Raw genomic sequence first — 134,509 nt, 5'->3', positions numbered from 1 at the left:
TCTATCTATCTATCTATCTATCTATCTATCTATCTATCTATCTATCTATCTATCTACATACATATAATTTTTCACTCCAACTACTCTAATACTGACATAGGATTCATGAGTTGCAAATATCATCTTTCCATGCAGAATGTAAACAGTTCAACCTTAATAAGTCTATTATGATTTATCTTTCCTGTTTACCTCTTCATGTTTCTCTTGAGTCTTGTATCTAAAAGTCAAATTTTCTATACAGCGCTGGTCTTTTCATCAAGAATGCTTGAAAGTTCTGGCTGCTTGCAATATTTTCTCCTTGATACATATATATATATATATATATATATATATATATATATATACATATATATATATAATAACAGATGTGTGTATATATGTATATTAAGCATATATATATACACACAAATGTATATATATATATCAGATGTATATATATACACACATACATACACATATATGTATATTGCATGTGTATGTGCATATATATATATATAAATTTATAAGGAAATAAGAAGGCAAATGGATAAGATAATGTAAAGAAGGGTATGTAGATTAAAAATTAAGAGGGTGAGGGAAAGGATAAGGGAGAGACTCATATAGGTGAGTAGAATAAGGATCTTTAAAAAGGATGTGGATAGAGGAGGCAGTGGTTAGAAGTAAACTAGATGTGTGAGGAGGAATACATTGAGAAAGTTAGTAGTGAGGAGAAATCAGATAGAGGGAAATGCACAAATATTAATTATAACTTTGATTGTGAAGGCGATGAATTCAGCCATAAATTGGAAATAGATAACAGAATGGATTAAAAATCAGAATTCAACAACATATTGTTTATAAGAAATACATTTAAAAATGACATATATATATATATATATACAGACAATGAAGCATTATCAGCACTAAACTTATATGTACCAAAATCTATAGCATCCAAATTAAAAAAAAAATTACATGTGGAAGTAGCAGTAAAATAGTGGGGTCCTCTAATCTTTCCCTCTCAGAACTATATAAATCTGACCAATAAAAACAAGAAAGAAGTCAAAGAACTTAGAATTTTAGTTAAGCTAGATAAGACAGATATCTGGAGAGAATTAAATTGGAAGACAAAGGAATGTAACTTTTTCTCTGTCATACATGGTCTCTTTGCACAGAATGATCATATATTAGGACATAAAAATGTTATACTTAAAAACAGAAAAGCAGAAATATTAAATGAATCATTTTTAAATCACAATACTATAAAATTATGTTTATTGAAGGAACACAGAGACATAGAATAAAAACTAAATGGGGACTAAGAATCCTAATATTAAAGAATGAGTGGGTTAAAGAACAAATCTTAGAAACAACTGATAATTTCAATAAAAAGAATGACAATAATAGACAACATAACACCTATTAGATACCATAAAAGAAGCAATCGGTGGAAAATTTGTTTCTCTGAATGTTTACTTCAATAAAACAGAAAAAAAAGAGCAGACTGATGAAGTAGATATAAAACTAAAAAAAAAACACTAGAAAAAATAAATTAAAAATGCTCAATTAAATAGTAAATTGGAAATCTTAAAAGTTAAAAATGAGATTAATAAAATTGAATATGAGAAAACCATTAAATTAATAAATAAAACTAGGAGTTGGTTTTATGAAAAAATGACAAAATAGACAAACCATTGGTTACTATATTTAAAAAAGAAAAGAAAAGAAAATCACATAGTATTAAAAATGAAAAGGGTGACTGTAACACCAATGAAGATGAAATCAAAGCTACTATAAGGAATTATTTTACTAAATTATATGCCAATAAATTCAACAATTTAAGAGAAATTGAAGAATATTTACAAAAAAGATAAAAACCTATATTGATAGAAAAGAAAATAAGAATATCTAAATAGACCTATTTTAGAAAAAGAAGTTAAACAGGCAATAAAGGAGTTTTTTAAGGAAAAAAAAATCACCAGAAACAGATATATTTACAAATGAATTCTATCAAAAATTTGAAGACCAACTAATTCCAATGTTAATAAATAATTTTGAATAATAAGCAAAGAGGAGCCTTACCAAACTCCTTTTATGAACAAATATGAAATTTATACCTAAAACAGGAAGAAAAAATCAGAAAAAGAAAATTGTAGACCAATTTCATTAATGAATGTGGATGTCAAAATCATAAATAAGATTTTAGTTAGCAGATTATAATAATATGTTAAAAAATATACATTTTAACCAAGTGGGATTTATACCAAGAATTAATGGATTAATTAACATAATTAAAACTATTAATATATTTCATTGTATTTTAACAAAAGTAACAAAAATCATATGATTGTATCAATAGAGGCAGAACAAGTTTTTCCATAAAATACAACATTCATTTATATTAAAAAATGCTTGAAAATACAGGTATAAGTGAGTTTTTTCTCACATTTATAAAAAAACATTTACTTAAAACAATCAGCAAGTTTTATTAGTAATGAGGATAAGCTAGAAGTTTTCCCCATAAGATCAGGTGTGAAATAAGGATGCCCACTCTCACCATTATTATGCAATAATGTATTTGAAATTCTAGCAATAGCAATAAGAAAAGAAAAAGAAATGGATGGAATCAATGGGAAATGAAGTAATTAGCCTATCTCTCTGCATATAACAATATTATATACTTGGAAAATCCTAAAGACTCAAATAAAAAGTTAGTTGAAACAATAATTTTAGCAAAGTAACAGGATATAAAGTAAACCCACATAAATCATCAGCATTCCTAGATATGACTAACAAACCCTACAAGAAGAGATAGTCAAAGATACCCCATTTAAAGTAAATCTATACAATATAAAATGCCCAGGAGTAAATGTGTCAAAACAAACTCAGGAATCTTATGAACAAAATTAGGGGGGGAAAACAAAATAAGATTTAATAATCGGGGAAATATTAATTGGTTACGGGTAGCCAGGGACACTAAAATAAAATCATAACTTTATCTAAATTAGTCTAATTATTCAATGTCATCGCAATTAAATTACTAACAAAATACTGAGTTAGAAAATATAACAAAATTCATTCATAGGGAAAAAAAGGTCAATAATATTAAAGGAACTCATGAAAAAAGAATGTAAAGGAAGGAGATTTAATAGAACCTGGTCTTAAACTATATTATAGGTCAGTAATTATCAAAATTATCTGGTGTTGGCTAGGAAACAGAAAGGCAGATCAGTGGAACAGAGTAGATATACAATCTACAGCAGCAAATGGCTATAATAACCTTTTGTTTGACAATGATTTAAGTTTTTGAGATAAGAATTCATTATTTGGTGAAAGTTGGAAAAGCTAGAAAGCAGTCTTGTAGAAATTGACACGTTACTTATGAGACTTACGGATAGGTGAACAATTTGTAAATAAATAATAGAGAGCATTATGAGGTATAAAATGCCTAATTTTGATTACATAAAATTAAAATTGTTTTGTACAAATAAAACAAATATAGCCAAGATCAGAGAGAAAGCAGGAAATGATGGTGGGGGGAATATATAGACTGTTTCACAAATAAACTTCTCATACCTATCTCAAATATATAAAGAACTTTGTCAAATCTATAAGTCATTCCTCAATTGATAAATGCCAAAGATATGAATAAATAGTTTTTCTGATGAAGGAACATAAACTATTTATTGTCATATAAAATGTTCTAAATCATTATCGATTAGAGAAATGCGAATTAAAACAAACTTGGCTAAAATAATAGAAAAGGAAAGTGACAAATATTTGAAGTGATATGGAAAAATTGGGACATTAATTCACTGCTGGTGGAACAGTGAAATGGCCCAATCATTTTGGAGAGCCATCTGGAATTATACCTAAGATGTTATAAAACTGCCTATACCCGTTGACTCAGCAATAACACTATTAGGTATCTTTCCCAAGATAATTTGGAAAAAAGGAAAAGAAGCTATATGTCATAAAATATTTACAGTAGCTCTCTTTGTGGTGTAAAAAATAATGAAAATTGTGGGAATGCCTGTCAATTGGGGAATGACTAAACAAATTGTGTTATGTGATTGTGATGAAATAGTACTGTGCTATAAGAAATGACGAGTTCAATGATCTCATAAAAACCTGGAAAGACTTGCACAAAATAATGAAAAGCAAAAGGAGCAGAACCAAGAGGACATTGTATACAGTAGCAGTGATATTGTTTTAAGAACAACTTTGAGCAGCCAAATCATTTTGACTATTATAAATACCCAAATTAACTAAAAAGGACCTATGAAGGAAGATACTATCTGTGCCCTGAAAAAGAACTGAAGAATAGAAGTATGTTTAGTATCAATTTCCATATATGTGTATGTATATATACATACACATATATACACACACATATATGTACATATTTGTGTCTAGTGGTAAAATCTCTAGGGTGGGAGGGAGGGGAAAAGTGTATATTTAAAAGGAGTAGCAGGTTGTACATAATAGGTTTGCTGTTTCACATGCAATCATTTTTCTATTCTACTATGTTATGGAAATATTCATTTTATTTAAGTTCAGAATAAAATAAAATGTTTAAAAATAATTATATTATAAATATTTATTGAACCTGTATAACAAGGAAGGAATTACTCAAATTGTAAAAGATACATGATGTGGACCCAAATCTAAAAGAATCTACAACTTAGTAGAACCATAAAAAGGTGAGGTGATTTGCACTCTGAATCAGAGCACCAAAATTTAGAGTGTACAGGAATTTAGAGCAATTATTTCTTTTTTAAAATTTTTAATTAATTTATTTTGAATTATCAACATTCACTTTCATAAGCTTTTGAGTTTTAAATTTTCTCCCCCTTCCTCCCCACCTCCCTCCCTAAGATGGGGCCTGATATAGGCTATACATATACATTCCTATTAAACATATTTTCACATTAGTGATGTTGTTAGTAAGAATTAGAACCCATAAAAGGAACCACCAGAAAGAGGAAACAAAACACAACAGAAGAAAAAAAATAGCAAATAGTATGCTTCTATCTGCATTCAAACTCCATAGTTCTTTCTTCTTTGTGGATAGCATTTTCCATCATGAGGCCTTTGGAGATGTCTTGGATCCTTGTATTGCTGAGAAGGGTTAAGTCTATCAATATTAGTCATCATACAATGTGGCGGTTATTGTGTACAAAGTTCTCCTTGTTTTGCTCACTTCACTTAGCGTCAGACCATACAAGTCTTTCCATGTTTTTCTGAAGTAAACTTATTCATATCTTATAGCACAATAATATTCCATTACATTCATATACCACAACTTGTTCAGCCACTCCCCAATTGATGAACATCCTCTCAATTTCCAATTCTTTGCCACCACAAAAAGAGCTGCTATAAATATTTTTGTACATGTGGGGCCTTTTCCCATTTATATGATCTCTCCTGGATATAACCTTAGAAATGTATAGCAATAATTTCAAAGAATGTACAAGAGATAACATAGCAGAAGAAGCACTTAGCCTAACTCTTCCAATATTCCCAACAAAACAACTTTAAAATAATGCAGTGTCAACAAAAGGTTAGGGTGAGACATTCTTCCAGACCCAGACAAATTAGGAGGTTGGAAGGAGAAATCAGTGAAATGGAAGTAAAGACTGGCTTGGAACCCACATGGATGAAACATCAGTGAGATGACTAAGTGATGGCAATACAAACATTAGTAGCTTTAGGTGCTCTCAAGCCAGAGACTTAAGGGGAACTGGCAATGGGTCAGGAAAATATTATAGGTGACCCCTGTGTAAGCACTGGACAAAGGACTAGAAGCTGTTTGGCAAATTCATTGTCTATGACCATTTCTGATTTACAGGTCAAATGAAAGGATCACTTTCAGTCAAGAGGAGAAATATGGCTTTCATTCACAAGGAACTAGTGACCCTAAAATACAATTTTTTTTTGCAAACCTAACAAAAGACAGGGACTTTGCAGGACAGTATTTATTACAGTTCCAAGATATCAGGGGTCCTTCCTTTCTAAGGACCAGAAAGACCATAAGAGCAATAACCACACATTTCCCCATATCTCACCACCTTGGAAGTACCAAAAATTTTTACACTCACAAAAGTAGCTCTGAAAATAGCAGGATGAAAAAGTCTGAAGTTTGGGACAGTTGCTCTCCATCCCTTAATATTTAACATAAATTTGAAGTCAAGAAATAGGATGAAAAAATGAGCAAACAACAACAAAAAAGAAAATGACCATAAAAAGCTCCTATGGTGACAATTAAGATCAAGTCAAAAACTCAGAACAGAAAGAAGTCAAACCCACTAAAAGCAATGCATCAAAGGGGAAAAATATGAATTAGGAACAAACCCAACAAGAATTCCTAGAGAGGCCAAAAATGACTTTGAAAATTAAGTGAGAATGAAAGTGGAAAAATTAGGTAAGATATTTAAAGGATACAAGAAAATTATAAAAAGACAATAAACAGCTTAATAAAAGAAGCAGAAAAATGCTGAACAAAAAAACTTATTAAAAATGGCTGAATGGTAAAAAGAGGCACAAAAATTCACTGATGAAAATAACTTCATAAACAGAAGAATTAGCCAAATTCAAAAAAGGTACAAAGGTTCACTGAAGAAAACAACTCCTTGTCTTCTCAAATATACAGAAAACTAGGTCAAATTTATAGAAATAAGCACTATTCCTCACTTGATAAATGGTGAAAGGATATGAACAGGCAGTTTTCAGACGAAGTAATCAAAGTTATGTATAGCATAAAAAAATGCTTTAAATCAGCATTGATTAGAGCAATGTGAATTAAAAGAACTGCACTACCACCACATATCTATCAGATTGGATTATATGACAGAAAAGGAAAGTAATAAAGATTAGAGGAGATAAGGGACAATTAAAACATTAATGCACCATTTATGAAGTTGTGCACTGATTCAACCATTCTGGAGAACAAATTGCAACTATGCTTAAAGGGAAATCATATAGTGCATACCCTTTGATCTAGCAATTCCACTAATAGGTCTGTACTCCTAAGAGATAAAACAAAAAGGAAAATAATCTATATATACAAAAATATTTATAGCAGCTTTTTTAGTAGTAACAAAAATTGGAAACTGAGCAGAAGTCCATCAAATGGGGAATGACTGAAGAAATTGTTGCATATGATTGTGATGAAATATTATTGTGCTGTAAGAAATGGGGAGCAGGATGCTCTCAGAATACCCTGTAAAGACTTGCATGAAATAATGAATAGAGAAATTAGCAGAACCAAGAGAATATTGTAAACAGCAAGAGTTATTCTCAGCAATACAATAATCTAAGACAGTTTTGAAGTACTTTTATGAAAGTTGCTGTCCATCTCCAGAAAAAAAACTGGTGGCATCTGAATGTAGATAGACTATGTTTATTCTTTACTTTCTTTATTTTTCTTGGTCATTTTTGTCTGTTTTATTTCACAGCATGAATTACATGGAAAGGTGTTTTGCATGACCACACATGTATAACTGTGGCAAATAATTTGCCTTCTCAATGGAGAGGTATAGGAGAGAAGAAAATAATTTGAAACTAAAAATTTGAAAAAGAATGTTAAAATTATTTTATATGTAATTGGGAAATTAAAATAACAAATTAAAAATAGAATTTAGCAAGTGGAAGCTAATTACTCCATAAAACATAAACAACCAGTCAAAAGAATGAAAAAAAATAGAAGAAAATGTGAAATATTTCATTGGAAAAACAACTGACCTGGAAAATAGATTGAAGAGAGATAATTTAAGAATTTTTGCACTACGTAGAAGCCATAATCAAAGAAAGAGTCTACACATGATATTTCAAGAAATTGTAAGTGCCTTGATATTTGAGAAATTTTACCTCTCCTGATATCCTAGAACCAGAGGGTAAAATACAAATTGAAAAAAAATCCACCAATCACTACCTGAAAGAGGTTTCAAAAGAAAACCTCTGGGAATATTATAGTTAAATTTCAGAGCTCCAAGATCAAAGAGAAATATTTAAAGCAGCCAGAAAGAAAACATTCAAATATCATAGACCTACAATAATACAAAATCTAGCAGATGCCATATTAGCAGAAGCAATTGGAAAATGATATTCCAGAAGGCAAATGATCTAGGATTTTAACCTATCATAACCTACTCAACAAATGTGATTACAATCCTTGAAGGGAAAACTGTGTATCTATGAAGTAGAGGACTTTCAACAATTTCTGATGAAAAGATCAGAGCTGAATATAAATTTTGACTTTCAAAATCAAGACACAAGAAGCACATAAAAAGTAAATATAAAAGAGAAATCATAGGGAAATTAGTAATATTAAACTCTTTATATTTCTTTGGGGGAAGATGATTTATGTAACTTTTAAGAACTTTATCATTAAACAGGTGAATTAAAAAGACTATACATAGACAGAAGGCACAGGAGGGAGTTTATTCTATTGGGATGATGTAAAAAAAAATGGATGAGTGAGAAAGGGGAAGGAAAGGAGACGAAAAATGGGGAAAATTATCTGTCCCAAAAGAGAACACAAGGAAGTGTTTTCACAGTGGGGGGAAAAATGTTGGGGAGGTAGCTAATACTTCAACCTCACTCAAAATTGGTACAAAGAGGAAAACACATACACAATTAGATATACAAAACTATCTTAATAGGGAAGTAGGAGGTGAAAAGGATAAGAGAAATGGGAGTGATGAAAGGGAAGTCAGATTAAAGAAGGCAGTAGTAAGAAGCAAAACAGACAGTAGAGGAAAAACAATAAGAAAGACAAGGATAAACAGAAGAAAACAGGACAAAGAGAAATGAACAGTTAGTAATCATAACTGTGAATGAGAATTGAAAGAACTGACCCAAATGAATGGCAGAATAGATTAAAGCCAGAATCCAATAACATATTCTTTATAAGAATATACTTGAAACATACTTGAAACACAGAGATGCACACAGAGTATAAATTAAGGGGATTGAGCTGATTCAACTAAAATTTAGGTGAATTTAAAAAAAAGCACGGGCAACAATCATGATCTTAGACACAGCAAAAGCAAAAATAGACCTAATTAAAAGATGTAAGACAGGAAACATCTTGCTAAAAAGTACTATAGATGATAAAGTAATAACAATACTATATACATACACACATACACACATACACAGTAGCATAACATTAAAATTCTTGAAAGAAAAATTAAATGAATTATAATAAGAAATAGATGTTGAAACTATACAGGTGGGTATCTTAAATTTTCTCTTTCAGAACTAGATAAATCTGATCATTAAATAAATAAGGAAGAAGTTAAGGGAATAAATAGAATCTTAGAAAAGTAAATATGACATACCTCTGGTGAAATTTGAATGGTAATAGAAAGTATGTCTTTTTCTCAGCTGTTTGCAACACTTTCAAAAAAATTGATCATTTATTAGGGCATTAAAACTTCACAACTAAATGATGAAAAATAGAAATATTATATGCACCCTTTTCAGAAAATAATGCTATGAAAATTATCTTCAATTAAAAAAACATGAAAGAATAGATTTAAAACTAATTGAAAGCTAAATAATATAATCCTAAAGAATGAGGGGAGCAAGGAATAAATCATAGAAACAATCAATAATTTCATTAAAGAAAATGATAACAATAAGACAACATTTCAAAGTTTATGGGATGCAGCTAAAGCTTCCCATAAATTTATATATCTAAACAAATAAATTAGTAAAAGAGAAAAAACAGATCAATGAATAGAGCATGCAATTAAAAAACTAGAAAATGAAAAAAATAAAAATATTCAATTAAACAACAAAACAGAAATCTCAAAAGGGAGATTAATAAAATTAAAAGTAAAAAAAACCTAATAGATAAACCTAGGAGATTATGAAAAAACAATAAAAATAAAGAAACCATTTTAATATTATTTTAAAAAGAAAGAAAAAAACCAAATTACCAATCTAGAAAATGAAAAGGGAGAATTCACCATCAATTAAGATTAAATTAAATCAACCTTTAGCGGTGATTTTGCCAATTACATGCCATGAAAACCGACAATAAATTGAAAAAAGTCACAAATGAACTCTATGAGAAAAAAATCTTCACAAACATCTGGATATACAAGTGATTCATACTAAACATTTAAGAAAGAAGTAATTTTAATACTATATAACCTACTCTAGAACATCTATTTCCTTATTGCCTATTGATGTGAATTATTTAAATAAAATTCTAGCAAAGAGATTATAACAATATATTACAGGAATCCAGGACTGATTCAATATTAGGAAATCTATTAGCATTTATTAGTTCATAATATAATTTATAACCATAATCTATAGGCATAAGTTGGGTGTCCTAGGGGATGCAGCAATGAGTTTAGAATCAGGAAGACGCATCTTCATGAATTTAAATCTGGACTCAGACACTTACTAGCTGGGCAAGTTACTTTGTTTGCCTCAGTTCCTTATTTGTAAAGTGACCTGGAGAAGGAGATGGTAGACCACCCCAGTATCTTTGTCAAGAAAAAAACCCGAATTGGATCACTAAATGTTGGACATAACTGAAATGACTGAACAACAAGAAATATGCATAATTGACCTTGTAAATATGGAAACAAATGTCATAGGATTAGATTATTAGATAGAGGAAAAAGCTTTTGACAAAATACAACACCCATTTCTATTAAAAACATTAGAAAATATAGGAAACAATGGAACTTTTCTGAAAATGATAAATAGTATCTATTTAAAAGCAGAAGCAAGCATTATTTACAATGGGGATGAACTTTAAGCTATTCCAATAATATGAGTTGTGAAGCAAGTTTGTCCATTGTCACCACTATTAGTCATTATTGTATTAGAAATGTTAGCTGTAATAATAAGAAAAGAAAATGAAATTGGAGGAATAAAAATGGGCAATGAGGAAACAAAACTATCATTCTCTGCTGATTAAATGATGGTATACCAAGAGAAACCTGGTGAAAAACTAAAAAAAAAACAAAAAAAAACTAGTTGAAATAATTAACAGCTTTAGCACAATTATAAAATGTAAAAAAAAAGAAAAAATATGAATCAACAATAATTCTCTATATTACACAAAATCCAGCAGCAAGATATAGAAAGAGAAATTCTATTCAAAATAATTGCAGAAAATACAAAATAATTGGGACTCTACATTCCATGGCAATCCAAGGACTTTATGAACATGACAAACACTCCACACAAATAAAATAAATCCAAATAATTGGAGAAATATTATTTTTTCATGGGTATGCCGATCCAACATATTATACATTATACTTCTACCTACTTTAATGTACTTATTCAGTGACATGCCAAACTACCAATAATTATTTTGTAGATTTAGAAAAAAATAGTAAAATTTCTTTGGAAGAACAAAAAGTCAAGAATATCAAGGGAATAAATAAAAAAAAATTGAAGGAGGGCTGACTAGTTGTATCAGATTCAATTTATATCAAATGTAGTAATCTTGAAAGTAATATGGTATGGGTTTAAAAAATAGACTAGTGTATAAAAGGAATAGATTAGGTACAAAATGCACAGTAATAAATGACCATAGTTATTTAGTGTTTGATAGGCCAAAGATCCAAGCTTTAGAGATAAGGAGTCACCATTTGTCAAAAACTGCTGGGAAAACTGGAAAGAAGTTTGGAAGGAACTAGGTTTAGACCAATACCTCATCCCATATATCAAGATAAGGGCAAAATGGATAGATCATTTCTTAATAAATGGTGACATCATGAGCAAATTATAGGCTAATGAAAAAGATTACCTGTAAGATGTATGGATATGGGAAGAATATTTGATCAAATGAGATTGAAAGAATGAAAGGAAGTAAAATGAATGATTTTCACTACATGAAATTAAAAAGGTTTTGCATGAACGAAGCCAAATTTATATATATAAAAGGATTATTTCTTTTTACTGATAAATGGTAAGATGATATGAACAAGGAATTTATAGAAGAAATCAAAGTTATCAATAGTAACATGAAAAATGCTATAAATCATTATTGATTAGAGAAATGTAAATTAAAACAACTCTTAAATATCACATCATGCCTGTCAGATTGGCTATCATGATAGAACAGGAAAGTGACAAATGCTGGGAGGGATTTGGAAACAATTGGGAAATTAATGCATTGTTGGTAGAGTTATGAATTAGTTCAACCATTCTACAGAACCATTTGTAACTACAACCAAAGGGTTATAAAACTGAGCATACATTTTAATTCATCAATACCACTACCAAATCTCTGTCCCGAAAAGATAAAAGAAAAGGGGAACCAAAATATTTGTACAAGAATATTTATAGCAACTTTCTTTTCAGTGTCAAAGAAGTGAAAATCGAAAGCGTGTCTGTCAATTGAGGGAATGACTGAACAAGTTGTGGTATATGATCATAATGGAATAATTTTGTGGTATAAGAAACTAGCATGATGATTCCAGAAAATCTGGAGAGACTCATACAAACTGATTCAAAGTGAAGTGAGCCAAATTTTTAAGGATAATCAGCTATGAAAAAGAGCTATTCTGACCAAAACAAAGATGCAAGAAAATTCCAAAGGACCCTTGGTGAAAAATGCTAACCACTTTGAGAGAGAGAACTAAAGGACTCTGAGTGCTTATTGAAGCATACTCCTCATTTTTTAAAATTTTTTTTATCTTTCTTTTTTTTTTGCATGTGTTTTCTTTTTTCAACATAGCTAATATGGAAATATGTTTTGTGTGATTCGTATATACAATCCATGTATTATTTGCCTTCTAATTGGGGTAGAAGAGTGGTGGGAGGGAGAAAGAGAATATGGAACTCAAAATTAAAAAAAAAAAAAGAATGTTTTTAAAGAGGTGACTATTCTTTTAATCAGTAGTGCTGAAAACAGGGGACGGAAATGTGTTTTAAAAAATTCCACTGTTTGTATCTGGGATTGTTCTTCCCCATCCCCCCAAATCCTAAATCTGAGGGCCTGAGACCCAGTGGTGCAGGCTGGGTTGGGTCCCCTCTCTTCCCCTGCCTGTTTCCATTTCCCAAGGTCTATTCTGGGCATAGTAGACCATGCTCCGCTGGTTCATGGGGTTGTCAGGGGACCTCATCCACTCCTTCAGCGGCTGTTTCAGCTGGGAGAGACGCATGCTCAGGTTCTCCTTGTTCAGTTTTGGCAGGTGCAGCTCCTCAAAGGTAGTAAAAGCAGCTTTCATGCGGCTCTCAGCGTGGCGGTCAGAGTCGTCATTAACAGCCACGGCATCTTCCATGGTTCTGGCTTCCACGCTCCCCTTCTCGGGGACGTGGCGGTTGACGTCCTCCTCCAAGGGTGCTTCAAGTTGACTTTTTGGTTTGTCCACTGTCTCCTCACTCTCTCTGGCCTCTTCAGAGCATCTCCTCTACCTGGGCCCCAGTCACTTTGCCGGGGGTCAGGGGCTTGGGCGACTTCCCCTTCAGCTTGGCGTCTTCTTCCAGCACCTCTGCAATTCTTTGTCTTCCTTTCCAGGTGCTCTAGACGGCGCTTCTCCTTCTCCTTCTTCCTCTGCTCCTTCCTCACGACGTGTTTGTCATCATCCTTCGAATAGGCGTCCTCCAGTTCCTGCTACCGCTTTGGCATCAGCTGATACTTTGACCTAGGCCTTTCTTGCTCGGGCAGCAGGCGACTTGGTGTTCTCTCCCTGGAACTTCTTGGCCGTACCTCAGCCTGGACTCCTTCCCCAAGTTCATGACTGTTAAATTTTTTAAAAAATCAGTTAAAGTGTTTAATGAAATAAATGAAAATATATTAAAAGACTGCACACTTTTCAAATATGTTACATTTTTGAAACACACTACAGCATATTAGGGACCGGTTGGCAAGAACACTCAAATAAAAAAGAACAAAATGGTGTACTTCCTCACTAACTGCCATAACTCAGTCATTTTTAGTCATGTCTGTCTCTTTGTGATCCCAATTGGAGTTTTCTTGGCAAATACACTGCAACGGTTTGCCATTTCCTTCTCCAGCTCATTTTACAGATGCCCTGAATTTAAATCTCACAATACCAGCCTAATTATCTGTGTGACCTCACTCATGACTCCAAGGTTCTTCTCATCTGTAAAATGAAGGGGTTGAACCAGATTGTTTCTAAGGCTCCTTCTAGCTCTATTGTGACTATGTCTACAACACAATTTCCCCAACAGTTCATTAGAGTATTCTGAAAGCTTCCAAAGATGCTTTAGATAGTAGGGTTATTTAGAATGACTGAAAATACTTAATAATATACATTAGCATACATTTAATAAAGTTATATTATGACGCATCAAGCAGAAATTTCCAAAAGAGTGCTCTTACAATTTTCAGGTACAAGATAAATAGATTTTACATCCTTACTTAATGTAGGGGACATGAATAATATTTATGTCTATTGATTGAAAAAAATAAGACATCTGAATAACAGAAAGTTTATCTACTTAAAGAGATTTTCAGATCTTAGAAGGTTCATGAGAACCTGGGTTGCTTCCTTTCTTTAAAAATGTTTATAGAAAGAAAAAGAATTTTAATAACCTTATATACACAATCTAAGTCTTACTAGCTTTACAGAAAGTGATTTTTAAGGGTGAGACACCATTTCATATACATCATATACATATATATATGTATACACACACACATAAATACATACACACATATATATGGAGAGAGAGAGAGAGAGAGAGAGAGAGAATTGATAACAATAGCATCTATGTCCCAGGGAATGTTTACCTGAATTTTTGTTTTACTTGATACCACTAATAAATTACAGGGCTATTTACAGTGGTATTGTCCAAGAGTACAAATTCACGGCTTGAAATTGAGAGAGGGATATCTAGTCCATTGAAGAACAGATTTCCATAATGTATTCTGGGATAAGAACCAAGCCAATTAGAGCTAAAATTTCTGTAATTTTCATAATTTCTTAGTGTACCCACCAGAGTATCCACTAGATTCTCTTTCAACCTTTGGAGAATGAATAAGAAAATGAGCTATTATTAGGGTAGATATTGGTGTAACTGTCTCAGAGTGTACTTGACAGTTTTTGAATTATAGACTCAGCCCAGAGTTGTGATGTTGCCTTCCCTGATATAATGTAATCTTCAGGATAGGGACTATTTCATTTTTCATTTGTGTTTCCAGTGACTCTTGTATAATGTTTGTTGATTATTGTTAATCTTGATTCAAATATCCATTTTACCACATTGGTTGTTTCAAGTTAAGAAAAACACTTTCTCTTTCTTTTTCCAACATTCAGTGTCTACCTCCTTTTTGACTCACAGTGTGATCTGAATGAAAGGTTATGCACAGCTTCAGAATTCTCCTTCATGAAAGTCTTCCCTTCTTTTTACATTTCTTTCTTTTAGATAAGGCTTGAGCTTTGCATTTGAACAATTCCATCCCACTTCATTCGAGTTTTTCAATTATTAAATGTATATAGATGAAAATGCCTTAGCAACATTTATTATGAGTGGCATGTCAATGCACTCATTTGATAGATAGTATTTCAGCTTAGATTTTTACTTTCAAAGCCATAATTACACACTTCCATGATATCTAAGGTATATAGATTCAGATACCTGGGGGCAGAATCAACTAGAACAGTAAAAATTCAAGACAGATATGACAACATACTGGAATATCTAAAAGTGACTCCACACTAGAGGATGAGTTAAGTCTCTAAGTTAAATGACCTCTGTTCCAGCATTTCCTAGAATAGTTTCAATAAGATTTTTAATGTCTTGGGTGAAATTCACCAAAATTGCCTGCTACCCCGGTAATACTTCTGAAGTAAATATATCTCTAGAGAAAAAGCACAAAAGCTAAAACCAAAACCTAATGAGTGCTATAAAGTGGAATTATCATATGTACTTTGCCCCCTTCCCATAATATTTCTTGGAAAGGAAATTCTTGTTGTTTCTTAGTAATGTTTCAACTTGATTTAAGGATGAACAAAAGAAAGTCATTTAAAAGAATTATAAACTTAATTTAATGTTTTCCTTCTATGTAGCAAAAATCTATGAATCATGTGTCATCTTCTTGTCTACATGATTCCTTCCAGTATGTCAATCAACTAATCAATACTTTCAACAATTATTGAGAATATACCACACACAAATCTTTAGGAAATTGTGTTTTGGGGACTTTAAAAATATAACATGTGGTCCCTGTTCTCAAGTTACAGTCTGATTATGGATATAGTTCATACATAAGTAAAAATAACAACCTAAAGTTACTGACTTATTATACATAATATGTAATATATACGTTTTGTCAATATCTCTCATTTAGACATATAAATGCTATAAGAATTCAGAGGAGGAAAAGTATACCCTAGATAGTTTAGGGAAGGCTTTATGGACCAAGTGAAGTTGTAACTATACCTTAAAGAAAAGATAAAATTCTGATTTCCATCCTTATGAAGAATGTAATTTTTCCGAGAAGAAAATTTACCCAAATGAAAAACAATTTTGGAGCAAGAAAATGTGTAACAGAGGATTAAGCTGTGTCATACTTAAGTCAAAAAAACACAGGATGAGCAAGTTTGGAATTATCAGGGAAGAGATCAAAAAGAAGCTAGGCCTTAAATCATGAAAAATAACAAACATTAAATAATAGGAAATATTTAATGTTATATCATTATTATATCACCATTTAATAAATAGATTCTTTATATTACAATATGAGATTTATCTTATTGTATAATTATTATAGTTATATATATGCATATTAAAAGTATTAGATTTTATTATTTTTCTCATTTTTTAAGGACCATCTTTTTCTTTATATTTTCCATGATCCTTCCCTAAGAATTTCAGTCTTTGTGATTTTGACCTTTATATATATGATATGTGTGTATACACATGTATATATGTCTATATATGTGTTCATATGCATATATATAAAATAGGGTTTAATGTGAATGTATATTTTTACATGTAGGTATACAAGTAAATATGTGCAAATGCACGTAGAAAGAGATATATGAGGGGTTAGCCGCAAATATCCCATGTGGATGAAGCTGAGAAGCCTGCCTCTTGAATTAAAAGATGACATGTATAGAAATATCCTGGTCCCTGATCTAGAGCATACTTAGATGCTCTGTAGCTAGTTATGGACTGCCAAATATGTGGTAAGTATACAAACTTTTTATTCACCATACAGCCAGAACTAGTGTGCATTCAAAAGACATTAAACAGCAAAAGGAAGGCCTTTGATTTGATCTCTTTTCTGCCTGACTGTGGTCAAGTAAGGGGACAAAGAAGGACTGAGTCTACAGTGGAGTGAGAACCCTCAGACCTACCACTCAGGGTTTGTATGAGGATCAAGTGAGGTAACATTTGTAAAGCACCTAGTACAGTCTCTGGTATGCAGCTGGTGCTTATTAAATGCTGCTTCTATCCCTCCCTCCCTGAGGATGTAAGGTAGCCTGTGGATTCATGGACCCCTTGTTGTTTCTATCTGTATTGTATCTATTCTTTCCTGATTTTAGGTGAAGAATTTAGGATTTGGCTACAACCTTGTGAGTTTTGAAAAGTTAGGAGAGGGATCTACTAGAAGTCTTGGAGTAGGGTCCATTGTAGGATATGACAGAAGCCAGATAGCAAAAATTAAAGTCCCTAGGGACACCCCTGGTCCAAATAAGCAGTAGCAGAAATACAAATTCATTCAGTCATTGGCAATGCTACATTTGGAAATGAACTTGTTGGGGCAAATGCTATCTAACAGAGCATAAACTCTGTTAAGTCTAAGGTAACTCTCCTTTAGGTGGTATGGGAGGAATGTGAACCCAAGTGTTAGAGAGATGTTTATGCTTCTGTTTATTATTATTATTATTATTATTATTATTTCTGTAGTAAATATCCCATTTCAAAAGTGAGTTGATATTAATTGGTTAAATATAACTGTGGTATTTACCACTGGTCATTAACATGGGGGAGAACATGCCAGAATGAGGACTTTAGTTGAGAGGAGTAGAAAAAATCATCTATTATTCCTTGGTAATGCCCTTGGAATCCTCAGAGAAAGTGTGCCTTGCTCTGGGAGGGTGAGTTGAATGTTGATATATAGATATATGATTTTTAAAATTTCTGCATGTACCTTGTTTCATTTTGCTTTTACAATAAAGCTGAAGAAATAATTCAGTGTTATCCCCATTTTTAGGTTAGGAAACAGTTTGAAAGTATTTAAATGGCATGCATGAAATCACATACTAAATGATCAGGAGTGGAGTAGAAGGAAGGATTAAAAACCACCAGAGAGATAGGAAATAAAAATGGACTTCTTAGGCCGGAGGAAGAGTGTGATCTTAAGAGTGTGAAATAAACTTGTCATTATGCGTTAAGGGACTAAATAGAAAGGCTAATACTCTATAACAAAGATCTTATAGGGTAAATGGAAAATACTTTGATTAGTTGAAGTATGGGCTATGGGTATGCACACAGAGTACTAGAATAAGATTATTTTGGAACTGAAAATTACCTTGGAGACCAACTTGTCCAGTCTGTACGCTTCCAGATAACGAATAGTTTGAGACAGGAAGCAAACTCAGTTTTTTGTAACTTCAAGTCCAATACTCTATCCAATACACCGTTTAGGGATTATTTCAAAGTTTAGTTAAATAAATAAATAAATAAATATATAGGTAGATATACATGAGCATATATGTATATCGACATATGTATTTACACATACACATATGTATACATATTTATAAGAATACAGGAAATCATATGACAAGTTATGTTGCTATATAGAAATTAATGCTGATTAATAATGATCATATTTTTGTATTTTGCAAAAAATGAATTTCTTTTGGTTTCTCTGACAACACATGGCCAAAAATAGTCCCCAAGAAAACAAAATAACATAACAAGAGATTTGTAACAGGCAGATCTAAGAGAACAAATTTCATAAAAGCCCATGGTTTTACAAACAATGGAACTTGAGACTTTTGGGAGAAAGCAGCATACTTTTCTGAGATCTGCTCATCCAAATGAAATTTAGCTATAGCTCAAGCATTATGTGACCATGGCAAAAAATAAGATAATGTTCTTGTCAAATTTGCCTGTGAAACCAATAACTGTAAGTTCATGGATCAATTTGTCTACTTGGGTTAGAGAATTTTTACCGAAAGGCATAATTGCCCTTGTTCTCTTGATGTGTAGGAAGGAAAAAAAATCAAAATTTATATTTTATTAAACCCATATGAGGGGAAATTTGCTTCAGTGGTCATTTTGATGAAGTATGACTTGACTGGGTACCTCAAGGGAATCTTAATTTCCTTCCAATTAGCAGGACGTGTTAGCCTTCTTAAGAGATTTCTGATTCAGATTTTGTACAGGTATCCTTTGAATGTGTGTGTATTTATACACATATACACATATGTGTGCACACATATACCCCTATTCCTACCCCGCACACCCACATGAATGCACATTACAGGAATACTCACTTGCAATTCTATCAATTGCCACTTTTACATATGCCAAGATTATATTTAGATGGGGGTTATTAGCCTAAATGGACAACTAGAAGCTGGAAGAAGAGGTGATAAGATGAGCAAAGGGAGTGAAGTTGGGTCCCAGAAATGCCTTAGATCTTAAAGAAACATCAACCTTTAAGGTCAAGATGAAAAGATCAAGAAAAATATGCACAATTGCATTCTGAGGGGTATGAAAACATTGCCATTTGTTCCTGAGGTAGCCCGCTTCCCTTTTAGGTTCTCCCTTCCTGGAGATGTCCTCACAGAGGCTTGAAAACTACTTGTCAATACATTGTTAACTCCCTTTAGAAAGTTGTCTAGAATTGTTAAAGATTAAATGACTTTCCCAGGACTATGTAGCCAGTCTGGTTTATAAGCAGGACTTGAACCTAGGACTTCCTGACTGAGTCTGGCTTTCTATCAGTTACATCACAGTGCCTTTCAATCTATGCTATAACTAGAGAATAACTTGGATAAAGGTTAGGAAAAAGAGAATCAGATTAAGAAGATATAGATAATGGGTAATTTTAAAAATGGTGATTTGCAAATCAAAGAAGGACATATGACCTATCATTGTGTTTTAATGAAATTTGGCAGGTGTCCACCTGCTCTGAGGGTTTAAAGAAGTTCTCCTGTAAGAATCAGAGGAGGCAGGGCCACAATTTGCTTCTGTCTGGTAGATTCCTGACCTCCCTCCAATTGTCTTGTGTCACAAATTGCCTTCTTATCTAATTCTTTGGAATTGTAGAATCAGTCTCCCATTTGCCCTTCTGCCTGGACCTCTCTGGTAATTATGAGTTATTTATTCCCCTACTTGACTTCAAGGCTTCAGGCGTCTCCTTTCTGGAAGTTAAGAATAAATACACTCATACTCCCTCTCTAGTAAGAATTTGCCATAGGACACTAACTACCCCAAGAAGATCTTGTTAAATAACCCTGTCACTCTCAGATCCTCCTAAGGTTATGAGTGTCTGGTATTCATGGAACACAGCAATGAACAAATATCCATCATTTCAATTAATATATCTTATAGAAGGGGAAGCAGAGAAGCACTCTCCATAAAGAACAAATATACGTGAGCTAGGGGAGAGGCTTTCTAATGTGTAGAGGCTAAAGGCAAGAAGATTATTTCTCTAGGTCCATGGCTTATTAGCCTATGGAGATATAAGCCCTGCCAAGTTGATGGAGAAGACCAAGATGCTCTGACAAAATACATGTAGTGGAATGTGTTATGGGAGGAGTTATAGATGAAAAGAACCCACCTGGCTTGTGGAATTCCACATCTAGAGATAAGGATGAAGGAAATCGATTTTAAAACACTGAGGTCTCAAATTGTTTAAACATACTAGCTTGAAAGCTGTAACTGAGACAACATTAAGAAAAATATTTAGCATGAAAGAACTGAGAAAGCTGGAAGAAAGAGCTAAGGAAAAAGGGAGTGACCATGCACTAAACCTCAGATGCAATGTAAGAGCCATTTGAGCCAATGGAGAGCAGTCCAGCTAAAGCAGAAGATGATCAATGCTGGAGGCAGTTGGTGAACCTACATGCTAGAGTTTAAAAGAAAAGTAAGACAAATGAGTCAAATGGGGATGTAGAAGATCAAACTTATCTGGGGACCTGGCTCCCTGAAGGCCTTCCAGACCTTTAAAATTCAAATTCAATACTTTTTTAAAGTGCTTACTTAAGGCACTGGTGCTAGATACTAGAAAAACAAAAACAGAGACATAAAAACCCAACTGTCCCAGTCCTCTAGAAGTTTACATTCTACAACTGAGATACAGAATATATAGATATTTTACACAGAAATGGAAAACATATAAAAAAGTTCTATACAAAACTGTTTAAAAATAACAAGAGTACAAGTGGGTGATGGCAGGGGGTGGGACGATGCATACTGTTCTCTAGTAAGACATAGAACTTGGGTTATTCTTTGAAGAAGTTAAGGCTTCTAAGAGAGGTAGGGCATCCTTCAGGAAGTACCACCTATGCAAATACCTGAAAGTAATGAGAAAGATAAAGGAATGGGAAAAGCTACCAACCCACTCTTGACTGAAAGTGGAAGTTTTACCCTGGGATCCTGATAGATGTTGGGTAATTTCTCACTACAAATCCATATTTCTGGTCCCTAGACTTGTTGCCTATTTCTGGCTCTCCCTCACCTGCTTGATACATCAACAACATGTTTAATTCTGGTGCCCACCTATTTTCCACTTAATGATAACTAATGCTTGACCTCATCTAATATGTTGTTTGCTTGTGTTCTCTCACCAATAAAATCACAATTTTCACCTACAACTTCAGCAGGCTCTTTGGTAGAGTTAATTATGTGTTGCCTGAGCAAGGTACAGGAAGGCTGAGTTTCCTGTAGTAGTACTGTAATACTACTATTTACTGTTTACGCAGCTGACAACTATAAGCATATAAAGTCACGTGTGACCTTAGCCAACTTGATTTAACTTTGGTCTGCCTCAGTTTACTCATATATAAAGTGGGGATAACACCACCTAACTCTGGGGTTGTCATATGGATCAAATTAGATATCTGTAAAGTGTTTTGCAAACCCTACAGCACCATATAAATGTTTCCTATTATTATTATTGCTGTTCATTATATGTATATACATAGATGTATGTATATCTATCATGTTTAATCTATCTATCTATCAATCTTTTTTTTTTAATCTTTCCCTTGAGTACACAGCAGCATGGTCTAAATATCACAAAGAAAAATGTGTCATTTTCGGAAAGAAGCGACAGGATAGAAAGGAATATGACTGTCATCTTCTGTAGCTGGGAGTGAAAATTAGGAAACTCAGTTCAGAGAAGAGACTTATATTATATAATATATAATTAATAGAAAACTTATGTTAATAAGGAAGCTAAATGGTGCACTGGATAGAATGCTGGGCCTCAAATCAGGAAGACCCATCTTCCTGAATTTAAATTTGGCCACAGACACTCACTAGCTGTGTAAGCCTGGGAAAGCCACTTAAAACGCTGTTTGCCTCAGTCTTCTCATCTGTAAAATGAATTGGAGACAGAAATGACAAAAACAGTCCAGTATCTTTGCCAAGAAAAGTTCCAATGCAGTAAGAGTCAGACATAACTGAACAGTAATATTACTTAATATATATAGTATTATAGATTATCAAAATAATATACATTAATATAAATAAATTATACACACACAAAACAGAATTTTTAACCCAAAGCCTCTAATTCTAAATCCAATTCTCTATTAACTTTTGAAGCATGATGTTTAATTAAGCTTTTTTTTTAAAAGCAACTTCCTTACATTTATTTCAGTTGCAATAGACAAGTAAGAGTTTAGCGATTGGCGAATATAAGAAAGTGGATCTATAGCTATAGGATGTGGAAGCCAAGTAGAAAAAAAGGATTTTGGAAACTGAGTAAAGTAGGAAATGGGTATGTGTATGTTTGTGTGTGTATACAAAAAAAAAAAGTGAACAGTAAAATCAAGCCAGGATGATAATTAGTTTTTTTTTCTTTCCTAGATCTTAGCAACACTAACACAAATTGTAGACACCTTGTGAATAATTTTACTGTATCATGAAAGTCAAAGTAATAATCAAATTTTGGAAAATTGAAAGTGAAGAAATGTCACCTATATACCACCATCTTTATCTTGGGGGTTATCTCTATAAATTAGCTTTTCCAGACTTCACATTTGCTTTCCCTGCCCTGAAAACATTATTTTCCTATTCGTCAAATTCAATTGGCACTGTGAAAATAAACCAAATTTCATCCATTTCTTTGTAACCTTTCTCTGCTTTCAGAATAAAGGGGGATCTATTTAGTAAAGAAGTCCCTCTACAATACAATAAGGAACAAAAACAAAAACATGAACTTGCTTACAGTTTCACTCCCACCTCTATTTTCTGGGAAAAAAATGGCTGTCATCTGAGGAAAGTCAGGAAACAGGAAAATGATAATAATATTATTAACTTACCAGCAATCTGAGTTCTCTTCCAGTCTATGCCTATATATGACAGTACTTGTGTTTTTAAGGCCTGATTTCTATTTTGATAGGTAAGGATGGCAAGAAATGGAATATATGGTGGAGAAATTTTGCTGTCTTCCATCCTCCCCCACTGATCTTTATACTATCTTTTGCATGTATAATGGGTTCTGCACAATGGTGGGCACTAAGACATGATGGATACTGAACAATTTTGAAGACAATTGATAGGTATATGCTATAATGAAATGTAAGCTTCCTAAAGGCTGGGGAAAGTTCATTTTGGATTTTATGTTCCCAATACCTATACATGCAGTAGGAACTTAAATGTTTAATGAATTAAATTGAAGTGCTACTGTATGGAAGAATTACACTTATCTCTGGTTCTAGAGGAGAAAGTACGGCCAGCATAGAATATAACAGGGAGGGGCAGGTAGATGGTGCAGTAGATAGAGCACCAAGTCAGGAGGACCTGAGTTCAAATCCGGCCCCAGACACTTGATATTTACTAGCTGTGTGACCCTGGGCAAGTCACTTAACCCCATTGCCTAGCAACAACAAATCAAAACAAACAAACAAAAAGAGAATATAACAGGGAATAGGTTTCAGGTCAATGTAAATGAAACTTATCTAAAATAATGTCAAATACCTTTTGAGATAGCAAGTTCCCTCTGGATGGAAATGGAAAATGCTTTTATAAGTTTAATATGTTCCAAGCACTGTGCTAAGTGTTGGGGATAGAACTTCAAAATAAGCCAGTAACTAATCACAAGGACTTTATATTCTAATATAGGGAGACAACCTCTATAAGTGCTGTGCAGTTCAGGGAGTGATATATTCATTTGTGATGTCATAGGGAAGATTAATATAGACATAGGGGAGCAGACTGACATATCCTTTCCTTAAACAATGGTGCTATTTATTTGATTATGGTTATAGAGTTTAAAATTTATGGGAGGGGTTGGAAAGAGGAGAAAGGAGAATCTGGTGATGGGAGATAGAAGGCTTGGAGAAAAGTGGAGTGGCTGGAGCCTGACAAAATATAGTAGGCACTGTGTAGTACTAATTGTCCCTAGAGGTATTTTGAATGGAGGTTGGAGGACCCTTTGTTAGAAATGGGATTCATGATTTGGGTGGAAGCTAAACTAGATGTTCTATGAGGCTTATTTTGATGCCTTAATTCTATGATGCAATGAAACTCTATCTTTCTATGTCTATGTCTGATTTTGGGACAAGAGAGCTTTATACTATGGACAAAATTTAGAACAATAGCATCTTCAATGCTATTGAAAGAAAATAATAAATGCAAATAAGAGTAGACAGTACAAATGTAAGAGCCTGGATTATTGTTTTTTACTTTCTATTTTTGACATCCACTGTGGCATTCTCTAGTTTCCATAGTTCCCTTCAAAGGTCAGATCAAATGCTACCTATTCATGAAAATATGAATGAATGAATGAATGAATCCAGAAATAAATAAGCATTCAATAAGCTCTTATTATATTACTGGCACTATGGTAAGCAGTAGGGATAGGTACAAGCAAAAAGAAAATCCCTGTCCTCAAAAAACTTAAATTGAGGAAGATTCATCATCATCATCACCATCATTTATATAGAGCTTTAAGGTGTGCAAGCATTTTTTGTTGTTCAGTCATTTTCATTCATGTCTGATTCTTCATGACCCCATTTGAGTTACTTTTTCATTGTTGTTTTAGCAAAGTTATTTCAGTGGTTTGCCATTTCCTTTTCCAGCTCATCTAAAGATGAAGAAACTGAAACAAAGAAGATTAAGTGACTTACCCAAGGTCACAAAGCTACTGTGTCTGAGGTCAGGTTTTAATTCTGAAAAATCAGTCTTTGTGACTCCAGGCCCAACACTATATCCACTATTCCTGCAAGTACTTTAAAAATATTATTTCATTAAATCTTCACAGCAACCTTAAAATATAGGTGCTATTATTATTCTCATTTTATAATTGAGGAAATTGAGACAGAGAGACTGAGGCTTATCTGGGATCACACAACTTGTTTCTGAGGCTGGATTTGAACTTAGGTGTTTCTTACTCTAGATACATTGCACCACCTAGCTACCTCATATAGTGATGAGTGATGAGTGAAGAGTGATTTAGACACATAAGTCAGAAGGAATGGTTAAGTCTTCAGGTCAGCTACCAGTGTATCCCCCAGTATAATACCTTGAATTTATTTTTGTGTCTTTTGAATATATTTATATGTATGTATATGGCATTCCCTGATAGAACATAAACTTCTTTAGGAAAAGGACTGTTTCATTCTTGTCATCATCTCTCTAGCTCCTAGTACATACTCAGGCACATAGGTCAGGTTCTTTAATTAGTTCTTATTTATTACTTCCCTCCAGATAAAGAGCATGACACAGTGGATAGAAGGCTTACCTTAGATTTAGGAAGACCTAGAATCAATCTTGCTTTTGATGTATGCTAACTGTGTGACCACAGGAAAATAAGCTATCAGTGCCCCTAAGCAATTCTCTATGGCAATGATACATCTGAGTTAAGGAGCTTTATAAATGGAGGGACATTCCACATCAGAGAGCCCTCTACCTTAAAGAATTAAGCTACAAAGAGGAGCATTTGAAAAATCACACCCTCAGTAGTGTGATCCCCTTTTGTTTTTAAACCAAATAAATACTTCCAGAACAAACAAGGAACACCAGAAGCGAGCAATTTGTGGCCACACATTGCTTTATGCCTTATTTGATGTAAGCACTCAGTAAATTATTGGCCAAGATTATCTCTGTATACCCATCACAGAATCTCTTATAATTGTATTTATATATATATATATGGTAGGTACTTTGAATAGTTTTAAAGAATACATCTTACTAAATTATAGGGATTATAGGGATCATAGATAGAAATCTAGCTCTGAAAGATACCTGAGAGGACATCTAGTCTTGTCCCCTCCCTTTACAGATGAGAAAACTGAGGTCTAGGGAGATAAAGTGTTTTATCCAAGATCATACAAGTAGTAAGGAACAGAAAAAGGGTTTGAAACTGTGTCTTTTTACTTTAGAGTTATTGCTTTTTCCATTATATGACCCATGAAATACTTTTTTTTTTAAAGAGTAGCAACAGGTCATTATATTTGATGTTCATTTCAATTGTGACCTGTAACATCTGAGGGGAAAATGAAAATTTTAATTTACAATCCTGAGATTTTTCTTCTCAGCACCAAAAATTTGGAGCTTTAAAAGCACTTGGATGTTTGGTATTATTTTAACAAAATATAAAGTGATACTAAAGATTTACTTTTGACCTGGATAGTTTGAAGACATTTAAATAAGATCTTATCACTTTATCATAATCTAAGAAAAGATCATAAAATCACAGAATTAGAGATGAAAATGACTATAGAAGTAATGATAAAGGTCATGAATATGACCTGACAAGTCTTAGTCATGAAGTAAAATTTGCTAGAGCTAAGGGACAAGTAAGAATTCCAGAGAAAGCTGAATAGAAAGTAAACATCTATTGACAGCAGTTACGAGTAAAACAATGGAAACAAATGTTTGGTGAAATTCATATACAGTAAAAACAAAACAGGGATTACTTATAATTAATTGAGTAGAAGAAACTTTTTGGGAGAGAAAGCAGAGTTTAATTGAAATGGTCCCAGGTTAAGCAAAGATAATGTCAACCACATATAAAGAAAACAAACATATTAAGCACATTTTAATTTTGTAGAGAGGGGAAGACTAAAGAACATAAGTAAAGTTTTATCAATTGGTTCATAACAATCTCAGTGGTAAAGCAGCTATATTTTCCTCCAGAAAGAAGGTTTTATTGCTAAAATGCCTGAATCAATGAAAGATCTGGAGAGATGAAAACAAGTAAAGCAGTCCCAACATGATGGAAATAGTTTATCATATCACTTTCTTTTCCTTCATATCTATAACCTTTTTGTTTCATGCTTTGCACTGTTAAAAGAAATCACAGTTACACATATTAATATGTGATTAAGAGAAGGATCAATGATTTCCCAAGTATTGCAAACTTGCTTGTAACCCATTAGTGACTTTGTGGATAAATTTTAGGGCATTTCCTCAGGCACATAGAAATCAAATGAATAAACCAGGCCCACAAGCTAATAAGGGTTAGAGATAGGATTTGAACCTAAAGTCATGACTCTATCCATTAGATCAGACTGCCTTTCACATGCATTAAATGAGGTATAATATTATTAAAGTCTCTTGTTATTTTACAGTGTATAATGTTCACAAAAGTTAACATCTGATGAAGTATGTTAGTAATTATTTTATCTTCATGAAGTCCAACTTAAAATATATAAAATTTTATATTAGCTTGTGTTTCCCTTCATATTTATAAAGCTAATTTGACAATTTAGGTATTTATTGTATAATATGGGCTACCCTAAAGATTGTTAATTAATATCTATTCTGTGGCTTTAAGTTTTGCCCATTCTTAGAGGCATATATGGTGATTGCATATTTAAGAAAATAAATGAGAAAAATACAAATAAATATAAAATAAATAAAATGATTATTAATGATCTGGGAGAGGAAGTCTGACAGTAGATGGCCTGGCTAATATAAATTTTAGTGCTAAATCATCTTGTGCCTTTTTAATTTTCTCTAATAACTAACACATTAAATGGCCTGACAGTATAAGAGAATACTTAACTAGGTGGAAGATAATACCTCATCTCCACTTAATGACTTTAGCTAATGACATGCTATACATAGATATGCTTACTGGCACATCATGGCAAAATATTGTACATTGAATACCATGGTTTTTTGTAGAAATTGTAACAAGTTCAGACTTAGATAAAATATTTGCTCCATAATCAATGGTGGGACTGAGCAGAAGTTCCTGGTTCCTGCTATCAGATCAGCAAACCTGTATAGAGAAGCCAGAGTGAAGTGAATATACCAAGTTATAATCCAGTCTAATTCAGTTACAGTAGTTTAGAGGTAATTAGATGTTGCTGGAAAAAAAATTGTATTGGAAAGTATGCAAATATGTGTGTGTGTGTGTGTGTGTGTGTGTGTGTGTGAGAGAGAGAGAGAGACAGAGAGAGAGAGAATCAAAGAGAGAGAGAAAGAGAGAGAGAGAATCAGAGACAATAATGTAAGGAAGTGAACATGTCACAGAGGAGTGAAAAAATGTATTTGTGTCACAAAAGGTCTGTGTTCTGATAAATGATAATAATCAACTGAAGAAAAGGAAAAAAAAAAAGATACAGAGAAAGATAGTGTGACACTGTTGTGCTGGAACCTCCATGAACTATCTCCCAAAAGCTGATTGTTAAATTTTCAGTATCAGCATATGTACCTCAGAAATTTGCAAATGCTGCCTTTATTTCCTTATTGCTTTGTTGATTGTCTAAGTTAAAAAAAAAAGATGGAGAAAATATTAATGCATATTAAACACAAAAGTATCTTGCACATTGATATTTTTTTCCTCCACAGATCTTGCTGTTAAACATTTGCCAGCATACACTAGAATGAAAGTACAGATAATGGGAAATGAGGACATGGGAGAGCTTGGAAGCAAGCTTATTTGAGAAGAAATAAGTAGTTCCACTTCCAGAAGTCAAGATGGTAGAGTAATAAGTAAGTCACTCTCACTGTCCCTTATTAACTTCTGAAAGCCCAGAAAATATTACCCCAGGAAAAAAAAAAAAAACAAAACTCTGCAACAGCTGAAACAGCAGAAAGACAGGGTGCAGCAGTCATGTAGCCCAGTTAGCTTGAGCAATTTGTATAATTGCCCTGGAGGAGGGGGAGCAATACAAAACAGGAGATGTCCCAGCAAGCTAGCTGAAAGTTCCACCTCAGCAAACCAAGAGAAGAGTCTGGACCCCAGGTGGTAGGGAAGACAAACGCCAACACCAGGACCCTCTAAGTGCCTCAGTAAGGGCAGGGGAACCAGTGAAAGCTGGCTCAGAAAATCACAGTGTGCCTTGGTATTCTATGGCAGCCTAGTCTCCCAGTACCTCGCAAAACCCTAGGAAGCACAGCACCTAGGGGAAAGCTCCGGGCAGAGAAACATCCTGCAGCAGTGAAACATTTATATGAAAGGAGCCAAGAAAGTGAAAGGAAAGACCCAGGTGAGCAGGCAACCTCAAGGGGCCAGACTACCCAATCCTACCCCTAGAGTTCCAGTATTGTTGATTCACCAGGTAAACTGCCAGAACCCTACAGCCTCCAACTGCCAGTAGTTGAGGCCCTAACACACAATGCCAGTGACCAAGCCCCAGACTCCCAACACAAGAAGCTTGGGTCAGTGCCCCCTGCTTCCCAGCAGGAGAGGTCAATCTTTTTAAAGGTCAGGAAACAAGCAAATACCACAAGTATAAAGAAACATACTATAGATTCTTACTATTGGAACAGTGAAGATCAAGGCAAAAATTCTGAAGAAGACAAAATTGTCAACAAACCCATATCTGGAACCTCAAAAGGGAATATGAACTGGTCTGAAGCCCAAAAAGCCTTCTTGGAAGAGCTCAAGAAGGACTTTAAAAGTCAAATAATAGAGGTGGAAGAACAATTGGGAAAAGAAATGAGAGTTATGTAAAAGAGAGTCAATAGCTTGGAAAAGGAAGGACAACAATTAACTGAAGAAAAGAACTGTTTAAAAAGCAGAATTGGCCAAACATAAAAGGAGAAACAAAAACTCACTGAGGAGAAGAATTCCTTAAAAAATAAAATGGGAAAATTTAAAAGGAGATACAAAATCTAATAGAAGAAAACAATTTCTTAAAAATGAGAATTGAGCAAATGGAATCTAATGACTCTATGAGAGAGAGAGAATCAAACAAATAAAAGAATGAAAAAACAGATGAAAATGTAAAATACCTCATTGGTATAAAAAACTGACCTGGAAAATAGATCCAAGAGAGACAATTTAAAAATTGTTGGTCTATCTGAAAATCATGAAAAAAAGAGCCTAGACAGTATCTTTTAGGATATCATCAAGGAAAACTGCACTAAGGTCCTAGACCCAGAGGATAAAATAGTCATGGAAAGAATCCACTGATCACCTCCTGAAAGACATCTCAAATTGAAAATGCCAAGGAATATAGTAACTAAATTCCGAAAGTACCAGGTCAAGATTTTGCAAACAACCAGAAAGAAACAATTTAAATATCATGGAACCACAGTCAGGATTACACAGCACCTTGCAGCTTCTACATTAAAAGTATGTAGGGCATCAAATATGATATTCTATAAGGCAAAGGAGCTTGGATTACAACCAAGGATAAACTACCCAGAGAAAATGACCATAATCTCTCAGGGAAGGAGTGGATATTCAATGAAATAGGGGACTTCCAAACCTTCCTGATAAAAAGAACAGAGCTCAACAGAAAATTTGATCTTCAAATGCAAGACTCAACAGAGACATAAAAAGATAAATGGGACAGAAAAAAAACCATATTATTAATAAAGGCAAACTGTTTACATCACTACAAGGGAAGATGACACTTGTATCTCTTGAGAACTGTATTGTTATTACACCATTTTAAAGGAGTATCCATAGAAGGAGTGGGTATAAGTTTACTTTGATGTAATGATAAAAGAAAATCTAATTAAGTGGATTAAATGGATCTAAGTAAGTGAATTAATCTGATTGAACCAAAAGAATGTACTGGGAGAAAAGGAAAGGAGGAGGCAGACAAGGGTAAATTACATTACAGGAACAGGTACAAAAACCTATTACAGTAGAGGGAAAGAAGGGAGGGAGATGAGCATTGTTTGAACCTTGCTCTCTTCAGATTTGGCGTAAGGAGGGAATAACATAATGAGTTAGGTAAAGAAATCTAATTTGCCCAATAGGCAGTAGGAGAGAAAAGGGGGAAAGAAGGGATGGGGGATAGAAGGGCCTGAAGAAGTAGTAAGTATAAAGGGGAAGAAAAGGGAGGGGGCAAATAGAAGGAGGCAGAACTGAGGGAGGTGGTGGTCAAAAACAAAACACTAGTGAGGAGGGAAAGAGAGAAAGGAGAAAGAAAAACATAAACAAGAGGGAAATAGGATGGAGAGAAAGACACAAATAGTAATCACAACTGTGAATGTGAAAGGGATGAACTCTCCCATAAAAATGAAGTGTATAGCAGAATGGATTAAAAAACCATAATCCTAAAATATGCTGTTTACAGGAAACACATTTGAAACAGAGAGACACACACAGGGTAAAGGTAAAAGGCTGCAGTAGAATATATTATGCTTCACCTGAAGTAAAAAAGAAAAAAAAAAGTAGTAATCCTAATCTCAGACAAAGCAAAAGCAAAAATAAATCTTATCAAAAAAGTTAAGGGAGGAAACTACATCTTGCTAAAAGGCACCATAGATAATGAAGTAATATTATTACTAAACATACATGCACCAAATGGTATAGCATCCAGATTCTTAGAGGAGAAGTTCAGGGAGTTACAGGAAGAAATAGACAGTAAAACTATACTAGTGGGGGACTTCCCCTTCCCCCTCTCTGAACTAGATAAATATAACCACAAAACAAACAAGAAAGAAGTTAAGGAGGTGAATAGAATATGGGAAAAGTTAGGTATGGTAGATGTCTGGAGAAAATTGAATTGGGATAGAAAGGAATATATTTTTTTCTTGGAGGTACATGGCACATACACAAAAATTGTACTAGGGCTTAAAAACCTCAGAATCCAAAGCAGAAAGACAGAAATATGAAATTCTTCCATTTCAGATCATGATGCAGTAAAATTAAATGTAATAAAGGGTCATGGAAAGATAGACTAAAAATAATTGGAAACTAAATAATCTGAGAGAATGACAATAATGAGAAAACATACTAAAACTTATGGGATGCAGCAAAAAGCAGTTCTTAGAGAAAGTTTTATATTTCTAAATGCTTACATGAATAAAATAGAGAAAGTGGAGATGAAAGAACTGGGCATACAACTAAAAAAAAACTAGAAAAATAACTAATTGAAAATCCTGCATTAAACACCAAGTTAGAAATAATGAAAGCCAAAGGAGAAATTAAGAAAATTAAAATTAAGAAAACTATTGAATTATTAAATAAAACTAAGAGCTGGTTTTATGAAAAAAATACAATAAAATAGATAAATCATTGGTTAATTTAATTAAAAAAAAAGAAAGAAGAAAACCAAATTACCAGTATCAAAAATGAAAACGGTCAATCCACTTCCAAGGAAGAGGAAATTAAAACAATAATTAGGAACAATTTTGCCCAACTGTATGCCAATAAATTTGATAATCTTACTGAAATGGATGAATATTCAGAAACTTATAAACTGCCCAGATTAACAGAAGAGGAAGTAAAATACTTAAATAAACCCATCTCAGAAAAAGAAGTTGAATAAGACATTGATGAACTCCCCAGGAAAAAAATCTCCAGGGTCAGATGAATTTACAAATAAATTATATCAAACATTTAAAGAACAATTAATTCTAATACTATATAAACTACTTGGGAAAGTAGGTGAAGGAAGAGTCTCACCAAATTCTTTTAAAGATACAAATATAGTGCTGATACTTAAACTAAGAAGAGTCAAAATAGAGAAAGAAAATTATCTACCTATTTCCCTAATGAATATAGATGCAAAAAAATTTAAATAAAATATTAGCAAATAGATTACAGCAACTTATCACAAGAATAATACACTATGACCAGGTAGGATTTATACCAGGAATGCAGGGTTCATTCAATATTAGGAAAACTATCAGCATAATTGACCATATCAACACCAAAACTAACAGACACCACATGATCATCTCAATAGATGTAGAAAAAGCTTTTGATAAAATACAACACCCATTCCTATTAAAAACAATGGAGAGCATAGTAATAAATAGAGTATATCTTAAAATAATAAGTAGCATCTACCTAAAACCTTCAGCAAGCATCATATGTAATGGGGACAAGCTAGAAACATTTCCAATAAGATCGTGGGTGAAACAAGGATGTCCATTATCACTCCTATTGTTCAATATCGCACTGGAAATGGTAGCTTTAGCAATAAGAGAAGAATAAGAATTTGAAGGTATTCTAATACCTTAGGCAAAGAAGAAACAAAGCTATCACTCTTTGCAGATGATATGATGATATACTTACAGAATCCTGGAGAATGAAGTAAAAAACTACTTGAAATAATAAACAACTTTAGCCAAGTTGTAGGCTATAAAATAAACCCACATAAATCATTGGCATTTCTATATATTACCAACAAAGCCCAACAGCAAGAGATGGAAAGAGAAATTCCATTTAAAATTCATATAGACATAAAATATTTAGGAGTCTACCTATTGAAACAAATCCAGGAACTCTATGAACACTATTACAAAACACTTTTCACCCAAATAAAGTCAGATCTAAATAATTGGCAAAACATCAGTTGCTCATGGGTAGACTGAGGTAACATAATAAAAATGATAATCCTACCTAGGTTAATTTAATTATTCAGTGCCATACCTATCAAACTACCAAAAATAATTTATAGAGCTAGAAAAAAAAATAATAAGATTCATTTGGAACAACAAAAGGTACAGAACATCAAGGGAACTAATGAAAAGAAATGTTAAGGATGGTGGCCTAGCTGTTCTAGATTGCATTATAAAACAGCAATCATCAAAATTACTTGGTACTGGCTAAGAAATAGAATGGTGGATCAGTGTTTAGGTATGCAAGACACAGTAGTCAATGATTATAGTAATCTACTATTTGATAAACCCAAAGAACTCAGATTCTGATATAAGAACTCACTATTTGACAAAAACTGCCGGGAAAACTGGAAAAGAGTACGGCAGTAACTAGGCATAAACCAAAATCTCACACCATATGCCAAAATAAAGTCAAAATGGGTTCATGATTTAGATATAAAAATTGATACTATAAGCACACCAGGAGAGCAAGGAATAGTTTACCTCTCAGATTTATGGAGAAAAGAAGAATTTATGACCAAACAAGAGATAGAGAAGATTACAAAATGCATAATGGATCATTTTGATTACATTAAATCGAAAAGTTTTTTGTATAAACAAAGTCATTGCAACCAAGATTAGAATTAAAGTAGAAAATTGGGAAAGATTTTTTACAACCAGGGTCTCTGATAAGGGCTTCATTTCTAAAATACAAAGAGAATTGAGTCAAATTTATCAGAATACAAGTCATTCCCCAATTGATAAATGGTCAAAAGATATGAACAGCCCTTCTCAGATGAAGAAATTAAAGCCATCTCTAGTCGTATGAAAAAATTCTCTAAATCACTACTGATTAGAAAAATGCAAATCAAAACAATTCTGAGGCACCACATCACACCTATCAGATTGACCAACATGAAAAAACAGGAAAATGATAAATGCTGGAGAAGATGTGGGAAAATTGGAACACTAATGCATTGTTGGCATAATTGTGAAATGATCCAACCATTTTGGAGAGCAATTTGGAATAATGCCCAAAAAGCTATAAAAATATCTATACCCTTTGACCCAGCAATAACACTTCTAGGGCTGTATCCCAAAGACATCATAAACAAGGGAAAACGACCCACATGTACAAAAATATTTATAGCAGCTCTTTTTATGGTGGCAAAGAATTGGAAATTGAGGGGATGCCCATCAATTGGGGAATGGCCAAACAGGTTGTGGTATATGAATATAATGGTATACTATTGTGCTATAAGAAATGATAAGCAGGTAGACTTCAGAAAAATCTGGAAAGACTTGTATGGTCTGATACTGAGTGAAGTGAACAGAACCAGGAGAACATTTTACATAGTTACAGTCATGTTGTACAAATACTAATGTTCACAGACTTAGCACTTTTCAGTAATGCAAAGATCTAGGACATCTCCAAAGGTCTTATGATGGAAAATGCTATCTGCATCTAAAGAAAGAACTATGAAATTTTAAAGCAAATTGAAGCATACTATTTGCTATTTTTTTCTGTTTTGTTTTGTTTCCTCTTTCTTGTGGTTCCTCCTATTGGTTCTAATGCTTCCTTACAAAATCACTAACTTAAATCTATGTTTAATAGTTATGTTTATGTATAACCTATATCAGATTGCAAGCCTTCTTGGGGAGGGAGAGGGAACGGGAAGAGGAGAAAAATTTAAAACTCACAAACTTATGGAAGTGATTGTTGATAAATAAAAATAAATTAATTAAAAAAAGAAATCAACATATAAATTGAATTTCTTAAGTATAAAGGGAATGATTAGGGTGAAAAAGAAAACTTTAAGAAAGGTACTGAGCTCTTCCCTCAAGGAGGGAGAATCCCTGGATATATTTGTATGAAATGCTTATCATAGCAATATTTCTGGATGGAATGCACATCAGAAGAAAGATTACTAATTGAAGATGGTAAGTAGTTTCAGGAAATGCAAGGCTAATGCATATATCACACAGGATTATATGTTTTCTGGAGAGACATGTTTACATGACATGAGATATTGGAAATAATATAAGAGGATGAAAGCTAATATAAATAGTAGTTTATCTGTAGTAGTTGAGATTCAGTGGATATAATGAGAGGGCAGAGGAGGCATAAAGCTGACATGGGTGGGGTTGAAGGAACCAGGAATGGTTTTACAGGAAGGAAGTTTGTGCTTAAGCATCAATCCTAAATCAAAGGATGGTAACCATAGAGTAAAAAGATTATCATACCATTCCAACCCCAAAGCAATGGTAGCTGGGCCATGACCTTCTAACCTCAAACTCAATGTGCTTATTAACTCCTAAGCCAAAGATGAACAATTTGTGTGGGACAAGGTTGCTTTTTGAAGCCACTTAGTAATCTGTCTAACAGGCAGGAACAGGTGTAGGAAGACAGATGGCAAGGGACTTGACATCTGGGACATGGTCCTACATATAGGCTGATGGTTATAGGCTGAGATAGAAGAGAAGATGACATGAAATGTCATTTATCATCAACCCTTGGCTTATGTTCCTGGTATTTATCAAGTAAATGCCTATAACTGGCCACCCTGTCCCTGCCTTAGAGGAATATGTCAATCACAGGATCACAGGATGATTTGATAATAGGTTTAGAAATTAAAAGGACCTTAGATTATATTTATTAAAATTCTCTTATTTTGCAGATGTGTGAATTGAGGTCCAGACAGATTAAGTTATTTGCAGAAATCACAGAGGGAGGACATGGAAGAAATGGGATTCAAACTCACATTCTCCAATTCCAAAGATTTCAAATCCAGCATCTTTCCACACTTGGATACTTCTTCAATCCTTCTTTCATATGTGGTAGGATTGCAAGCAACTCATCTAAATTCAATGTCTTACAAAGCAACTGATAAAGACTGTACATCCAAAGGAATATCAAATTCCTGCCCCATAAGCAGCTGCTGAATACTGGCATCATCAGATAGATTTCACACCATTGTCCAAATTGGCACTGACCAATACAGCTTTGCAAAACACAGCTGCAGTGGAAGGCACAAAACTCACTTTTGAAAAGGCAGCAACTTTTTTCCCTGCCAGTATGCTTTTAAAGGGTTAAAAAAAGAAGTTCCCTGTCTGTCTCCTCATTATTATATTATACAAAATGCTCAAAGACAGTTCCACAGTGATTTCTGAGCCAAGACACTGAAGGAAAGCTCCCATTTCAGATGTCAGGGGGTTATTCCTTCCTGTGGGAGGTAGCATAACCCCAGGCATTCCCTTAAAGTTCTAGTTGGCATCATTTGTGGCCCAGAATATTGAACATATTGTTGGAACCCCAGGAGAATTGCTGGGTCAGGGAATAAACACAATTTTTCAGGTTATTCTAAATTGGGACATGTTAACAACCTGGAAAGGACAGAAATAATACAATGGCAACAAAGCAGGTTAGAAATATGGATAGTGAAGTACAAACTCAGAGTCAGCTTGTAAAAATGCAAACTGCATAAGGCACCGAGGGAAAAATAATCAGATACATTCGAGGGGCAGGTAAAATCTGCATGCAGTGCCAAAAGAGACCCAAGGGTGATAATGGAAAGCAAATTATATATGAGTTTGCAATACGATGTGCCAGCAAAAACGACCAATGCTATTTTGGACTCCCTAGAAGTAGACATCAGGTTCAGGAGCAAGGAAGTGATAATTCTTTCTCTATTCACAATTCTAGTAAAAGTACTCTAGGACATTGGATTGAGCTTCATAAACCATCTAGTAAAGAGCTATAGGCAACCAATAGAGATTCTAAGAGGAACAGAAGTAATTAGGAGAATGAAAGGATAAATGATTTATGAGGATAAATAAGAGAAAGAGCTAAATATGTTTAGCTTGGGCACATCATAATTATTTTTTGATCTCTTAAACACTAACTCTAATGATAATGGGGAAAGGAAAGATTAAGCATGATAAAAGAAACTTTACTAGGAGCTTGCAGGTGATATTAAGAAAAAGACACTACATTTATTGACAGGTAAGTAAATTAATTTATGAAATAAAATTTTACCATAATTTCCAAAGGGAAGAACTAGAAATTTCTTAAATTATGGCATATAAAATTTTATTTTGAAGTGGATTTTTTTAGTTGTACTTTTTTGGTAACCCATTGGGCAACATTAGAATGGAATCTCACCAAGCCTCACTGTTATCACCTATAAAATAGTTTGGTGGAATAAGTCATTGGGCCCTAAAGGCTTCATTCTGAAAAAGAAACAATGTGCCCTTCTACAATTATTAGATTTAATTTCTGTTTCTACTGACATGTGAGATTCTTACAGATAACATGACTTTGTTTATTCTGCTGAAACCATCAATCAACAGTATGTTCCAGGGATTTGGGATTGCAATATAATATTTTGTAATTCAGACAAAAGACAAAAATCGTTCAATGTTTGCAAATGTGCTGTGTTGGTGGACTACGATGAAGTTTTCTTTTTATTTTATTTTTCTTTAGATATGTAGGCTTTGATTGGGCTGTGGCTTTCATTTTCCAGGATAGACACTATTAGAAGTTGAAGCATTTTAATTCAAGAAGGATTATTGTGTTAAAGTGACGTTGGATAACTTATTGAAAGTTTTTGAAATATGAGAAGTTTCTCCTTGTTGAGGTATCATAGAATGTTTGCTGAATTGAAGCATCACTGCATACTTTCTTGAGGTGTTATTGCATTTAGTTGGTTTGTTTGTTGAAGTGAAAGTATATGCCTTGATGAAATGGCATTATAGAAGGAATTTTGTTGAAGAAAAGTACAACAAGGTTGAAATGTTCAGTATGATTAAATGTAGATATGGTGATATTCAGTTGTCATTGTACATCTTTGTCATCTTTGCATACTCAGGTACTAGAGTAAATGGGTAAAGTGTCTATTAAATTATTAGAAAAGCAGGACTCATGGTCAAGTCTCAGACATTTAGAATTTTAAATTAAAAATCATTATCCTGAGAAAGACTACATAGGTTTCACCAAATGGCAAAAGGGGTCCATGATACAATGTTCAATAAAGAGCCCCTTCTGTATAGCATACTGTGGACACTATGAGACAGTATCAGGCACTGAATAAAATATACAGGGAAATTGCAATGCACTGACTGCTCTATTGGCTGCCTTCAATTATGGAGCATTTCAAGATACCTAGAGAGATATACAAATATTGAGAGGGTTATTTGGAAAATTACTGATAAAATCACTCACTGCTAATTAAGAGTTGGTGAGAAACACTAAATTCTTTTATGGTGAGATAAGATTAACTGAAGATTCTGAAAAAGGCCTGGAGAAGGAAGTGACACCTTCCTCAGTTATCAACTATTCAGGTGAAGGGTCAATGACATGGTGTCAGCATATTCGTTAGAATCCAATAGCCAAGACAAACAAAAAAAAATATGATATCATAGTGGCAATGGTGGTAGTAATTACATGCAATGAGACAGTCAATCAATATAGCTATGAAGGATACAATATAGAAAGCTGTGTAATTTGACTGGGGTTAGACATCCCCACTCACCAGGAGAAGAACTATTTGGTTTCTAGCTAAAGCGGGGCAATGAGAGGATGAAAGAATATCAGGAGAATGAGGCAGAGACATATAGGAAATTGGGATTTTCAACAAACCTACCATTACTATCTTTGAAGTCTTTGAAGATACAAGGTTTCATCCCACTAGAAAGTTTATAGGTTCTGGGAATTGTTTAGTGTCACTAAAAATATAGGAATACTATGTGAAATATGTTGATATACTCCAGGAGAAATCAGAAAAGGCTTATCTGCTAAATTTGAAGGAAATGCTCCAGAGAGAGGTGATGGAAGGAATAGTGTGGGGAGAGAGCATGGACAACATTAGATTAATTTAGGTGTTCCAGAAATTGTAAAATAGTATAGGTGCAACTATTAAAGTCTCTGTAAAAATGCAAATGCCTCAAATTATTGCAGTTGATGGGTTGAGAGATGACAATGATAGAGAAATAGTTGAAGTGAAACAACAAAAATGTGTCCTGTATAGCTCACAACTACTCACTCAGGCTTATTTTGTAAAGACAGGGAAAAAAAGAAAAAAAAGAAGTTGTTTCAGATCAAATAGATCCAACCAAATAAGATTGTAACAAGCCTGTTAGAAGATAAGCCAGTGTAAAGTACCTTGCTCCTACATGTCCAAAACTCATTGAGACTAGAAGTTGAGGCAATTAACCCCGTAACAACAGAATGAATGAATTACATTTTTCCACAAATGGGCAAGGTAGATGCATTGCATTAACTTTGTGTATTCAAAAGAATTATGTACTAATTTATAAGAAGTCAGCGGGTATTGGACTAGCTTCAGTAAATATATATGAGGTTGTTGTTGGGGGTCAAGCCCAAATTAACTTAACCTGCCCTTCTCACATATGTTGGGTCCTTATTATAGGACTCGTAGTACTTTTTACAGCAGTGACAATAGGGATCCAGGACAGATACTATCCTGTTGTGCTGAAAGGGACATTTCAAATAGTAATCATATTTAAGTCATTTTAAAAATGTATTTGTAGCATATACCTCTATAGCCTAGAAAGGGACTAGACCTCTGTAGATTGTATTACAATGACTGCTTAGATTTGAGTTAAAAGTTACAGAGGAAGAAGTTGGGGGTCTCAGTATGAAGGTAGATACCATGTGATAATACAAGATGTCCCAAACGGATTAGGGTAGTTAAATCTTAAAACTATACTAAGAGTTTTGAGACACTGTATACCAAAACCTGGGGGAGGGGTGAGCTGGTTTTTCAGCATTAATGGTGACTAATTCTAGTCTAATTAAGGCACTCACAGAGTATTTCAGATAGCAAGTTACTATTTAACACTTAAAAATCTATATGAATTGGAAATTAAGGATAATTTGGGGAAATTTAATCTTGGAAATTTCTCATGTCACAGATAGAAGACTTAAAAAAACAATTTGAAAGAATTATACTAATCAATAGCATTCAGAATAAAGTTCCATTATCTATGTATCTCACTGATAGTAATCATACAAAAAGTTGATAAGATTAAATGTGTAGACTATCATATTTTGAATAAGAAGACTAAGATAGATCAATACAATATGCTACATGTTCAAGAGTCATTTCATCTTATGGGATTCCAGTGGATTTCATTGTTGGATCATTGTGAGAAATATTATCAGATCCTTAGAAAAAAAAAAAAAACCTTAGCACTTATTAGACTGTAACTTAGTAGAATTTTAACATTTTGAATGCATTTCCCAAGGAACTTCTACAGGATATCTGTGATTCTTAGAGGTTCCTAGACAAAGTGGCTTGTGAAGCAAATTGCATGGTGGAATTAGTGAATTGTATTCTCTCATTATAGCCAATGTCATTGGAAAACACAAGGAAAGACTAGCAGAAAGACTGAATTTTCTATTAGTTATTGATCTAAAACTGTCCATTGGCAAATGACAGTTTTATGGATACTCTTGTCAAGCACATGAATCACATTAGGAAGATGGATAATAGAATCCTAGATTTAGAAATTGAAGCGACCTTTTCTGTTCATCAATTCTAAGCTACTATCTTAGCAAGAAGAGAGTACTCACCCTGAGGAGGAGAAAGAGCTCACCTGGCTAAGTCTGAATAATTGAGAACTAAAACTTTTCTTGGATTTGGTAGATACTAGTAATACATTTGTGAAGAACTGTGTCATAATGTCTACACTTCTAATCACTCTCACTTAGGAGTGCATAGTTGAGAAAAACCAAAAGCACAAAGGAATAAGAAGCAATTTATTTGGCTTGTTGTCCATAACTTTGTTGGACATATTGGTGAGACATTCTTGAAGACATGATTAACTGCTTCATGAATGAAGCAAAGCTGTCTTTTGCAGATCAAAATAAATCCAGCCTGTTAGCCTAGAGGATCTTATGAGGATCCTAGAGGGGTTGTGAGGATCAAATAAGATCATGTAAAGTGTTTCACGAATCTTAAAGTATTATATAAACATTAGCTAAGCTATGATGATGATGATTATGCTAGTGATTGCTGACTATAACTGAACCAACAAAAAGTAGAAGGCAGTAATTTTTTTCACTTAATAATATTATATTTTTTCCAAATACATGTAAATAAAGTTTTCAACATTCAATTTTATAAAATTTTGAGTTCCAATTTTTTTCTCCCTCCCTTCACACCTCTCCACAATAGCAAGCAATGTGATACAGGGTATACATGTACAATCATACTAAAATATTTCCACATTAGTCTTGTTGTGAAAGAAGAGTCAGAACAAAAGGGGAAAACCAGAACAAAGAAAAAAAAGTGAAAATAGTATGCCTCAATTTGCATTCAATGCTCAGTCATACATTTAATGTTGGGTCATAAATTTTATTCTGTTCTCTATTAAATTGCACTTCAATAGTTTTTTTTTTCCCCCACTCTGGATTGGGATAGCATTTTCCATCATGACCCTTTTGGAATTGTCTTAGATCATTGTTTTCCTGAGAAGAGCTAACTCTATCAAATTTGATCATTGTACAATGTTGCTATTACTGTGTACAATATTCTCCAGGTTCTTCTCACTTCACTCAGCATCAGTTCATGTAAGTCTTTCCAGGTTTTTCTGAAGTCTGCCTGCTCATCATTTCTTATAGCAGAATAGTATTCTATTATATTCATATACCACAACTTGTTTGGCCATTCCCCAGTTGACAGTCATCCCCTCAATTTCCAATTTTTTTGCCACTGCAAAAAGTGCTGCTATAAATACTTTTGTACATGTCTGTCCTTTTCCCTTGCTTATGATCTCTTTGGGATACAGACTTAGAAGTTGTATTGCTGGGTCAAAGGATATGTACAGTTCTATAGCCCTTTGGCCACAGTTCCAAATTGTTCTCCAGAATAGTTGGATTAATTCACAACTTCACTAATAATGCATTACTATTCCAATTTCCTCACTTCTCCAACATTTATCATTTTCCTTTTCTGTCATATTAGCCAATTTGATAGCTGTGATGTGGTGCCTCATAGTTATTTTAATTTATGTTTCTCTAATCAATAGTGATTTAGAATGTTTTTTCACATGACTGTAGATAACTTTAATTTCTTCATCTGAAAACTGCCTGTTCATGTCCTTTAACCATTTATCAATTGGTGAAGAACTTGTATTCTTATAAATTTTACTTGGTTCTCTATATATTTTAGGAATGAGGCCTTTATCAGAGACACTGGCAATAAAAATCATTTCCCAGCCTTCTGCTTTCCTTCTAATCTTGGTTGCATTGGCTTTGTTTGTGAAAAAAAAAACAACAACAAAAATAAAACTTTTTTCATCTAATGTAACAAAAAATATTCATTTTGCATTTCATAATGTTCTCTGTCCCTTGTTAGATGATAAGTTTTTCCCTTCTGCATGAATCTGTCAGGTAAACTATTCCTTGCTCTCCTAATTTGCTTATGGTATCACCCTTTATGTATAAATCATGTACCCATTTTGACCTTATATTGATATACAGTGGAAGATGTTGGTCTATGCTTAGTTTCTGCCATACTATTTTCTAGTTTTCCCAGCAGTTTTTGTGAAATAATTAGTTCTTATCCCAGAATCTGGAGTCTTTGGGTTTATCAAACAGTAGATTACTATAGTCATTGATTATTTTGTCTTATGTACCTAACCTATTCCACTCATCCATCACTCTATTTCTTAGCCAGCATCAAATAATTTTGATGACAAGTCTGTTAATTCTTATTAAAAGCTTAGAAAACCATGGCCATGAAGATCTTTCATGATGATTTAAGACACTTGGGCCAAGAGAAATTTTTGAATTTCTACAAAATATATTCTACTGACCTAAAACAGCATTGGAACTATTTAAAAATTATTCAGCAGTATATAAAGTATGTTCAAAGGAAAGTGTTATTGATTTAGACTTCTTATTTTGAGAGTATAAGAACTGGCAACTTTTTGGAAATAGTATGCATAAATATCTTATCTCAGGAACTAGATATAAAGAGCCAAAGTAAACTTACAGTACTGGCAGATAATTTTACCCAGTATGCATTGGCTTACCCAACCAGGAATGAGAATTTCATGCCAGGAACAAAAGTGGTATATTAGAAAAAAAAAAGGTTTGGGCTATAGTTTCCCTAGTATGGTTTATTCTGACCAGTGTTGAAAATTTTATAAGCTATTAAAGGAAAATTTAACATTGGCAGGAGTCAATAAGCCTAGTACAACACTTCACCATCTCAAAAGACAATCCAAGAGTTTTAATTACACCCTACTGAATATGCTGAAGTCCTTGACATCTAGACAACAGATTTAATGCAGTCAAACTGTGTAATTCTAGTGCCTATATATAAAAAAGGGTGCCATATGCATGTGTTTCTATCAGAATACATATAAGAATGATACCAATGATAGAGACACAAGCTTTATACTGTAGCTATTTATTTTGTAGCAAGAACCCATGTTTAGCTTCTAGTCTGAATTTTGGAGTCTCAGGCAGTTATTGAAGATATGAGAACACAAAATAAGATATTGTTGTGCTGAAAGTTTATGAGGGGAACCTGATACCTAGTTAAGGCTCCATTTCAAAGGGCTCTAAATGGAAAAGAATCAGTGTTAGTACTCTAACCAGTGGATCAGCCCTGTTAGAAAATCTTGATATTTACAGAAAATCCAAGATAGTGCATCAATGGATGACTGCTATATAGAAAGTATTTCAGAGACTGAGTAACATTCCACTTTACAAAGTAACCCTGGAGAATGAATAGAGACCAGAAAAGATGACATATCATAAACACCTGATCCTCACTAGAGAGTTAGATGGACCCTCTGGAGTATAAGAGTACAAGACTAACAAAGAGTTAAGGAAACAAGGCCTGTCAGTGGCAGATGGGTGGCTGACAACCAACCACTAGATTCAGATTACTTTTTGGAAGATAACAAGACTGCATATTTGTTTCATTTTGAGAGCTAGGGATATCTGCCAAGAATTGTCCATTCTGAATGGGTCCTTTGACTGAAAATAGATAAAGGTTGTATCCAGAAGCTACTCTTTTCTTGATTGATAATCAAGCTGGTATCTTAAATGAAAAGAAGCCACATGTACAACCTAATTCAGCAAAGGCAGGAATAACGATAATAAGCCTCAGCTGTCCATGACCAAGGCTTGGTACTGAAAGTCATTGTGTATGAGAATCTCGAAGAGAAGAACTGATAACAGGTCACTAAGAGATATCAGGACTATTGAGATAATGACAGAATGACATATAATTCTCCAGGAGTAAAGGGAACAGTGCTTATACATATAATAGTAATAACAGCTGACATTTACCTAATGCCTTAAGGGTTATAGAAGGCTTTACATACATTTTCTCATTTGATACTCACACCAACATTTTGAGGTCAATACTATTCATATCCCCAGTTTAAGATGAGAAAATAATGCTGACCGAGGTTGTGATATTCCCGTGGTCATATTGCTAAATAGCAGAGGCAAAATTTGAACCCAAGTCTCTCCTCACTCCAAATTCGTGCTTTTTTTTTTTAAATTAGAGTCCACAGATACACAAAAGGATATTTTCAGTTACTCCTAATTGAAATGTGGTATTTCCTCCAATCATGATTGCAAAGAACACATATTATTTTAAGAAAGGATCCATAGATTTACCCTACAAAGAAAGGGTCTATGACCCCCCAAAAAGATTAAGAATACCTACACTAGTGCATACTACCCCCCACATAGCCAGATAAATCCCATTAATGGATTATATTATCTATTATTATTTTCTATTTTGTATGTAACCAACTTGTAACGTTATGTATTCAGTATGATCTCTGCATTTGGTACACTGAATGAATCTTTTACACATATTTCAATTCTAATTTTTGCCTTTGGTACTATATAACTTTATATGATCTGTTTACCTGGTTTAAAATACATGCAACTTGCAATATAAAAAGTAACGAATGTTTTGAAGTGCACCTATGGGTTATACCCAAGAACTGGTGTGATTTGCAGAGAGTACATTTTTCACCCTTATTGTGTTGGCTGTAAGGGAGATAGGAACTCTGCTCTGATGAAAAAAAATATACAGGGCAAAGGTGCTAGCTTTTCCCTTCCTCTTCTAGTATTTCCAAGTACCTCCTTGAGGTTTATCAAAGTTCTAGGACAATTTCTATTGTGAAAATATCTAGCTGTCAGGAGATGTCATGGGAGTTGGAAGTGCAAATGAATAGGGCACATGTGTTTATTCCCACATTCAGAAAGACTTAACAAGAGTCACAAACTCTATGGTGATCCAGTGGTCTGCATTCTGCAGCAGGAAAAAATGTAAAATGAGTAGCTTTGACTCAGTAAAAAAAAAAGAGGGACTTTTGGTGAATGGGGGGGTTCACAGTAAGTTTTTGTGAGCTCACTGTGAGACCTTTTTTGTGTCATTCAGGTACGGTATAGGTCATTTAATCCAAGAGTTGAAACTGTTTTTGTTTGAGGTTTGTTGGCCTTGGGCAATCTCACAAAAGAACAGTGTCACTCCTTCCTAGAAACAAGATAATATCAGATAACAACTCCAGCAGATGACATCAACATATCAGTGGAAGACCTGAAAATGAGGAGTTTAGGGGAGAGAACAAAACACAAGGCAGAGGTTCAGAGGATGATGGCTGAAGAGTCACAATGAAACAGCTAAAGAGAGGGAAATTCAGGGCCCTCACCAAGAAGCTGTAAGAGAGGCAAGAAACAACAACAAACTACTAGTTACTGGTAGACAGAGTGGTAGAAAGTCTTCTACCTGTGGCATAACTTTTCTTCACCAAGGACAAGTGTTCGGGACAATGACCGATTCCCTAAGTGTGGGCATTTGTAAGAGATTATTACCCTTCTTACAAAAGAAGAAATTCATATTGAGTTCACTGGGTTCAGAACACTGAGTTTAACAATACAGAAGGATTGAGTTCAAATCCTGCATTAGACAGGCACCGCAGTAGCTGTAGGACCCTGAGCAAGCCATTTAATCTCTATATGATGCATGCAAACCTGCATTTATCATGTACATCCTTCATTCCAGATCCTAGGTTAAATTTTGGGGACACAAAGTAAAAAGTGAGTCTTCCTTCAGAATATACATTCTAAAATGTGCATGACATCATGTATAAGTATTCAAAAAATGAACACATTATTTTGGGGAGGTAGGACATTTGAGACTGGCAGGGAACAGAGGGGCAGAATCAAGAAAGGTTTCATGAAACTTTGGCTGAGCCCTGAATGAAACCAGGGTTTCCAGTATGTGGAATTGAGGAGAGAAAGCATTACTGGCACAGGGGTTAGGTAAGGAAAAGATAGAGAGAAAGGAGATGTAGTACTCTGTGTGAGGAATAGAGGCAAACTAATATGTCTAGATCATAGTGTATGAACATAAGATTAAAATTTGAGAAGACTGGAAAAATAAGAATAGGTCAGACTATGAAGAGCTATAAATGCAGAGCAGAGAAAGTTATATTTTATTTTAGAGGTAATACCACTAAGAGTTTGTTGAGTAAGAAGGGGAGGGAAGGATGTACAATAGTCAGATTTATACTTAAAATTATTTTGGTAGCACTGTGAAGGATGGCCAAAAGTCTAGGGAAACTTCAAGGTGGGGACACCAAATAGGAGACCTCTGAAATAATCTAGTTGAGAGATGATGAGAATCTGAGCCAAAGTAATAGCACAGTACCTGACATATAACAGGCACTTAATAAATGTTTATTGATTATTTTATTGGTTGGTTGAATTGAACACATTAGAGATGATAAAATTATCAAATGAGAGAGTATAGAGAAATAACACAAAAGAATCTAAGACAGAGCCTTCAGAGACACGCACATTCAGTGATTGATGAAAGAAAGGAAATGAGGAAAAGCATTCAGACAGGGAGATAAAGAACCAGTAGAGTGAAGGTGTCATGAAAATCTACAGAGCAGCGATGGGACAAGGTCATCAAGTCAAATCAATAAGCATTTAGTAGGTACTTCCTACGGGCCAGGCACAGTGCTAAGCATAGAGGATATAAAGCAAAATCAAAAACATTCTCGCCCCTTAATGAGCTCTGAGAGAACTGATATATACTAGCACTTCCATGAAATATGAGTTAGGCCAATAGCCCATGCCTGTTCTGCTTCCCTCTTGAGAGAATGCCCTGGGACCCTACTCAGCTCACACACACAGATAGACACACACACACATATACACACACAGATATATATATATATATATATATATATATATATAGAGAGAGAGAGAGAGAGAGAGAGAGAGAGAGAGAGAGAGAGAGAGACAGAGGGACAGAGAGAGACAGAGAAACAGAGACAGAGACAGAGGCAGAGACAGAGAGACAGAGAGATAGAGAGACAGAGAGAGTGATAGAGAGACAGAGAGACAGAGAGACACAGAGAGAGAGACAGGGAGAGAGAGAGAGAGAGAGAGAGAGAGAGAGAGAGAGAGATATGAAGGGGATGAGTCCAAAAAACCTAAGTGCTACTGTATCCTCATTGGATAGCCTTGCTATAGTGAGGCAAAGTAAACTTTTTGTGAACTACTCAATTATTTTCAAGTACCTCATTTTGTTCCAACATTGAACTTGAACTAAGATAGTCCTAGAATTAGCCTTGCCTTTAACAAGTGCACAGTCTAATGGGGGAGACATACTGTAAACAATTATACATAAATAAGATATATACAGAAATAAGAGATATTCTTATGGAATGGCAGTATGTGGAATCAGGAAAGCTTATTGCAGAGGGTGGAATTTTAGCTTAGAGTTTAAGGAAGCCAGGGAATCCAGGAGGTAGAAGTGAGAAGGAAAGAGCTCCAGGCATAGAGTCAATGGTGTCAAATGCTGCTGAAAAGTCAAGAAGGAAGAGGATTGAGAAGAGGCCTTTAGGAGTATCAATTAAAAGATCCTTGGTAAGTTTGAAGAGAGCAGTTTCAATTGAGTGATAATTATAGTAGCATAATTGTGAAGGGTCTAGACGATAATGAGAATAGAGAAGTAGAATCTATAAATGATAGCTTTTTTATGATTCCTCTGGCAAATGGGGGGTGGATGTAGGATGCTAGCTTGAAGTGTTGGTATTGTTAAGAGGAGGTATTATAAGAAAGGGGGAGATTTGAGTGTTTGTAGAGACAATTTACTAAAGAAGAGAAGAAGCAATTAGATCAAGGACACATATGCAAGATCTGGTTTGAACAATAAGAAAGGCCCTCTCTTAATCTGATACTGAAATAAAGGAGAAAATAGTGAGGATAATGTCAAAGGGTTTTGAGATAAGTAAGAGGGGATAAAAGTGACTTCAAAACAAATGATTGAGTTGATCAGTAAAGTATAAGGTAAAGTCATCAGCTGAAAGGGTCAGGGGAAGATAATGTCATGGGAGGCTTTAGGACAAAATGAAATGTCTGCAATAACCATTATGAGTGGACTAAGAATCATTTAGGTAGAAGCAAGCTCCCTAGAGTTTATAAGCTGAGAAATAATAATAATAATACACACACACACACACACACACACACACACACACACACACACACACACATATATATAGTCTGCAGGCTGTAATTCCTTACATTAACTAAAAACAGATTCTTCAATAATATAGCTTAATTACAAATTGGGAAGATGGTGGAGTGAAAGCAGTGACTTGCTTGAGCTCTCCCCCAAACCCGTCCAAATGCCTGTAAAAAATGGCTCTAAACAAATTCTAAAGCAGCAGAACCCACAAAAAGACAGTGAAACAAATTTCCAGCCCAAGACAACCTAGATGGTTGATTGGAAAGATATATCACGCCTGGCCAGGAGAGGAGCGCAGTTCAACAAGGGTGCGCAGGTCACAGCGACCCTGGAGCAGGCCTCAGAGGACTGAATCATGGGCAACTGTGGTGATTTCCAGACTTCTCAACCCATGAATGCCAAAGACAACTTAGAAGATCAGTGGGAAAAGTCTGTGACTGCTGTGAGAGAAGGAGCTAAGTCTCAGCCACAAGTCCCGAGTGTGGCCTCTGGGGCAGTGGCTGCCTCCTGAGCTTCAGGCCCACAGACTGAGGGGGAATCCAGTGGCTGATCAGAGGGGGATTACAGGGATCTCTTTGCCAGTGCTGAAGCAGGAATCACTTGCTTTACAGGTGCTTGGATTTGGGTCACAGTTCTGAGGGGTGGTCTTGGGGCAAGGAGGAATGCTGTTGTGGTGAAGCTTATTGTGGCAGTGGAGAGGAAACACCTTATCATACCACTTTGGAAGAACTGGAAATTTACAGGTCCCTAGTAGTACCTCTGAAAACAGCTGTACAAACCCCCGAAGCTTGGGACAGTACATTTTCCACATTGGAAGCAGACTCTTACCTTAACAAAGACTTTAAAACTCAAGTAATTGGCCAGGATCAGGAGTAAGCAGCGCAAAAAGAGTCAGACTATATTATCTTACTTTGGTGACAAAGAAGATCAAAACATACAACCAGAAGAAGACAACAAAGTAAGAGCTCCTACATCCAAAACTTCCAAGAAAAATATGAATCAGTCCCAGGCCTTGGAAGAACTTGAAAGGGATTTTGAAAAGCAAGTAAGAGAAGTAGAGGAAAAACTGCAAAGAGAAATGAGAATGATGCAAGAAAATCATGAAAAACAAATTAACAGCTTGCTAAAGGAGACCCCCAAAAATACTGAAGAAAATAACACCTTAAAAAATAGCCTAACCCAAATGGCAAAAGAGGTCCAAATATCCAATGAGGAGAAGAATGCCCTAAAAAGCAAAATTGGCCAAATGGAAAAGGAAGTCCAAAAGCTTACTGAAGAAAATACTTCCTTAAAATTTGAATAGAGCAATTGGAAGCTAGTGACTTTAGGAGAAATCAAGACACTGTAAAACAAATCTAAAAGACTGAAAAATTAGAAAACAATGTGAAATCTCATTGGAAAATAGATCCAGGAGAGAGAATTTAAAAATTATTGAACTATCTGAAAGCCATGATCAAAAAAAAGAGCCTAGACATCATCTTTCAAGAAATGATCAAGGAAAACCGCTCTGATATTTTAGAATCAGAGGGCAAAATAGAAATTGAAAGAATCCACCGATCTCCTCTTGAAAGAGATCCCCAAAGGAAAACTCCTAGGAATATTGTAGCCAAATTCCAGAGTTTCCAGGTCAAGGAGAAAATACTGCAAGCAGCCAGAAAGAAACAATTCAAGTATTGTGGAAATGCGATCAGGATAACACAAGATTTAGCAGCTTCTACATTAATGGACCTCAGGGAATGGAATATAATATTCCAGAGGGCAAAGGAGATAGGATTACAACCAAGAATCACCTACCCAGTAAAACTGTGTATAATCCTTCAGGGAAAAAAATGGTCATTCAGTGAAATAGAGGACTTTCAAGCATTTTTGGTGAAAAGAACAGAGCTGAATAGAACATTTGACTTTCAAATACAAGACTCAAGTGGAACATGAAGAAGTAAAGAGGAAAGAGAAATAATAAGAGACTTATTAAGGTTGAACTGTTTACATTCCTGCATGGAAAGATGATGTTTGTAACTCATGAGACCTTTGTCAGTATTAGGGTAGTTGGAGGGAAAAAATTATATGTATGTATGTATAGATAGATAGATAGATAGAGGGCACAAGGTGAGAAGATGAAGGTGTCATATCTGGAGAATAAAATTAAGGGGTGAGAGAGGATTACAGTAAGAGAAGGAGAAAGGGAGGTAAAACAGGGTAAATTATCTCACAAAAAAATAGAAAAGAAAAGGCTCTTACAGTGGAGGGGAAATGGGGGAAGGTGAGAGGGAATGAATGAATCTTATTTTCATAGGATTTGACTTAAGGAGGGAATAACATACACATTCAATTGGATATGGAAATCTGTCTTACCCCATAGGAAAATAGGGGGGAAAGGGGATAAAAGAGTAGGGGGATGATAGAGAGGAGAGCAAATTGGGAAAGCGGGTAATCAGAATCCTCTGAGGAGGAACAGGGTCGAAAGAAAGAATAGAATAAATGAGGGAGGGCAGGATAGGATTAAGTGAAAGAGTTAGTTTTTTACAGCATGTCTACTATGGAAGTGTTTTTCATAACTGCACATGTATAACCTATATTGAGTTGCTTGCCTTTTCAATGAGGATGGGTGGGGGGGGGAGGAAGGGAGAAAATTTGGAACCCAAAGTTTTAAAAACACATGTTTAAAAAAATGTTTTCACATGCAGCTGGGAAATAAGAAATACAGGAAATGGGGTACAGAAATCTATCCTGCCCTATAGGAAAATAGAAGGGGAAGGGGATAAGAGAAGGGGAGGAGAGATAGAAGGGAAGGCAGACTAGGGGAAGGGGTATTCAGAATGCATGCCATCTTGGGATGGGGGGAGGGGTCAGATGGGGTGAAAATTTGGAACTCAAAATCTTGTGGAAGTAAATGTTGAAAACTAAAAATAAATAAATTTATTAATTTAAAAAATAGCTTAATTAAATACTTTTTAAAAAATGATATATGCTTCTTCCCAAGCCTATTAGTAGAAAATATATAGGGTGAATGATTTTTTTGGGGGGGTGTGGTTGTGACACTTAAAATATTTTGCATAATTGCTACTACCCAAAACACGTCACATTGAAATGGGGATAGTAAGAAGTTCTAACATTAAGTTGATTAGATTTAGAGTTTCATGCCCATTTTAAGTTGAGAAAACTGAGGTTCCCTGAAGTTATTTGCTTTGGATCACAAGACAATAAATGAAAAATCAAGACTCAAACTTGTGTGCTCTGACTCTAAGTTAACACTCTTTATAGCATATTTGGAGACATTTCAGTTTCTTTTTCTTGCAGGTAAGTCAACGTTGTAATATAATCAAGAAAATCTACTGAGCCCTAACTGAGTGAAAAACAATTGGAAGCTTTATTCTGTGTATGATGTATTAGAATAAATTAGAAGTGATGTTGGAAGCTTGATCAGTATCTTCAAAGAATTTATAATTAAAAGAAGGGGAGAAGAAAAAACACAAAAATATATTAAAAAAAAACAGAGGTAAGTTCTGCCTGTTGCCAGCCAGGAAGATGCCATCCACCACAATGAGGTACGAGAAAGCCACAGAAAGATCACTGACCACTCCGCCTCCATTTCACCTCTTGACCATGTACTTTTTGAGGGCTATGCATTCAGCTTTGAATGCCAGGTTCCTGCTGTAACAGGTTTATATAGCTCATACTCCCACAAGACAGAGAAGGAAAGCTGAGGTGAATGTGTCAATAATTGCAAAGGGAATTTTGTTCTTTCATCTCAGTAATCTTATGTAATAATGTATTCCTGGGGACTAGAATGCTTAAGTACCTCAGGAAGCACCTCAAAAAAGAATCATTCTTTTTATTAGTTTAAATCTATTATTCTCAATGTCATCCTATGTCTATGTAACTTGGTAAAGATGGGGGGTCAAGATTTTTATAGGTTCTAAGACCTTGAAGGTGGTACAGGGTAGAATACTGGCCCTGGAATCAGTAAGTCTTGAGTTAAAATCCGGCTTCAGATACTTACTATGTGTGACCTTGAGTAAGTCACTTAAACGCTGTCTGCCTTGGTTTCTTCATCTGTAAAATAAGGATAACAATGTGGCCTATCCTCCAGGATTGGTGTGAGGATCAAATGAGATTATTTATAAAATACTTAGTAAACCTTAAAGTGCTTTTTTAAAATGTTATTAAAAAGGACAAAGTAGATGATAATGATGTCAGAAAAATGATTATGAACAAGCACAATTTTAAATATAATTTCCTTTCATTTCACATGTATGTGTGGGAGTGGAATCAGCTATCTGCTTAAGTTTCCTCATTATCTTTACCTGAGAATCAGTCAGGAGTACAGGAAAGAATAAGTATTTATATAGCACCTACTATAAGCTAAAAAAAAAAATGCTAAGAGTTTGACAAAGATTGTCTCATTAGATCCTCACAATGAACCTGAGTGGTAGGACCTAATAATATTTAAAATGAAGCTTATTCATAATTCATTTTTTATCCTAACATCATCATCATCATCATCACTAGCATTTATAAAACTTTTTACATTTTATAAAGTGCTTTATATATATTTTCATTTGATTCTCACTATAATCCTGAAAGGTAGGTCCTATTATAATTCCTATTCTACAGATAAGGAAATGGAGGCAATCAAGTGAAATGATTGTTCAGAATCATAGAGTTAGTATCTGAGGCTCAATTTAGACTCAGGAATTCCTGACTCTATGCCTACCCCTCTCCACTGCACCAGTTACAAGATCCTAGAACCTGTAAAAAGCTTTATTCCCTACCTCTTTACAAAGTTGCACAGTATTTGTTTTCTACATCTCTTCCTGCATATTATCTATAACCAGAAAATCTCTCCTTTATACAACCTTTGCTGCCAGCCAAACAACAAAGTATGATCTATGAAGCACTTTGACATGTGTAAGCTAATATCATAAATAATGTATGGCCCTGAATAATGAGGCAGATGGCATGATGTAACCAGTCCCACACCCATACGAAACATGTTTACCCTGTGCACAATATACTCCACTGAAACATAAAATTCCAAGAAAGTAGCTAAGAAGACAAGAAAGTAGTTGGTTAAATATATGCAGTGGCAGAAATGACTTAATTGGCACAAACTGGAGCAGAATAGAAAATAAATCTCACCAATAAAATACCATTTCGTCCATTCCATCTTTTCCTTGTATTTGGAATTTTTTCTTTATTTTGCATGTGATTCAGACACTAAAAATATGGCAGCAGCTGTTACATACAAGTCTTCCTTATGGTGTTCATATAGGCATATTTCTAGGCAACATTATCACTTTATTCCAAATCCACATTTATTCTTTCTTGAAAACCAACATTCTTTTCCCAGACATTACATGTCTGGCACTATTTGGTACTGCATAAAATGTATTTTCATATGGTGCATGACATAAAGTGCTTAATGTACAGACATATAGGTAATGAGGTCAGCTGCCTGCTGAAAAATGCCTTTCTAAAGTGAAGGAAATCAAGAAAGCAAGGGATTTGTCATTGTTGTTGCTATCCTTATGTGTTTCTGTTTGTGAAAACAAATTATACTGATACATCATTATTTGGGGCTGTTTGCATGGAGTTTTTATTTTCATAGTTTTATGCCATCATTTCAATAAACCTACTTATCAGATTAGTCAAATATCACATGACATCATCATCATCATCATCACCATCATCAAGAACAGCAGCAGCAATGACGTCAAAGAAAACAAAGGCAAGAACAACACGTAAAGAGCATTTCAAGGTACATAAAGCATATTATGCACTTCCTGTTATTTAAGCATCACAACAACTCTGAGAATTAGATACTATAGATATTGTTCTTCTTTTACCAACGAGGAAACTGAGACTCAGAGAGTTTAAGGGTCTTTAGTCACATGGTTAGAAAATGTTAGAAAGTGCATTCCAACACATCTCTTGGCTCCAAGTCTAGCACCCCATTTATTATAGAAGATTGTCTCTTCTTATCATCATCACAAGTCACACAGTTCCATGTGCTGCATTTCTCTTTTACTGTATAATATGAATGTTTTTCTTTCTTTGGATATAATAAATGCCCCTCTGGGAAAGCCCTAAACAAAGAAAATGCCCTAATCCAGGTCTCTGGGGTTTCATCCCTTTGCAGCCTTTCATTATAACTCAAAATTATTATCTGAATACCGAGCCTTTGGGACTCTCAGTACTTTCTGCTTTCTTGTCCCTGACAACACCCCTGCACCCTAACATATCCACCATAGAGCAACATATACATGTTAAATTTTTCAAAGTCAGAGTTATTTTTATTCCAGAATAAAAAAAATACAGAACACTAGGATTCAAAAGGACCTTATTGGTCATTTAGCCGTAACCTTTTAGAGAATTCACAACATAGTTGTATGACCTTCACCAAAACCTAAAAATGACAGGGATCTCACTACCTCTGAAGGTAGCTAGTTTCAATTTTAGAAAACTCTAATTGGTAGCAATCGCAACCTTGCATCAAAATGAAATTTGCCTTTTTAAAACTTTACCCTATAGCTCTTATTTCCTTCCTCTGTAGCCAAGAGAACAAGCCAAGTCATTCTTGGATAGTACAGCAACCTCCAAACTATGATGTCCTCTTGAAATCTTGCCTCGGGCTAAACTTTCCTATTTCCTTCATCTGATCCTTGTATTATATGCTTTCCTATCCCCTCACCATTGTGGTTGTCCTTGGAAGGATGAGGTCCATTTTGTCAATGTTCTTCTTAAAACGTTCCATGGAGACATAAGCATAACAATCACAGAATTCAAGAATTGGAAAGAACTTCTGTAGTCATCTAAATCCAGACATACTCAAAGGAATTCCCACTATAACATATCCTATATGTAATAAGCCTCTGCTAGAAATTCAGCAATGAAAGGGAACCCAACACATCTTGAGGCATCCCAATTTGCACAAAACTAATTTTTCTGACATAAATCTTCTTTTCACTTTCTATCACTTGTTCCTGGTTCTGGTCTCTTGAGCCAAAGAGAAATAGTCTCTCCCATAGTCTACATGACAGAATTTCAGATTCTTAAACTAAATTCTCATGTCTTCCTTGAGTTTTCTCTTTTCCAGACATTACTTCCTCTGTTCCTTCAATGTATCTTCACATGATGTGAATTGCAAGTCCTTCATTTTCCTGGTTGTTCTGTCAAGACCCTTTTGGATCCTGACTGCCATCCATTGTGTCAGCTATCAATTCCAGTCTTATTCTATCTGCAAATTTGAAAAGCATGTTATTTTATGCCTGCACTTCATATGATGCTGACCAAGATAGAAGACATTGTGGTACACAGAATTAAGCTTCAGAGAATTTTCTTTTCGGACAATGATCCAGACCTATAAGGGGTAGCATGGGTTAGTAGGCAGAGAAATTGATCTAGGAAACAGGAATACCTGGTTTTAAGTGGCTCTGGGCTCTTCTTTACTTCATCAGGGAGCTCTCTAAGACTAAAATTTATAGAATAGACAAATTTTCATTGGTAGAAGCTGTTTCTTCATGTGTAATTCACTACACCAATGAAATCAAAAGTTGGAAAACTATTTATTACGTGATCACAGAATTCAGTCATTCTTTTAAAAAAAATAGTATCTTATTTTTATTTTCCCCCAGTTACATGTCAAGAATTTTCTTCTTTCAGTTTTATAAGATTTTGAGTTCCAGATTTTTCTCCCTCATCCCTCCCTACCCCTCTTCTGAAAATGGTAGGTAGTTTGATATAGTTTTTACATCTATTATCATCTAAAACTATTTGTATATTAGTGCAAGTTGTGAAAGAAGAAAGAAATAAAGCACAAGAAAGAATAAAGTAAACAAAAATATCATTCAATCTGCATTCAGAGTCAGTTCTTTGTCTGGATATCGATAGCATTTTCCTTCTTGAGACCTTTGTACTTCTCTTGGATCATTGTGTTGCTGAGAAGAGTTGATTCATTCATAGCTGATCATCACACAATGTTGCTGATGCTGTGTACAATGTATTCCTAGTTCTGCTCATTTCACTTTGCATCATTCTAGGGTTTTTTTTCCCTTTCAGAAATCTGCCTGTTCACCATCTTTATTTTACAACAGTATTCTATTATATTCATATACCACAACTTGTTCAGCCATTCCCCAATTGATTGGCATCCCCTCAATTACCAACATTGTCCACCACAAAAAGGGCTGATATAAATATTCTCTATGTGTATTCTTTTTAGCTATACTATTATCAGTGATACAATTTTTAATAATTACAAGATTTCCCCGTGTAGAGATGTAAATAGTTTAGCTCTATTGAATTTCTTATGTTTTCTTTCCCCTTCTTACTTGTTTAGACTTCTTTTGGGTCTTGATAATATAGGTAAAATTTTTGGCTTAGTTCTGATCTACTCCTTATCAAAGCTTGAAATCCCTCTATATCATTGAAAGACCATTTTTTTTCTCCTTGATGTATTATGCTTCATTTTGTTTGGGAAGTGATTTTTGGTTGTAGTTCTAGGTCCTTTGCCTTCCAGAATATCATGTTCTATGACTTCTGATCCTTAAATTATGCAGCTGCTAAGTCCTGGGTAATCATGATGGTGACTCCATGATATTTGAATTTTTTTTTCTGGCTACTTGTAGTATTTTTTTTCCTTGACCTGATAATTCTGAAATTTGACTATAATGACCCTTAGAGATTTTTATTTTGGGATGTCTTTCCTGTGGTGGTTGGTAAATTATCTTCTTCTTCTTCTTCTTCTTCTTCTTCTTCTTCTTCTTCTTCTTCTTCTTCTTCTTCTTCTTCTTCTTCTTCTTCGTCTTCTTCTTCTTCTTCTTCTTCATCTTCTTCTTCTTCTTCCTATTACTACTACTACTACTACACTATTTACTGTTTTATTTTCCCCATTTCCATGTAAAAAACAATTTTTTAACATTCGCTTTTGAAACTTTGAGTTCCATGTTATCTCCCTTCCTCCCTTTCTCCCCGCTCCTCATTAAGATAGCAAGCAATTTGATATAGGTTATACATGTGCAGTCATGCAAAAACATTTCCTTAATAATCATGTTATGAAAGAAATCATTGACCAAAAAAAGAAACTCAAAAAAAAACAATGTACAAATAAAAAGTATATTTCAATCTGTACTCAGACACCATCAGTTCTTTCTCCAAGGATGGATTGTATTTTTTAATCATAAGTACTTCAGAAGTGTCTTGGATCCTTGTATCACTGAGAATAGCTAAGTCATTCACAGCTGACCATCTTGCAATTGAAAATGCCAAGGAATGTAGTAGCCAAATTCCAAAACTGCCAGGTCAAAGAGAAAATACTGCAAGCAGCCAGAAAGAAACAATTTAAATATGGAACCACAGTCAGGATTACACAGGACCTCACACCTTCTACATTAAAAGACCGTAGGGCATGGAGCATGATATTCCGTAAAGCAAAGGAGCTTGGATTACAATCAAGGATCAACTACTCAGTGAAAATGAGCATGATCTTTCAGGGGAGGAGATGGATATTCAACAAAATAGGGGACTTCCAAACCATCCTGATATAAAGGACAGAGCTCAGAAAAATTTGATCTTCAAGTACAAGATGCAAGAGAGACATAAAAAGGTAAATGGGACAGAAAGATACAATATGTTGTTAATAAGGGCAAACTCTTTACATCCCTATAAGGGAAGATGACACTTGCAACTCTTGAGAATTGTATTGCTATTACACCATGTTAAAAGAGTATGCATAAAGGGGAAGGATATAAGTTGATTTTGATGTAATGATAAAATAAAATCTAATCAAGTGGGTTAAATGGATCCAAATCAGTGGATTAGTCTGATCTAAGAAAATGTACTGAGAAAAAAGGAGGCAGACACGGGTACATTACAGTACAGGAAAAGATGCAAAAAACTATTACAGCAGAGGGAAAGAAGGGAGGGAGATGAACATTGTTTGAACCTTACTCTCGTGAGATTTGGCTCAAGAAGGAAATAACATAATCAGTTAGGTATAGAAATCTAACTTTCCCTATAGGCAGTAGGAGGGAAAGGGGGAAAGCAAAGGGAGGGGTGATAGAAGGGAGGGAAGAAGCAGTAAGGATAAAGGGGAAGAAAAGGTAAAGGGCTAACAGAAGGGAAGAGGGACTGAGGGAGTCCATGGCCAAAAGCAAAACACTGGTGAGGAGGGAAAAGGAGAAAGGAGAAAGAAAAACATAAACACAAAGGGAAAAGGATGGAGAGAAAAACACAGATAGTAATCATAACTGTGAATGTGAATGGGATGAACTCTCCCATAAAACAGAAGTGGATAGCAGAATGGATTAAAAACCATAATCCTACAACATGTTGTTTACAGGAAACACATTTGAAAAAGAGTGACTCATATGGGATAAAGGTAAAAGGTTGGAGCTGAATATATTATGTTTCAGCTGAAGTAAAAAAAGCAGGGGTAGCAATCCTAATCTCAGACAAAGCAAAAGCAAAAATAGATCTTATCAAAAGAGATAAGGAAGGAAACTATATCCTGCTAAAAGGCACCATAGACAATGAAGTAATATCATTACTAAACATATATACACCAAATGGTATAGCATCCACAATCTTAGAGGAGAAGTTCAGGGAGTTATAGGAAGAAACAGATAACAAAACTATACTAGTGGGGGACCTCAACCTCCCCCTCTCTGAACTAGATAAATCTAACTGCAAAATAAACAAGAAAGAAATTAAGGAGGTGAATAGAACTTTAGAAAAGTTAGATATGGAGAAAATTGAATAGGGATAGAAGGGAATATACATTTTTTCTTGGCGGTACATGGCACATGCACAAAAATTAACCATGCACTAAGCATAAAAACCTCACAATTCAGTGCAGAAAGGCAGAAATATTAAATGTATCCTTTTCAGATCATGATGCAATAAAAATATATGTAATAAAGGGCCATGGAAAGATAGGCTAAAAATGACTGGAAACTAAATAATCTAATCCTAAAAAATGATTGGGTCAAACAACAAATCATAGAAAAAAATCAATAACTTCATTAAATGAATGAAAATAATGAGACAACATACCAAAACTTATGGGATGCAGTGAAAGCAGAGGAAGTTTTATATCTTTAAATGATTACATAAATAAAAAAGACATGATTAAATGATTAAATAAAAAAGAAAAATAGAAGATCAATGAATTAGGCATACAACTAAAAAAAAACTAGAGAAAGAACAAATTAAAAACCCTCAATTAAACACCAAATTAGAAATATGAAAACCAAAGGGAAAATTAATAAAATTGAAATTAAGAAAACTATTGAACTAATAAATAAAACTAAGAGCTGGTTTTATGAGAAAACCAATAAAATAGATAAACCTTTGTTTAAATTAATTTAAAAAAAGAATAAAAACAAATTACTAATATCAAGAATGAAAAGGATGAATCTACCACCAAGGAAGAGAAAATTAAAGCAATAATTAGGAACTATTTTGCCCAACTGTATGCCAATAAATTTGACAATCTTAGTGAAATGGGTACATATTTAAAAAAATATAAATTGCCCAGATTAACAGAAGAGAAAGCAAGATACTTAAATAACCCCATCTCAGAAAAAAGAAATTGAACAAGCCATTGATGAATTCCCTAGGAAAAAATCTCCAGGGCCAGATGGATTTACATGTGAATTCTATCAAACATTTAGAGAACAATTAATTCCAACACTACATCAACTATTTGGGAAAATAGGTGAAGAAGGAGTCTTACCAAATTCTTTTTATGATACAAATATGGTGCTGATACCTAAACCAGGAAGAGTCAAAATAGAGAAAGAAAATTATAGACCAATTTCTCTCATGAATATAGATGAAAAAATTTTAAACAAAATATTAGCAAATAGATTACAGCAACTTATCACAAGAATAATACACTATGATCAGGTAGGATTTATACCAGGAATGCAGGGCTGGTTCAATATTAGGAAATCTATCAGCATAATTGATCATATCAACACCAAAACTAACAAAAACCACATGATCATCTCAATAGATGGAGAAAAAGTTTTTGACAAAATACTACACCTATTCCTATTAAAAACAATAAAGAGCATAGGGATAAGTGGAGCCTTCCTTAAAATAATAAATAGCATCTATCTAAAACCTTCAGCAAGCATCATATGTAATAGGGACAAGCTAGAAGCATTTCCAATAAGAATTGGGGGGGGTGAAACAAGGATGTCCATTATCACCACTGTTGTTCAATATCGGACTGGAAATGTTAACTTTAGAAATAAGAGAAAAAAAGAAATTGAACATATTAGAATAGGCAAAGAAGATACAAAGCTATCACTCTTTGCAGATGACATGATGATAGACATAGATAATCCTAAAGAATTAATTAAAACACTACTTGAAATAATGAACAACTTTAGCAAATTTGCAGGCTATAACATAAACTCACATAAATCATCCACATTTGTATATATTACCAAAAAAGCCCAACAGCAAGAGATAGAGAAATTTCATTTAAATTTACTGTAGACATTATAAAATATTTAGGAGTCCACCTACTGAAACAAACCCAGGAACTATAGGAACACAATTACAAAACACTTTTCGCACAAATAAAGTCAGATCTAAATAATTGGAAAAACATCAGTTGCTCATGGGTAGGCTGAGCTAATATAATAAAAATGACAATTCTACCTAAGCTAATTTACTTATTCAGTGTCATACCAATCAAACTACCAAAAAACTATTTTGTAGAGTTAGAAAAAATAATAACAAGATTCATTTGGAAGAACAAAAGGTCCAGAATATCACGGGAACTAATGAAAAGAAATGCAGGGAAAAGTGGCCTAGTCATTCCAGATCTTAAATTGTATTATAAAGCAGCAATCATCAAAACTGCTTGGTACTGACTAAGAAATAAAATGGTGGATCAGTGGAATAGATTAAGTATAGTCAGTGACTATAGCAATCTATTATTTGATAAACCCAAAGACCCCAGCTTCTGGGATAAGAACCCACTCTTTGACAAAAACTAATGTGAAAAGTGGAAAAGAGTATGGCAGAAACTAAGCACTGATCAAAATCTCACACCTTAACCAAAATATAGTCAAAATGGGTTCATGATTTAGATATAAAGGCTGATTCTGTAAGCAAACTGGGAGAGCAAGGAATAGTTTACGTATCAGATTTATGGAGAACAGAAGAATTCATGACCAAACAAGAGATAGAGAACATTACGAAATGCAAAATGGATAACTTTGATTACATTAACTTGAAAAGTTTTGCACAAACAAAGCCAATGCAACCAAGATTAGAAGGGAAGTAGAAAATTGGGAAAGAATTTTTACAACCAGTCTCTCTGATAAGGGCCTCATTTCTAAAATGTATAGCAAATGAAGTCAAATTTATAAGAATACAATTCATTCCCCAATTTATAAATGGTCAAAGGACATGAACAGACAGTTCTCAGATGAAGAAATTAAAGCCATCTGTAGTCATATGAAAAAAATGCTCTAAAGCACTATTGATTAGAGAAATGCAAATCAAAACAACTCTGAGGTACCACATCACACCTATAAGACTGGCCAACATGACAAAACAAGAAAGTGATAAATGTTGGAGAAGATGTGGGAAAATTGGGACACTAATGCATTGTTGGTGGAGTTGTGAAATGATCCACCCATTTTGGAAAGCAATTTAGAACTATGCCCAAAGGGCTATAAAAATGTGCATATACTTTGACCCAGCAATAGCATTTCTAGGGCTATATCCCAAACAGATCTCACAAATGGGGAAGGAATCCACATGTACAAAAATATTTATAACAACTCTTTTTGTGTTGGCAAAGAATTGGAAATTGAGGGGATGCCCATCAATTGGGGAATGGCTGAACAACTTATGGTATATAAATGCAATGGAATACTATTGGGCTGCAAGAAGTGATGAACAGGCTGACTTCAGACAAACCTGGAAAGACTTGTATGGTCTGATGCTGAGTGAAGTGAGTAGAACCAAGAGAACATTGTACACAATAACAGCCACGTTGTGTGATGACTAATATTGATAAACTTAGCCCTTCCCAGCAACACAGGGATATAAGACATCTCCAAAAGCCTCATGATGGAAAATGCTATCCACATCCAAAGAAAGAACTATGGAGTTTGATTTCAGATTGAAGCATACTATTTGCACCTTTTTTTTCTTCTGTTGAGTTTTGTTTCCTCTTTCCGGTGGTTTCTCCTATTGGTTCTAATTCTTCCTTACAACATCACTAATAGGAAAATATGTTTAATAGGAGTGTATATGTATAGCCTATATCACATTGTCCACTGTCTTGTGGGGGGAGGAAGGGGGAGAAAAATTTTAAACTCAAAAGCATATGAAAGTGATTATTGATAAATCAAAATAAATCAATAAAAAAACAAAAAAATTGGGGAATGGCTCTTATTTTTGTATATTTGTTTCAGTTCTCTATATATTAGAAAAATTAGGCCTTATCAGAGAAACTGGCTTCATTTTTTTCTGTTACTATTACTAACTGTATTTCCCTCCATCTTGTCCCCCCACCCCATTTATTCTATTCTGTCTCTCCTTTCACTCTGTCCCTTCTCAAAAGTGTTTTGCTTTTGACTACCTCCTTCCCCAATCTGCCCTCTGTTCTATTACCCCCCCCTTATCTCCCCTCCTACTGTCCTGTAGGGTAAGATAGATTTCTATAACGAATTGAGTGTATATGTTATTCCCTCTTTGAGCCAATTCTGATGAGAGCAAGGTTCATTCACTCCCCCTTAGCTTCCCCCCACATCCCCTCCACTTTAAAAGCTTTTTCTTGCCTCTTTTATGTGATATAACATACCATTCTATCTCTCCCTTTCTCATTCACCCACTTCATTCCTCTCTCATCCTCACCTTTTATTTTTAAATCATCTCCTTATATTCAACTCTTCCCTATGCCCTTTGTCTAAATATGCTCTGTCTAACTACCCTGATAATGAGAAAGGTCTTTTGAGTTACAAGTATCATCTTGTCATGTAGGAATATAAACCACTGAATCTTATCAAGTCCCTTATGATTTCCCTTTCTGGTTTACCTTTTTATGCTTCTCTTAAGTCTTGTATTTAAAAGCCAAATTTTCTATTCAGCTCTTGTCTTTTCATCAAGAGTGCTTGAAAATTCTCTATATCATTGAATGTCTGTTTCCCCCCTGAATAATTACACTCAATTTTGGTGGGTGGGTGATTCTTGGTTGTAATCCTAGCTCCTTTGCCCTCAAGAACTATTCTAAGTTCTCTGATACTTTAATTTAGAAAGTGCTAAATCTTGTGTTATCCTGACTATGGCTCCACAATAACTGAATTGTTTCTTTCTGGGAGTTTGCAATCTTTTCTCCTTGACCTCAGACCTTTGTAATTTGGCTATGCTATTCCTTGCTGGTTTCATTTGTGTATGTCTTTCAGGAGGTGATATGTGAATTCTTTTGATTTCTATTTTGCCCTCTGTTTCTAGAATACCAGAGTAGTTTTCTTTGATAATTTCTTAAAACATAATGTCTAGGCTTTTTTTTTAATAGTGGCTTTCAGTTAATCCAATAATTTTTAAATGATCTCTCCTGGATCTATTTTCCAGGTCAGTTGTTTTTCCAATGAGATATTTCACTTCATCTTCTAGTTTTTCATTATTTTGGTTTTGTGTTACAATCTTTTGATTTCTCATAAAGTCACTAGCTTCCATTTGTTCTATTCTAATTTTTAAGGAATTATTTTCTTCAGTGAGTTTTTGTATCTCATTTCAATTTGGCCAATTTCTGCTTTTTTAAGGCATTTTTGTCCTCATTGACTTTTTGGACCTCTTTTACTATTTGGCCTCATCTGTTTTTTAAAGTATTATTTTCTTCAGTATGGTGTGGGTATATGTGTGTCTCTTTTATCAAGTTGTTGACTCATTTTTCATGATTTTCTTGTATCACTCTCATTTCTCTTCCCAACTTTCCTTTACCTCTCTTGATTTTCAAATACCTTTTGAGCTCTTTCATGGCCTGAGACCAATTCATAATTTTGGTGGTTTTAGATGTAGGAGCTTTGACTTTGCTGTCCTCTTCTAAGTTCATGTTTTGATTTTCCTTATCACTATAGTAACTTTCTATAGTCAGTTTTTTTTCTCCTGTTGTTTGCTCATTTTCCCAGTCTATTGCTTGTCTTTTAAGTCTTTGTTAAAGGAGTGCTCTGCTTCCAGGGTGGAGAGTGCACTGCCCCAAGTTTCAAGGATTTTGTGCAGCTGTTTTCAGAGATACCTCTAGGGCCCTGAAAGTTTTCAGTTCTTCCCAGCTGCTATGATCTAAAGTGAGGTGTTTACTACTCTCCTGGTCTGTGCTCTGGTCTGTGAATGACCACAAGCACTCTTTTCTACTCTGGAGCTCTGAGAAGGGTACTTTGCTCCACTGTGGCCACAAGCACTACTATGCTATTGTTCTTTCTCACTCTGGGATTGCCACTCAGGACTTCTACCAAGATTTGAGAGTGGACAAAACAACAGAGTCGTGTCTTATTGCTAGGGGAAAAAAACCTGTAATCTTTGTCTGACCAGTTGTTAAACCCTTTTACCATCTGTGGGCTGAGAGCTCTGGAGTCAGTCATTGCCACTGCTGCTCTGATTCAGTTACTTCTGGTTTTCTGTGGCCATGGCTGTGCTGGTGCAGCTCGTGCTGGACTGTGCTCCACTCTCACCCTGGTACAACAAACCTTTCCTGATGACTTTCCAAGTTGTCTTGCTCTTAAAATTTGTTTCACTCCATCTTTTTGTGGTTTCTGATTCTCTCAAATTTGTTTAGTTATTTTAAAAGCTATTTGGAGGAGTTTGGGGGAGAGCTCAGGTGAGTCTTTGCCTTTATGCCACCATCTTGATTCCACATCCCCCCATCCATTGGTGGATTCTTTCAATGGCTATTTTGTCTTCTGTTTCCAAGACATCAGGGCAGTTTACCTTAATATTTTTCTTGAAAGATGTTGTCCCAGTCTTCCTTTTGATTATGGCTTTCAGGTAGTCCAATGTTTCTGATATTGTCTCTCCCGGATCTATTTTCCATGTCAGTTCTTTTTGCCATGAAGTATTTTGCATTTTATTCCATTTTTTCATTCTTTTGAGTTTGTTTGATTGATTCATGATGTCTTATAGAATCATCAGCTTCCACTTCCCCAATCCTCACTTTTAAGATGTTGTTTTCCTTAATTAGCTTTTGAATTTTCTTTTTTTTTCTATTTGGCCAATTGTACTCTTTAAGGAGTTGTTTTCTTTAGTGGATTTTTGTATCTCCTTTTCGATTTGGCAAATTACACTGTTTACGCAGTTTCCCAAGCAGTCGGATCTTTTTTTATAATTCTGTTGCATCACTCGCATTTCTTTTCCCAACTGTTCTTCTACTTCTTTTATATGATTTTAAGCTCCTTTTTGAGTTCTTCCATAAATTCTTTCTAGTCTTGAGACCATTTCCCATTTTTGTTTGGGTTTTTGCCCATTTGATGTTTTGACTTTGTTTTATTCTTCTGAGTTTGTGTCTTGGTCTTCCCTGTCATTATCATGACTCTCTATGGTCAAATTGTCTTGTTTTGTTTTTTTCTCATCATTTATTTGGCCATTTGCCTTTCTTTTAAATTTGATCTCTGCTTTCAGGGTGGAAAGGGCTCTGTCTCAGGCTTCTTGTGCCAGTGGCTGCAGACCCTGCTGTTTACCAGATGTTGCCATGAGAATCGTGGGGGACCCTCATGTTTGATGCAGTGTTATAAGGTTATAGTGGGGAGGGACAGGCACTAATAAAGGCCATAGGTGTATGACAGCTTATCTGGAATTGAGCTAGGGTCCTACTGGTAGTATGCATTCTGTACTGAAGCTTAATGGGGTTTTTCTGCATTTCCCTGGGGCTAAATTGAAGCCCATTGAGGTCTGTCCGTAGGAGGGTGCTTGTTTGCTCTGGGCTGTGCTGAAGTACATGGAGATCTAGCCCCTGAGGGTTGCCTGTTTGCCTGACTACACTGAAGCATGTGGTAGTTCTCAGAGCTGGAGTCTGCTGGTTCCCCTGGCTATGCTGAGGCTCCTAGGGGAGTCTTGGTGTTGGCATTTGCCTGATCCTCCACACTGGAGCTTAGGATCTCCTGCTGATTTTCCTGAGGTGGGATTTCCTGCTGGCTTGGTGGGACAATTCCTGCCCTGTAATGCACGATGTTTTTGCCCAATTGAGATAGACATTTTTTGTCAATCCTCAAAGTCTCCTGGGCTAAAACACCCCTACAATGCATCATTCTCTTTCCACTGCCTGTGCTATTGCAGGACTTGTTCTGGGGTACTATTTAATGGTTGTTTGGAGGTGAATATGGGAAAGCTGAAGTGATTTACTGCTTACTCCATAATCTTGGCTCCCAGAAGTCCAGAACTCATTCATTTTAAAAACAGTAATGCCACATAAAAACCCTCCAAATATTCTCACAGAAACTATTGTCTGGCTAGGTAGACTTCCCCCTCCAGCCTTAGTTGTGAAAGTGATTCTTTGAGGCTATTTTTATAATTGGCTAATAATAACAATAATAATTATATAGCACATCAAAATTTGAAAATTAATTTACATATAATATTTAATCCTCACAATAACTTAGGGAAGCCATTACTATTATCATTTCAATCACACAGATGAATAAACTGAGGATGAAAGAAGTTAAAAGAATTGCCTGGGATGGAATACCTAAGTGTCTAAGGCTTTGCATCTTCCTGACTCAAGTTCAGTGCTCTATGCACTGAGTTATATAGTTGCCTAGTTACTAGGTACTTACTAAATAACCTGTTAATTGATTGATTTCATATTTGCCTGTTAAATGCTATTGTATAATATTTGACCCAATATATTGATATGCCTCTCCTGACCCCTAGCAACTATGTGTCACCTTCAAATTTGATAAGTAGGGCACTTACATTTTTTATCCAACTTAGGGATAAAAAATGTTTAAGGAAATAAGATTTAGGACAAATCCCTGGATATTCTACTAGACACCATCTTTCTAGTTAACACTGATCTTTTGTTTCCTATTCTTCCTGATATTGCATCATTTCAATTCAATTTAACTTAACATACATTAATTAATGTCCCATTTTATTCAAGTCAATACGCTAGCTGCTAGAGTTACAAAGATAAAAACAAAATCATCCCTGCCCTAAGCTTCTTACATTCTGTTGGGAGGAAGGGGAATACATTTTCAAAAATAAGTATAGCAAACTAAAATTGAGTATGGAAGGAAAACTAACAATTGGAAGGGTCATGAATTTTTTGCCCTGAACATCAGCTGAGCCTTGAAGGAAGACAGGTTTTGGAAAGAGATATGGAACAATATGGAAAGACAGAATTTTAGATGAGGGAATCCATAAATGCATGGAAACAAGAAATGGAGTATCAATTTTAGGGTCTAATTTGTAGTTCAATTTGGTCAAGATATAACATTTGTGAAAGAGAGTAGAAAAAACATAGGACTAGAAAGGTGAATGGAATCTAGACTGAGAATGATTACTAAATGTTAGGTTATTTTATCTTATCCAGTGTAAAAGTACTGAAAACTTTATGAGTATTAAATTTCATAGTCAGTCATATCTTAAGAAGGTTATTTTATAACATTGGGTAGGATGGAGTGAAGAATGAACAGCTTAAAAATAGAGATTTCAATTAAGAAGTTATACATGCATACATACATATAATTATTTATATATACATATATATATTCTATAAAAAAAAGAAAGGTGATGAGGACTTAATATAAAAAGGACAGAGATTATCTGGCTTTAAAAAATTGTATCCTCAACATTAATCATCATATCTGGCACATATTAAATGCTTAATCAATGATTTTTCATAAATTTGTTCATTCCTTCAAATCCAAATTCTTCTACCCTCAGGAAAGTATTGCCTTTAGCTTCATAGGTGGCATATTAGCTCAGGAATGAATTAGATAAAATACTGTTAATTTGAGCTCATTCTGTGTCATCTTCTTACCTACTCAGTGCATTTTGAGTTTCAGCTCCTGGTTAACCAGTTCTGTACTTTCCAGAACAAAGACAATTTTCTGTGTTAAAGGAGAGGGAGAGAGAGAGAGAGGGAGAGAAAGGGGGAATGAGTAAATGGTAGAAATTGAATAATTCTTCTCTCGGTCTTATGAATTCTTAACATTTTTTGGTGGGGGGGAGGTACAAACCCCTAATTTTCATCACTGTGGAGAAGCCTTGGTGTGGAAACTAATGTTACAAATGCATGTTAACAACCTGGTTACATCTTATAAGAAAGTTGCCTGAATTTTTAAGTAACTTTCTCAGGGTCAGTAAGTATGAGGGATCAGATCTGGAACCAGTTTTTCTAGATGCCAATGTATGCTTTATCTACTTTACCAAAATGCCTCTCTATCAATAGTGGTTACACCATATTTAAAACTCTTCATCCTAATAGAGCTTAATATGACCTTTTTGTTTTCTCTAGTATTCATTGCTCATCTCAGTTCACAGTTTACTTCAGCAATCCAGTCATTATCCTTATAGGATGGTTCAACTTTTTTTTTATTTTTAGAGTATTGTTACTAATTCAACTGACTTCCTGCTTAATAGTCACCTACTCAGGTCTTTAGCTTTGCTTTTCTGCATGATTCTCTGCCTTTCATAAAACATTATGCACTACCTCATACTCATGTCATTTTTTGAGTCAAGACAAGCATGTACCACTGTATTCCCCCCTCCCCAGGTTCTGCCTAGTTGAGTACCTCTAGAGATATCTTGCAAGGTCATCTCATGAGGAATAAATCAGGTAATCAATCTGGGGACACATATATTGGCATCCATGCCCAGCCATGATGTGATGTGTGAAGCTTATTTTGGGATGATGGATGGCATGATATGATTGCTTCTCTTTCTTAGAGAAAGCTCGCATTTTGTTAATTGCTAATAGCAAAATTTGTTGGTTTACGTGCTCACCAGGCTCCCTTAAACAAAAGGATAATGAAACTTAGTTCTCCTCATTAAGCTGGTGAACATTGAACATACCAGACACAGGCCAACCTGAAGGTATTTTGCTCTGTCTTTTGGATACTGACCAGACAGCACTGCAACAAGTGATCCACAGGAGCCTTCATGGACACTTATTGCCCCAGTGATGCTGTAAAAAGTGTAGATGAAAAATTTTCTGGCCAGTTCAGAAATTACTGGGACAATATAATTCATATTGCTATGCATATTTGATGGTAGTGGCACTCAGCAAACCTTGGAGTGTGAAATACTGACTTTTTTGACCAGGGTTACTACTTTTGGGCCAGTAAGGATAGAATTCATGGCTGCTTTTTCTACCAGATCATGTATAGTACAAATATACCTAGCCTTGCAACTTTACATCTTTTTCAAGTCATCATTTGTAACATCTTGAAATTCAAACCTGTCAGTGATCAACTGCTACACAAGACTGACACCATATTCATCCTCAGTTACATATCCAAGCATTTACCTCCTTTCTCTGTGTCTCTCTTCACACAGACATACAGACACACACACACACACACACACACACACACACATGCACACCCTGACCTCCTTGATGTTTTTTGTAGTCTTTCCCTCTCCATACTGACAGCATTTTCACTGATTGTCCCTGAAATACTCTTACCTCCACTTACTGGATTTTCTGATTCCCTTCAAATCCCAGCTAAAGTTATACCTTCTGCAAGAAATTTCTAGGCCTCCACAATCTTTTTTACTTCTCTCTCCGATTATCCACAATTTTCCAGTACATATTTTGTTTGTTCATATTTGCTTGCATTTTTCTCTTATCCATTATATTGGTAGGTCCTTAAGAATATGCATTGGGTTTATTTTTATTTATTTTTTTAATTTTTATTTTGTTTTGGTTTATTTTTCCCAGGGATATGTGGAAAAATTGACTTTCTTTGCACTCCCAAATCTTGCCATAAATCATGGTAAATAGCAAGTACTTGACAAATATTTTGCTGACTGGCCTATCAATACAGATTGGCAACTCCTTCTCAAGTTAAAATCTTAAACAGTCATTGCAGACATTGAGAGGAAAAGTCACTTTCCCAGGGTTGTGCAGCTAGTATGTATAGGCATAGGACTCAAACTCTGCTACTCTATTCCACTGTCCCAGACTCAGTACTATCCCTCAGGGTTTATTTGATACATACATAACTGATGGAATGATGTGGACCCCATTATGAGAGGAAGTCCTTGAGCAAAATGACTAAATTTTTGCCTTGCTCTGTGTCCTTAGAACTTAGCAGAGTACCTGGTATATAGTAATCACTTAATTAATGCTTTTTTTATTATTGACTCACTTAGGCATTTTATAGTACTTTTTAACTTGAATTCAAGAACTGATCAACTGGTCCATCTATCTGTTATACATCTTTTAAATATTTAACTTGGTTGAATAATTCCCTGCTGTCTTTAAACAATTCATTTTATGCCTTAGAATTGTTTGTATCATTAGGACATCATTTTGATAACCTCTCATCTTTCTGGGATTTCTTATGCCCTAGAATTTTCAGTGAATGAATCATATCTGTCATTTACCTGAACTGTGAAAAATCTCCCCAAATCTAGGTTTTATGTCAGAGTCTGGATGACTTTCTGCTTAGTATCTATCATGAGTTCTAAGATGAACAGTAACTTCCTGATATAGCACCTATCATTTGTGCCTCAATCATTTTCATAGTACAAGGGGATATTAGAATACAAACAATATTTTTATTCAGCACAACAAAAATGTGGCCTCAGATTGACACAGTATTATTCTGTCTTCTCCATGTTCCCTTTGTGTTTCACCATTTTTTTTTCAAATCTAGATTCACATAACTACTAGCAGTTTGACTTTGGGCAAGTTACTTAACCTATGCTTATCTCAGTTTCATCATCTTATAATAATAACACCTGCATCCCTTGGTTGTTGTGAGGCTCAAATGAGATAATAATTGTAAACCATTTAGAACAGTGATTGGAATATAATAAGCATTATATAAATGTTACTTATTAACAGCTAATTCTGTTTATTAGTCTTTTTCTTTAGGTATCCCTGTTTCTTTTCACTGGCAAAGCCTTTCCCAAAATAGTTCATAAGTGTTCACCATTCCCATAGAAAGCTCCCGCAATGATATAACTGAAGTTCTATCACTTTTCTCTTCTGCAAGATTGGGTTTAGAAACTCTCCTTATGTTGTGACAGTGAAAACATACCCAAGTTTGAGCCAAGGTGAGCATCTTTGCTGCAATACACCTCTGCTTTTAATTTTGCTATATTCTCAGTATCCTTCTAGAGGAAAGGGAAGAGGGTCAGTGGCAAAGGGCTCTCAGGGCTAACTTTCATACCCCAGGGTAATTGATTGGCTTTTATACCAAGGTCTACTACAAAGCCAAGGTCATATACTCTCATCATTGAAATCTGCCTTCTAGGAGTCCCCAAGGGATATGCCCACAATGTCTATAGAATTATATCATCATAATTCCAATCCAAGGATCACCAAACCAGTAGTACATCAATCTGATCAGGGAATACTTCTACCCACCACACATATGCAGCACTTTGACAGAGTTTATGACAATGCTACTGTGATTAATAATACTTACTATATTCATCTCTGGGCAATAATAAGAATTTTTTCCATATAAAAGAAGGGTCAATAACATTAAGAAAAGAGGTGGCAACATAGAATTCATTCTTGAATTTAAAATGTAAAAGAGTGTCAACTTATGTTATACTTTATAAACAGATGATTTACACTGGTCTAGGCAGGAACAAGTGTATTGGGGAAATAAAAGTGAATTTGTGGTATAGTCGTGCTCTACTAATTTGTAATTATCAAGAAGAAAGGCACTGTGAAAAAGTGAAGATATTGAATAATAGAATATTTTAAAAAATACATTTATTACTTCTAAGAACATATGCATTAACCAGACTTATCAATGCCTACCTAAAAGTAATCATTAAAAGATCTGAGAATGATTTGTTGTTACATGATAAATGGACCAATCTAACCCACTACTCTTCTCTTTGTTATATTATTCTGATATTATATATATATTATATATACAATTGGTACATTTTGAAAGTATTTTGAAAATCATCTTCTTCTCCCCCAGCCCTCACTTTTAGTGCTTAGCATAGTGCCTGACACACTCTAATCACTTAATAAATGTTTGTTGATTGATTGATTTAATTTTACTTTGTAAATCTTTTCTTCTTATAGAAAATTAATTATTTTCAAATTGTCACAAGTTTTAAATCAGGGTGGGGAACCTTCTTCCTTGAAGCCACATGTGGCTCTCTAGGTCCTCAAGTGTGGCCCTTTGACTGAATCCAAAGTTCATAGAACAAATTTCAGTAAAAGGGCTGTGCTTGAGGACCTATGGGGCCATACATGGCCTGGAGGATAAAAGTTCCCTACCCCTGTTTTAAATAAATGAATTTTAAAGAAAAAGAGAATTTATTTATCATCTTTCAACCCCCTGCATTTAGGCTGCTTTCTTTCTATCTGACCCATCTTTAAAATGCAACTGAAGTTGATTTCTTCTTAACTTATATTCAATAGGCATGTAGGAGAGTTGTTCACCACCCTCCTTAGAATATACTTGAATGTGGGCTATTCTCAACTCTTGTGATTTGTAGAAAATGAAAAAAATCTCAGAAGAGCTAGAATACTATGTCTCAGATGCCTTTTGGTTAAGTAAAAATGTAAAACAAAAGTTGCCAACTGAAAGAGAACTTTCAGATGAAGGGGAAACACATAACACATAATAGATAGTGTATTAGCAACAGGAAATGTGATCACAACTTCCATTTCACAATGGTTATTATGTGAATAATTTCTTATCTGTTTAATCTTCTATACTTACATGAACAAAAGGAAAGCAGTAATTAAAAAAAAACAATTTTAATATGGCCCTACTTGATGGATTTGTTGGTACAGTTTCTGTTTTCCAAGGTAAAGAACTGCATTACATGGGAAGAGATTCACACTATTTTCTACATTCTATCCTTCAACATTTTCTCCCTTCCTTTTCTGAATATGCTTTTGAATCATCCGTTATTTTTGCTGTATTCCATGCCACATGATTTTGAACTAATCAGCATTCTTGATCTTTATTACTTAGCCTACTTTGTACTTCCTCTCCCTATCTATGTCAATTCCATAAATTCAGGAAACATTTATTATGTGTCTACTTGGACAAGTCAATGTGCTGGGGACACAGAGGCAGAATAACAAAATAAAATAAATGCCATTAGTCCCTCCGCTCAAGAAATTTATATTTTTTGGATGTCTATAACTTTATATGTTAATTATCTATCAATTATCTATCTGATATATGTATATGTTTATGTAAAACAGCATCTGTAAATGTATGAAGGTGAAACTTACATGAAAGGTACAGAAACAAGTATCGAGTCAGTCTGGTAAGCACATAGGTTGAGTGAAAGGGAATAACATGAAATAAGACTAGAATGGTAGGTGGGAATGAGCTTATAGAGGGCTGTAAATGTGAAGCTGGGGTTTTTGTATTTTATCCTGTCTCTTTTTGGCGACAGAGGGAGTCTAGTCTAGCTTTGTCTAATGAAAGCCAGCCCCAGGGTTACCACAGAACCAATATATTATGTAGGACTATCAGTGTCCGCCACATGATAGCTTCCTCTTGAGGAAGATATATGACAAAATCACACAAAATCCAGGCTCGCACTTCTGCTGAGCTTGAAAAACTAAATAAAGCAGTTCTATAAAATGTTGCATGGTCATAAACACTTACTGTTTGACAAGAGTTTTCATGGTTTTTATAGCTTTTCATTTGGGAAAAAGGCATTAGGGAATCTTAATTTTATTTCATGATTAGTGAACCTCAAATTAAAAAAAAAAACTTCAGCTTTCACATTGTGTGGAGAATTACAACTATGAAGTTAAGAGGCATATTTCTTTTCTAGTGGAGTGTCCTATAAAACTTGACAAGCCTTGAAAGGTCAAATATTTATAACAACATTTCCTAGAATTTTGTTTAATCAAATTGTTTATGTTCTGATCAATGCTCACTTATTGGCTCCTTTCAGAAGCATATCAACAAGAAAAAATTACCTTTTCATTATTTCCTGAGGTGTCTTTCAGCGGTTTGCATGTTTAAACATGCTCCCCTGGGTCTCTCTTATCGAGTTTTGTGAGAGAACACTGGAAACCTATGGAAAAAAAAAACAGTTCAAAAACAAATAAAATACAGCTTATTTTAAATAAAATTGGAATAATGAAATCCTTCTCCTTTTTTTTGAAATGCAGTTTTATATATGTGTGTGTGTGTGTGTGTGTGTGTGTGTGTGTGTGTGTGTGTGTGTGTGTGTAGAGTAACCCTACTAGGCAGATTTTACTTGGGGTAAGCTTGGGACAGCATGAGGCAATAAAAAAAAAAGAAGATTCATCATGGGGTTAAAAGAAAGATTTTGTACATAATAAGAAAAATGTGTGAAACTAGGTAAAAAAGTTTGGCTACAAATAAGATATGTAAAAAGACATGTCTTGATGCTTCTTTCAGAGGTGGAAATGCCAGGAATAATGGATATTTTGTGTGTATGTTAACAAACATCAAAAATTTTCTAATCAATTGATCAGTTCTTATCAATATTATCTGTTGTTTTTTTCACTCTAATTTGTTTAATTATTTAAATAAGGATGCTTCTGTGAGTAGGATAAAGTTATGGAGGAAATTTAGTTCATTTTAAAATGAAATCTAAATTTAATTTTTATTTTATTTTTAGTTAATTAAAGTTTAGTTTTTAACATTCACTTTTATAAGACAGTGAGTTCTAAATTTTCCTCCTCCTTCAGCACTCCCCTCCCTGAAACAGTATACCATCTGATATAGGCTTTGCATGTACAATCATATTAGCATATTTCCACATTAATCACAATGTGAAAGAAAAATCAGAACAAAAGGGGAAAAAAAAACATGAGAAAGAAAAACAACAACAACAACAACAAAAGAGAAAATAGTATCCTTCAATCTGCATTCAGAGTCTACAGTTCTTTCTCTGGATTGGATAGCATTTTCCATCATGAGCTTTTTTTTTTTTCTTTTAATTGTCTTAGATCATTGCATTGCTGAGATGAGCTAAGTCTATCAAAGACAGCCATCTCACAGTGTTGCTTTTGTGTGTACAATGTTCTTCTAGTTCTGCTTATTTCACTTAGCATCAGTTCATGTAAGTTTTCAAGGTTTTTCTGAAATCTGGGTGTTCATCATTTCTTATGGAACAATAGTGTTCTTTAACATTCATATACTACAACTTGTTCAACCAGTTTCCAATTGAAGGGCATACCCACAATTTCCAATTCTTTGCCAACAAAAAAAGAGCTGCTACAAACATTTTTGTATATGTGGATCCTTTTCCCTTTTTTATGATCTTCTTGGGATATAGACCTAGAAGTGGTATTGCTGGATCAAACGGTATGCACAGTTTTATTCCCCTTTTAGCATAATTTCAAATTACTCTCCAGAATGGTTGGCTCAGTTCACAACTTAACCAACAATGTATTAGTGTTCCAGTTTTCCCACATATCTAATATTAATCATGTTGCTGTTTTCTCATTTTTGCCAATCTGATAGATGTGATGTGATACCGTAGAGTTGTTTTAATTTGTATTTCTTTAATCATCAGTGATTTAGATAATTTTTTCATATGACTGAAGATAACTTTAATTTCTTCATCTGAAAACTGCCTGTTCATATTCTTTGGCTATTAATCAATTGGGGAATAACTTGTATTCTTATCCATTTGACTCAATCAGTTCTCTATATATTTTAGAAATAAGTCCTTTATTAGAGACACTGGCTGTAAAAATTATTTCCCAACATTCTGTTTCCCTTCTAATCTTGGTTGCATTGGCTTTCTGCAAAAGCTTTTTAATTTAATGTAGTCAAAATTGTCCATTTTGCAATTCATCATGTTCTCTGTCTCTTGTTTGATCATAAATTCTTCCCTTCTCCATAGATCAGACAAGTAAACTATTCCCTGCTCTCCTAATTTGCTAATAGTATCACCTTTTATGTCTAAATCATGCCTATTTTGACATTATATTGGTATACGGTGTAAGATGTTGATCTAATACCTAGTTCCTGCCACATTATTTTCCATGTTTCCGAGTAGTTTTTGTCAAATAGTGAATTCTTATCCCCAAAACTGGAGTCTTTAGGTTTATCAAATAGTAGATCATAATAGTGGTTAATCACTGAGTCTCATGTACCTAATTAACTCCAGTGATCCACCACACTATTTCTTAGCCAGAATCAAGTAGTTTTGATAATTGCTGCTTTATAATACAGTTTTAGATATGTTACTGATAGGCCATGTTCCCTTGCATTTCTTTCCATTAATTCTCTTGATATTCTGGAGCTTTTGTTCTTCCAGATCATTTTTTTTTAATTTTTTCTATCTCTATAAAATATTTTTGCTAATTTGATTGGTATGACATGGAATAAGTAAATTAATTTAGGTAGAATTGTCATTTTTATTATATTAGCACAGACTACCCATGAGCAAGTAATATTTTTTTTCCAATTATTTAGATCTCACTTTATTTGTGTGGAAAGTGTTTTGTAATTGTGTTCATGCAGTTCCTGTATTTGTCTTGGCAGGTAGACTCACACATATTTTATATTGTCTATAGTTACCTTAAATGGAATTTCCCTATCTCTTGTTGCTGGGCTTTATTAGTAATATGTAGAAATGCCAGTGATTTCTGTGAGTATATTTTATATCCTGCAACTTTGCTAAAGTTGTTAATTATTTCAGGCATTTTTAATTGATTCTGTAGTATTTTCTAATTATACCATCATAACATCTACAAAGAGTGTTAGCTTTGTTTCTTCATGGCCTATTCTAATTCCTTGAATTTACTTTTCTTCTCTTACTGCTAAAGCTAACATTTCTTGTACAACATTGAATAACAGTGGTGGTAATGGACATCCTCGTTTCACCTCAATCTTCCTGAAATGTTTCCAGGCTATCCACCTTACATATAATGCTTGCTAATTGTTTTAGATAGATGCTATTTATCATTTTAAGGAAAATTCCATTTAGTCCTTTGCTCTCTGATGTTTTTAAAAAGAATAGGTGTTGTATTTCGTCAAAAGCATTTTCTGTATCTATTGAGATAATTATATGATTTCTGTTAATTTAGTTATTGATATGGTTGATTATGCTAATGGTTTTCCTAATATTGAACCAGCACTGCATTCTTGGTATAAATCCCATCTGCTTATGGTGTATTATTCCCATGATAAGTTAATGTAGTCTCTTTGCTAATATTTTATTTAAAATATTTCATCTATATTCATTAGGAAAATTGGTCTATAATTTTCTTTCTCTGTTTTGGTTCCTCCCATTTTAGGTATCAACAATATTTGTATCCTAAAAAGAATTTGGTAGGACTCCATCTTCACCTATTTTACAAATAATTTATGTAGTATTGGAATTAATTGTCCTTTAAATGTTTGGTAGAATTCACTTGTAAATCTATCTGGTCATGGGGATTTTTTTTCTTACAGAGTTCATTGATGACTTGTTCAATTTTTATTTCTCCTGAAATGGCATTATTTAAGTATTTTATTTCCTCTTCTGTTAGTCTGGGTAATTTGAATTTTTTAAAATATTCACCCATTTCACTTAAATTGTCAGATTTATTGGCATACACTTGGGCAAAATAGCTCCTAATTATTGTTTTAATTTCCTCTTCATCAGTGGAAAATTTACCCTTTTCCTTTTTGATACTGGTAATTTTTTTTCTTCTTCCTTTTAATCAAACTAACAAACAACTTATTTATTTTATTTTTTTTTAATAAAACCAGCTTTTAGTTTATTTTATTAGTTCAATAGTTTCCTTAATTTCAATTTTATTAATTTCTCCTTTGCTTTTTAGAATTTCTTATTTGGTATTTAATTAGGAATTTTTCATTTGTTCTTTTTCTAACTTTTTTAGTTGTATGCCCAAATCATCGATCTTCCCTTTCTCTACTGTATTCATGTAAACCTTTAGATATATAAAATTTTCCCTAAGAACTGCTTTGGTTGCATCTCATAAGTTTTGGCATACTGTCTAATTTTTGCTATTTTGTTTGATGAAGTTATTGATTGTTTCTGTGATTTGTTGTTTGAACCACTCATTCTTTAAAATTTGATTGTTTAGTTTCCAACTCATTTTTCATTATCTTTCCATGTACCTTTATTACATATAATTTTTATTGCATTATGTTCTGAAAAAGATGCCTGTAATATTTCTGCCTTTCTGCATTGGATTGTGATGTTTTATGCCCTAGTACATGGTGAATTTTTGTATAGGTGCTATGTACTACCGAGAAAAAAGTATATATTCTATCTTCTTTCAATTTTCTCCAGAGGTATACCATATATACCATTTCTAAAATTCTATTCATCTCCTTAACTTCTTTCTTATTATTTTTGTGGTTAGATTTATCTAGTTTTGAGAGGGGGAGGTTGAGGTCCCCCACTGATATTGTTTTGTTGTCTATTTCTTCCTATATCTTATTTACTCCTCTAAGAATTTGGATGGTATACCACTTGGTACATATATGTTTAATATTAACATTACTTCATTGTCTACTATAACTTTTAGCGGATGAGGTTTCCTTCCTTATCTCTTTTAATTAGATCTATTTTTGCTTTTGCTCTGTCTGAGACCAGGATTGCTACCCTGGCTTTTGTTTGTTTGTTTGTTTCAACTGAAGCATGACATATTCTGACAGCCTTTTACCTTTACTCTGTATGTATCTCTCTGCTTCAAATGTGTTTCTTAGAAACAACATATTGTAGGTTTATGGTTTTTAATCTACTTTGCTATCTACTTCCATTTTATGTGAGAGTTCATCCTATTCACATTCACAGTTATGATTATTGCATTTTTCTCTCCATCCTATTCTTTCCCTCCCCATTAATGATTTTCTCTATCCTTTCTCCCTTTCCCTCCTCACCAGTGTTTTGCTTCTGGACGCTGCCTCCCTCAATCTATCTTCCCTTCTATCAGCCATCTTCCTTTTTCTTTCCCTTCCCCCTACTACTTCTTCCCTCCCTTTTCCCTCCTTTCTATCCACACCTTCTCTTTTCTTTACCTTTTCCCCTCCTACTTCCTATGAAGTACGATAGATTTCTATACCCAACTGAGTGTGTGTGCTATCTCCTGTCTGAGTCACTCAATGACTTTTAAGCAAGAGTATTTGTGTAAGGGTTGAGTATCTTTAAATAAAATGTAGACCTAGACATACATCAATTTATTTTGTTCTAATTGAAACTTTGGATGGAAGGATGACTTATTATCTGGTTTTATTAAGAAGCCCTCATGATTGAACCCAGTTTATGTAAACTCCAAAATTTGGAAATGGGCTCTAAGTTATGATTATAATTCACATTAATATAAGATCTTAAACATTAGAAACTGTTTCCTCACAACCAACCTCATTGTGTCTTAGGCAGTAAAACTATTACTATCCCCATTTTATAAGGGAGAAATTCAGGATTAGAGTTTTATGTTATTTGGCCATAATTATACAGCTAGTAAATAATATATTGGGCACTTGGGTGTCATCATTTTCACTTCAGTGTTCTTTTGATTACATAAAATCATGCCTCAGAGCAAGTAGTCCGAGTACAGAGGGAAGGCCTAGAGTTGACACACTCAGATATAAAAACAAGAATTTTCTAGTAGGGACTGAGAATCACATTATACCTATTAGTGATGCCAAACCAAACCTACTTTTTTCCATTAAAGAAAGTGAAGGATTTATACTTCAACTTACACTCAGAATTCATCAGTTCTTTATCCGGAGGTAGATAGCAATTTTCATCAAGTTTTTCTGAATTTACTCCTTTACATTACATTGATCATAGTAACTAAGTTTTTCATAGCAAATCATCCTTACAATATTGCTATTACTGTGTATAATGACCTCCTGGTTGCACTTATTTCACTTTGCATCAGCTCATATAGTTCCTTCCAGGTTTTTTCTGAAACTACCCCACCCCTCATCATTTTTACAACACAATAACATTCCATCATAATTACACAGCACAACTTGTTCAGCCATACTCCAATTGATGGGCATCTCCTCAATTTCCAATTCTTCACCACCACAAAAAGTTACCACAGATAGTTTTGTACATAAAGGTCCTTTTCTTTTTTTTCTTGGATCTTTTTGGAATACAGACCCAGATGTAGTATTACTGAGTCAAAGAATACACACAATTTTATATCCTTTTTGGTCTAGCTCTAAATTATTCTCCAAAAAGTTTGAACAGCTTCACAACTCCAATAGCAGTTCACTAGAATACCTATTTTCCCAATTTGCCACTTCTGATATTTTTGAGATGGTAGCTCAGAGCTGTTTTAATTTGCATTTCTCTAATCAATAGGGATTTAGAATATTTTTTCATGTGACTGATAGCTTTGATTTCTTCATATGAAAAGTGTCTGTCCATATCATTTAACCATTTATCAATTGGGGAATAGTTATTATTTTTATAAATTTTAATTTTGTAAATTTGACTCAGTTCCCTAAATGGGGCCATTAATGAAGAAATTTGTACAAATGTTTGATATTACTTCATTATCTATGGCACCTTTTAGCAACATGTAGTTTCCCTGATATTTCCTATTATTAAATTTATTTTTTCCTTGTCTATGATTATGATTGTTACCTGCCTTTTTAACTTCAGTTTAAATAGAATAGATTCTGCTTCAGTCACTTATTTTTATTCTTGTTTTTTTTTCTGTTTCAAGTATGCTACTTATAAACAACAAATTATTATATTTTATTTTCTTGTTTAATAATTAATTCATTTATTTTTAGTTTTCAACATTCACTTCCATATTTTGAGTTTTAAATTTTCTCTCCTTCCCTCCCCTCCCTCTCCAGAAGGCATGCAAACTGATATAGGCTCTACTTATACATTGATATTAAGCATATTTTTCCATTAGTCATGATGTAAAAAAAAATAAACAATTAGAACTAATGGGAGGAATCACGAGAATGAAGCAATAAAACAAAACAACAAAGGAAAAGGAAAGCAAATAGTATGCTTCCATCTGCATTCAGACTCCAAAATTCTTTCTCTGAATGTGGATAGTATTTTCCATCATGAGTCTTTTGGAGTTGTCTTAGATCCTTGCATTGCGAGAAGGGTTAACTCTATCAAAGTCAGTCATGGTACAGTGTGGCTGTTACTGTGTACAATGTTCTCCCAATTTTCTTTCTGGTTGCTTACATTCTTTATCTTTGACCTAGGAGCTCTCTAAATAGGCTATAATATTCCTGGGAATTTTAATTTTGGGATCTTTTTCAAGGGAGGTTCTCAGTTTATCCATTGGAACTAAAATATCAGGGAAGTTTTCCTCCATAATTTCTTGATATATGATGTATAGGCTCTTTTTTATGGATTTCAGGTAATTCAATAATTCTTAAATTATCTTACCTCAATCTGTTTTCCAGGTTAGGTGTCAATTTTTTTTCTTATGAGATATTTCACATTTTTTCTATTTTTTTCATTCTTTTGACTTGGTTTTATTGTTTCTTGATGTATTATGGAGTTATTAATTTCCACTTTTCCAATTCTAATTTTTAAGGGTTTTTTTCATGAGCCTTTATACCTCTTTTAATATTTTTCCAATTCTGCTTTTTTAAGGAGTTCTTTAGCAAATTTTTGTGCCTCTTTTACCATTGGGCCAATTCTGTTTTTAATTTTTTTTTGTTTTCTTCAGTATATTTGTGTCTCTTTTATCAAGCTCTTAATTCTCTTTTCATAATTTTCTTGCATCACTCATTTCTCCCATTTTTTTCCTCTATCACTCTTCCCTTTCTTTTACTCTCTCAAGAATTCTTGCTGTGCTTGTGTCCTATTGGCATTTTTCTTTGAAGATTTTTGATGATTATTTTCTTCTGACTTTGTGTCATGAACTTCCATACCACTATGGTAGCTTTTTATGGCTAAGTTATTTATTTATTTACTTTGAATGTTATATTAAAGTTGAGCTCTGCTCATCTGGGGTTGGGTTAGCACTGACTGAATCTTCAGAAATTTTTGTGTTGGTTTTTTTCAGAGGTGGTTCTAAGTATCAAGTTTTCAGTGCTTCCAAAATAGCATGATCTGGGGAGAGATCTACCTTCTGTTCTCTTGGTCTGTACTCTGACCTTTACCTTGGAAGAGCCCTTGTTGCCCCACAGCATTCACTCTCCTCTATGTCCCTTGCTTTCTTATAGCCACAAGTTGTTGTGATCTTCTCTGCCTCGGAACTGTAACCAGGGCCCCAGTTTCTTTGTGATTTACCAAAAGTGCTTCTCCCCGTCCTGTAATTGTGACACAGAACTGTGACCAAGAAGAACAGATGGGAAATTCAGTGGCCAACTAGCAGAAGGATCTGAACCCATTTCTATCAAAGGGTCTCCTGCATTCTTTTTCTGACCAATTGTATGACACTCTTACCATCTCAGGGATGTATGACATCCCTTACCATACCCAAGGCTGCTGCAATCCATTTCACCTCCAAGGCCCACATCTGGTTTTACCACCATGTGCACTCTGGACTGGATCTCACTCTGGTGTCACAGAGCTCTCCTGCTAACCTCCTAAGTAAATTTTGACTGGAAAAATGCTTCACTCTGGTATTTTGTTGACTCTGACACTTCAGAACTTAATTGGAAGTCTTTTTTAAAGGGAGGGGAATGTTCAAAGAGATTAGTAGGATTGCTGCCTCTTTTCTACCATCTTGGCTTTCCAAATATACTTTGGCAACAAAACGAAACAAAGCAAACCAAAAAAAAACTGAATAGCTTGATCTAGTTTATAATTGAGACAAGGTTGAGGCTAAGATTAAGAACAGGCTAGTTAGCCCATGAATTGTTAATCTAACTGATGGAGGAAAAAAATATATCCACATATTTCAATTCTTACAGACAATTACAGCCTATAAAAATAACATTCCTTAAGTAACTTGGATAGCTCAAGGATATGAAAAAAATCACTGAAGTATATTATTGGTAAAAAAAAAATAAAAATAAAACGTTACGGAAGTTAGGAGAAGGCCAGCAATGTAAGCTATACACCAGCTCAGATAACTATAAAATACGGTCAGCCTCCACATACAACTTCAGATGTGTAGCTTCTAGTGTTTATAAACTACCGAGCTCATGTTAAGCTTAGAGTTATCCTCTGAAAGCCCATCCAAGATATAAGTGATTCTGATGCCAGCACAGCTCCTGTTCTGACCACCCACATGTCTTATATTGAACAGTTTGGAAATGGCACGCAGTCCATCTGCTCATCCAAACTAACAGCCTACAGCCACTCCACCTGCAAGACCCCCAAAGATACCAAACATGCTGAGATGACTCTAGTACAGGGAGGAGGTGTTGTTGCTAGACAACAGTTCATGTGTAAATAACCTAAGGGTTTCCATGGATTGCAAGCTCAATGTGAATAAAGAATTTGATATGGCAAAGAAAAAAGCTAACACAATATTTGGCTCTATTAATAAAGGTATATTATTCAAAACAAGATGGGTTGTGGTTCTACTATTTTCTATGCTGTTCAGATCACATCTGGAATATTGTGTTTAATTCTGGGTGCTGTATTCTATGAGGTATACTGATAATGGGAAACATGTCTAGAGTAGAACAAATAGATTGCAGAGGGGACTCAAATCATGCCACGTGGGAATCATTTCACCATGTTCTAGATTTGATTATTCTAACAAAATTAAGAGTTGGGGGATGGAGGAACAAAACATACTAGCATTTTCATTTTTAAAATCCATAATATTATTTTCAAAAATTCAACAAGTGCTTATTAATTGCCTACTGTATGCAAGGCACTGTGACAGGTGCTTCAGATACAAAGCAAACAAAATAAAACATTTTAGAGTGTGGGTGGGTGGGTTGATCAGACTGCGAAGTATTAGCACAACATATATGGGTATCTGATTATCCATATTTTCAGCAGGTCAGAAAAATAAAATTAGAAGAAGTTTGGAAGATTTTATTGATAAGAAAGCTATGAATCAATGGGATTTATGACAACAAATTACCAAAAGGAATGTAAGTTCAGATATGTAGGCTTGTATGGAGGTGAAAGTATAAATCTGAACACAAATGACTTACATGTGTTTATAAAACCTTCACTTTCATGCAGTCTTACAGAACTGTATTGTTAAGTTCTGGATTGAACTGAGAAGTTTAATGATGGAAGAATAATGGAATCTATTCTACATTAACCTAATTAAATTTATTCTTCTTGGTTTGGGATTTTGTGCCCTAGCTGTGAGTCCACTATGCTTTTAGCCAAGAGAAGAATGTCTCCTTGAACAACCTCAGCAGCAAACAAGTGTCCACAGCTCTAGTGAATGTGATGAATAGCAAAGCCTGAAGTCTCAAGAAAACATTAAGAAGAGCTGACTCAGAGCCTGGGCTCTTTTGGACTGAGAATGAAATATCTACTCTTTTCATGCAAATCTTATTTTGCAATTGAACTGTAATTTTTTTTAATGTTCCTTCTGCTCGCCACCCCCAAACATATGCATTTCACCACCAACATTGTAACTGAAGAAATTTAATATAATGCAACGTTTCAGTTCTAGAAGAAGCTGTTATATACAAAAAAAAGGGAAAAAGGAGGGAAAAAGGGAGAGGAAATGAGACAGGACGCTGAGTAGCCTTGACCTGTTGCCCATTTAGCCATCCCTCAAGGGAAACATAACTGTTGCATAGACAGTAACTTTTGAGCCACAGAAGAACATGACTGGCTCCTACAAGAAAGCAGGCAAGAGAGAGACTGTGGCAGCACCAATGCATTTGGTATAAGTGAACTTCCTCCCTGTGTCATTTCCTGAAGAGCTAGTATGTGTTCCTGGAGGTCAGCCTCTTCTTTGTGTTTCTCCAAGGCCTGTTAGCCAGTGTGCTGTAAGAAGTCCTGAGCTGCCTGTTAGGAAGCAAGAAAGATTTTGTGGTGAGGCATAAAATTAGTTTTTCCTATCTCTTCCCTAAAGGAAAGGGTTACACCCTTTTTAGGTGTATCTAAAGGAGAGAGAAAATCCGAAAGAGTTGCTGAGCCTCTGGATGTACCATAGTCTCTGCATTGAATGATGCTGGGGGTTGGGGAGAAAGAGCTTCTGCTGGGGGAGGTAGGCAGGGAGGAATATCTGCTTTTATGGAATATCAGGGCTGGTTAGGATAGGGTAGGGCTGGGATCTATCTTGAACCTGTGAAGTTACAAGGTCTGGAAGAAAGTATTCACTGAACCTGAATCATAACACACCTCAAGCTAGTATACAAAAATCAGTTGCAATAGCTCCAGGTTCTGACCCACCACCTCTGAGTCAGAAAGAGTCAGGATATCTACCCAGGTCAGGGAGTAGTGGACCAGGCCAGAGCTTCCAGCAGTAGAACGGGCCCGTCTCTGCAATGTTGCACAGGATTGTGAGCTCCTGAGAACAGAAGTGAACAAGAAAGAGTTCTGAGAGTTTTCCCCTTCCAGACTAAGAAGAGGGGAATCCTTAAAAAGTATTTATCAACAGATCTGAGCCCAGGAATTCTACATTTTAACAAGTGAAATCTGATCACTGCCAGGGTCCTGTCCATGCCCCTGAGGGATTGATATCAGACTGGACACATCAGCAGAGATGTTCAGCTCAGTGTATCAGTAATCAGAATCTGGGGATCAGTACCTACTTGTGCCTTAGCACTTTAGTTAATGTTAATAATATGACTTTCAAAGGACATGTAACATAATGTGGGTCTAAGATTCACTGAATCTAATTCTAGGCCCTGCAGTGGGCTGGCAGTAGGAGACAGGTTCTCAGGCATCTGAGCAGTGGATTGAGAGACATGGGTCTAGAACCATGCCCTTGGATCCAAATTCCATCACTAAGTGTCTGACCTCAAAAAGACCAAGAGGAACACAGAAAGAAAACAAATGTAATAATTCTTAAGGATAGTATACATCTGGTTAATGTACCTGCTGGCAAAGGTAAAGGCCAAAATAATATCTTCTCCATGATGCCTCTCTGATCTAATATTTCCTTTGTCAGGAATTTACTCTGAAAATCTTACCAAAAAATATGCAAAGGTTATCATAGCAGTATATGTAATAAAAAATAGAAACAGATTAAATGTTCAATAGGGAAATAGTTACATAAATTATTCTATATAAATGTAACAGGATATAATATGACAATTAAGATAAACAAGTATAAGATATTAAAAAAAAATCTGGTATGTCCAGCATGATACAGTAGAAAAAGCACTGGATTTGGAGTCAAAGGACCTGGATCCCAGTTCTGTTTCCTGTGAGACCTTGAATAAGTCATTTAATCTCTCTGGCCTCAGTTTCCTCATCTGTGAAATGAATAATTTTGATTAAATGACCTCTGAGTTCCCTTCTAGCTTTCAATCTGTGGAACCTTTAAAAAAATGTAAACTTCAAAAAGCAAAACCATAAGAATGGAATACACATTAACTATATATGGTGGGAAAAGAATGAGAAGAAATGGAAAAAGAATCCTGATGAAGATTTAAGCAAATGTACTTAATCTTTTATGTTACAGACCCCTTTGACAGCCTAGTGAAGCCTATGGATCCTTTCTTAGAATAATGCTTTTAAATGCATAAAATAAAACACATATATATGCATATATATATACGTGTGTGTGTGTGTGTGAGTGTGTGTGTGTGTATTTCTATGTGTGTATACCACGAGAGAAAACTAATTAACTCTAGGTGCAGATTGAAGCATACTTTTTCCACTTTATTTTTCTTGCTTGTATGTGGCAACATGGCTAAGAAGGAAATACATTTGCTATGACTTCATACATATAATTGATATCATAATGCTTGCCTTCTCTATAGGTGGGGGAAGGGCTGGAGGGAGAGAATTGGGAAATTAAAAAAAAGATTGTTAAAGTTCATAATGTGTAATTTAAAAAAGATGTTCAAATAAGATAATAAAGTGTTTAACCATAAAATCCAAGCTATTAATATGAACATAATTATCATAATAACTTCATAATGTCTGCAATCATCACTTTCCAAAAACCCATTAGACATGGGAGAGGGAATAGAAATTTCCCACCAAATGCTACTAACTCTCTTAGTTATATTAGAATTGTGGTAACTTGTGATTCTGCAATAACCCTCCTTTTAAAAGAAATTGTAACTTTAAAAAATGTGAAATAAATATGTCAGGAATAAAAGTGAGAACTAAATTGAAGATGAGACAGCTTTGTTGATCTTGAAATGTATTCAGAAAATAAAAATGCATCCAATTTTAAAGTGTACAGAAAGGTGAAACCCTCAAGGACCATAGAAAAATAATGTTTTACTCATTTTCTCTTCTGCGGTCTTACCTCTGAGACTTGTAAGCTTATATAGTTTACACAATAATGCATGATTTATAAAAATAGCTTTCTTGCAATCTCAATAATAAATACATTTACTGACAGTGGGAAATACTAGGTGGTTCCTCTTTAAACAATTGATTATTTTTTGACACTTAAAAATGGATCATGGATCCAGAACACCTTAACTTTAATAATTCAAGTAGCATCTTTTCTCTTGATCATAGAAATTTTTGGAGACCATGAAGCAGTCCCTATATAATGTAAAATGAGTTTATACTGAATCCAAATTAAAGATAGCCTTAATTTATATCTCTTTCTATACATATATGTATATGTTTGTTTTATTATTTCTGCTAGTTTGTTTTTTTTATGACATTGGAGAATGACACAGCAAAGCAATCCTGTTGTATGTTCTAGTTTACCATAAATTGACTGTTTTATATATCAGGGATGATGCAAACAGACTATATTAACTCTCGATAAAAATGCAACAAACTATATTTTATTTATGGAAACATGGATTAGAGTCTATAATTTTGAATCATGATTCATCATGATTTATTTCCCAGTTTTCATATTATTTGAATAAACTGTCATTCCAAGTACTTCATTTTTGTAGCATTACACACCATATCCAAAGAAGACTTCAAAATCCTTCATATTGTACCAAGGGGTAAACTTTGAAACACATTTTTCTCTTGAAAGTACATGGAATTAATGACCTTCCCACAACAGAGATGTGGGGGAATACAGTCACATAATTTGCATAATCTATTAAATTCAATCTGTTGATTGCTTCTCTTCAACTGTTTTTCTTCTTTAAAAATGTGTTACAGATTTTTTCTAAATAACTTTAATTTCTCATACATACTCATGTTCTCAAGAACACATTTTTATAGCAAAGAAGTAAAGTTAAGTAAAACAAACCAACATATTGCCCCTTTTAGCCTGACTATAGAGTCAGAAGATCTAGTTTCAAAACCTACTTCTATTACTTCCTGCCATCTATCTTTTGGCATACCATATTTCAATCCTTCCTTTCTTTTTCATATTTACTGCATAATCATATATTCCTATAACTACCATTCCTCAATATGAAATTTTTACTTTGAAAGGATAGATTTGGAAAATTTCAAACACATTCCTGGATGTGATCTTCTTTCAGATGACAAACTGTTATATCTTTTACTTTGCTCTATACTTCCAAAAGGTCTTTTACAGTTTTGTTTTCTCTGACTTCTTGATATATTGTATTCAAGGTTTTTTCAGTTGCTTTATCATGCTTTTAAGGGAGCCCAATGAGTCTTTAAAATTTCATTTTTTTCTTTTATTGAACATGCAACTTCTTTTCACTGATGCATATGTCACTGAGGGCAAGTCATTTTGGATTATATGTTGAACTCCTTTACTTTTCAGAATACAGTATTCTATTCCCTTCTTTAGTGTTGAATGGATGCAGAAAAGTTTTTTGTTATTAAAATTTTCTTCCCTTTATATTTGATTTTTTTTCTCATGGTTGCTTATAGAATCAGTGTGTATCATCAGAATTGTTCAACTTAACCACAATAAGTCTTAGAGTTTTAGCATAGAATTTTCCCTTTCCCACAAACAGAGGTCATGAACGGATCATCTTGATTTGTACTTTGCTTTCTGTAGTTAGAGTTCTCAGTAAACATATTTTCTTATTTCTTGCATTATGGTGTTCAATTTTTCAATTGTCATGTCCTTATGAGAAATATAATAATAAAATTATCTTTATGCCTCCTGTCTGCAAGATCAATGTGTTTTGCTTATATAGATAGCATGTGCTCTTTTAATATATATACCTTTTTTCCCTTATTCAGATTATCCTTTAGTTCCATAAAATAATTTCCTATGCATTGTTCCCTCACTTAGAGAAATTTGCTGTCATGGATATAAGTTACACACACACATACATACACATACACATACACACTATGTTTCTAATTATTTCAACTGTGAAGGTTATAAAAACTGAAATTAGGTCTCCAATTTCTTTTGAAATTCTAATTTCTCTTCTAAGTAACATGGAAACATCTTTAGGTGTCTGTAATCTCTTAGTAATCCACAAGGTTGTCTGTTTAATCAGGCATTGATTTGATTCCTTTTTTTCTTGCAATAGTTTTTTTTTTCACTTTAGAAATGTTTGCTGTCACACAAATGTCTTATTAGTCACCATAGCTTCCTTTTTAAATTCACCCCATTTATTTATCTTCTTGTGATCTAGGTTTCCAATGGAGTCTTCCTCTTGCAATCTTTGATGCTTTTAGTAATTTTCCCCCTTTATATCCTATCATTCATTTTCTGACTCCTTCCCTTTTAATGGCAGTTTTGCTCCTAGTGGGTGTGCTTTAACACTGGACTTTAATGGCATACTTGTCAATTACTATTTGTAGGATTTAGATTATATTCCTTAATCTTCTTAGCCTTAATCTCCTCATCTATAATATATGGATATGATACCTGTAATATTTACCCCATAAGGTTTTTGTCAGGTCAAATTGTTATGTTTTGTGTCCTTTGGGTCTTGTTTATTCTCCATTCAATATGAAAATGTATACTTGGTCACAAAATAACCAATTGTCTTATGTATGATGCAATAAGCTAAGGAAGAGAGACTATGCTTTTCAACACTATACAGGGAATTATTATATCAGTTGCACACAGAAATGGTCAAACCATTCATCTTGAAATCAACCACAAGTGTTTCTCTTCCTTGTTCACAAACTGTGAAATCAATTTATTGGAGTAGAATCTTATATCATTGCATCTTTTCCTTAAATCTTATTCCTTAAACCCATCCCCTAACCCTGTTCTTCATGGCATCAATTCCTTCAAACTTCAGCTTTCCCCCCTCCATCTAAGACTTCATCCTTACATTGGCTACACTCTCCTCCCTTCCTTCTCTTCCTCTCTGGTGAATCACCTGAAACCTAAACTATTTCCTCCCCTAGAATCCTTTGTCCCTTTATCTTATCATTATTCACAATGTAATAAATGCTAAACTAGGTTTGTCCTCATCACTTACCTCCATTTATCTTATACACACGCTGCTGAAGAGAACTAGAAGAAATTATAAAACCAGCTTGCTGGACTCGCTTCATGTTTAAGCCATCTAATCTCAACTGGGCACTCACTGCAGCAAGTTAAATATATTCTTCCTTAATTGATTCACAATATCCCTCATCACAAAAACTGCTTCAAATATTATTTTTTCTCTGTAAACTTTGCATTTGACCCTTTCCCCATCCTTTCAGCTGAAGATAACACTTCATGCTATCTGAGCATAAAACCTGAGGTCATTCACTGAGAGATATACATTATTTCTTATTTCATATCCCTCAGACCTCATCCTCTATTATTTCTTCCTTTACCCAATTTTCAGATGAAGAACTTGCCATTCTCCTTGACAAAATCAACTCCTCTACATACATCCTTGATCAGTGTGAGGACAGTCTGCAATCTTTAGCAAATCTCCTCAAATATCATATCCACTCACTTTCATTTTTCCTAATCTACTGGCATCTTCTTTATTGTTTTGCCTCTCCTATCCCCAAAATGCCCACCCTTGAGACCACCAACCTCAGTGTCTATTATCCTATATCTCTCTTTATTGTAGCTAAATTTCTGGAGAAAACCTGTATCAGATATCTCTTTAGATTCAGCATTCACCTGAAACAGTTAGCTCCAATTTACCAGCAATCTACTAATTGCCAGACCAAATAAGTTTTTTTTCCCCCAACCTGATCCTTCTTGGCCTCTTTGCAGCATTTGAAACTGTTGATTATCTTCTGTTCCTGAATATTCACTCTTTACATTTTTGTGGCACTTCTCCCTTCCCCCTCCTCCTCCTCCTCCTTCTTCTTTTCCTTCTTCTTCATCTCAGAATATTAATTAGTCTCCTTCATTGGCTTTTCATCTATGTCTTAACCAATGACTGGGGGCTTTTTTTTGTTTCAGTATTATTTTGGTTTATGATCTCATCAGCTCCTGTGGCTTGAATTATGTAGACTGTCCCCACACCTATATATTGCATACTTATCTCTTTCCTCATCTCCAGCATCATATTACTCTCAATTTGAAATAAAATAAAAAAGGAGTACCAAAGTAGCAAAAATAAGGGTCTTTAATCATGGCAATGGAATCACAATTTGGGATACTATGCAGCACTGAAGTATAAGAGTGCCCAGGAGGGGCAGAAGGGGCAGGATTTAAATACACATCAACAAGGAGGGAATCTCATGGAAGGTACAACATCTTGAAGCTGTTACATAAGTTGTTTTGCAAAATAGCCAAAAGTCCATAGAGGAGGGAGAGGAGGCTTAGAGAGTGGTGATATGTGGTAAGAACAGTGGGCGCTAGGTGCAGCAACTAGGAGTTTCCAGAGATACCACAAGACCACTTCCAGCTGCTTTGAGCTTTTTCCAAGTAGCCCATCTGATGTCTGCATTCAATATTACCAACTACCTTTTGGGTGTGATAATTTGGATTCCCAGGAGGCACTTCAAATTCTATATATTCCAATTTCATCTGATTATCTTTCCCCCAACATTCTCCACTGTTCTATACTCCCCTATTACTTCAAGGACACTGTCACTATTTTAATTGTTCAGCACTACTTTGTTGTCCTAAGTTGTCCTACTTTCACTCACCCCCACCCATATCAAGTCAGTTGCTATTTTAGCTTCACAGCATCTCACATGTATATCTCCCTTTTTTCCCACTCACAAAATCACAATCTTAGTTAATTGTTTCTTCACTTCTCACTTGAACTCTTCAATAGCCTTCCAATCAGCCTTTTAGCCTGAAGCCTCTTCCCATCTAATCCATCTATTTTTTAGCTGCAAAGATGGTGTTGTTTTTTTTCACTTAACCATAGGTGTGACCAGGATACTTTCAAGTTTAAGCCTTCTTAGTGGCTCACTGAGTTCCAGTGGCTCTGTATTTCCTCTAGAATCAAATATAGGCTGCTAGATGGTACAGTGGATAGCATAGTGGACCTAAAGTCAGGAAGATCTGAGTTTCAGATCCTGCCTCAGACATTTATTAGCTTCATAATCCTGCATAAGTCACTTAAACTCTCTGTGCGCTTCAGTTTCCTCATCGGTGAAATGAGTATACCCATATCACATACCACCCAGGGTTGTTGTATTGATGAATAGAAAAAATACTCCTAAAATGCTTGGTCCATATTAAAGTGTTACATAAATACTAGTTATTTTATTATTTATTATTATTAATTGTTATTGTCATGAAGATGATATGAGATGATAACTGTATTGTGCCTATCATAGTGCTTTGCACATGGTAAACACTATATACATGTTAGCCATCGTCATCATCATCATCATCATCATCATCATCATTATCATTTAAAGTTGTTCTAAAGCAGCTGCTCTCAAATTTCCAGTCTTCTCAAAACTAACTCTGCTGAAGTTGCTGTTTGCATTCCTTTGTAAGTGCTGTACTCATGCCTGGAATGCTCTTCCTTGTCACCTCTACTTTTTGGTTTCTCTGGCCTCCTTAAAGGCTCAGTTTAAAGTCTACCTTCTTTAGAAAGCCTTTCTAGGTTCCCCCAGCTGCTAATGTCTTTCCTAATAGATAGCTTTGCATCTACTCTGTATAATTTTAAAATATATATATATGTACATATATGTGTATATACATGTGTGTGTATATATATATATATATATATATATATATATACTTATTTTTATGCTTTTTCCATCTTCAGAATGTATGCTTCTTGGTTGCTTAGACTATTTTTTACCTTTTTAATCTTCATTGCTTAGTACAGGGCTAGGTACATAGTAAGGGACTAATGCATAATTGTTTACTGATTTAAGATTATATTTCTCTTAAATATCTTGTCATAATAAATTAGGTTAGTGTTTTTTAAAAAAAAAGGTCATCTTTGTTGAGCCCCCCTTGAAGTTAATTGGCATAAAATTTAAATTTACATACTTGTGTTATATTACTTTATCCCCCAATAGAATGTAAACCCCTTGAGGATAGGAATTTTTTTTTCTTTATCTTAGTATGCCCTTTGCTTAGAACAGAGTTAGTACTTTATAAATGCTTTTTTAATTCATTTGGAGGGAAAAAGGAATGAAATGGCTATGCCAAAAAGAACAATTCATTTTTCTCAAAGACATGTCTTGCCAATGTAGACAGAACATTTGAAATAGTTTGTAATTTTAAAATACATGCAATTTTGGCAAAAAAACCATTTTATTTAAATATATACCTATATTTACATTTAAATTGATATTGATATGTTATTAATTAAGTTAGTTGATTGTATATCATTACAGCTCTGTAGTAGCTAGATAAAAGTACAATCAGCCCCACCACTCAATACTTGCCTCACCCTTCCTCTCTATCCCTAAAGTTTCAAATATTTTTTTTAAGTTCATAAAATGTTCAAAGACAACTGAATTTGTGGGAAATCTCTGGTCATATGTGTATGGGGATTTACCACTGTCTTGTGCATGCCTCTAATTATCTATCTGTGAAAACTGCTGATCCTATTGAACTCAATTGTTTACTAAGCATCCAAATGAAAGAAAGATTAAAACTGAACTTGTACTAAAAGTGAATTTGCTACTTTCCTGAGCAATGATCCTTGCAACTTAATGACAGTGTTTGAATTTGTTGTAAGTGGCCCAAGATGTGGATTGTATTCATTGCATTTTTCTAACTCAAAATCAGTCTGATTGCCCCCAAAATCTATATTTTTACATTATAAAAAGTAATCATTAATTTAAATTTTCATATGTTATAAAATATGTTAATTCAATCTGAGAGGATTTATTGTTTTAATTAGTTTCACAGATTTAAAAAAAATCTGACACAACAGTTATTTTGAAAGTTTTCTAAAAAGTAGAAAGGCATAAAACCAAAGAAGTAAGGGATATCTAAAATGTAAGCTGAAATGAACTAACACAAAGGGAAGAGGGAACTTTATAATCATTCTCTTGATTTAGTATATATAGAGAATTAAGGTATATAACTCAGGGAAAAATATTGTTCTGATCCCTAGTATCTGGATTAACTCCTTGCATTGATAAAAATACATTTGGTAATTTTTCTATCACTCATTTTCTTCAAACGATGCATAGAAAGCCTTAGCATATCAACTTCAAAACTAACTTCATAAGTATATATGATTCAACATGGCCTAACTCAATTTTCATGTACACCCTTCATCTTTCACAAAGGTTAGATAAACTGATTTTTTTTTCCTTTTGGCCTCCTTGACACATAGTTTAATAACTACTGATACCATTTCAAGTTTATAACAAATACAGTATTTCTACAGAAGAAGATAAGAAATTAATTCTTTCTTTTGGATCTTTGAGTTGATAGATCATTTCCCACTCTTTCTATCCAACAAGCACTCTAGTTATGATTCTTAGGGCTGCTAATGGTCATAACTGCCAAAAATTCACTATATTAAGGCATCCCCAGCTATACCATGGTATATTTCAACAATTTTCATGGTATTCTTCCTTTTCCCCACCCTTACTACAATGATCCTTTCCTATTTTTCTCCTTTTGTTCGGGGAATAGCAATTGAATCAGCATTACAATTTCTAGAAGGGATATATCAATCTGCTTCCCTGAACAAAATGCTCCAGCCATCACTCTGCTTTGTCTGTTACTATCCACTATTAGAATTCCTTGGGAGAAGTCATTGTCTTATTTTTATGGGTGTCCCCAGTAATTATCACAGTGACTGGCACATATAAATATATAACAAAAGCTTTTTCCTTCATAGATTTCTCTGCATCTATTCCCTAATTCCATAATACTAAGAGGAAAATAATTGTAGAAGTTTTAGAATGGTATAAGATTGGATTTTTGCTTAGCATTTCTAAGCTAAAAGTGGAATCTCTTCTTGAATCAAGTTTGGGAAGACTCAAAGTTTGTGACCCTATTTCATCTATGACCACAGTCATACCTAAAAGTGTGATGATTTCTAAAATGGTAAATGCCCAGAATGAATTAAATGCCAAGTAACCTAAACATCAGAATTTGTAAGGCAATGTGATGTAGTGAAATGACAAGTGAAAATCAGTTCAGGAAACCAAGGTTCTAATCTAGTCTCTTATAAAAATCATCCATACAATAATGATTCCCTCATGTAGTCTTGCTCTTGCTCAATGAATTCTGCTTACTAGAACCCATCAGAGTTTGTAATTCCCTAGTTTATCCTTCATGAACCAATGTATTATCTATCACAAGGAATCTAAATAATTGGGTTTTTCATGATATAACATTTTTATTTTTCATTGATGGCAACTAAGATATTAATCATGTAATTCTTTTTTGAAGCATACACTTCACATTATATCTCAGGATACCAGTTTCACCAAATTAGACACTTTAAAGAAAAATATTTGGTGACTTTATCTAAACAAACAACATAGAAGGAACTGGCCTTGGAGAAAGGAAGAATATCTTCAAGTCTTGCATCTTTTACATACTTGATGTATAATGTTGGACAAGTCACTTAACCTCTCAATGTCTCAGGCAATTCTCTTATACTATAAGTAGTAGAATAATTACTCTCTCCATAGATAGAACTAATCCCATAAATTGCAATTCCTCACACATTGGTGAAATCTAGAAAAAAAATAATGGTAGGATTTTTTTAATATTCTATGGTCAAAAAATCATTTTAAATAATCATCTTTTTCAATAGCCATGTGAGATAGAGAGTGAAATTATTATTCTCTCTGGAACATAAAAGAAAAATTAGCCTGAGAGAGTTTAGGTCTCTAAAGTAATAACAAAATACATTTTCAAGCAACATCTTCTCTACAGAAGGCAGTGTATACAGGAGATCCTAGGTGTTTACTTAGTCCTGCTCTCCCATTTCTGAGTGACTGCAATTACTATGCATCTATATATATATATGTGTGTGTGTGTGTGTGTGTGTGTGCATATATGTATGTATGTACATATGTATGTTCTCTTCCTTGATCTCAGAATCTATAATTTGTCAGTTTTTAGCTTATCAATTTATTGGATATATTATATTAGTCTATACACCATATATTTAGTTCATTACTGGCACACAGAAAATGCTCAGTAAGTGTTTACTCACCTCTAGAATTTTAAATTAAAGAAACTTTCCCTTATTGTCTCTTATGACAATTTATGCTTCTTTTTATATTTGTTCATTATAATTTTTGATATATTTTTCAAAGTATATATCTCCTTATCATCCCAAACTCCTTGAGGATAGGGGCCATATTATATTTTTATCTGTATCTGCCTCTTTTCCTAAAACTGCACATTGTACATGGTAGACACTTCATAAATCATTGTTGAATACTGCATGGTATACTTATACTCAAAAACACTGCAAGGACAAACTTTCACATGAAATGGGAATATGAAGTATTCTTTTCTCTTGTTATTTCTAAAATTCTATTATTCAATGACATTGTGTGTTTGTATTGACTTATACGGAAAAGGTCCAACTTCTATACTTAAAAGATTTTGTTGTTTAAAGAAGTATACTACTTTCTTAAATAAAAAAAAAAAACCTGCAAATGGGGGAGAGCCAAGATGGCAGAGTAAAAACAGTGACTTGCTTGAGTTCTCCACCAAACCCCTCCAAATACCTGTAAATAATGGCTCTAAACAAACTGTAGAGCAACAGAACACAGAAAAGATAGAGTGAAACAAATTTCTAGCCCAAGACAATCTGAGTGGTTGATAGGAAAGATATGTTGTGCTGAGGTGGGAGAGGGGCAGAGTTCAGAGTGGGTCACACAGGCAAACATCAGGCCTCAGAGAACCTGGAGCAAGCTTCATGGGTCTGAATCAGGGGAAGCTGTGGTGGTTTCCAGACTTCTCAAAGCACAAATGCCAAAGAAAAATTAGAAGGTCAACAGCAAAGGTCCTTCAGACTGGGTGAGAGAGGAGCATGATCTGGCCCCAGCACTGGCACAGCCCCAGGGCAGCGGCTGCTTCCAGGGCACTTGGCCTACAGGTGATGGGGGGATGAAGCAGCTGATCAGAGGGGGATTGCAGGGGTCTCTTTGCTGATGCTGAGGCAGGATTCTCTTGCTTTGCCTGTGCTTGGATCTGGGTCCCAGGTCTGGGTAGTGATCTTAGGATGAGGAGGAGCACTGGCATGGTGGAGCTTGTGTTGGTGGTGGAGAGGGAATCCTCCTCACAGTTCTAAGGCAGAAAAGAGTGCTTGTGGTCACTCATAGACCTGAACACAGGCTAGGAACAGAGTAAACACTTCACCCTTGATCATACCACCTTGGAAGAACTGAAAATTTCCAGGTCCCTAGAAGTATCTCTGAAAACAGTTGCACAAAACCCCTGAAGGTTGGGACAGTACATCTTCTGCACTGGAAGGAGACCCCTAACTTAACAAAGAATTACAAGTCTAGCAATTGACTGGGAACATGAACAAATAGAGCAAAAAAAAAAATCAGACTGCAGAACCTTACATTGGTGACAAAGAAGATCAAAATCTACAACCAGAAGAAGACAACAAAGTCAAAACTTCTACATCCAAAGACTCCAATAAAAGTATGAATTGGTCTCAGGCCATGGAATAACTCAAAAAGGTTCTTTAGATGCAAGTAAGAGAAGTAGAGGAAAAAATGGGAAGATAAATGAGAGTGATGTATGGAAATCATGACAAATAAGTCAACAGCTTGCTAAAGAAGACACAAAAAATACTGAAGAAAATAACACCTTAAAAAATAGCCTAACACAAATGGCAAAAGAGGTCCAAAAAGCCAATGAGGAGAAGAATGCCTCAAAAAGCAGAATTGGCCAAATGGAAAAGGAGGTCCAGAAACTCTCTGAAGAAAATACTTCCTTAAAAATTAGAATGGATCAAATGGAAGCTAATGACTCCATGTGAAACCATAAAAAAAAATTATAAAACAAAACCTAACGAATGAGAAAATAGAAGACAATGTGAAGTATCTCATTGAAAAACAACAACAACATCAACTGACCTAGAAAATGGATCCAGGAGACACAATTCTAAAATGATTGGACTACCTAAAAGCCATAATAACAATAATTAAAAAAGAGCTTAGACATCATCTTTCAAGAAGTTATCAAGGAAAACTGCCCTGATGTTTTAGAATCAGAGGGTAAAATAGAAATTGAAAGAATCCACTGATCACCTCCTGAAAGAGATCCCCAAATGAAAAATTCCTAGGAATATTGTAGCTAAATTCCAGAGTTCCCAGGTCAAGGGGACAATGTTGCAAGCAGCCAGAAAGAAACAATTCAAGTATTGTGGAAATACAATCAGGATAACACAGAATTTAGCAGTTTCCACATTAAGGGACTGGAGGGCTTGGAATATTATATTCTGGGGAGCAAAGGAGATAGGATTACAGTCAAGAATTACCTACCCAGCAAAACTGAGTATAATCCTTCAGGAGAAAAAAAATCAACATTCAATGAAATAGAGTACTTTCAAGCATTCTTGATGAAAAGACCAGAGCTCAATAGAAAATTGGACTTTCAAATACAAGACTCAAGAGAAGGATGAAAATGTAAACAGGAAAGAGAAACCATAAAAGACTTATTAAAGTTGAATTGTTTACATTCCTACATGAAAAGATGTTATTTGTAAATCATCAGAACCTTCTCAGTATTAGGGGAGTTAGAGGGAACACACACACACACACACACACACACACACACACACACATACACAGAGGGCATAGGGTGATTTGAAGATGAAGGGATGATATCTAAAAATAAAATTAAGGGGAGAGAGAGGATTATACTGGGAGAAGGAAAAAGGGAGAGTTAGAATGGGGTAAATTAACTCACATTAAAAAAGACAAGAAAAAGCTTTTGCAATGGAGGAAAAGTGGGGGGAGGTGAGAGGAATGATTGAATCTTACTCTAATTAGATTTGGCTTAAGAAAGGAATAACATATACACTCAACTGGGTTTGGAAATCTAATCTTATAGGAAAATAGAAGGGAAGGGGATAGGAGTGGGGAATGACAGAAGGGAGGACAGATTAGGGGAGGGGGTAATCAGAAGCAAACACTTTTGAAGAGGGGCAGGGACAAAGGAGAGAATAGAATAAACAGTGGGCAGGATAGGATTTATGGAAATATAGTTTTTCTTCCACAACGTAACTATTTTAGAAGTTTTTTGCATGACTACATGTATATAACTTGTATCTAGTTGTTTGCCTTCTCAATGAATGTGGGTGGTGGAGGGAGGAAGGTAGAGAATTTGGAACCCAAAGTTCTAAAAAACAAATGTTAACAATTGTTTTTACGTGCAACTGGGAAATAAGATATACAGGCAATGGGGTATAGAAATCTTTCCTGCCCTACAAGAAAATAGAAGGGGAAAGGACTAAGAGAAGGGGGTGGTGGTGATAGAAGGGAGGACATATTGGCAGAAGGAGTATTCATAATGCATTCCATCTTGGGGAGTGTGAGGGTGGGGAAGAAATTTGGAGAAAATTTGGAACTCAAAATCTTGTGAAAGTGAATGCTGAAAAACTAAAAATTAATTAATTAATTTAAAAAAAGACCTAGAAAGGGCCATTAAATATCCATAGTTGGAAGAAACTTAAAGAAGATCTATTGCATACACTAATACACACATATATCTATATCTATATCCTCTCTATTCTAGCTCCAAGTCCTCTTTATTCTAACTCTAAGATGAGTGGGTTATCCAACATGTGGTTGAAGGTCTGTGGGGAGGAGGAACTAACCACCTCTCATGGCAATCCATTACACTTTTGAACAGGAAGTTAAGTGTTTTTTTTCTTTTTCAACAAGCCTAAAATTGGTTCTTTAAAACTTCTACCCATTTTTCCAAGTTCTGCCTTCAGATAAAACAAAATAAATGTAATATCTCTTTAACTGCTTAAAGATAGCTTTCATTCTCTAAATCTTTTCTTTTCCAAGCTAAGCATCTCAATTTCTTTCTTATCATTGTATGGCATCATCTCAAAGATATACACTCACCATCCTGGGTGCTCTTCTCAAGATATTCTTCAGCTTATATTCTAATTAAAATGTCCTAAAATATGTTTCTTATACTACAAAATGATTCTACTAGGACTAGACCTGCCACTTCCCTTGCCCTGGTCATTTCATTTCTCTAGAGACTAAAATGTCACTAGCTTTTTTGATAGCAATATCATGTTGTTGCCCCTAATATTCAGTGTAGCACTCTAAGACCTTAAGATTCTTTTTTTTGTCTCAAGCATGGTAATGTATCCACATTTCCCCATATGTATTTAGGTAATTTATTTTTAAACCCAATAATAACACTTCCCATTTTACCACACGGAGTGAAATGAAATCATTTAGACTCTTTAGAAAAATAGGAGTCCATCAAAGTCTGAAGAAGAAACATCTAGAGATAATAAGATGGTTCTTGAATATTTACTCATTCACTTTAATAGACCTCACATTTACATTTCAAGACATACTATAAGAATAATAATGTTGGACTATCATTAAAAATTGTCACAAAAGTTTTCCATCAATGAACTAGATAATTTTAGAAGTTAGAGATTACTAAACATAGATTTTTATGTGATTAAAATATATTATATAGCAAAAAATCAAAATGATTTAATGAATGGTGATCTGGACTTGGAATCAATAATATTGGAGTTCAAATTCCAACTCAGACACTTACTAGGTGTGTAAGTATGATTCAGCCTATTAACTTAGAGAATCATTAACTTGAGTAATTTCCTCAACTTCCTTATCTGTATGACTGTTTCTTTTTATGCTCCTATGACCAAATAATACATGTTAACAATAGCTGAGATAATTTGTTGTTGTTGGTTATTTTGGGGGGGGAGCAATGAGGGGGCACAAGTTTTCACAAGAGGCTTAAGCAATTAGATGAAAATGTTTTAGAAATTGCATGTTTGAAGTGATTGATTTAGACAACTTTTACTTATGGGATAAATATAAAGTTATAACTAATATAGCTTATTTGTTGCTTTTTCTCTTAGGCTGGATGAAGAGCCATATAACTTATTAGAATTTCTTACACTGTAGTACAATTCAATTTGCTCATAATTTACTAAGTTTTTACTGTATGCAAAATTCTATGCTGAGAAAGAGAAAAACAGACATAAAGGGACACAAAAAGACAGAGTCTGATCTTAGAAGATTCCAAACTAGTGTAACGTAGAGTCACATATAGATATAACTGTAATAAGAGTGATAAAATAGTTAGGCAGATTAGGGTTCTAATTGAAAACCTATTATAAACCCATTTTTACATGAATCATTGTTTAGACATGCTTTCCATTTCCTGTACTTGTAAGTGTTATTTTGCATGTCTAACCTATTCTATTGATCTACCACTATTTCTTAGTCAGTATCAAGTAGTTTTGATGATTGCTGCTTTATAATACAATTTAAGATCTCTAACAGCTAGGTCATCTTCCTCTGCATCTTTTTTTCACTAGTTCCCTTGATATTCTGAAACTTTTGTTATTCCAAATGAATCTTGTTATTATTTTTCTAGTTCTATACAATAATTTTTGGTAGTGTGATTGTTTTGGCACTGAAAAAGCAAATTAACTTAGGTAGAATTGTCATTTTTATTATATTAGCTTGGCCTACACATGAGCAACTGAAGGTTTTTTTTTTGTTTTGTTTTTTTCCCAATTATTTAGATCTATTTGTGTGAAAAGTGTTTTGTAATTGTGTGCAGATAGTTCCTGGATTTGTTTTGGTAGGTAGACTCCTAAATATTTTATAATGTCTACAGTAACTTTAAATAGAATTTCTCTTTCAATCTCTTGTTGTTGGGCTTTGTTGGTAATATATAGAAATGCCAATGATTTATGTGGTTTTATTTTATAGCTTGCAACTTTGTTAAATTTGTTTATTACTTCAAGTAGTGTTTTACTTGATTCTCTAGGATTCTCTAAGTATATCATCATATCATCTGCAAAGAGGGATAGCTTTATTTCTTCTTTGCCTGTTATAATACCTTCAATTTCTTTTTCTTCTCTTACTGCTAAAGTTAACATGTCCAGTATGATATTGAACAACAGTGGTAATAATGGACATCATTTTTCACCCCAGATCTTATTGAAAATGCTTCTAGCTTGTCCCCGTTATATATGATACTTGCTTAAGGCTTTAGGTAGATGCTACTTATTATTTTAAAGACTCCATTTGTTCCTATGTTCTCTAGGGTTTTTAATAGGAATGGGTGTTGCATTTTGTCAAAAGCTTTTTCTGCATCTATTGAGATGATCATGTGGTTTCTGTTAGATTTGTTGTTGATATGATCAATTCTGCTGATAGTTTTCCTAATATTGAAGCAGTCCTGCATTCTTGGTATAAATCCTACCTATTCGTTGTGCATTATTCTTGTGATAATTTGCTGTAATCTATTTGCTAACATTTTATTTAATATTCTTACATGTATATTCATTAGGAAAATTGGTCAATAATTTCCTTTCTCTATTTTGACTCTTCCTGGGTTTAGGCATCAGCATAATATTTGTATCATAAAAAGAATTTGGTAACACTCCTTCTTTGCCTATTTTCCCAAAGACTCTATATAGTATTGGAATTAATTGCTCTTTAAATGTTTGGTAGAATTCTCTTGTAAATCCTTGTGGCCTTGGAGATTTTTTTTTCCCTAGGGAGTTCATCAATAGCTTGTTCAATTTCTTTTTCTGAGATGGGGGTATTAAGTATTTTATTTCTTCTTCTGATAATATGGGCAATTTATGTTTTTGTAAATGTTCATCTATTACACTAAGATTGTTAAATGTATTGGCATGCAGTTGGGCAAAACACTTCCTAATTATTGTTTTAATTTACTCTTCCTTGGTGGTGGATTCACTCTTTTTACTTTTGATCATTTCTTTTTCTGCTTTTGGGTGAGACAATTGGGGTTAAGTGACTTGCCCAGGGTCACACAGCTATTCAGTGTTAAATGTCTGTGGCTGGATTTGAACTCATGTTCTCCCTACTCCAAGGCCAGAGCTCTATTCACTGCACCACCTAGCTGCCCCTCCCTTTTTATTTTTGATATTGGTAATATGGTTTTCTTTTTTCTTTTTTTAATTAAATTAAACAAAGGTTTATTTATTTTATTGGATTTTTTTTCATAAAACCAGCTGTAAGACTTATTTATTAGTTCAATAGTTTTCTTAATTTCAATTTTATTATTTTCTCCTTTGGTTTTCAGTATTTCTAATTTGATGTTTAATTGAGGATTTTTAATTAGTTCTTTTTCTAGTCTTTTTAGTTATATGACCAATTCATTGATCTCCTCTTTTTCTATTTTATTCATGTAAGTATTTAGAGATATAAAACCTCCCCTAAGAATTGTTTTTCCTGCATCCTATAAGTTTTGGTATGTTGTCTCATTATTATCATTCTCTTGAATGAAGTTATTGAGTGTTTCTATGATATGTTGTTTGACTTATTTGTTTTTTAGGATTAGATTATTTACTTTTCAATTATTTTTTAGTCTATCCTTCCATGGCCATTTATTATGTATAATTTTTATTGCATCATGATCTGAAAAGGATGCATTTAATATTTCTGCTTTTCTGCACTGGATTGTGAGGTTTTTATGCCCTAATATATGGTCAATTTTTGTGTATGTGCCATGTACCACAAAGAAAAAAGTATATTCCTTTCTATCCCCATTCAGTTTTCTCCAGAGGTCTACCTAACTTTTCTAAAATACTATTCACTTCCTTATCTTCATTCTTGTTTATATTGTGGTTAGATTTATCTAGTTCAAAGAAGGGGAGGTTGAGGTCTCCCACTAATATAGTTTTGCTGTCTATTTCTTCCTGTAACTCCCTGAACTTCTCCTCTAAGAATTTGGATGCTATACCATTTGGTGCATATATGTTTAGTAATGATATTACTTCATTGTCTGTGGTGTCTTTTAGCAGGATGTAGTTTCCTTCCTTATCTCTTTTGATAAGATCTATTTTTTTGCTTTTATTTTGTCTGAGATCAGGATTGTTACTCCTGCTTTTTTTTTGTTTTTTACTTCAAATGAAGCATACTATATTCACCTCCAGTCTTTTGCCTTTACCCTGTGTTTGTTCCTCTGTTTCAAATGTGTTTCCTGTAAAAAACATATTGTAGGATTATGGTTTTTAATTGATTCTACTATCTGTTTCTATTTTATGGGAGAGTTCATTCCATTCACATTCAGTGTTATGATTACTATCTGTGTCTTTCTCTCCATCCTTTCCCCCCTGTGTTTATGCTTTTATTTCTTCTTTCTCCCTTTCCCTCCTCACTAATGTTTTGCTTTTGACCCCCACCTCCCTCAGTGCTGCCTCCCTTCTATTAGCCCCCTCCCTTTTCTTCCCCTTTGCCCTTACTGCTTCTTCTCTCCCTTCTCTCCCCCCTCTCTTTGCTTTCCCCTTTTTCCTCTGACTGCCTATAGGACAAATTAGATGTCTATACCTAACTCATTATGTTATTCCCTCCTTGAGTCAAATCTGATGAGAAGGAGGTTTAAATAATGCTCATCTCCCTCCCTTCTTTCTCTTTACTGTAATATGTTTCTGTGCCTTTTCCTATAAGGTAATTTACCCTTGTCTGCCTCCTTCTTTCTTTTCTCCCAGTACATTCCCTTGGTTAGATCAGATTAATCCACTTACTTAGATCCAATGAACCCACTTGATTATATATTTTTTTATCATTACATCAAAGTCAACTTATACCCACCCCCTTTATGTATACCACTATAAAATGGTGTAATAACAACATAGTTCTCAAGAGTTACAAGTGTCATCTTTCCTTGTAAGGATGTAAATAGTTTGCCCTTATTAATAACATGTTGTTGTTTGTTTGTTTTTTTCCTCTCCCATTTACCTTTTTATGTCTTTCTTGAGTCTTGTATTTGAAGATAAGATTTTCTGTCGAGCTTTGGTATTTTTATCAAGAAGGTTTGGAAGTCCCCTATTTCATTGAATGTCCATCTCCTCCCCTGAAAGATTATGTTCATTTTCACTGGGTAGTTGATCCTTGGTTGTAATCCAAGCTCCTTTGCCCTAAGAAATATTGTATTCCATGCCGTCCGAACTTTTTAATATAGAAGCTGCAAGGTCCTGTGTAATCCAGACTGTAGTTCCATGATATTTAAATTGTTTCTTTCTGACTGCTTGCAGTATTTTCTCTTTGATCTGGTAATTTTGGAATTTGGCTACTATATTCCCTCGGCATTTTCAATTTGTGATCTCTTTCAGGAGGTGATTGGTGGATTTTTTCTATGGCTATTCTACCCTCTGGGTCTAGGACCTCAGGACAGTTTTCCTTGATGATTTCCTGAAAGATTCTGCCAGGCTCTTTTTTGATCACGGTTTTCAGGTAGACCAACAATTTTTAAATTGTCTCTCCTGGACTGATTTTACAGGTCAGTTGTTTTACCAATGAGGTATTTGACATTTTCATCTATTTTTTTTTTCATTCTTTAGTTTCTGTTTAACTGATTCTTGCTCTCTCACAGAGTCATTAGCTTCCACTTGCCCAATTCTAATTTTTAACAAATTGTTTTTTTTTCTATTAGATTTTGTACCTTCTTCTCCATTTGGACAATTCTGTTTTTTTAAGGAGTTGTTTTCTTCTGTGTACTTTTTTTTTCCAGTTGGCCAATTGTATTTTTTAAGAACTTGTTTTCTACAGTTAATTTTTGTCTTTCCGTTTCCAAGCTATTGACTTTCTCTTGCATACCTCTCATTTCTTCTCCCAATTTTTCTTCTACCTCTCTTATTTGACTTTTAAAATGCTTCTTGAACTCTTCCAAGAAGGCTTTTTGGTCTTCGGACCAGTTCATATTCCCTTTTGAGGTTCCAGATGTGGGTTTGTTGACAATGTTGTCCTCTTCAGAATTTCTGCCTTGATCTTCATTGTTCCCATAATAAGAACCTGTGGTATGTTTCTTTTTCTCATGGTGTTTGCTTAATTCCTGTCCTTTAAGGAGACTGAGTTCTGCTGCTGGAGAGCAGGAGGCACTGACCCAAGCTTCTTGTTTTGGAAGCCTGGAGCCTAATTACTGGCTTTCTGTGCTGTGGCCTCAACTGCTGGCAGTTGGAGACTGTGGGGTTCTGGCAACTTACCTGGTGTTGGACTGGAATAAGCAACACTGGAACTCTAGGGGTAGGTTTGGGTAGTCTGGCTCCTAGAGGTTGCATTCTCATCTGGGCTTTTCTTCCTTTCACTTTCTTTGGATCCTTTCAGAGGGATGTTTTGATGCTGCAGGATGTGTCTCCACCTGAGGCTTTCCCCCTTGCACACTTTCCAGAGTTTAGCTGAGGCACTTGAAGACTTGATTGCTGTAAAACACCAAGGAATGTGGTGATTTTCTGAGCTGGTTTCCACTGATTGCCCTGCCCTTATTGACACACTCAGGGATCCTTGTGTTGCTGTTTGCCTGCTCCACCACCTGGGTTCAGGATCTCCCCCTGGTATGCTGAGGTGAGGCTTTCTGCTAGCTTTCTGGGACACCTCCTGATCTGTACTGCTCCTTTTCCTGCAGGGCAAGAGGGGCCTTAACTGTTAATCCCTCAAGCTACCTGGGCTACCTGTCTTTCTGCTGGTTCAGCTGTTCCAGGGTTTTTTCTGGGGTGGTATTTTCTGGGCTTTCAGAGGTTAATAAGGGATGGTGAGAACAACTTACTTCTTACTTTGCCATCTTGCCTCCCAGAAGTGGAACTCAGAAGGATTTTTTTTAATAGGACTTGAATTTACATTTACATTGAAAATGTGTAAATATATATGATAGATAAGTTTATATTTTAAATAAGGCTTTTATGTAAAAAGAAAAAAAGTTAAATAAAAAGTTGGATCCAAGAGATGTTCTCTAAATATGTTTCTTAAAATAATTTTAATTACTTAAAATTTGGTGGGAATATATTTGTTTTAGGTCCACTCACCAGATATACTGTGACATCTTTTAATTTGACAGTAAATTATTCTTTTTTTAATTTCAAAATACATTATATTAAGAAGTTTGACATAATGCCCTCAACATGCTTTCAATAAATCCATGTAATGATGTCCAAAAAACAATTCAATATTATTTAATAATCTGTTTTAATTCCACCTACCATGGGTAAAATCTAGATCACTGTGAATACATTAAAACTGCATAGAAAATAAGGACTGATGTATTGACAATGTTTTCTCTTGATTGTGCTAAAGGAATCAAGATCCTGGAGATGAGGTGGAACATGCAATTGTTTGGGAAAAAAATGAATCAAAATAACCCAAATGACAAAACATTTTTTTTCATGGCCTGACATGTTTTGGTATGCATCTTGTCTCATTAAAAGTTACAACAAAGTTCTAAAATCGCATATCTCAATTTTATTAGGACATATTTAGTTAAAATGTTAGTCATCTATAATTGTCTTCTTACAGCACATTTTGGATTATATCACAGAATCATAAGTGGCAGAATTTTAAAAATGTTGGCAGCCTTAGATATAACCTAGTTCTAACAGTAATCATTGTTCTGGTGCTGCCTTGATGGGCCAGTCAGAACATTAATCTGTCTTATCATGACATCTTTTCAGAGGTCTACAATGTCTCTCCCCTCTTCCTCTCTTCCCATTTTGATGAAAATAAATGGATAAATGTCAACTTGAAAGAAAGTCTCTATTTGAGTGCAACAAGCTCTTGCTCTGGCTCTCTTGTATCTAAGATTTCTATCAGAAATTTAGAACAATAGATAGAATCTCCAATTTGCAGATGACCCAAACTTGGAAAGAATATAAAGCACATATAAACACACATCCAAATCTTTATCTCTATATTAGTTTCTCCATCTTTAATGTATCTCATCTTTTTATCTCGTATGCATCTCCTACACATCTCAGTATAGTTAATATGTGTGTGTGTGTGTGTGTATAATCCATATACATGTATACACAGAGACATACACATGCACACACATATATATTCTATCTCTTTATGAAGTTATATATTACATATATATTATATGTGTGTGTTTATAATGCATATACATGGATGCACACAGATGCACACACACATATATCCTATCTATTTTTGAAGTTAACTTTGGTATTATTTAATAAAAGTGAATTTACCCATCATTGCTATAGATCACAATGTTTCAGTGTCCTCATCTAATGTGATGCTTAAATTTTGCTATGTTGAGCAACTAAGAAATTTTTTATAGCATTGCACAATGTAATCTAGTCTTATTTTATAATCCTATTAAATTGTGTGTTCTATTCATTATCTATCAGTGTCCAGTATTTAACTAACGTATGTATAGTGGCTTAACTCAAGGGATTGCCTATCTAATTTCATGTCATTAGTGTAACTCCTTTTTCAACATTTCCCCCCTCTTTGGATGATTTAACCAATATTTTGGGTGCTAATGAGGTGCTTTTTTGGAAGCATCCTATCCTCACTGACTTCCCTTTAACACTTAGCAAGACAAATTAGTTACAAGAAAAACAACTATAAATGACAAAGATTCACTTGCTTTATTCTGGTCATACAATGATGGCCTTCTCTGATAATCTTGAATGGTCCTAAATACTCATTTGGATAACTGAAATGTGTTAGCAGATGATTGCCATTTTAGACTTACTCCTAAATTCTTAAACTTATTAAGATATTATATTAGATTCTACATGATTTGTTATAAGTATTAAAATTATCTATGCTATATCACCATAACAATAATCATGATTGTGATAATGATATATTAATAATGCTTTTGTTCAATCCAATTTCACTTGTCTCCAACTCTTTGTGGCTCCATTTGGGATTTTCTTGGCAAAGATACTGGAGTGCTTTGCTATTTCCTTCTCCAGTTTATTTTACAGATAAAGTAATTGAGGCAAACAAGACAAGATTGAGTGATTTGTCCAGGGTCACAGAGCTCATAAATGTCAAGCCATATTTAAACTCTGGAAGATGAATCTTTCTGATTCTAGGTCTGGCACTCTATCCACTGCACCATCTAACTGCCCAAAATAATAATAATAATAATAATAGTTAGCATTTATACAGCTTTTTTCAGATTTGCAAAATCTGTTTTGCATATGTTATCTCATTCATTATTTGCAATGACACTTTGAGTTAAGTAATTTTATTATCTCCATTTGACAGATGACAAAACTTAGATTCAGAGAAATTAAATGACTTATCTATGTTCACACAGCTAATAAGCATCTGAGACAGGTTGTAAACTCAAATTTTCCTGCTTCAAATCAAACACTCTACCCGTTATTCCCCCTAGTTGCTAGTTGTTTCTAACAACCTTAGTAGTTAAAGAGTTTGAGAAGAAAATTGAATATGCTTAAACTCATGTCTAGTTCTACAGTATGCACTGTCAACTTTACAATAGAAGTAGGAGGGTATAGTCTTTACCCTCAAGGTGTTTACAATCTAAGCAGAAAACAATTTTTTTTTTTTTTGTTTTTTGGTGAGGCGATCGGGGTTAAGTGACTAGCCCAGGTCACACAGCTAGTAAATGTTAAGTGTCTGGAACTGGATTTGAACTCAGGTCCTCCTGACTCCAAGGCCAGAGCTCTATTCACTGTACCACCGAAGCAGAAAACATTTGTAAAAAAGGCAGTATAGCGTGTAATTTACAATTACGCAGCACTGATAATATGAAATCTGAAATGAAAAAATACATAGACAGACATTAAAATTTATATGTTTACATGAATGATGAAATTTCAGTCCTCAAAATTTTGATTATAAAGTGATGGGAAACCTCCAAATTTATGATCAGGAATAGAGAGCTCTTCCTCTCCTGATCACTGGTTTAAATGTCCCTTCTAAGCTCATAAAAAAAATTCATTAACTTATGAAAGCTGTCTGATGTTTGCTGTAAAATGAGAGTGTGACCTCAGTTGATATCATAAAAAAAAATACTCCTATAATTTCAATTACTTGTACACCTTTGCAATCAGTCTCCTTGGAGGCCAAGGATTAAAAGGGCATGAAAACAGCAGTGCTCACTTGCCCTAAAACCAGCCTCCTACAGCTGGTCTGAGGTTTTTAATGGCGGGATATGTGACTGGGAATCTGATGCTTGTACTACTCCCTGTGTAGTAATAAACATTAACCTGATCTGTATCCTATCATTATTTTGTGTTTTAAGTTCCTCTTTGAATATCCACAGCCCAGATTGATTAATAAAATGAAATGGAAAACCACTTTAAGTCTTAGATGTAATCACTAAAGACAAAGTATTTTAGAACTTCCCAAGACAAATATGAGTTCCCCTGATAATCCATTTGATATCTTTTGCTACACAATAGATTTTGGATATTTTGATTTTTCAGGTCTCATTTTTCACTGGAAGATAAACTCCTTGAGGGCAAAGACTATTTCTTAGTTCATGTTTGAAGCTCAAGAACCTAGAAATGGGCCTTGTACACAGGTAAAGCTTAAGACATATGCATGTATGTTTATATATTCATACATATATATGTGTACATTTATATACGTTATATATAAATACATATACATGTCTGCATGCATATATATGAATAGATTGGGGTATTTGTTAGATTGAATTAATTTCAGAATACTTGAGTTTGCATATCCTTCAATATAATTATATAGATTGTGCAAAGGGGTGGGCATGCTGAAGGAATGAAAATTGACATTTAATGATTATTTCAGAGTGAAATATAGAATCCTTAGAAAATATTGGTTCCTTCAAGATCAATTCTTAGTTTTTTTTTCTTGTTTTTCATTTTTAGCATCTGGGTCAACAGTATATTAAGTATAGTTTAGTTGCCAATGATGCAAAATCATTAAATTCATGATGTTACTAAGTCTGACTTCCCACTATGTACAGGAGGGCCTACCCCCTTACTGTCTTCCTAGGGCACTCATCTACGTGCATCAAACTTAGAATACGGTTATGCTCTGGGAATGAGTAATAGGCCTTGTGAATTCTTTCCTAAGTGCAAAACAAAAAAGTAACAAATCGTAGTATGAAATAAATGTTCAAAGTTTCTAGGCTTTCCCCTGTCCCCTACTGTGCCTTGGTAAATCTTTCTAATGCAAGAAATTAACATGTCTTTGTTAAACTCTACACAACAGTAGATTATCATTCATTAAATAACTCATAGTCTGACAGAATATTATTTGTAATAGGCAATAACAGTAAAATGTCATGTAGTTTATAATACACAAAACTCTCTAATCCTGTTACTTAAATTACTCAGCTAATTAGGTCTCCAATGAAAAGGTATGTAAACATACCCATTTTTAACTTTAAACATTATTTCCAACACTGATGGGTACTATTACAACATATGAAACATGTACATACCAAAAAAATCATTAAAATGCTTAAACACTGAAAGAATAATGCATTTAATCAGAGATCCCTAAAGAATGCCTCTGGGCAAGCATGTTGAAATATATAACCTAACATGAAGATCTAATAATACCAATACATTTGAATACTGGATGTATTGTTTTACCTTAATAATAGGCATATAGTTCCTCAAACTATGGTTCTTCAAACATTAACCATATTAATCATAAAATTTTCATACAAAGAAATAATATTTACAAATAACACATGGTAAAACTCTTTGAGGACAAAACCAGCAGACAAAACCAGGACAAAACCACATTTTATAAACGTGTGTGAGAACAAAGATTTTCTGCTAAAATAAGTTGAATTTTGGATATCAAAGTTTTTCTTTGACAAACCTTGGAATGTTTGAAATATCTTTGGCAAAACAATGCAAATAAAAGCAGCAACACTCCCTCTTCCAGAATTTATGATAAGTGCTTTTATGTGATATTCTCAGAGCTTCTTCCACAGGCTTTTATAATTATCCAGTATAGTGTTTGCAGAACTCTCTATCCTCAACATGCGTATTCATGTAGGTTTGAAATAATGAACAGTGACAAGAGGCTTTTTGCTTTTTTCATAACTCAAGTTGATGCTTCTATATATGCGATTACATAGAAACATAGCAGGAGTATAGGGGAAGAGACCAGTGAGGTTAAGACTAAGCAGTTACATCTTACATCTCTGTTCTACTTTACAGTTTACAAAGATCTCCCTCTCCTGATGGAGGCAATTGAATGGACTGTACAGGATTAAGGATTGAGATAATTTACTAATGATAATCTTAATTCATAATAATTTGAGATTTTATCTAGCATTTTAAAAACTACATTCAAATTAGATTTAAAAATCAACCAAATAAGTTAACTTTTGGTTCATTCAGTAATGATGCATAAATCATAGAGCTAAATATTTCTCATTCTGACTACTGATTTGAAAGCTAGTATTATGGCTATTTTATATGACTATATGCATACTTCCCTTTCATATTTAAATGAGATATGCATATATTTAATAATTTTAAAAATAAGTCCCTTGAGTTCAGGAACTGTTTGACTTTTGTCATCTTCTTCTGTGTCTAGAACAATAGTTTACTCATACTCAAAAGGATCACTGATATCTTTATTTAGGGCATTCCCTTCACAAATGCAGAAAACAATCAATCTATTACTATAGATGCTATGAGATGTTTGTCCATCATCAACAGCCTGGGAACTTTCTTCTGACATTGAAAGGATAACAACAGGAAAATGGGCCATTAATGCTCATCTTTCATTCTCTCTACATAGAAAGTTCTTTATTTTTCAGTCATACATTTTCCTGATGATATGTTTTGCTCAGTTATTTTTCAGTGTTTCCTGTTTGTCATTTGTTGTAGCCCACTCACACCCTGAAACTTCCACTGACTTTTGTGTGATACGCATGTTTAATTCTTTGAAAGGTATGGTGTTCCATGATTCTTAGTCAGATAGAAATGCCAGTAGACTATCAGTAGTAAAAGTGGACATTTATTTCTGTGAGAAGATTAAGGTCATTAAAGGAGCTTTGCATTTTCTTGTAGTGAATCTAACCTTCTTTCTGCCTTTTTGTTGAAGTTCTGGACACATCTGGCTATTTGTATATTTTTATTCTCAGTATCATATACATGGGGCAGCTAGGTGGTACAGTGGATATAGTGTCAGACCTGAAGTCAGGAAGACTCATCTTTTTGAGTTCAAATCTGGCCTCAGAAATTTAGTAGCTGTGTGACCCTGAGCAAGTCACTTACTCTTGTTTGTCTCATTTTCCTCATGTGCAAATTGAGCAGGAGAAGGAAATGACAGTATCTTTGCCAAGAAAATTCCAAATGGGGACACAAAGAGTCAGATGTGATTGAAATGACCAAACAACAATCAAAGTACATACATTGCTATATATCTATTTGTATAAACATATTGCATGATAAAATCTGGATAATCAGCATTTTACATAGATTTAGTGCTTTCTGCATGAATGGTAAAAAAAAAAAGAGTGATGAGAGGACCCTCTCAGAAGATCCTTCATTGTGTCAGGACTGAATAAAACCACCATTAGGTCATCTATAAGCAAGAGTATAGTATATCCCTTTCCCATTTGGACTCAGTACTAGATCTCTTCTACAATGGTGGCCCACATGAAGCATATGTCTCCCTGTTTAATTCATCAGCTGATATTTGTAATCAGAGGACTGTTGAACAAGATTATTTCTTCTATTGCATGAATCAAATAATTTTGATGTGTGGGAGGGAGACATCTAATTGGGGATGAGTGTATTAAAATAGAATTTCTGCTCCATAAAAAGAAATGTGTATATGTGTATGTATGCATACATGTGTATATACACATGCATAACAACATACACATAAACTATGTCAACAAACATATAAAACATATATATACTTGTTCCATATAAATATGTGCATTCAACAATAAAGTTTTATTCTTTGTACTTCTTGATCATTACATAAAGGTAAAGATGTTATTTACCGTGAAATTTCATTTGTAAATGTCTTCCTCTTCTTTCTTCATTAATATTTTTATCAAAGATACCTTGTGTGTTTGAGTATATGATTCTTGTTATTTTTCCATCAACAATTTTTACATCACCATGGGAAAGTAGGTCAGTAATTGACATTCTTTCAGTCACTTTTTCCAGTATTAATCAGTTCTGAATTTTTCTTTTCTCACACCTTTGGCATCTTCCCCTATTTCACATATCTGGGGAATTGATCTCTCCTTTTCCTCATAATTATCTTGAATCCAGCATGAATCACTTCCATGTACTCTTGACCCAGTATGCCTGCTTTTCCTGTTTTTGTCTTCTTTTGCTTTGCTTTGTTTTGTTTTTAGTGATATTTTCATGTCATCTTGAGGTGTACATAGGAATATATTATCAGAGACCAAACATTGTGTCTTTCAACTTTTTGCAGACTGTTCCCCCATTTTTCTTCTGTTTGTTGGCCCTTTACATTTTATCTTCAAATATCCACACAATGAATTATTTAGTTAGATCTTTTAAGTTTCTTTAACTTGCTTTTGCCTACCTCCAATTGTCTCTGTTTGACTATGTGATAGTTCTCAAAATTCATCACTTGCCTTTTCAATAAGTTTTTTTAATGAGTTTTTATTTTCAACTATTGTTTCATGTCTAGGTTATAAAGATGGTAAAGTGTTTCTTGGGATTTTTTGGTTAACTTGGAAATGAATGGATTTAAATTAAATTTGCGCATCACATTTTTGTAGATTGTTCTTTCTTCCAACCACATCTTATTTTCATCATTGATTGAATAAGTCAGGATCAAGTTGTTCCATTTGAATACCAGATCTTTTTCTTATTCTTATTTGTTGGTTCTAGATTTTTTTTTCTTTTTACTAATTTTCATCTTTGTTCTAATAAGTTGATGGTTCAAAGTTGCCCTGGTTAAGGAGTGATTTCCACATCCATAATGCATCATTTCTCATCACTTAATATGATCAATTTCACTTTTTTCCTTATATTTGCTATTCATAACACATGCCTACCAAGCCTTTCCTTAAAGAAATATTCTTAATATATAAGTATAATAATATATATTACAGTGAAATGAGCAGAAGCAATAGAATGCTGTATATAGTAACAGCAGTATTGTTTTAAGAACAACTTTGAGTGAAAGATTCATTTTCAATACTATAAATACCCAAATTAACTATGAAGTACATGTGAAGGAAGACACTATCTACATCCAGAGAAAGAACTGATGAATAGAACTATATATAGAATGATTTTACATACACACACATATACATACATACATACATACATACATACACATTTTTGTGTGTACAAATCTCTGGGGCAAGGGGATGAAAACAAGGGAAAAATAAACAATAAGTTTACTATATATTTAAAAGGAATAGCACATTGTACATAATAGATTTGCAGTTTCACATGCAATCATATTATTTTTTATTATACTATGTCATGGAAGTGCTTATTTTATTCCATAAATTAGATGTAAAATATTTTAAATACATATATATGTGTATTCTTGAATGAGATCATCACTTATATTTCTTTTTATCCTCACCCATTTCTAGCATTGCATAGAAATGATTATCTATTGTCACAGTGTATGCTGATTTAATATGGAAGGTTATATAAATGTCCTCATAGAATATATCTGATTATTCATTCTCTGTAACTCTGAAGTAGCTAGGTGTCACAACAGGCCTCGGCCTGAAGTCAGGAAGAGTTCATAGTTAGCCACAGATATTTCCTAACTCTGGGCAAGTCATACACAACCTTTCTGTACCTCAATTTCTCAACTGTAACTTTGGGATAATAATAGCACCTATTTTCCATAAGGATCAAATGAGATAATATGTGTAAAGCACTCAGCACAATGCCTGGTACACAGTAGGCACTTAATAAATACTTATTTCTTTCCTACTTAACTTACTGTCTGCCTTCCTATAATTGATATTTTTGAATCAAATGCAATTTTTTGGTTATCCTTTTACAGATATGTATAACAATCACTGCAATAACAGAGTAAGAAAATATCTGTAAAATATAATTTCCTATTGGCTATGGGGCCATGATAAACAGAACTTCACCAATTACTTGTTTCTACAAGGGAAACCTATAAGATATCCTTCAATTTGGCAGAAATATCTTTCCCCCCCCTAGTTTTATATACAAGAAAAGTGCCATAGTTGCAACTCAGTTCCTCTAAAAGAATGTCCATTGATTAGTCTTTGGAGAAGAATGTTACAATCAGAGGACAAACAGCTGAGTTAAAATTTATAAAACATCCAAAAACTCCCTAGTTCTTTGTAGCCTCATTTCCCCTTTCTAAAATTGTCACTTTTTCTTTGACTAAAGAGGCAGAACAGTTGACTCATGAAAAGGATTGTTTGTAGTTTTCATTTTTTTGATGGATCCCATGGCCAAAGGATTTATCACTAATTTGCTAATGGTGAGTCTTTTCATTATTAGCTGCTTTGATTTTCAGAAAGGGAAGGAAAGGGAGTAAACATTTATGGAGTACCTACTATTTGCCAGGCACTCTGCTAATTATTTTTTACAAATATTATCTCATTTTCATCCTCAAAACAACCTTGAGAGGTAAATGTATTATCCCCATTTTATAGGTGAGGAAACTGAGGCAAATAGATGTTAAATGATTTGTCCATGCTCATGCTCACACAACTAGGAACTGTCTAAGAGCAGATCTGAACTCAAGTCTTCGTAATACCAGGTTCAGAGCTCTATTCACTGTGCCATGAGATGTCTCTAAACAGAAAGAAATCTGTTTTTGAGTTCTAGTATGGTAGAACCTGTCTGACACACATTAAGTGCTTAATACATTCTTGTGATACATACACACACACACACACATCACACATATGCATCAAGGTATATGCACATATATGTAAGCATAATATATACACACACGCATATATCCATACACACATGTGCATAAACATATATGTGCGTGCATACACACATGTGCACGTGTGTACACATATACCCATAAACACATGTGCATATATGTATGTGTGTTTATGTGCATGTGTGTAGCAGAATCAAGCATTAAAGTCGTAACAGGGTACAAATGTCATTCAGTAACATGATGTTCAAAGTACTAGTTTGGATTATATCACATGTTCTTCTAAACTAAAAATATAATTTTTTAAATCTTACGTATTTGAGTTGTTTTCTTTTTTTATTTAAATTCTAGCCTGACAAGTTTCTTTTTTTGTAAACTTGCTATATCTGCAATTTTAGGTGTAAAATATTAATGCAACTGAAAATGAAACGCATATTGTTTATTAATAAACCTACAAGTGTAGGCAATATTTGCATAAAATGATTTAAACTCAAGAACTGTCATCTAATTGATATTCTTAATAAACAAATAGTTGAGAAAATAATCCAGGAGTCAATATTAAGGTTGGAGAAGATATAAAAAAAAATTGGTATGAAAGCATTAACTTCAGTCAATAAACATATATTCATATGCTGAAAAAGAAAGTATTGAACTTATTTTTGGACTTTAGCCGTAAGTATGTGTTACTTATCCTTAAGTAGGAGGATACCAAGATCTTCAGGTGTGGCCCTTTGATTGAATCCAAACTTCACAGAAAAAGTCCCCCCAATAAAAGGATTTGTTCTGTAAATCTTGGACTCAGTCAAAAGGCCACACCCAAGGACCTAGAAGGCCACATGTGCCTTGAGGCTAAAGGCTCCCCACCCCTAGACCAACCTTTCTTCTAAGGAGAAGTTATTTTTCATTTTGCCAGAGCTTTAGGTTCACCATTTATGGAAATAGGAGGCTGACACTCAAGCCCCAAACAGGGAAAGGGATCCAGATAGAAAAAAAAAAATCATTTATGACTTTGTTACACTCCCTCTTGTAAATTTTAACAAACTTGTAATGGAGAAAGGTTAGTGTCATGGCAGGGAGAGAGAATGTTCAGATGAAAATAACATCAGTAAAAACTGATGAGAGAAAGAGAGAGAGAAAGAAAGAGGGAGACAGAGAAAGACTGAATGGATACTGTCTCTAAATCTATTTAATCACATTTTCATATTTTCTAAGTATGTTCATTGAAATTTAACAAACATAGCTGTAATTTGCTACATGTAGTTCTAACTGAGAGCAAAATAAATTTTAAGAAGCCAGTTTCTGATCATAAGGACCTTAAAATTTATTAAAGGGAATATGGCACATGCTCAAATATAAGTTTAATACACAGTAGAATTTGATCAGGCAAAGGAAAGATCCAGACAAAATACCTTAGGAAGATTGAAGAAAGAGGAGATTTTGGAAATTTCCTTGGAGTAGAAAGGGTAGATCAAGGACTGTTTCATAATTAAAGATGGAACATAACTCAGTTATTTAAAGGAGATGGTGATTTCAAAAAAGGAGAAATGAGAAGGGAGTGCATTCCAAGGAGATGGCCTGTGTGAACGAAGGTAATGAAAGTAAATGTAAAATTCCTCCCGAGAGAAAAAATATCACTAGGTTAAAGGGAGAAGAAACACAATAGTAAATATCACTTTTAGCATGTCTGGCCCCAGATTGACCTCCTAAAGTTTCACAGAAAATTAGGGAGGAAGTGTTAGTTGTCACCTAACCTAGGGTTTCATTTATTTGTTTAGGGGCAGTTAGGTGGTGCATTGGATAGAGCACTGGGACTGGGGTCAGGAAGATTCGTCTTCCTGAGTTCAAATCTGGCCTCAGATACTAGCTGGGAGTCCCTGGGCAAGTTATCTAATCCTGTTTACCTCTGTTACCTCATCTGTAAAATGAGCTGCTAAATAGAATGGCAAATTACTCCAGCAGTTTTTCTAAGAAAATCCCAAAAGGAGCCATAAAGAGCTGGACACTACTGAAACAACTGAACAAGAAAAATTTATTTGTTTTAAAGAAATGCTGCTAACTAAAGACACAATACAGACCAATGGATAGAGTGCTACCTTTGGAACTGGAAAGACCTGGATTGGCATCTTATCTAGTATGTAAACTGGCTGCCTGACTCTAAGAAAGTCACTCCTTTCAGTACACTTTGGTCACCCAGCAGGTATTAATCTGCAGTAAGAAAAGAAGTCTCCTCATTAGGAGCTCCCAATGCCAATACAATTGCAAATACAGTCCCTCCCTCACTATAAATTCATTTTGTCATAGATACACAGTTAGTACTGATAATGTACTAAGAGATATTCTAAATATGTGGCATACATAAAACAGTTTCCAACATCTCTTAATGATTTATTAAATGCCAAAATTGAAACATTTGATATTGGATGAAAAGTGATTTATTTAATTCACATTCTTCACATACATGAAAAAAAAAAACACCTAGGTCAAGTTTGCTAAGAATATGGAAAGAAATCTCATCATTTTGTTGGACTGCAAGGAATAAAATCTTTATAAAACATTTTTATTTTTATCTCCACAAATCAAGGATGAGGAGCAGTCTGAATAGTTTTAACAATATGGTGAAATAAATAATAAGTAGTGCTGTTTCAATATAAGAGTAATAGAGTACCCATTTGGGGACCTCCACAAAATTTATTGTCTTCACATCCATGAAAATTTGTTTTCTTGTCTAATTACCTTTCAAGAAAGAATTACAGTAACTAGGGGAAATAACAGTATCATTAAATTACCTAAGTTGCTCACATACTTTCAAAGCAGAGTATCCAAACTGGAAATGCCTCCACCAGGCAAATACCAACCAAATTCTCACCAAATATTGATGATACAGTTTAAGTATGCAGAAAGTTTAAAATATAACTCTGTCCACTTCACATTTCCAAGATTTTGAAAATTTCTTACCAAACAAAATTACATTTGTTTGAACTAGCAAAGGTTTCTCAAGCTCCCTTGGCTCTGTGGTAACAACAAGAGCCAAATGCTTATTAAGCATTTATTTTGCATAAAACATTAAGCCCTGAATGCCTTTTGATACCATAAAACAAACAAACAAACAAATAAACAAACAAAGAAGAAACAAAAATTGTCCTCAAGAGCTTTCTTTCTGTTTGGATGGAGCTCACAGTGTCTGGCAGGTAGACAGACAAATAGTTAGATGGAGAAATAGATATGGAAAGTAAGACAGCAAGATAGATTACATATATATGGATAGAAAGTACTAACAACTTCATTTGAGAATGGTACTAAATCAAGGCATATGTGTGGTGGTGGTGAGGATGGGGGAAGGAGTCAATCAGATGGTACATGAGGGAAGACAAGATGGAAGAAAAGGATTCTGAAAGATAAAGAAAGCAAGTACTCCAGGCATGTAACTCTTTTAAGTCGATGATGAAGAAGCAATATGATGTAATTGACGAATGAGTGATTAAATGAGTGATTAAATGAGGGATTGAATGAATGAAAAAGAATTCTTATTATGTGCCAGGTACTAGGAATATAATTTTAAAAGTAAGAGTCCCTGCCCTCAAACCTCTTTCATTCAAATAGGAGGAGTGGTAGCCATGGTCTGGAAAGCCTCAGGGGTTGTGAGTGGAGCCACAGGGCAGTAGATTGTCTCACTGTTTCAGGTAGCAATGATAGTGTTGATTTGATTATTGCTCCTAGAAACAGAAAGGTGGGCGGTAAACAAAGGATGAAATGAAACCCACTTAACACTGTATCCCATCTAGAATGGCCTAGGATAAAGTAGATGAGAAGAAAAGTAAGAAACAGAAGCGTCTTGGTTTAGCAGATACAACACTGGACTTGGATTTCAGGAATTTCTGGATTTTAATTTTGCCTCAAACACTTTCTGCTTACATGATCCTGGTCGAGTCACAATATTTTTCAGCCTTTTCATCTCAGTGGTATCATATGTGAAATGTGAATAATAGCACTAACTTAGTTGTGAAAATCAAATGAGATAATTTATGTAAGGTTTTTTCAAACTAAAAGCATTACATACAGACCAGTGACAAAGAAAGGCAATGTAACCTTCAGAAACTTGCCCTTCATATACTTTAAATAACTCAGAAAATCTATTAAATGCACTTTCGGGGAGGTTGCGCCTTCAGGGCCTATGACTTGATAATTTTTCTGTTTCAGGTATGCATAGATGTTCTGCTTACTCCCTTAGGAAACTCCATTATCCCCCCTATTGAATTTGAGTTGTTCTTTTACTACTTTCATTGTTTCCAATTTTAAAATGTATCTGCATTGTGTCTTCATTATTGTTATTCCAACAGTCAATAAATGAGCTAACCTTTCTTGCTGCAAAGAATACTAGATAATTTGCTTAATAATTTCATAGCAGGAATCAACCAGACTCTTCTTAAATTTAAAAGATAGAACAATAACAGCAGCATTTCAATATGCAAAGATCCTACAATTCTGCATACTAAAAATGTATTTGTTTTGATGATTTATTTAATGCTTCAGAGGTATTTCATTAAATACCTCAGCTCTTTCTAACTTCTATTGTCCGTGGTTTGGCTATTTAGCAATTTTAAAATGTTTTCTGCTCCATAAAATTTTGTGCCTAAGGAATAACTACTTATTAAGTTAACAGTGATCCCTTGATTTTTCAACTCTTTGTTTTATTTCATTCCATAAAAAGCAGGTCAATAAATTTTGTTATACTGTAACATGAAGACAAGAAAAATGATATCCTCTGCTTACTTCAAGGTAATGAATATTTACCTAATTTTAATGTTCTACTTATATCATGTTAACATTGTCACCTGCTGCAGTACAACTTGCAAAAGAAAGAGGAAGCATTATTTTGGGAGGTGGGCCTGGAAGGCTAAGTAGTGTAGGAAGTGGGGAGCAGACTGCCATAAAACCGCTGGAATTTGGATTTCAGTCTATATGGAAAAAGGAGTCTTAGACACTTGTATTGCTATTCAGTAATCTAGAGAGGCATTTTCACTCCATAGCCTCATTAATACCAGCCAACCATGCCAAAGATTGTGATCTAAAGTCACACGAGTGGGGTTCTGCACCTTGCTGACTGCTGCCCTCTTAGAACACTTGCATAGTACCATTTTCATTCACAAGGGATCAAGGACCCAGAAGTACAGTATCACTTGAAATCCCAAGGGAATAGAGGCCCTGAGTAGTATCACCTCCAGTTCCAAGGGAGCAGGAGAACTGAAGAGCAGTATTACTTCCAGTCCTAAGGAACCTGAGGAGCAAAATTGATTGCAATATCAAGAGATCATGGTCCTTTCCTGGGTAAGGACCAGAGTGAGACCAGAAGAGCATTGATGACAGTGCTACAGATCATACCAGATCATACCACCTTGGAAGCACTGAAAAATTCCAAGTACCCAGAACTAACTCTGAAAAAAGCAGTGCAATAAAAGAAGAAAAAAAAAGACCGAAGCTTCAGTTAGTCCCTCTCAATCCTCCCACACCAGTATCATAGATTACACCCTCTACAATGTACTCAAGTAAATGAGGAAATATTCAATATCATGCTTTCATTACCCTCAACCAATTGCTCTGCTAAAAGATTTCAAAGTGGGATTTGAAAGTGGAGGTAATAGATAGCACTTAGTTCCCTACCAATCATCATCTTGGAAGCCTCCAAGCTGGTATAATGGAGGTTATCTATAACATATGTAAGAGGTGGAGTGTGGCCTTCTGCCAGTCCAGTCTCTCTGATTCTAGCTAGATGCACTGTTTGGTATTGGTCCATTCTGTTCATTGACATGATAAGTCAGGTTGGGTAAGAAAAAGTTTAGTGGGAGGAGGTGAGAGAGATATTTCTCCCCCAGAAGAGAAATTTCCTCTCATAGCCTTGGATCTAAATCTTCTTGCATCTACTGAAAACCCCCAGAGGTATGATTAGCTTAAATGGCTAGCTAATTAGTTGTTCTTCTCAATCAAAAAGATTCAGACTTCATATACAGATCACAGGATATATGCCATTTTGTTTACAAAAGTAAAGTGTAATGAAAATGGTTTGTTGATTAATTAATTGAGTCAATTGAAGTACTTGTTTTTTTTTTTCCTGTAATAATAGTTATCAAGATGGGGAAAGGTAAGTAATCACACTCTGCATTTCTTACCCATAGGATGATAGGGACATTGGGTCTAGAAACAGAAAGAACTTCAGAATTGATATCCTACACCGTAGCTGCTTTGTTAGCACATGACATAATTTGTGTAGCTATGACATGCTTGGAGAGTGGCCAGTAGCTAAAAGAACAAAAATATATTATCTAATGAGTTTTAAAATGAGTAAACAAAAGCATTTAGTATACCTTTTATGAAGGTACATTTTTTTAAGGTAAATGAAGGAGTTTACTCATGAAAGGGATATAAGTGTTTTCATGTAATTGAAGAGATTCATATGGTTGAATAGCATATTTCATGCTAGAGATAGACAGTTCGATTCCTGATAGGAGTCAAAAAAATAACTTTAAATACATGTTGTATATACATACATACATGCATACATACATATATACACACAGATTTGGACCATTTTGAAGACACAATGATCTGTGCCATTGACGTGAGAATTTAGATCTCTTTGTCTACAGTGTGAAGAGATACTTCATTTTACATACGAACAGTTTAATGTTATAAAGAAGCAGATAAAATATCTTATTTATTTAAGACTAGATGAATCTGAGTATAAAGAAGCACAATTTCAAGGGTACTAAAGAGATAAAGGACCATGTTGAAGCTTTCATAGCTATGATTTTTATGTACCATTCTTGTTAAGAGGTTAGTCAAACCTTTAAAAACAGAGAAATCATAAAAAAAAAATAATACTGAGGTATGATTTTCCAAAAGGTTATAATTTCTATGGGCAGAATCTTCACAGCTGTGACTTTTCAAGTGAAAGGTGAGCATCTCTCTCTTAAACAACAGGATGTAGAAAAGGAATGGGATAGGAACTGAGTATATGGGGTACTTGGGGAAAAGTGAAGACACAGGAAAAAGGTGGAAGAAGCTGTTCTCTAGGAATTGTCCCAGTTATAACCAATCAGCTTATAGAAGGCTTCATTGAGTTATTCTTGATTATTCAAAGAGAAAATTTCATTGGCCAATAGGTGCATTGACAGCTCTTGCCATTCATCGATATCCAAAGTTATAGAAAGGTGAAGTTTCTCCAAATAGTTTGTTGCTCTTTTGCTGAGTGTTGTGCCTGCTACCACCTTTGGTTGAGAAAGAAAGACAGAGGAAAAGCTTTACAATTACTTTAGTTACCTGGTTTGCTGACTTAAAGAGTCTACCCGAACTATGTAGGCTTCATTAGGATTGGACAATTCAGTATCCAAGTGGTTGAATAAGTTACTGATCTGGTTTGTATAACAGAGAGAGCCAATTTGATGAGCTTTTGTGGTTTTTCAGCTTAAAGACAATTGCTATTCATAGTAAGAGCTAACACATTCTAAAAGCCATTTTTAAGGGTGATGATTAACTGGGAGAAATTTATTTAAAGACTATATTCAAGTAGAGAGAAGAGCATCTCCTTAATTGAAATGGGAGTGAGAGTCAAGCAAGGAGTCAATTAATAGTCAGTCAAGTAACATTTATTAAGTGCCTACTATGAGCCAGGCATTTGCTGTTGAAGAAGTAGAGAAGCAGATTTATGTGGTGCAGAAACTCCCGAATTGACCAATAAAGAAACCTACAGTCCAAAGGTATGAGTTACCCTAAGTATATGTATTTTCTCTCCCTCTTCTACTACTTTGCCAGGTTCCTGCAACTACTTGCCTGCTCTTCATTACAGATATTGAATACATTTCATGGGAGAGTGGGATTTAGGTGTCATAATGCATTTTATTATTTATGTATTATCTTTACTAAATTAATGTCTATAAACTATCACCTCTTTTGCTTTATTATTAACTAAAAGGTTATCTTAAGTGTCATTGTTTTAAGTGACTGGCTGTATAGATAGCATACACTATGTAAATATTTTAACTTTTGATTGACTAATAGAAAACCAATTAGCTCAAGAATTGGAATAGTGAGTTAGGAGAACTGTATATTTCCCCTCAACACACTTACATTAGGACCCTGAATGAGTTTGAATGTAATAAGGTAGGGATGGTCTATCTCTTTTAACATAGAGCTGACTGGGAAGAAGACAGGTTTGTATGTACAATCCAAAACCAAAAAAAAAAAAAAAAAGAGAGATCTTGAAATATTCTCAAGACTCTAAGAGAAGTGATGTGAATACATCTTGTGTAACATTCAGCAGTGTTTATGCTTCACTTTGGTTGTAATCCCATCATAGTAAAGTCACTTTTATAAAGTTGTTAAACTCAGAGCCAAGTACTACACTGAAGCTCAGAGTCAAGAAATGCATTAAAATTGCTGATTACGTAGACTCGAGTTGTGGCAATTCAGCCTAGACTGCAACCACAAGAAAATGGAGAACTCTATGCCAATAAAGCTGACCCCAAGGTGGCCAAATATTATACTGAGCTATTTAAATTCATTCTGCTGCTCTAAAAACTCTGGTAGCTCCATATTGCCTTTTGAATCAAATACATATTCTTGTGATTGACATTTAAATCCAATTTTAACCAAACTCCAATTTATCTTTTCTGCCATTTTGAATATGCTTCTCCTTTGCTCATTCTTCAGTATTGACAACATGATCTTCTTTTTGTTATTTACACTTGAAATTCCATTGCCATGCCTTTGTACACTGCATTCCATACCTTTAAGCATTTCATCTTTACCTCTGCCTCTTTGAATTCCTAGTTTTATATTTAAGTCCAGTTCAAATATCTGTGACTTCAGACATTTCCTGATTTCTCCAGCTCTTAATACCTCTCATCTCAACCACTGCAAATGCCTTAAATTTATTCTGTACATATTTCTGAATATACTTGTTTTGGAAATAATTTCATGTGGTGCCAGATGTCTGACTGAAGATAATCTTCTTGAGAGCAGAGACTTTTATTTTTGTACTCATATCCCTAACATCTAGTATAGTTCCTGGAAAATGATAGGCATTTAAAAATCATTTGATTGATTGAATTAAACTCATGAATCACCTTGGATGGGATAGTTTTTATTTGGGGATGGTTTGTTTGTTTGTTTTGGTTTCTGTTTTAGGTGACCCAAGATACAATAATCAAATTCTGGTATTTCTTACTTTTAACCATTCCATTCAATCATTTAAATGCATTGTCAGTTGATGTGAAGAGAGTAAAATCTACAGCACAGTGCATTGAACATGATGGGTTATAAATAAATCCTTATTGAACAAGTAAAGAAATACCACAACTAATCATGGAGGACAGCTGCAAGACACCTTAGGAATCACTTTTTCCAACACCTTCATTTTTTGGATAAGGAAACTTGGTCCCAAACAGTTTAATGATTTAGGCTGGTTATTTTTGTCCTTACTGACTAATTGTACCACAAGCTTACTACAGTGAGTTTTCATTAATGAAGGTGACCATTTGGGTCCCCTTAGAATTTGGAAAAATATTCTGACACTCTGTCTCTGGAGATTATCTATGTTATCTGAATTTCTCAGAGACTCTCTCCACAACAAACTATTCCCAGTGTATCTGCCACCTCTGACCTTCCAAAGCCCCATTTCTTTTTCACAGAACAACATGGGAAAATTCTGCATAACTCTCTTTTTACTGAGTACTACATATCTTCAAGATTTTACTTCATATCTCTTCTCCAAAACAATTTTTTAACATAGGAAAAATGTACAAATTGTAGGAGCTAGAAATATATACACGTTCAAAAAATTATCAATATATTTATGCTGTTGGAAAGTTAGCTTTTTATGTCCCTGACTACAAATGCCTCTTGATGAAATATATCAAAAACATAGAGTCATTGGTATATAAGCCCCATAGTTATTTTCTTATCTATTTAAGTGACTGGACTAGTTCAAAGATAATTTATGTGAATTAGAAATGGTTCTGAGGTTAAGTGACCCTGCAGAGATCCTTAGATTTTTATCAAAGTCTTTTCTTTTTCCTATTAGCTTTAGCATTTTCCTGTGTACTTACTTGTAGGAGTGAGCTTTATCTTTGTCTACTTTTCAATTTTAGAGTCTATTCATAGAATTGTAAGTGAAGATGAAAGCTAATGCATTTAATAATGTTTTTGGTCTTCATGATTTAAATGGGGAGAAATGTGCTGGAGGGAAAACAAAAAGAGAGAGGGGAAAGGCTGAAAATTCATTAAAGCTAAACAGAGCATTCAAGCTGAGAGTTTAATTATTCCAAATCATAGTAACCAAATTATTCTTTAAAGTGTTTCTGCCAAATCACAACATTTTTTTTTTTTTAGTTAAAGCACATATCTCATCTAAATAAATAATTTCTTTTTTTGGTCTTATGTAATAATCCAGAGAACATTATCATTAAAATTAATGCCACTTCAACTGGAAAATGGAATTTTCTCGAGTTTCAATGAGGAAAATGGGGATTCCAATGAACCAAGAGAAGGAGATTTCAGTACAAACAGATGTTCTCAGTGATATTTGAATGAGAAGAGCAGAGAACAAGTAAAGTGGTGAAAGAGATGAAGTTAGTCCAGTCTCTTTTTTCCCATAGATCTTCTACCCAATTAAATACTCCCATTCTCCAGGCACTTTTGCAGTGTTTTTGCAGTGTTTTCTTCAGGCAGGACTTTGTGCTCAGCTGACTTTGATTGGAAATCAATCTGATGAACTTAATTTGCCCAACAAAGCTCCCTTTATATACATACAAACACAATCTTCCCCTAAAGGTATTAGCTGTCCAAGTTTTAAGGTGTTATTTTTTAAAGGCAGTTAGTTGTGCAGTCCCTAGAGTCCTAGATCTAGAAATAGGAAGAACTGAATTCAAATCTGGCCTTCAAAACTAACTAGGAAGTCCACAATCAATGGCATCAGTTTCTTTCAAGCTGCTTACAGTATTTTCTCCTTGACCTGATAATTCTAGAATTTGGCTGCAATACTCCTTGGAATTTTCATTTGAGGATTTCTTTCAAGAGTTGATTGATAGATTCTTTTAATGACTATTTTACCCCCTGGTTCTAGGATATCAGGGCAGTTTTTGTTGATAATTTCTTGAAAGATGGGGTTCAGGCTATTTTTTTTTTGTTTTTTGATTATGGCTTTCATGTAGCCTCACAATCCTTAAATAATCTCTCCTCAATCTGTTTTCCAAGTCAGTTATTTTTCCAATGAGATATTTTACATTTTCTTCCTTTTTTTATTCTTTTGATCTTGTTTGACTGATTCTTGTTGTCTCATAGAGTCATTAGGTTCTCCTTGCCCAATTCTAATTTTTAAGGAATTATTTTCTTCAGTTAGCTTTTGTACCTCTTTTTCAATGCTAATTCAACTTTTAAAGGAGTTTTTTTCTTCAGTGGATTTTTTTCCCTATTTGGTCAATTTTATTTTTTAGGTGTTATTTTCTTTATTTAATTTTTGTGTTTCCTCTTCTAAGCTGTTGACTGTTTTATTATAATTCTCCTGTACAACTCCCATTTCTTTCCCATTTTTTCTTCCATCTCTCTTACTTGATTGTTCAGATACTTTTTGAGCTCTTCCAAAAGGCCTTTTTGGGCTTGAGACAAATTCACATTCCCCTTTGAGGCTTCACATGTAGGCATTGTTGTCCTCTTCTGAGTTTGTGTTTTGATCACCAATCTTTTCCAATTTTCCCAGCAGTTTTTGTCAAATAGTGTCAAAGACAGAAGCTAGGGTCTTTGGGTTTATTAAATAGTAGATTACTATAGTCATTTACCACTGTGTCTTGCATACCTAACATATTCTACTGATCCACCACTCTATTTCTTAACTAGTACCAAGTAGTTTTGATGATTGCTGCTTTATAATACAATTTAAGATCTGGAACAGTGAGGCTACCTTCCACTGCATTTCTTTTTATTAGTTCCCTTGATATTCTGGACCTTTTGCTATTTCAAATGAGTCTTGTTATTATTTTTTCTAGTTCTATAAAATAATTTTTGGTAGTTTGATTGGTATGGCACTGAATAAGTAAATTAGCTAAGATAGAATTATCATTTTTATTAAATTACTTTGGCCTACTCATGAGCAAGTGATGTTTTTCCAATTATTTAGATCTGACTTTATCTGTGTGGAAAGTGTTTTGTAATTGTGTTCATATAGTTCCTGTGTTTGTTTTGGTGGGTAAACTCTTAAATATTTTATAATATCTACAGTAATTTTAAATGGAATTTCTCTTTCTATCTCTTGCTGTTGGGCTTTGTTGGTAATAGATAGAAATGCTAATGATTTATGTGGGTTTATTTTATAGCCTGCAACTTTGCTGAAGTTGTTTATTATTTCAAGTAGTATTTTACTTGATTCTCTAGGATTCTCTTGGTATATCATCATCTCATCTGCAAAGAGGGATAGTTTGTTTCTTCTTTGTCTATTCAATTTCTTTTTCTTCTCTTATCTGCATGTCATTTCTAAGCATTTTTATATGGCTCTCCTTTGTACAGTTACTAACTCTCTGTACAACAGAGAAGAAAACAGTCACACTTATAATACTATTATCAGAATATGTAATTGGATGTATAATATAATAATACATAATTAGATGGATGCTGCACAAGGTGCCATCTCATTAATCTATAGCACGAGAGAAATGACCTACCACCCTTTTACAAACTGCTGTTTTTTCCCCTATAGGAAAGCGAATCACTATTCTAGAAGGATAGGTATAGTGGAAAGGATGCAAGACTTGGAATCAAAAGTTTCGTGATCTAGCCTGCATTCTACTACTTGTTTGTTGTATGCATATCCTTGGGAAAACTACAATTCTTCTATAGACCTCAGTTTTCTCATTTGTAAAATGGTTCTACTTCTTACTTAGCAGTATTTTTTGGAGTTTTGTGAGGAAAAAAACTTTGTAGTATTGATGCTGAGTCTTTTTCTTTTAATTCTATGCCCCCCCATTTTTTCATAAACAAAATCATTAATGACAACTCTTTCATTGACCTGTGCTCCTCATCGATGTACCTAGACTTTGGCAATAGTGGATATTGGCAGATTACACTCAACAATATGGCACCTGGACATTTCTCTCTTTGACAACAAAACGGTAAATTAATCTATCATCCAGGGTCAAAATATACAGTGATAATATTGGAAGAAATTTTAGATCAAAGATAAGACATACAAATCATTGTTTGTTAAAATGAGACATTTGGTAACAATTTTTAATGATAACTTAAAGAGAGTCAATCTGGTATAAAAGCAGCTAGGTCACACAGTAAATAAAGCATTGGGCCTGGAATCAGGAAGACCTAAGTTCAAATCCAGCCTTACACCCTTACTAGCTATGTGACCCTGGACAAGTCTGTTAATTACCCTTTGCCTCAGTTTCCTCATCTATAAAATAAGGATAATAATAGAACCTACCATGGACAAGTTAATCCTTCAGGATTACTGGGCAACAATCTTGAGACTACCTATTATATACAGGTTGGTGTTTTTCATCTGTGGAGAATGTTTCAATTACACATACTTATAACATGCAAGGCATGTAAGATGCAAAACACTGTGCTAAGATCTGGGCATAGAAAAAAAAGGCAAACTCAAGATCCCTGAACTCAAGGAGCTAACATACTAATGCGGGAGATAACAGGCAAAAAAAGACGTACTTGCAATATATATACAGAATAAATTAGAAATAATCTCAGAGAGAGAGATTGATAGGGGAAAGGGAATTCCTCAGACTGATGAAATATAAAAGGTGCTTACTAAAAACATACAAACAACAATAACAAACAGTAACTGTAACATCCCAGTCAAGCAGAGAAGACACATTGAAAGAGTAAAATGAACTATGAATCTTAAGAAAGAAAAGGTAAGTCTACAAACAGTATAAAATGAGGGTCAGAAGTAGAGGCTGCAGTGAAAAAAAAATCTCCAAGAAGAAAACAGTGATCATTTTTCTGAGACACCCTGTTGGTTCCTTCATGCTTAACAGGGTTGTATTGACATTAGACAAAGAGAATGAGCAAAAGATTCCTTGAATTTCTAGGGAGAAAGTGGAGGGAGTGAGGAAAAGAAAGGAGACAGAGAGACAAAGAGAGAGACAGAGACAGAGAGAGAGAGACAAAGAGAGAGACAGAGAGAGACAGAGACAGAGACAGAGAGAGACAGAGAGAGAGATTGAGGAAGAAGAGGAGGGTCTAAGATACAAGAAAGGGTGACAGGGTAGAGGGAGAGAGAGGGACTCTTCTGACTTGTTTGATGTCTGAATACAACTAGTCACTTTGATTGACAATAGAAGTTTCCATATAGAGATAAAAGGGGTTACATCTAGAAAATCAAGTGTCACATCACAGTATCTTTGTTGCATATCCTTTTGTATTAGGACAAAGTAAAACTCTTTTTGTTAGAACTTCAATGACTTAGAATTTTTACAACCAGTGTCTCTGATAAAGGCCTCATTTGTAACATATAGAGAACTGAGATGTTCAATGACTTATGGAGGTCTTGTTTCATCCCAACATCTGCCCTGAACTAACAGAGTTCTGGCACTAAGCCTGCCTGGCCCTTATCCTCTAACCCAAAGGAAGAAAATCACAAGTTACTCATAAAATCACATCATTATCTTTATCATGACACCACAAATATAATCTATTTCCATTCCAACAAACCCAGTTTTAAAAAAGCAAAAACCTTCATACACAAAAATTGTTTTGTCTACATTTTTATTCCATACACTACACCTAAGTTATTCAAAACTAATTTGGTTGACTCAATGGTCCAGTTGTTTGAAGATTCATTTGGACCTAATCACAACTGGTTTGACCAATATATGAGTATTAATGACCAGTTAAGCCAAAGTATATGATTTGTTCTTTTTTGACCGCCATGACTGGTAAACCTAGGTAAAATTGACAAAGGTATTGTATCAATAGACACCTTTCCCTTAGATATAATTTGCAATGTTTTAGCAACTTCTGATGGGGAGGGTAGGTCAAGTTACACTTGATTCCCAATTTATTCATTAAGCTCATGAAATCTTAATGAAAATTGTCACTCTAATTTTTAATCTTAATGATTTCATTAAGACGGCACAGAATCTGTGTTCATTGCAATACAAACACCTGCTACTTGTATTAAGTGATCAAAGATTTATATTTTACACTCACTCTCTTCACTGATAGATAGGTGTAGCTCACTTTAATCTTCCTAGCAAGGAGTTATTACTTCATTATTTAACTGTCAGATGTGGACAATTATGTAGCAACATGACAAAACTAAATGAAAGAGCTACATCTTACCGTCAATGAAATGAGGCCCAAATGATAGTCTTTATGAATTCATATAGTCTTTTTTAAATATAAAAATAGATGTCCCATTTCTTTAAATAGTCACTTTCACTTCTCTAATATGATCATATATCTAGAAGAGGAAGGTAATTCAGAGTCTATCTTGTCCAATCTTCTCATTTTATAAATGAGGAAACTGAGTCCCAGGGAGATTTAGTGATTTGACCAAGGCAATACAAGTGTCAGAGGCAGTATTTGAACCTGGATATTCTGACTCCAGAGCCAGAGCTCAAATAATACTCATGGGTTACTGCCAATAAACTACGGTTATGTTGGAAATCCTTTTTCCTTCAGGATACGAAACAAAAACTTTTTTTTGCACATTGACAATAAGCTAATTTTTTTCTTGACTGAATGTTTGTTTTCAGTTTTTTTTGCTTGTTTTTAACAATAACAACAGCAATAACTTTTACATATCAATTTGTATGTCAGCTAATGTGTTAAGCACTTTAAAATTATTATTTTACTTGACCTTCACATTCCCTCCTGAATATGATGTAATT

At 34.3% G+C, this 134,509-nt stretch overlaps 1 pseudogene; it reads right to left on the bottom strand.

Moving 5' to 3' along the window:
- Positions 1-12,944: 12,944 nt before the first annotated feature.
- Positions 12,945-84,016, bottom strand: LOC114023797 (annotated as a pseudogene).
- Between the last annotated feature and the right edge of the window lie 50,493 nt (positions 84,017-134,509).

This window comes from Vombatus ursinus, unplaced genomic scaffold (genome assembly GCF_900497805.2).
Source record: "Vombatus ursinus unplaced genomic scaffold, bare-nosed wombat genome assembly UNPS02014818.1, whole genome shotgun sequence".
NCBI lineage: Eukaryota > Metazoa > Chordata > Mammalia > Diprotodontia > Vombatidae > Vombatus > Vombatus ursinus.
This window is presented reverse-complemented; position numbering and strand designations above follow the sequence as displayed.